Here is a 143,655-nt window from a genome sequence, read left to right as displayed (position 1 = left end):
ACACTGTTTCAAAATCTACCCTGTTGTAAATATATAAGTTAATTATTTTTTATAAGTATATTCAAAAAAATCTCATCTTCCCTTTATTTATTTTTATTTTTTTACAAAGCATAAAGATATATAAAAAAAGCTTTGGGAACAAAGCTCAAAAGAGTACAGGGCAAAAAGGTGATTAGTGAAACAAAAAAGCTATCACCTAACATTGAAGCGCCAACCCCAAAAAACCAGAGAAAAAAACGCCCAACAGAACCCCGATCAGGAATATACAATGAATATACCACATAAGAAAATCCAACCTAAGGCTAACCCAAGAGCAAAGAACCCGCCAAAAAGACTAATTATAAGTTTTGACATTTTTTATATAAAAACCGATAGGCCAATTCCTAGTAGTTTACTAAAGTAATGCTTTACCTATACCATTAAGTTTTACCTATTTTTTATAAATAAGTTTAAAATAGGTTGCCATATATTCTTATTTTTTCTTATTAAAAATAGTTCTCTATTACAGAAACACGTTTTATAAATTGTATACACCCTCCAGTCACTATTATAAGCAAAAGTTAGGTTTTTAGATTCATTCAATAAATGATGTATGTGGGTGATCATTAAAATAGTCACATACATCATTTATTAAAAATATAACTTTTGCTTATAATAGTAACCGGGTGATGTATATATCACATACTAATTCAAAATATTCAAATAATAATAATAATTTTATTCCTGTTCCAAAAGGAGAGTAAGCAGTTTTGGCATACATTTGTAAACTCTGAAATCTAGGAGTATTCTAGTGGAGTGAAAAATGTCAATTCAAGATATGGAGGAGACTATGAATGGAGCAGTGATTTGCTTATTGGTTATGTGCCACTACCCTCTCCCTCATTGATATGTGTTAAAATCACACCATAATGTTAGTCAAATTAGATTTTAGTACTCTTGAGATATTAATATCAAAATAAAATATTATAATCTTATATAAAAAATCGATACTCAATTTGAAATGGAAATAACTCGTTGATTGACTAAAAGATGATGAAGCAAAAAACATGATCACATTGATTCAAAATCAAGATCCAAAAGCGGCAAAAGTACAAAACAGAATTGTTTGAGAGGGAGCTTTGGAATTGCTCTTACAAAATTAGACAATGTTTTTTTTTTTTTAACATAAATCAAAACTACTGAAACTCAAAGCTATCCCAATGTTTGAAGAGACTGAAATTCTTCATGCATCCTTCTCTTGCTTGATCTCTGTGATTAACTTAGTAGCGGTGGTGCTGCTGCCGCCGCTCCCATCCATCTGAAATTTTGTAGTTTCAATCACAAAATTTGAAAGTTCAACAAATATACATCAGCCAAGTAAATCGTCTACAACAAACTAATTAATTTTAAAATTAAGCAATTAAGTAATGTGTCTATAGCAAAAGAAACAGCAAGCTAATTTAAGGAGAAAAACCAATCAACGTTAATAGCAGCAAGCCTATGGAAAACAATAAACTAATTTTTTTACAAATCAAAGATCGATTGATACTTCCACTTGGTTCAAAACGCATCAATCTAAATAAAAAGAAAACAAAAATTTATATTCAATTTCATATAATGAAATGAGTTCATACCTTATTATCCATCAATATCAATATATATCATCTCAATTCCAATAAGAGGAAAGAGCAGAAACTAAACGCAGATTGGTTGAGAAAGAAAGATTTATGTTTTGAATCAAACTTCATGTGTTATTTATAGGTGAAGCCTCATGAATTTTATCAACATGGGTTGGCAAAATAAACCAATCAAAATAATATGTGATAGAATCAATCAATTAATATATGTTGGAGACCTCAATAGTTTAAATCAATTAATTGATTAAGAGAGTCTATATACGTATTGTAGTTGGATAAATTGCATCACGTGTCAGTCTTTTAACAATCTTCCACCAATCAAAAATTGATATTTTAGCAATTTTGAATAAATGTCTCAAAGTAATTATGAGAAGTATAAGAAATGACAGTCTTGATATCTAAAATGGTTTAAATGTGCATTTGAATTAGAGATAACTTTAAATTATGATTGACCAAAATTGATGATTGGAAATATGTTAGTCTTAATAATCACGCACAATTAATAGGAAATTAAAGACAATCAGTGAAGTAGAAAAAAATGAAAAAAGCAACGTGATTGGCTTGTTACATGGAGTGGGAGTTAAATGTTTTTAAAATTGAGTAAAGAAAAAATCTGATTGGCCATAAATGTGATAATGGAAGAGAGTCAAGAGACGCAGGGTAAAAGCATATAATATATAAGACTAAAAAAATTGAAAATAAAACTGATTTAAGTGGTTTGCCCTGCACAAAAGTTATAATTCCAATTGAACCACTTTGAAATTTGAGAAACGTGAAACAATAATATGAGAAAGGGGAGGAAAGAGAGAGAGAAGGAATAGAAATTATGGTTAATTGCACATAGAAATTAGATAGAATTAATTCATCTGTATAATTATATGTTAAGACCGAGATAATGGGGGAGAGAAAAAAGGATGGAGATAGTGGGAGAAGAGAGAGTATGAAGGATGGAGGAATAAATCTGAATATAATAATCCAAAGGGGACACGTGGCACGTTGTGGTTCAATGTTAGGGGAATAAAATATTGTAAAATATTCTGGAGCTGAGATTTTTTATAATGACATGCTTGGAATGTTACTGCTTTAATATATATATATATATAGATATGATGATATTTTCATGGATTATTTTAATTTTAATTATTCTGTAATAATTTTGATTCACTCATCCTTTCAAAAAATAAAACTTAAACATGAATACACTTTTTTTTTCAAAGAGAGCATAAAAGTTTGTGACTTTGTGTATTGATTGGTTTCACATGATAATAGTGTGCTAATCCTTCTCTTACCTGATAAATTAATAATAAAGTTAATCATGTTTAGTCCTTGACCCTCATATTTAAGGGTTCCTGCATTAAATCATTAATAGACCTGCCGACTATCTTCTGTTTGCACACTTCTTACACTAATAAAGATATTAATATTAATTTAACAAAAACATACCACGAAGCATGTTCAATAAAGTAGAAAATGCATAATTAAGGAAAACCAATAAGTTCTAGCACACACACCTGATCAATAGTTGAGTTTATTAATAATTTAGTCTAATTTTCAATTTTTGGGCGGGTATGTAGAAAGATTTGTTGGATTAATTAATTTCACTTAATCTGATCTCAGAATCTTATAATTATCGAATTAGTCTCATAGTTTTCTACTGTCGGGATATCTAATAAACCTATAAGAAAAAAAAAAGTGAAATTAAATTGTATATACATAGTGTGATGGTCCGCATGATAGTAGAGCTAAAAATTCATTGGTTAAGAGTAATTGATTCAAGTGATACATACATGTTTTTTTTTCGGAGTATGATTTAGTGTTTAAGTATTGTATAGGAAAATTAATTCTGATAAGAGAATTAGCCTCATAAAAATACAAATATTGTCAACTCAAACAAAAATAGACCAAATAAATGTGTATTGTCCATAGACAATCGACATAAAATGCTTTTTTAACTTGGAGGAAATAAAAAAATCAACAAACACCCTAATCATTTGAAAAATAACGATTAGATCATGAAATTGGATTGCGTATCATGCACAAGCAGCTGACACGTTAGTCGTTTTAACTAGAATGTTGTATTAATTTATGCATCATGGAATAGGAGAAAAACAATGACACATCTTAATTTAAAGATATCTGCCGTTAATATATATAATTGCAATGCGTTAAATTGTTCTCAATTAAAACTTTTAAAGTGTTCGGGTCTTTTTTGAAACTGTGCTTTAGGGCATCGATGGCATTTAGGAGAGTGTAATATTTTAAGATTCCATTTTATAGATTAGCATATTTTTTTAGTTTGCTTATTAGGCATAATCATAAAAGAGGATATGGTTGTTAGGACTCAGCACCCATGAGTAGCCGAAAGACTCTCCATAGTAAATTGAAAAAAAAAAATCACACTACCTCCATCTATAAAAATAGAAATAGAAATTATATAAAAGCTAAAGTAAACAACGTGAACTGCATTGTTTGAACAAACGGCAGATCATAATGACCAAACAAAAGAAAAAACGATGGAGGAGGGTAGAGTCTCTCTCCTTCTCTCCCTCTCTCTCTCTCATGAGAACAGAACAATAATATATAACGTGAATATCATATGGTACTTAACAAAGAAGAAAATCTTTCTGCTGTTGATACGCTCACATAAAAAAAGATAAACAAGTAACTAACCGGGGCTTTTGTCTCTGAAATGTGGCGTAAGCTTCTTATTTATCTCAAGTATACAATACATAATACTCCCTCCGTTACCTATTATAAGTCACATTTTTTGAAAAAAATTTGTTACAAAATATAAGTCACTTTCTAATATCTAGGAAGCATTAAATAATTTTTTCTAAGTTCACCCTCATATTTAATATGAAAGAGATGATAAACTTTAGAAGTATTAACTTGGAGAGAGAAAATCATAGGAAAGTAAATAAGGGTAATCTAGGAAAGTAAATCATTTTTTTTTACAAATTTATTACTAGTAACTACTTTTCTTAATCTAAGAGAATTAGTTATTTGTGACTTATATATAGGAACGGAGGGAGTAATTGCTAATAATTAGTCTCACTTGATCGGAAGAAAAAATGGATGCTATTTCTGACACCAACTTTTCAACGTTCACGTGGAAATGAATAGTTTTTATGAAAAATATATATAGTTGAATCCTAAAATAATGCGACACTCAATAAACATATGAGTTTTGCGACGGTTTTTTATCTTGACAAATTACAAAATTAGAAAAAATAAAATTTTATATATGAATTATATTTGACGTATCTAGCTGATAAACTAGTTGAAAGCTTAAAAATTAATTGGAAGCTTATAAGCTAGCTAACAACTGAAAACTGATAGTTTAAAAGCCACCTAATTGATAAAAATTATTTGGTAAAATTAGTTGTTGAAAAAGTTAAAATTGTGAAATGACATAAAAGGGCGTCTCATATAATTCATTTTAATATTTATTTACACATCAATACTTATATAATTCATCGCCATAACACACACACAACCCGCGGCTAGGGAGAGAAAGGGAGGAAGAGAGAAAAAGCTTGGATCTTCTTGCTTCTTGAGGGCTTTTGAGTGGATTCTTGAGCTTGAAAAGTGGATTTCTTAAGGAAACTTGGATCTTCATCATCTCCTTCATCTCCAACCTCTTTTCCAACTTCTGTTTCATCTCTTTCTTGGAGCTTTGTGTTGTTCCCTTGTTCTTGATTGTCTACATTTTAGCTAAGTGTGTTTTGTGGCAAGATGTGGGACACAATGTTGTAGCATCTTGGATGCAACATTTGTCCCTATGGGCCTACTGTGTATGATTAAGTGTTTTATTCCAGAAGCAGTGAGTGGATTACGTGGTCAACAAGCTAGGGTTGTTGAGGAGGCTTTTGTGCGCCGTTTAAAAGAATATACCAAGTGTGATCAAATTGATTCCAGCAGATTTGATCCGAAGGTTTGATTGTGGAAGGGTTTATCTTTTGTTCAAATCTTAGGTGATAAGATTTGGTGCATTTTTAAAAAGATTGACTTCTTGTTTTTATTATGGACTTTTTGTTCATTAAAGCCCTTCGAAGACAAGACCTGAAAAACTGCTATATGAGAAGACCAAGACGTAGTTACTAGGTGACGTTTTTCAACTGAGAGAATTAGGGTTCATCTTGTGAGTTCATACTGTTGTAACTCTCTCAGCAACTTTACTTGTTCCTATTAAGCTGAGAGTAGTTTGTGTTAGTTGTTTAATCGTGTGGTCTGTCTTTGTTCTTGTTGTAAGGGATCAATCACTACAGTGATTGTGAGAGAAAGTGAGTGGGGCTCTCATACTTAGGGGAAGGACTAAGTAATAAGCCACTGGTAGGAATAGGTAAAAGGGGCCATGAGCAGGGGTTGTTCATCTAAGACCTTATGTACTTGATTCTCTATAATAGTAGATTATCTTTCTCGGGTGAAAGCTCTCCAGACGTAGGTGATTTTGCACCAAATTGGGTTAACAATCTTTTGTGTTATTTTGTAGTTTCTGTTAGCGTAAATTGCCAATCTTAACTTACTGTGTATCATATGTTATACAAGATGTCCTAGACATCGAGTATAACATATGTCCTACGTGTGCCAGAATTTCACTTTGTGAGCAAAAGGTTAGTATTGGCCCCAAGCTTTGAGTTGATAGACTTGAGAGTATATTTCTACGGTCAAAATACTTCTCTATGTCTTTGATCCATGTAATTTGATAGTTTATGCATGAAAAGTTGAACAATACCTAAAGTTAACAACTTTTAGGCGTTTAATTGTGTTAGAGCTTAATGCATGCTAAGTGCCTTCACATTTTTTGCTTATGTGACATTTGATTTGAATTGTATTGAATCAATTTTGGAAAAAACACAATTTTGAGTTTTAGGGCTTTTCAATTTGGGGCTTTTTTATTCTAGAACCTTGGGAGGAGTATATGCATGCCTTAAACTCTTCTTAGACACTAGTAGTGATGCATGATGCCTAGGAAATAGTTTGTTGTGAAAGAAAATGTCAACTTCCCTTTTACCTTGTTATGGTTGTGGCCGTAGGTATTCACGCATGTTGGGGGAAGAAAAATCATTTTTTGAAGCTTAGAATTGATGCATGAAGTTAGGTGAAGTTCGGGAAAGTGTTGCGTAGAGATTAGCAATAAAAATGTTGAATATGCTATGTGTTATATTGGACATGCAAAGTGTTACTTGTTCTTTAAGTTAGTAAAAACATGTTATGTGCAACTACTTGGAAAAGACCTCGCATGAGCTTAAATTGATGATGCATGTAGGAAGTGAAATGAAGATAAAAATGGAATTTTGTGCCTAATAGACACATGATAGTCGTGGGATAACTAGGGGAAAATGAGAAGAAAAAATGTCGGGAATCACTAGGAACATGACTAGGATAATCACTTATGGATATTAACATGTTTTGTGCTTTAAATGTGAAGTTGGAACCTTAGTAACTTACTTGTTACATGTTTAGTTGAAACTTGAGTTTTGAGCCAAGTTACACATTCGGGGTAATCTTCTTTTTTTTTGTCTAAGTGTTGCATTCCTATAGCTTATAGAGCTTTCCAGTTTTGATTAGTCGCTCTAAGTCGAGTTGTTGCTTAGTGACTAAATAATTGTGCTTTTGCTTAAGGATTGTAATGTGCAAACTTGGAACTCACGGAGTTGGAGCGACCGTTTAAAGACAAAGAAGAAAGAAGAATCAACGAAGGTGAGTACAATTTACTTTACTAGCTATACGCTAAACATCGACTGGTCGATGATTGCTAATGATGATTGCTTGTGATGATATGAATGGTTGATGAAGTATGCTTTGAATTGTTGTTGTAATATATGCATGACTGTTTGATAGTATGCATGATATGCTGCCATAATTGTGAATTATGTTGAGACATCGATTGTAAACACGAGGTGTTTATAAGCGTTAGCGAGTAGGATCCGACGAGAGGTCTGAGCTACTGTTGAACTGTTGACGTTGAGGATCGAGACTTTCTCAGGAAAAGTACTTCGGGGAAAATGGGACCTTTTGAGATATTAGGCTTTGAAACAAAAGAGATAAGACTTCAAGTTTTGAGAATAAAACTCCATAATGAAACTAATTCAAGATAGAACGTTTTGACTCTAAAGAGAACCTTTTTGAAGAAGACTTAGGATTGGAAAGTGATTTTTGAAAATGGGAAAGGTCAACGAACCGAGTTTGAGAAAAATGGATAACTTGAGCTGCGGGCATCAAGAGGATGAGTCGTTGTGACGAGAGAAGTCGCTAGGGTGTAGGTGGCATTCCTTACTTGTTGAAGTAATTTGGTCAGGGGACCGACGTTTACCCTAGGTAAACGATAGAGACAACGAACACTAGTTAGACACGTATTGTGTGAGGACGAATCATTGTTAAGCGAACCACATTGCACGCATGCATACATTTGTTGAAGAAGTACTTAGGGTACTTCTGGCATAGCAGGCATAAATGGTTCACCGGGGAGGTGGGATCGTCCTGATTATGTCTGGCATAGAAAGGGGAAATGGTTAACTAGAAAAGTAGGAGCGTCTTGACTATGACCAAGGTAGTAAGCAACACTCGAGCATAAAGAATTAAACACGAGGCATGTGTTAGGATCGACTCGAAGTGCCCAGCCTAAGTGGCAATTCCGTTGTCTTATCTCGTCGCCAAAAGGGTAGCGTTATCCGGATTGTGTCGTGCATACATTACATCGGTACCCCATGCAACTAACTATACTTGTTGATGTGTTGGTAAGGAATTGTGACTTATGGATTGATAACATGATTGGATAGTTTATGTTATGATATGTTAATGATGATTATGATGTAACATGTAATTTATTGATATACCTTGATATGTTGTATTGCATTATACATTATTCTTGTAAGTTGATCCTCGCATGCCTTGTTTTTATGTTTGTCTCTAGGCAGTTGGCTAACGGCCAGATGCTGGACAACTGGTTCCAAGAGGTTCGCCATTCAGGGCAGATCAGATACGAGATGATTGATCGAGATGAGCTCGAGTCCTTAGAGGTTGACCACGCCACCAGGAGGGCTACCTATTATGGGCGAGTAGTCGAGGATGCACATAACCGCCACATACACATAGTCGAGGGGAGGATGCGTCAGATAACAGTGAGCTTTAGCCTACCACTTGCGTTCTTTGGCCCCGGGAAAGGCATACGCCCACCCAAACCACCTACATCTTATGAGGAGGATCCTTCAGAGGCACACTATGCGCTTCATGCTACACATTAGGAGCCAGTTGCTAGGTCAGGCATTGACCTAGCTACCTTTATTCCTTCCACCTCGAGCCACCCAGTGTCCAAGAGGGAGCCATTATCTTCATCTCTTTCACCATTCAGAGATAGAGCGAGAGAGAGAGAAAGAAAGGGCGAGGACGACGTTGGAAGGTGATAGTGATAGAGAGATTGAGACAGTGAAAGATGCGACTGCTAGGGTTGGAGACTTGGAAATTTTGATGTTGAGAGTGATATTGACCGAGAGTAGGGATGGCAATGGGTCGGGTAGGGTGCGGGTTTTGCCAAACCCAAACCCAAACCCGAAATCAAAAACCCACACCCGCACCCGCACCCGAACCCGAAATGGGTGGTGAACTTAAACCCACACCCGAACCCATTGGGTTTCGGGTTCACCCGACCCGTACCCACACCCGCACACAACCTCAAACAAACAGTTGAACTCGGAAACCCGACCTGAAAAAGACTGTGAAGAGAGCTATATTATGTAATGTAACATTGTAATTGCCATGTTACTGTTAAATTAATATGCAAGATGCTGCATATATTGTATTGCACAAGCAGAATACTTAGGTTTCACTTATACAGATCCGGGTTCGGGTAGGGTTCGGGTGCGGGTTTGGCCAAACCCAAACCCGAACCCGAAAGTGATCGGGTAAAACCCGAACCCGAACTCGAACCCATTTAACTCGGGTTTTCACCCAAGAAATCGGGTCGGGTCGGGTCGGGTGCCCATGGGTTCGGGCTTCTCTGCCATCCCTAACCGAGAGTGTGAGAGATGACTACGGCTAGGGCTGGGGTTTTGAGGCTAGAGGGTTTGGGTCGTTCGAAGCTGAGAATGATGGAGGGCTTGGGCCGATGAAGTTACATTTTTTTAAAGATCTACTTCGGTCAATTCGGTCGGGATGGAGCTAAATCGAGTGATCTAAACCATTAAAAACAAGTTTCTTATATAATACTCCCTCCGTTCCTAATTATAAGACATAGTTTTAAATTTTTCATATTCCTAAATATAGGACCTTTAACAAAAATATATTAAAAAGTATTCTACTATTTCATATATACCCCTTATATTAATTGTGTGTTTTCAATTCCAAAGTTTTAATTATCACCTACCATTAATTAGTGAGAGAAAATGACAAAGGGTAAATATGGAGGAATTTATGCATTTTTAAAAAAACCAATACACTAATTAGACATATTTAATATTTTTTTAATAAACGTATTTTTTGTATTAGGTCTTATAATTAGTAACGGAGGGAGTAGTGTTAATATAACAAAATACACAAAATTAATATATATATATATATATATATATTCTCGTAATAGATAGTAATATCAATATGTTGCCATACGTATAGGAGCTTTATAAATTGAGAGGAAGCACCTAAAGAATTTTCTATTGTGATTGAATTTTAATTAATGAACGGATAAAAAGGTTGCACGACGAGCACTGATATTTCAAAAATTAAGGCACAATTAATTAATTGGAATAAGTAACCCAGAGTGTGGAAGAGATGAATCAGATGATAGAATAAGAAAAGAAGGAATGATAGAAGGTTCAAATAGGAGGCAAGCGTGTGGGGCAAAGGATGTGATGTGACCAAGATTTTGAAGTGGAGAAGAGAAGGCGAGAGACTTGGCCACGTGTAGTGAGGGTCGCACTCTCTCAAAGAGGGAGCAACGCGGGGTTAGACGTGTGCAACAAACAAACGGAAGATAATCTATTTGCACCACTTTGAATTGAAACAAAAAGAAATGAGAAATGTGATATTAGTGGGAGAGTAGACTCATACTTTCTCCATTCCTATTTATTTATAAATGAAGAGAATGTTAACATAAATTAAGGAAAGTAATTAATTATCTTGATTTTCATAAAAATATTATTTGTTTTTCTATATCACTCTTTAAAATGTATTTTATCTTTCTTCATTTATTATTTCTGTAAGAGTATTTCTTGGAAAAACATCAATTAATGCTTTCTTGAAACTCTAAGTGAACAGATATATATGAACAAATTTTTTTCTTCAAAGTGGATAGTTAATAAGAAACGGAGAAAGTACTTTCTAACGCACTAATTGTAATTGATTTATTACTAAAATTTTGCACTGAGGTGAAGTAATAAAAAAATAGCAATATAAAGAAAAAAATGTGCGTGAAAAGGGGAAAAGTGAGTGAAAGTAGGATGAAAGAAATGTTAGCAAGACAAGTGAAACGGTAAGTTAGGGAAACAAGACACTAAAAAATTTAAACACCATATTTATGAAGACTTTTGATGCAAAATGTCTCATTGAACACGCTCAGACTAACAATTGGCTTCGATACCACTTGTTGAGAAGACATGAGAAATTCAAAACATGAAAGCATGCATAAATAAGCTAACATTAAAGATCACTGGAAAATTTGGTTATCATATTTTTAATCAAAACTTTAAGATTTTTAGGTTAAAAAAGAAATTCACATCATATGTTCTTATCCAATTTGGGAATCAAACTAACAATTGAATTCTCACTGAGAAAAAATTAACTAACTTAAATGAATTAAGTTGTTTTTCTTTCTACGAACGTGAATGAATTGAAGTTGAAAACAAAAAGCTACCCCAGTAGTACCTGAAAGGCGATTAGGCAAAGCCAATTCCAAGCCCAACTCTGAGATTAGTTCCTCATACACTAATGAGCCAATAGAGAACCGTCGCTTAAAAACACACTTTGTTTTTCGTCGCTTTCATTTTCATTTACCTTTCAACTCTACCCACCACTTTCTCTCTCTTTCTTCCTTTGTTTTCTTGTCATCAATTGTCATGTGTTATTGCTCTCAATTTAAGGAACTTTCCCCATATTATAATCAATATTCCCCTATTATTATTTTCCTCATTTAATATTCCTAAACACATTTTTATATTCTAGAGAGAGAAAACGCAAGAGTGTAGTCGTGGCATTGTATCACGCAGCTCTACCCCACCTTGTCTTGATCACTTATTGGCAATCCTACCTTTTATGAGAGTCCCCTAACACGTGGTCTTCTCCTATATGTCTCTGTTAAACCTCCATTCCCACCTCCTTCCCCTCCACTATATATATCCCTCATCTCACTCCTCACTCTCCTCAACTCTCTCCCTGCCCCTCTCACTCTCTTCAAACTTTTCAAACAACCTCAATTCTTACAAATTTCCCAAACACACACCTTCTTAGCTCTCTTAACTACTCATACTAAATAAATTAGTACACACTCCCTTCAAAAATAGAGAACCATGGCTACCTCAGGGATATCAAACACGTGGATTAACACCAAAACCAAACTCAATTCTAATTCCCCCTTCAAGGATTTGGGCTCCTCAAGTTTCACACCAAAGATCTCAATCACCTTCAAGAAGGGGTCCACCTCCACAATCAGCAGCAATAAAACCGTTTCATGCTCGCTTCAAACACTTCACTTCCCCAAAAAGTACCAACCCGCAAAAACCGCCACCACCACCACCAAAACCGCCACTCCCGCAAAGGAAAACACCGCCAAAACATTGCCCCAAAAGTGGAACCTTCTACAGAAAGCGGCGGCCACCGCTCTAGACCACGTCGAATCCGCCTTGGTTCGCCGCGAGCGCCAGACCCCGCTTCCTAAAACCGCCGACCCGCGAGTCCAAATCGCCGGTAACTTCGCTCCGGTCCCGGAGCATCCCGTCACCCACTCCCTTCCTGTCACCGGCAAAATCCCCAAATGCATTGACGGTGTGTACCTCCGCAACGGCGCAAACCCCCTCCACGACCCCGTCGCCGGGCACCACTTCTTTGACGGTGATGGTATGGTCCACGCCATGAAATTCAACAACGGCTCCGCTAGCTACGCCTGCCGGTTCACCCAGACAGAGCGGTTGGTCCAGGAGAAATCCCTCGGCCGCCCCATTTTCCCCAAAGCAATCGGTGAACTCCACGGCCACTCCGGCATCGCGCGGCTCGCGTTGTTCTACGCCCGCGCCGCCTTAGGCATCGTCGACAGCAGCCACGGCATGGGCGTAGCCAACGCCGGACTAGTCTACTTCAACAACCACCTCCTCGCCATGTCAGAAGACGATTTACCTTACCACGTCCGCGTCTCGCCTAACGGCGACTTAACCACGGTCGGCCGTTACAACTTCAATGATCAGCTCAAAACTACAATGATCGCCCATCCCAAAGTTGATCCAGTTGACGGCACCCTCCACGCGTTGAGCTACGACGTGGTTCAGAAGCCTTACCTCAGGTACTTCCGTTTCTCCGAAAACGGCGTCAAATCCCCTGACGTGGAGATTCCCCTCAAAGATCCCACCATGATCCACGATTTCGCGATCACCGAGAATTTTGTGGTGGTTCCTGACCAGCAGGTGGTGTTCAAATTAGGCGAAATGATTCGCGGTGGGTCCCCCGTTGTCTATGACAAGGAGAAGGTCTCGAGATTCGGAATCCTTGACAAGAATGCCAAGGATTCCAAAGCAATGAGATGGATAGAAGCACCCGAGTGCTTCTGTTTCCATCTCTGGAACGCGTGGGAGGAGCCCGAGAATGATGAGGTTGTTGTAATTGGCTCCTGCATGACCCCTGCTGACTCCATTTTCAACGAGTGTGACGAGAATTTGAAGAGCGTGTTGTCAGAAATTAGGCTCAATTTGAAAACAGGCAAGTCAACTCGTAGACCCATTATTGAAGAATCTGAGCAAGTTAACTTGGAAGCTGGCATGGTTAACAAGAACATGCTAGGGAGGAAGACGCAATTCGCTTACCTCGCTCTCGCGGAGCCGTGGCCTAAAGTGTCCGGGTTTGCGAAAGTGGACCTGTACACAGGCGAGGTGAAGAAGTACATCTATGGGGATCAGAGGTTCGGCGGTGAACCTCTATTCCTCCCTAGAGACATCAATTCTGAGAGGGAAGATGATGGGTATATTTTGACATTTGTACATGATGAGAAGGAATGGAAATCTGAGCTGCAGATTGTGAACGCAATGAATTTGAAGTTGGAGGCTACCATTCAGCTTCCATCCAGGGTTCCCTATGGTTTCCATGGAACCTTCATTGAATCAGAGGACTTGAAGAAGCAAGCTTGATGATTAGAGCTTCTCTTCAACTGAGTTCCTTTTTTACTTGCTGGTTTGTGAAAGGAGAGAGATTTATCCGAGGGATGCTGCAGATATGTCCCCGAAATCTTCTCCTCTGTTTTTACTGCAGAAGATTTTTATTTCTGCATTCTTTCTTCTTCTTTTTTTATCAATTTTTGGTTTTTTTTGGGACCAGCTTGAAGCTTTTGGCTGTAGTTAGTATTGAAGCTCAGCTGGTCTCTGCTTGTTACTTTCACTTGATGTGCATGAAAGTATTAATCACAGTATAGGATGTGATATGATGAATGATGATATGTGTTTGTGGTCAGTACTACTGTAAACTTTTGTTCAGCACAGTTTTCTGTTGAAAATATCTGAAATAATGCATATTTCACTACTGTTACAATTATCAGTCCCTTGTGCAAATAGTTTTGTTCAGATCCTTGTCTTTCGCATGATGATTTTGGAAGATGCTGTGCGGAAAATAAAATAAAGGGTAACTGCCGAATTCCTGACTAGGTGCCTTTTGCTTGATGTGGCCTGGCCTGTATTAAAGTAAATCTACCTTAAAACTTAGAAAATATATATTCATCAAAGTTTGGTCTATAGCTAAATATAATACTACTACTGAAGATGCCTATTTAATGTGTGTTTGATTCTAGAAAGCTCCCTGATAAGTCACAGAATTAGTTTTTGAATTCTGTGTTCATCAAAGTATGCTACTAATTTTTGCAGCTACTTAATGCTCTGTTAGCTTCCTTCTGATACATAACTTAAAAAATTGTTTGACACTCCAGATTCACATATACCAACAAATAATTAAGAATATCGAGAGAAAATGAGAGATGATATAGTACAATAGGAAAAGAGTAGAGTAAAAAAAAAGAGTCGGTGGAAATCAAATTGAAGTGAAAGTTAGGTGTAAATTACCATAGTACAAATTATTCTGCTTGTATCATCTTATCCCATACAGAAAGGTGTCGACTACTATTTAAGTGTTCACTTACTATTGAACTCGTTTGCTAGTGATATGTAGATCTTGGCATGTTCGAACATGCAATTGACATTAGAATTTTTGGTAATTTAGAACTGTTATGACTCGTGAAATTATAAAAAAAAGGCAAAATTACGTTTTGACAATTGCATTGGGAATCCTAAACCACTAGAAATACGGATATCCGAAGTATGTCTACACTGTGCAGGGTCTTTGGATCATTTTCAATTAACATACTAAAGCTAAAACATGAATTATTTGTGGCGCCTTTATTAAGTCGCTATGTTATTTCACATTAAAATCAGCATATTCCATCAAGTATAATTCTACAATTACGTCGTCATCAATTCAAGTTTTGCTGATATTGTGAAAGATCGCACTAACGGAGATTGGTTGCTTAGCACATGCTAAAAATCATGACTATCCAATCAAAACCCAAACATTTGATAAGGGCAACCGGTACCCGCAATTACTTGAAACTTTAGGTAAGAAATAATGAAATATACACATGGCAATAAATAACTGTCAAATCACACCAAAAGAATCATCAAATGTCAACTTTGCTTGTTTCGAATTTTAGAAGCTCCAAGCCAAATTCACAATAAGACGATGAAGCTTGATATTTTCTAGGTTTCGAAATTTAGAAGCTCCAAGCCAAATTCACAATAAGACGATGAAGCTCCAAGCCAAATAGACGGTGGGTTTTTTTAATATTTTAAATTAAAAGGAAAAAAAATTTCACATCACCTCATTAATCCCATGTGGCCATGCCACATGGGCCACCGGAGCTCCGGCGTTGACCCAGAGCTCCGGGGGACCAAAACCAAACATTTTGACAAAGGTTAGGGACTAAAACCCACATTTGCTCCGACGAGAGACGAAAACCAAACATTTAGTAAAGGTTAGGAACCAAAAACTTATTTAAACCTATTTTCTATATACAATAGCTTCTTTGGATTGGTGAGAGGGGAAAAGAGCATTAAAAAGTCAAGGAAATTGCTCAAGTTATATTGGTGGATTGTGGAGAAAATGAGTTGACAATGCATGACAATAGAACACATAACCCTGATGCTTTTTCATTCATTAGCTTCAATTATTGGGGAAAGGGCTTTCCCCATGTCAAATTGCCAAGGTGCTTGGAGGGTCCAACCAGTGAAAATTAAATTGAAATTTCATTATGTACATGAAGCAACTTGTAACATGAAAGTCTCCCCCTAATTAGTAATCAATACTATTATGGGCAATTCTGTTTAGTTGTGTTTGTAGCAACGTGATTCGGTATGTGAGGCATGTGTTTTGCAATGTGGTCTCTCAGTGAGTGGTTTTGCTATTTGCATTAATTGGGATTTCCTTCACTCATAGTGCATAGTGTCATGGCCTTTTCTTGTTTTTATCTTGAGTAGGAAATGCCCCTATTGTGCTTTGAACAATGATGTCAAACCCAACTTGAGCTTTCAGTCTGACTCTGTCATGGCTTCAACATCATGCCTTGCCCACTGACCATCCATGAGGGTCTTCGACTAGAGTCATGGAACATACCATTGCTATGAACAAAACAATTTATTTCATAAATCTTGATCATAAATCACCTAAGAAATTAGGCAATTCCGTTTTGTATAAAAGCTAGAGCTGAAGGATTAGGCATAAATTAAATGAAGTCAAAATGTGCTTTATGGTTTATTGTGATTGATGAGTTTTGGGTCCATATAGAGAGTGGGATATTTTGTTTGTGGAAGGTAAGGGAGCAACCAAATTGATAAAGCTAATTCCTTCCATTTATGGTTCAACGTATGGCAACGGCCAATTTGTTTACGTGGAAAGTAGTTATCCGTCAGAATCAATTTCTGTTTTTCTAGACACCAAGGTTTTCTTTATATGTTACTGTTCTCTTTCTTTATGGGATAATGTTAAAGTAAGATTAATTTTCCCATCAATCGTATAGACTATAGATGTGAAGGTAAACCTACCTTTTGTTTGATTGAGAAGAGCAATGGAGAAAAAAATTGAACAAAATAATAAAATGTTCTTTCAAAATTTGAGTAGAGTGGTCTGGTGCTCCAATTGAGCGTGGCAATGCTTGGCATAGAGCAAAGTGGCAAATGTGATGATGACCATGGTGGTCACTGAATATTTAGGTGGAGGAGGCACCTGCAGAAAATAATACAACTCTCGTTTATGCTTAATAGGTATACTCTATACTCAGTGGCGGATCCAGGACCCGGGGTCAGGGGGTTCAAAATCTGGTGGAACAAAAATCTGGTGTTATCAGAGCTTTTTCTTCCCTCAAAGATTAAATAGACAAGCCTATTAGTCCATCCTGCAAATTCATTATAGCCTCTTAGAGTTGCACAAGCACAAGGCATGATGAAGCTCATGAAATACTCGGTAATATAAAATACCAAAAAGCAAACTAGAACAAAAGGGTCAACCCAGGGAAGCTTTCAGCTTAATTTGATGCTTAGCATATCATGATTTGTCAACATGAAAATGTAGATAACATTTCAATACAAGAATTTATGAAAGTGCTCCCATTTACTAGGTACTGCATTCATAAATTTCACCAGATGATAATTCAAGTTTCCTTTGTTTAACTATACATCATTTACCAAAGAGCAGAGCCACAAACTGTTTCATGGTTCAGCAGAGATTTTCATAACAAGAAAGACCAATTCACCCACTAATACAGTTTAAAAAACAAAATCAAAGAACCCCACATGAAAAACAGCCCCAAAAGGGGTTTAATTTAATTACTAGGAATTGAAAAATTAGAATCTGATGATAAATTGGTGAAATTTCCTCCTAATTCAATGGGGAGAAAACAAAACAGAAAAAGCATTGTTCAAATTCCAACCCCCAAAAAATCAGTATAGATTCACTCAGGTAGGTACCAGACAGTTGAAATTAACAGTGGTTGGAGATTCACACTACAGTTGAGCAAAGCAAGAACGTATAACTTATAAGCAACAACCTTAAAAATTACAAACCTTAAAAAAAGGAAAAACAAAGAACACTCGAGAATGAGAAAACAGAAAACAGAAACAAAGAAAAGCAAAGGAATGAGCAATTACCCGCGTTCAGCAGAGCAAAGAGTGTTGAGTTGACTGGTGATGGGAAAGAGGGAGTTGGGTTCTGATCATCTGATGGATGAATTCATTTCCCTTCACATTCCAAATTTCCAATCTCAAACCAAGACAACAAGCTTATTTCCCAGTCTAATTTCACTTCAATTTCATATACACAAACTAAATTCAGCAAAAGGAAAAGCAAGACAACAAGCTTATAACTCAATTCCTACATCAGGACAACAAGCTTATGCTAAATAAACTAAACTCAATTCCCTTCATATATGATATACACAATTCCTAACTAACTAAACTCAAACTCAATTCCTAACTTTCAGATTGCTTCAACAGCAGCACAATGATTTGATAAAAAGTGTTGGGGTTTTTCAATTTGGGGTTTTCAATTTCTAACTAACCTTCAAGCTTCAAGTCTTCAACAGCAGCAGAGAGAGAGTGTGGTGGTGCGTTGGGCAGCCGCCGGTGGGCGGTGGTGGTGGACTGGTGGCGTTGGTGGGCTGTGGCTGCCGCCTGGTGGGTTGCAGCGTTGAGAGAGAGAGAGAGAAAAGAGTGAACACTGAAACAGTCGAACCGTGAATCAATGAGTGGTGCCGTGGTGGTGGCTGGGGCCTGGTGTAGTGGTGGTACCGTGGTGGTGGGCTGGTGGCCGGTGGTGGTCTGGAACTCTGGATCGTGAAGGTGAGAGTTGAGACCGTGAGAGAGTGAGTGCGTGAGGAAGAGAGAGAGAGAGAAAGGAGTGAGGAATGAGTGACTGAGTGTTGACTGGGACCTGGGTGCAATTTTCAAATTTCAGGGGGTTCAAAAAAAATCACTCTAGGGGGGTAAGTAGGAATTTTTTTTTTTCAGGGGGTTCAGTTGAACCCTCCGCCCCTGTCTATACTCAATCCTCTTTTTTACTTGCAATTTTTTAAAATACCAACAGAAGTAGCAGTGAAGTGCAAAAGGATAATGAAGAATTTCTTTGTGGAGAGGAACAAACAGCCAACTTAAACTTGCGCGGATCAAGTGGGAAGTTATTTTCAAACCGAAAGAACCGGGTGGATTGGACATAAGGGACTAGAATCTAGCCAACAAAGCCCTCCTTGAGAAATGGTGTTGGAAAGTAATGCAAGACAACCAGAGCCTGGGTGTAGGATTATCAAAGCAAAGTAGTACATGTCATGGGAACTGGGGTATGAAATGCGTGCTAGGAAAGAATCTGCTTAGTGGAAGGATCTCATAAAAGCTTGCTGGAAGAAGGGGCTGAAAAACCTCGCGTTGTTACCGTGAGGCCATTCGTCAGATCGAGATGTTACATACTTCTTAGCCCAAACTTAATTGCTTATGTATTTGAAGTGCGACAACTGCAGGTTCTGAATCTAATCAGTCCAACTTTTGATTTAAGTGCTCTAGGCTTGAAGCTAGCATGGCAAGGGGTGGAGATCAACATGGAAACGATTCGTGATTCCTGGTTGCTTGCCGATTGTTTTAGCATCATAGATATGGTCGGGGCGTATAAATGTGATTTGTTGGTGCAATATTAAGGGCATGTATAACAGTTAAATAATTGGATGTGAACACTAATTGCGGCTGCTCTTTGTGAAGCATAGATTGCTTAGTCTTAGAGAAATTTTGAGTTGAGGAACTTGCATCGGAGTGGGTCTGTAATTGACTCTCTTCCTTTGCTTTCTCTGATTCTCCTTCAATCTCTATTATGTAATCATTCTTTTTATATGGGTTCAAGCACCCCTTATGCTTGGTTTAATTCATTTTTCTTATAAAAAACATCGAATAGAGAATCTTATATGGTAGAGAGAGAGAATGAGTTTTGCCTAGCTTACAATGTGATAAGCCATGAATATATAGTGGTTGTTTGATAAATAGAAGAGGTGATTAACAAATTTTCAGCTTGTCATTTAGGGGCATTGAAGCTTCGTCCTCACTTAAGTGGACTTGACTACAGTTCTAACATCTTAGCTTTATGTTAAGTCAATTGGTTAGAAGAGTGGAAGTTATATGCTTGATCATCTTGGTCGGCCAGCTTGACAATCACCGGCCGTATTTGGGCCAGCTAAGACAATGTGGGATGCAGGGCCGGTCCCGACATTTTGGAGGCCCTGGGTTAATAATAAAAATGGACCCCTAAATTTTTTTTTGGAGAAAGTTTAATAGGAACACTAAGCAAAAAAAAGGCCTTTTACAGCGCTTCGGACCTCTCGCCGTTGTTAAATAGTATACAGCGGTACGAAGCGCTGTAAAAGATTGACTATTTACAGCGCTTTTATAACTAAAAACGCTGTAAAAAGTATTCGAATTTTTTTTTGGGACCCCTTCTTTTTTGGAGGCCCTGGGCTGTGGGCCTGCTTGCACAGGCCCAGGGCCGGCCCTGGTGGGATGAATGGTCATTTGGAAAGGTCGAAACAAAATTATTTAGCTATAATGTACTCCCTCCGTTCCAGAAAGTTTGTAGTTTAAGTTTGTGTCACAAAGAGTAAGTAATCAATTATTGATAGTATAATTTGACTAAATTGCCCTTATTTAATTTTACTAATATGATGTGCAACTATTAAATTATACTTAGATAGAGAAGAATGTAAGTAATAGAGAAGAGTTGTGGTTGGTTAATATGAAAGGTGATAGGTGAGAGAAAATGTATTAAATGAGGGTATATAGGTGGAAAAAAAATAGGTAAGAATGCATTGGCATTCTAAAATAACAAACTAGTTGGGATATTGAAATTATGCCCAAAACTACAAACTTTCTAGAACGGAGGGAGTATCTACAATGTCAAGATATCAAAAAATGTCAATTTAATTATTAAATCTCTTCCCTCCGTTCCAAAACTATTGTAGTTTAAGGGTTATGCACAAAGATTAAGAATTCATTAATTGATGTTATAATTTGACTGAAACACCCTTATTTAATATGAGTTATATGAAAGAGAGAGAATGAAAATCATTGGTCAACTAATTGGTGAGAATTGTGATTGGTGGAATTAAGAGGTGATACTTGGGTGATGTAATATTAAATGAGGGCATGAATGGAAGAGAATGAGATAAAGTGATTTGGATATGTAAAACAACAATGATTTTGGAACAAAATAAAAAAGTTAGGCTAAAAAGCACTTTTGGCCCCTGATGTTTCAAGTTTGTGCAAATTCTGCCCCTATTATATTTTTGTCGATGTTTCTACCCCTCATGTTTTCAAACAATGTATCGTCTACCCCTCATGTTTTCAAACAGTGCACCGTCTACCCCTCCGTCAGGGGTAGACGGTGCACTGTTTGAAAACATGAGGGGTAGAAACATCGACAAAAATAGATAGGGGCAGAATTTGCACAAATTTGAAACATCAGGGGCCAAAAATGCTTTTTAACCAAAAAGTTAAAATTACAATAGTTTCGGAACGGAGGGAGTACAATTAAAGCCGAGTTAAAGTTTTCATCGTGGTTTTCATTTTAACTCGGTGGTAGTGCTCAGAACTAATTGATCAATTCTTTAGTTTTGAAACTTCAACCATTATGATTAAAAAGTAATTATATTCTTACTGTTAGGATTTGATATTCATGGCTAAATCATAAAGTGTATCATAAATTCGTGACATAGGGCATAACCATTCAATCTCCTATTTCGTTTAGGTTTCACACTCTTTCATATTTCTTTCAAACTTTGATATTGTTGGAACGTTCTAAAACATTCCTTCTGTCGACAACTTTTCTATTAATAGTATTTTCACGCTATGCCATGCATATCACTTTAAATTTTTATGAAATTGAAATCTTGTTTGAGAGTGAGCTAGCCTCTTGTTCAAAGTCTTAGTGTTTGCTTGTTGATCGTCATGGTCGGCAAAAAATACACATGTAACCTTGAATTGTAATTATATATTGAAGTTAGAAAGATATGGATATGATGAAATTGTTATCCTATTTTATTAATTGTATTTTTTTTCCTTTTCTTCTCTTTTACTTTGAGTACTTAAACTATTTACTTATGGTACCAAACTACCAATTGCCTTTTAAATGAATAAATATTTTGTTATTATTTTTCAAAAAAAAAAATACTTGAGCAAATTGTAGTGATAAGTGAGAGAGAGATATATATATGATGAGATATGTGATGAAAAAATAAGGAAATATGAAATAAGTATACAAAATTTTGTGAAAATAATTTTAATTAAAAAATAAAAATTATAGATATAAAACAAAGATTGTTGGTAAAGGCTCTCAGTTCTCTTCGTCCCTTGTAAAGACATGTGTGTAGTGTAGCACAACACAAGTAAAGGATTACAGGGTGTGCAAAAAATATTTTTTATACACAAGATGAATCTTTATCTGAGAAACTATTGGTCCAGTTCTATTAAACATAATATTATTTATTATTAGGGATGTAGTCGTGTAGAGTGTAAACTGCTTCAGCTCTGATGCATGAGATGATTGATACTGGAGTACTACAAATTTCAACCACACCTTACTTAAACCTTCTGTTAGGATAAGCATACGTTTTTGCTATACGTTTGCATCCAGCAACAGATTCACAGCTGGGTTACGAGCAACACTTGTGGCTAAGATTTATTCAAAAGATTGTTGAAAAAATCAAATGAGAGGGTAAAATAAGTAAAAGAATGAATCTAGTCATAATACCTAATAATACACAAAAAAAAATCTATGACATATTGTTATATAACTTGGAAAAAAATGGAAGCACAAAAGTATGCATTGATTATAAAAAGAAACATAAACCTAGTATTAAGATCTCTCTACAACATACTAATATATATGATAATATGAGAATAAATTACGACTGTTAGATTTAAAAATGAATTGTCAAGATTAAAACATTTCATGATCACATAATCACTTAAAAACATACTATGTGACTTTTTTAAGAAGTCACATGACTTCATATTTAATCTTGACAGTTCTTGATTAGATCTAACCGTCGTGATTTATTCTCATGTTCTTATATAAAAAACATCTTTCTCAAAAATATTATATGACCTTTTAAGAAGTCACATGACTTCCTATTTAATTTTGACCATTTTGGATTAGATCTAACGGTCTTAATTTATTCTCATGTTCTCATATAAAAACATTTTTCTCAAAGATATTTTTATTTTTATGTGCGAATAAGGGAAGCAATTTCTAGCCTTTTCATCTTATCAATGACCGGAAGAATTAGAACTAGTTAATACTCCCTCCGGTCCTATTTATAAGCATGAAAAAGAAGAAAAATCTTGGTCCTTTTTATAAGAACCAAATGAAAGTTTGAGCTATATTAATTATTTTTTTCCAATGATGCCCTTATTAATTCTAACTTGTAAAATGTGTCTCATTAATTATTCTCTCTCTTTCCCACTTTCCAATACTAATAACAAAGGGTAATTTTGGAAGTTTATTTTGATTCAAGACAAATTTAATGCATTTTATCTAGTTTAACTACATTTCTTAAACTATGTGAATTTTTTTTTTGCTGCTTATAAATAGGACCGGAGGGAGTAACACTTATGCGCCTCTCGTTAGTCTCTATATTCTCACTGATATTAAGTAATTATTTGCATTAACTATTTATGCATGGTCTAATATTCATACACTATCATTTATGTTTGTTATGTTCTTTTTAAAGAATATTTATCCGTGTTACATATATTTTTTCGCATTTTTAGACACGAAATAACACCCTTAAATATGGGGTGTTACATTGTGGTATCAGAGTATTGGTTGGGAATACCATGACTCGTCGTGTTATAGGTCTTCTGTGCTAAGATATGTGACTTCTGTGTTTGATTGTCTAAGAAGTGGATATGCATGAGACATACCCATATTGTTTGCTCATTGTTTGAGTTGTTTGCCTTGAGTGAACTATGTTTGTCTTTGGTCTCTTATTTTGGGAGCTAACCAGCTATTGACTTGTGAAGGAAAAGATACCTCCACGACATAACCCAGTTCACAGACTGAAGTGAATGTGAATTGAATGGCGGAAGCTATAGCGAATATTGTTTAGGTGGTAGCTCAACACGCCACTAATTTTGCAACTCAGGTTGCTACTACTGCTCAATGGAACGTTGCTGATCGAGGCCGTACCCGATACAAATAATTAATTAAGAAAACTGTAGTAACTAGAAAGTGACTCCTAAGTCGTTTCCCAAGGATTATCGTTCAGCAAAGATTCAATATTAAAAACGCACAAACGCACACACACTCAGGGGGTTTTGTGATTCAGTTTCAAAAGACTAGCAGAAAGTAAAAATAGATTAATATAATCAAGTAAAGACGGATGAATCCCTTTGTTCAGTATATCGCTGCTCAATCATGGGTATCTAAAGATCAATTCTTGTTATTAGTTTCCTAGTTCGTGAGAATTAATTAACTAAGCGATAACTAATTCACAGATTCCTAAACTAAGAGATTAAGAACCGGTTACGACCTAACATGGACTAAGCGAACATGCATCATTTTCTATTTCTAATCGTAAGGAATTAAGCAAACCTAAGTCAAAAGTAGAGATGAAGAAAACTAATCAGGCGAATTATATTAAGCACTATACCTCAAGAGCGCGATATACTTTGCAAGGGAATTCGTTTGAAGGAAGTTAGTCTTCCATGGATGGGGCGAATTCAGCAATTAAATTGGAGGAAGCAGGGAATAAAAGCATAAACCCTAGCAGAACTCTAATAATTACTGAAAAACGAAATTATATTGAATAATAAGCAGAAGGTAAAAGGTAATTGTTTGTCTCAGCACAAACTCTTAAATAGGAGCTGGGATCACAAATCCTAATCAAAATCAAATCCTAGAAGATAACAATAAATCCTAATAAATCCTAAAGATAGAGTTTTAAAATAACAACTTAAATAAGTTTGAATCTTAAAGATAGCAAACTTAATTTATACCGAAATTAAACCCTAATATTTCCTAAAATACAATCTTCACTCCAGCACAATTAAATCTTCATTCCGCAATTCTCCAAAATGCCCTTGATGTCAAATAAGACCTGAAAATAATAATAAACGTAATTAGACCAAATAATAGAAATCACTGTCAAGCAAGGTCAATTAATTACGAATAATTATTAATAATGACAAATTAAGGCTATGTAAAGTGGGTAAAATATTGCTCATCAGCTACGGAGGATGAGCATCATGCAGAACAAGAACTGCAGGAAGAGGCTCTTGCTGAGACTAGAGGACTGATTGAACTCATACGTCACGGTTCGCCTAAGCTCTTGGGTGACACCGACCCTAAGAAAGATGATTTGTTGATCCAAGAGATCAAGAAGTATTGAGCACTCCTACTGAATATAAGGTGGGCTATGATATCTACTTGTTGCTTGGAGAGGTGGAGTACTTGTGGAGAGATGCTTGATTGATGATGAAAGCGCAGAATGTTGCTGTAACTTATGAGACTTTTCGTGCTCTTTTCTTGGAGAAGTACTTTCCAGTTAGTGCTAGAGAGGAGAAAGAGGTGCACTTTCTGAAGTTGTACCAAGGGAGTATGATTGTAGCTAAGTATGTTGCAAAGCTAGATTCGTTGTCTAAGCACTTTCGTTTATTCGCTACTCATGTGGATGAATCATATATGTGTAAGAGGTTCGTGAACAATCTTCGCTACAAGATCGAGGAGTTTGTGAGGACACTTGGAATTCAATAATTCTAGCCGCTTGTGGAGAAGTGAAGGGAGATTGAGATCATGAAGGGAAAGAGGAATAGTCATCTGAAAATGGAGGAACAATCCGGTCTGAGAACACTAGTCAAGGAGGGAACTTTAAGGGGAATCAACACCATAAGAAGTTGTACAACTTTCCGCTAATGAAGAGACGCGCTCTAGGGACCTACAAAACTATGGGATCAGTTCAGCCACCCAAAATGGGGAAACAAAGATCAGGTCACTTGTTTCCTATGTGGAAAGACCAAGCATAATGCAATTTTCTGCATGACAAGTGTGTGCGTAAACTACCAGAAGCTAGGGTACTTAGCGAGAGATTGCAGGGCCCCAAAGGTCGAGCCTGCTATGGATGATGCTAGAGGATCACGTCTTTCTGTTAAAGGGAGAGTCTACACACTTCACGGGGCAGATGCTAAGGATGTTGCATGACTTATACAGGGGAGTTGCGACATAGTTGGTAAACCATTAACTGTCTTGTTTGATTCGGGTGTGACGCATTCATCTTTATGAATTATGCAAACTGCATGAAATTACTTGTTACAGCATTGCCTTTTAACTTGATAGTCACTACCGCGGGTAAGAAGACTTTGGTTTTGAGGAAGGGACTTCTATGCCAACTTGTTGTGCTTTTCTTTACCGATCTTGATGTGAGATTCTTGTAAGGTTCACATGAGTTCTTCCTCTAAGAAGGACACATAAGTTGATATCTTTTAATGATGACAAAAACTATGAATACCATGGCATAAAGCTATGAAGACCATAGCAATGCTATAGATCCCAAGAGAAGTCAATGAAGACAAGAAGACTACAGAAAGCAACAAGGACAATACGAAATATTCAGTTTAAGGACAAAAAGATTATCTAAATGAAGAATATAAAGATCAAGACAAGGCCAAGTTAAGACATAGCAGACCACAGCAAGACAAAGCAAAGAAGAACTAGGTCAGGCAGACCAGGTCATGACAAGGTCAAGACTCAAGACAGAGCGAAGCAGAACAAGACAGAGCATACCAGAACAAAACAAGGCAAAGAAGATCAAGACCAAGATCGCCTAAGTTCGACAAGAAGAATGCAGACAAGCTCAAAAAATAAACATTAAAGACTTGAAGACAATGGACAAAGCATTGAAAAGCAACGCAAACATCCAAGACCAACTGGACAAAGTCTATGGTACAGCATCGTCTGTATGCTCAACAAGTCTAAGTATGAAAGCTTCGTCGAAAGACGTGAAGCCATTGTCTAAAGACTTCAGATTTCAGCCAGCAAAGCACAACGTCCAAGATGAAGAAGCAACAAAAGAGAATAACTGAAGACAACAAGGAAACAATCTCGTGCATCCCAATAATCAAAGTTATTGAGAGTGAAAAGAAGAGAATGAAGTCAGAAATGAAAGAAGAATAGAAAATGATCTAAAGACTCAAATCTAGATAAATGAAAGAAAGAAAAGAAGAGCATGAGCTTAAGACTTAAATTCAAATATGAGGAAGAGAGGTTGTGCTACAGAGTCAAATCCACATTGGTCTTGAAGTGCATCTTCTACAAGAGTTCTCACAAGTTGAAGTTGTTCATCAATTCGAGATCCATGAAGCAGATGAGGAGAAGCAAGGCTGAACTAAATCAATTACAATCAATGCCTATGAAAGAAGTGAAGATTGAAGAATGATATTGATCATGAATCTCCAACTTTTACTCAGGTGCTCATTCTGTATAAATTGGGTCTCTCGGAACCATGGGCGGCGAAAACTAGGAATCCGGTCTCAAGGTTATCAACAAGACAAGACCGATAACGTGGCTACGAGCTCTTTCCTTACTCAGACAGACCCCGACGCGGACCTCTCGTATATCGTCGTAACGCCCTTAATACTAGGTTTTGAACAACATGATCAAGTCAATTGAAGAAATGATTGAGAGTACCTAGTTCTTATTAGCTTTATCCTCTACAACTAGAGATGAATTGTTCTTAATGTACATTTGTATACATCGCTCAAGTTTGTATGAACAACACCTCAAAGGTAGTATTTGCTAATCAATGTGCCTGAAGAGGCACAGAAAAAAAATACTTGTAGTGCTTTGAGAGGCCTGAGAAAGAATACTCGTTGTGCTTGGAGAGACACGTACAAGAATGCGCATTGTGCCTAGAGAGGCACGTACAAGAATACTTGGGATGCCTAGAGAGGTAGGGAGCAAAGAATACCCGTTGTGTCTGGCGAGGCACATACAAGATTACTCGTTGTGCCTAGAGAGGCATAGACAAGAATACTCATTGTGCCTGAAGATGCATGGACAAGAATACATGCAAGGAGAAGTCCTTGATACATGATCGTGGAAATCTTAGCAATTTTCAAGGAATGGACATAGCCCCTTATATTGGGTGAACCAGGATAAAAGATGTGTGTGCATTGTCTGTTGCCAATCTCTTTACTTTACTGTTTGCACTATACGTCTCTGGACTAAACGCTCGTATGAAGTTATCATTGCAACGTCCAACAGAATCTTTGTCAATCGCGATTGAATTATATAGACACAATCTAACATCATTTTGTGTCCCTATGGTTTAACCTTCAAACCTCATCAAAGCTCTTACTGTTTCAATAAGAACTATTAAAGCACTATTTTATGTTATCAACCCAAACCTCTCCAATTTTATCCACAAGAATGGCTAACAAAAATAAGTACCAAAACATGTCATTGGGATCATTTGCGACACATTCACTGATTACAATTTACATTTTGGGTTATTGAATGACTTTAACTCTAAATACATGGTTTGAAAGCATGTGATTCCCATAATTACTATAGCGTTTAAAGTGAAAACTGTTATTTAGAACTCGTTCCCAAATGTAAATGGACAACTGTTGATGTCACTAAACTTACTTCCACGACGTACCTTCTTTTGCTGAAGTCAATAATAACTTACAATTTCAGCCATTAATTCCATACACATAAGCTAAATTTAGGTTTTGCTCTTGCCTCTTCATTAAATTTTCGTCTTTTTGTGTGTGCCCCTTCACGCTTTGTGAACGCCAATTCATGGCCCGACATTTCCCAGGAAATCATTGGGAAGGACAATCTTTGCAATCAAAATTTAATGACTAGAAAATTATGAATATGCATATTTTTTTGACTCAACATGCGAATTCAAGCATCATAGGTAAGCATTAATCAATTGAGAATATGAAAACTAGTATGTTTCGCATTTCAGAGTAAAAAATTACGTCCAAAGACTGCAAGACACGGTTACTTCCCCTATTTTCCAGCTTGCAAAATCAAATAACATCAAAAGTCTATCATTTAGCAAGTCAAAATCACTACATGGACTAGATTTTGTCACTATTATTTGCTGCAAGCTTAACATTTCATTTGTCAATACGATTTTATATACCAATTTTTCAACAGGTCAATTGTATCTCCACCTTGTATATATATACTCATTTTTTTCTCCTTATGTCTCTTCCAATCATATCATTTTATTATCACTTCTCTATTTTCTATTTTTTTCTCACTCTTCCATGAAATTGAAATGGTTTTAAATTGTGATTGCAATCTAGTTACAGTTACAATTATGTTAAGGAATTACAGCCACATGCGCGTGGAATAATGTTTAGTTGACATACCAATTTTATCTCCACCTTGTGAGATTAGATAGAAATGAGAGAAAAATGAATGATATGATTTGTGATGTGACAGGAAATGTAGAGAGATAGAAAAAAAAATAGGTGGAAATGAGATGGAAGAAAAAGTGAGGTGTGTATATATCATTACTCTGCGGAAACTAAAAAATTCTTTACATTGCAACAAATGAGGTTGCAAATGGAAAAAACGTGTAAAAAATTACATTATGAATATTATATTTGAGAAATTACAAATGATTGTAAAAAATGCAATTTTGATGAAGTCGTAGAGAACTCACTATTCACAATATTACTGTTCCAATTGTAATTACAGATAGCAAGTAAAACCTTTCAATACCAAAGCATTAGAAACTTTGCTTTGAAGCTTGCGATTGATGGCCATGAAAATCATAATTGCTCTCATTACCTTTCAAATATCTAGGCAACAAAAGATTCAGAGGGGTAAGGTTTCCTGAATTATTGGATCCAAAATTGTTGGACTCCGCCGAACATAATAATAAAATTTTCTTAGGTGATGCAATATAATTGGGTCTAGACTGTGTAGAACCAACGATGGATTGTGTGGTGGTCCAGGATGTCATTCAAAATTTCTTGCGGAAAACCCTCTCTCTAAATTTTAATATTGTTTACTTAAGAAGAAGCACGCACTTGGTAAATGGAGATGAACCATGTGTCACTCTTTCTGACAATATGTGCTTCTGTGTACCAATATTTAAACAATATAATAATGGAGTTGTGTGAATGATCCAGCAGCAGAAGAACATGTATGAACAATATTGTAATATTAAATTAGTGGAGAAGGTTTCGACCCGCTTCGGTTCTAAACAATGCACATAGACTTGGACAAGGTACAAGTAACATAAGCGAACTTTGAACAATTTTGGTTTCTTTGAGCAGAGACAATATGCATACATAAGCAAAACGAGATGATCTTGATGAGGCATATGTCATATCAGCAGCTCTTGGCAATAAAAGTATGTGACTCGTGTCCAAAGTTGCATATAATTGAGATATGTAATTTATAATCTTATACATTTATAACATTTGAATGATGTAGTCATTCTCCGTCGACATACATATTTAAAGAAATTATTTTCTTTCTTTTTTTTGAAAACAAAGAAATTCTTTGAACACTTGGAATTTTTTTTAAAAGGATCATGTTAAAGGGAAAAAAGAAAAGAGTAAAAAAATGCTTTTATTGAACCAATTAAAATAGGATATTATAGTAGGAAAAGAATTCAGTAGGATTTTATGTAGTACTGATGATTGTTTATAGGAGAACATCAGCAATTTTTGTCATGATACACTAAAGCCAGTATAGGGCCAGACGAGCATATGTATAGAAATTTTGTTATCTTAGAGCATCTCCAATGCTAGTTCTTATTTCTTAGTTCTTAGCACTATTTATGTGGGCTCGTACTGCCACATGTGCTTAAGCAACTCTATGCAAATTTTGCTCCAACCATGAGTTCTTAGTTCTTAGTTCCTAGCACTATTCATTTGGTCCCACAATATCATTATAGTAGTAATATTTTTTACTTTCATATAATTTTGATTTAAATTAAAATGCTAATTCAATACCTAAGTCCTAAATTAAATCAATTGATGAATGAGAGAGAAAAAGTTAACTTTTCATGCTAAGAACTCAAAAAGTAAAACATCTTATATAAGAACCTAGTTCTTATTTTTAAGAACTAAGAACTCCACGTCATCTTCTCCAATGGTTAAGAACTCAGTTCTTAGTTCTTAACTCAAAAATAAGAACTAAGAACCTTGCATTGGAGATGCTTTTAGGCCATAATCACATCACATGCATGTATATATGTATTCATTGCAGGAAGATATCAATCAGATCAAGTCTTTCTACGTTCATATTATCATATATATATAGTCATATAGAGGCTCTTAGCTAACACTATTTATATCATTGCTTTCCTTTCCTTCCCTTCCATGAATCAGGAACACTGGTCACGTTGAACTGCTTGTCACTTAGACCGTGTTCCCTGCCGCTAAGGGCTAAGACTAAAAAAGTGTTGAGGGGGAAAATGGTAGAAAATTACACTTATTACATATGCGGAATTACTGACAAATTTAAATCTGCACGAATTGTAATCAATTTGAAGCAAAATTACATGAACAATTTGAAAAAAAAAATGGTAATAAAATTTGCAGATAATAAATAGTGAATGGGGTGGAATGTAATATTTCAGTTAGTTTAGAATTTGATATCATATAAGGAAACTTAAGGTAGTGGAAAGTAATTTACTCTATCTAAAATATATGATGTTAGACACCTATGATAAAAGATGAAATTCGGTTACATAAAGTAGAATGGGATTTTATGCGTATAATGGGCTTAGATCCAATAGTATTTTTCTTAGGCGTTGGATTTCAATGACTAACCAAGTAGGGTATTAAGTCCATTAACTAGAATTTAGTGTTACAAAAACATAGTGGGCTTAGAAATTAAAGTGGAGTTAAGTATGCATAGCATAGGATCATGATTACTAATAGAAAGCCCAAATGATTTTTTTATCTAGGTTGTACGGCCACTATTCCTAATCAAAGAGCCTTAGAATAGTGGTCGTCGAAGAAACGTGATCCTATCCTTACTTGATAGGATCACGTGACTTCCATTAGTATGTTGATCTTGATTTATCTAACCCTCCCAGTTCCTTCTGAGTTATATTAGGAGCATTTCCATGTTCTTTTGCAAGAGTCAAGGAACTTGAGTGCTCTGTTTCCATCAAGAACCATGAGAGTTTATGAATTGCAAAATCGAAGAAACAAAGATGAGAACTTCATAACACTGCAAAGACATGGATGGGTGTAATAGGCAATCAAGATATGGATGAGTGTAATGGACAAAACCTAGTCTATGCACACCATGAGACCATGAAGGGAGATACATTGGTTAGATTGAAGAAAGGTGCAGCCGTGGAGGAGGTGCAGACTGCAGAAGTTCATGATAAATAGGGCATTCAATTGCTCACTTTTTGTTTACCAGCTAACTAGGTATCCCTGCCTTAGAGTGTGTCTGAAAAAACAGCTAGATTAAACACTTGTGGTCAGAAGCACTTATCATAAGTTATTGAAGCTTGAAGATAAGCATAAGAAAGGGGTCTATGAAGTTATTATGGTTCATGGATGCAACCTCTAATATTATAATCTGATTAGCCATTCAGTTGCGAGTAATGTATGCTATGTATGCTATTATTCAGTTTTTAACAGATTGAACTTTCCCAGCTGAACCCAACAATTAAACACGCCTATGTCTGAGTTGTCATAACTTTAACCATTATTCCTATTAAGATCACAATTATTATCACAGAACTAGAAGGGAATTGTGTAACAATTGTTATCCAATTAACACTTTGAGTGCACAACGTAAAGGAGCAGGAACTGAATATTTTCTTCCAGCGAAAAATAACAAGTACAAAACAAAAATCGTGCTATGATAGATTTATGGATGATGTAATTAGCAAAAAGAATTTCATTATTATTAAACAAAAATCCGTCACTCTATCTAGTTCACCACACTACATCCGCCTTAATTTGGATTTGCTGCTACCAATAAAATAGCTGCCAAATCATATGTTCTTCATCAAAGGAATGGGGAAAATCTTGTTCTAACTGAAGCAGTCATTGCCTTAAATCCCATATCCTGACAGAAAAGTAACACATAGTCAGAAGACTACATTTGAAGAACGAAAGAACTAAAGATCATTTCACCCCAAGAATAATTTCAATCTCATTATCATACACTTTGAAATTCAAGGATACACAAAATAATAGGAAAGAACCTTAAAGTTCTAGATATCATTAAAGTATTGATAAATCAATAGAAACATAAAAAATCTTACAGCCTCAAATGCCTCATTTAAACTACATACCTGAGTTGTCCATAGGGTTGCCAGCAACTACAGGCTCTGGTTCCTTAATCTCAACAACTACACAATCTGACATTAAGAAGGTTTTGGCCACAGAGGATGCATGTTCCAGACAACATCTAACCACCTGTAGAAAAAGAGGATGATAGAGTAATCAAAATTTCAATTCTAGCACAACTATCATAGTGTAGTGTAGCAGAAGCATGCTGAGTTGATTCTCTTCAGAAAAGCCTTTTAATATTTTAGTTATATCATGTAAGTATTACACATCAATGCATAGACAGGAAAGTAAAGAAAATAAAATAGTTCAGGTATTGTTTCTCTCCTTAAATATATTACCTCTGTATGTAGTTATTATTTTGGGGTAGTATTCAAGTATGAAGAAACTCATGTTGAGTACAAAAATCAAAAGTAGTCAAAACATTCTTTAGACATCCATATGCAAGTATTGAATATCATGTCATCTTCACTCCTGATTATGTAACCTTTGCTAGAGATATGCAATATCACATGCAGGTAAATTAAAAAGACTATGCAAAGCTATATTGATAGAGCACCTTTGTTGGATCAATGATACCAGCAGCCATTAAATCTTCATATTTACCAGTGGCAGCATTATATCCATATCTAAAATTGTCACTAGAAAGAACCTGTCCAAAAAATGTCACATCATCACATGCAGAATGAAAGAGTACTGAGAACATCCAAATTAAGCAAATCTTCATACCTTCTCACTCACAACACTGCCATTTACACCAGCATTCTTAGCAATTAATTTTAGAGGGTAACTAAGAGCTCTTTTAACAATATCTGCTCCAACCTGCACCAGTCATTGTAAGTTCTAAGGTCAGAATCTGAGTCAAAAAGCAATAAATATTCACCCAAAACAAAAAACATGTCCATGTTCAAGAAACTTGAGTTCTTGCTATATCAAATATATGACTCACTTTCTCTTCATCGTTATCTAGGGTAGCCTTGATTGCATCCACCTTTGACGCAAGTCTTAGCAGAGTACACCCACCACCTACTACAATACCTTCCTCAACAGCTGCCTGAAAGTCAACAAAATGTTTGCTTATAGAAACAAATAAATAGATAAAAACTCATGAGCATTTGGGGAAAGAAAAAAAATATACCTTTGTGGCGTTAAGAGCATCTTCAACTCTCAATTTCTTTTCTTTGAGTTCTGTCTCAGTTTGTGCTCCAACCTACATACATATGGAATACAAAATTACACCAAATAATGTTTGGCAAAATTACACCATATATAATATCATATTTCAGTGAGTATATTTTTACCTGTATCACGGCGACACCACCAGACAGTTTTGCAATTCTTTCACTGAGCTTTTCCTTTTCATAGTCTTGTTCTGCAGCCTACATAGAATGTAAACATATTTAATTTAATGCCTGAGGAATGATAAATATCAAAACATCCCCCATACTCTTCCATCTGGAGAGTTCCTACCAATGTGAGACCATGTGCATGTGTGAACACACTCACTAGTAACTGATTCCATCTATCTATACGTGTTTTTCATATCATTCAGTCTAAGCTCAGAATTGTTTCTTCATTCTAGAGTGTATATCATTACTCATTCTCTCAGTCCAACATCTCCAAGGAACATGCCATCAGTATAAACAAACATTTTTGCCAGGAGGGGGGAGAGAGAGAGTGATAGAGAGAGGAAAACCTCAATCTGGTTCTTGATTTGTGCAACTCTTTTGTTCACAGCTTCTTGGGTACTTCCATCACCAACAATTGTGGTTGAATCCTTGGTAAGCACCACCTTGGAGGCCTCACCCAGAACCTCTTTCCCAGCTTTGTCTAAAGTAAGACCAACCTCTTCTCTGATCACAGTACCTGTAAGCCAATTGGTAAAACACCATTTTAAAAACAGCTGTACACAAAAAGGTTAAGAAACAACTTTACACTTCCAAATCAAACAGAACATAGACATCAATCTTCAAAATTTATAAACCTCCTGTCAAAATGGCAATATCATCAAGGTACTGGCTCTTGCGTTCTCCAAACCCAGGGGCCTTAAGTGCTGCAATCTTTAGTGATCCTCTAAGTTTGTTCACCACCAGGGTCGCTAAAGCTTCTTGTTCAATATCCTCCGCAATGATCAAAATAGGGAAACCATTTCTAATTGCATCCTCAAGTATGTTAATAAGATCCCTTGCGTTGGTTATCTTTTTATCAACTAAAAGCAACTGCAGAACAAAAACACCACATAAGATTTTAAGTAAATACACAAGAAAGTTATATAGTAAACATTACAGAAAAAAGATGTCTTACCTTACAGTTCTCAAACTCAACTGACATTTTCTCACTGTCAGTAACAAAGTATGGTGAAATATAACCACGGTCAAATTGCATCCCCTCAACAACATATAGAGCATTTTCAGCACTCTTTCCCTCCTCAAGTGTCACAACACCCTTTCTACCAACCTTGCTCAAAGCTTCTGCTATCATACTTCCTACTTCAATATTGTTCCCAGCACTGACTGCTGCCACATCCGCCAACTCACTATCTTCAACCTGCAACCCATGTAACCGCAGCTCGCTCAGTCTAAGCAGAAATACGTTTACAATATTTGTGCAATAAAACATAAAAATAAGCAAAGAGTGGGGAGCATTCAAGTAATACTAAATAAACATGCTTAAACACAGACACTCAAAAGAGAAGAAACACTTCACCTCTTTCGACATCTTTTTAAGCTCAGCTACTAGAGCTTTCGTTGTCTTCTCAATGCCACGGGTAATAAGAACAGGGTTGGCACCCGCTGCAACAACCTGCAAAATTATGCTAAAAATGAGGACCTTGTAATGTAACAAACGAAACAGAGCCAACCAAGTATTAGTTACTTGTTATATAAATCTAAGGAAAGAATAAAACCAACCTTGACACCTTCCGCAATAAGACCCTGAGCTAGGACAACCGAGGTTGTGGTTCCATCACCAGCCAAATCGTTAGTCTTGGCAGCTGCCTGTCTCACCAACTTGGCACCGATATTCTCAACAGGATCCTCCAACTCAACCTTTTCAAGCCAAATGCGACAAAGCATCAGAATAAACACCCACATAACATAATTAATTCACAGTAACATGAAACTTAACATAGTATCTAATTGAAGGGTGACAAAAGAACTTTTAAAAAACATATCTTGTTCAGTCCATAATTTTAGCTTAAATGAATAATCCTTAACCACAACAAAGCAAACAATAAACACAATAATGTTTGAAAATCCCACCCCTCCTTTAACCAAATTTTAAAACAACTAAGGGCTTGTTTAACTGCAATTTTTAAAAACTAATTAGATGTTTTCCAACATTAAAAAAATTATAATTTTAGTCGCGGTATTTTAGTTTTAAAAACTGAAACTGTGATCAAACAAGCTCTAGAATTCTCTTCCGCTACCCTCCTTGAATTGAACAAAACAAAGAGTTAATAAAATTTCCCAGAACCTAAACTCATCCAAACAACTTGAATATATACATATATATATATAGTATATTATGAGATTGAAATTCACACCTCTTTAGCAACAGTAACACCATCATTGACAATTTTAGGTGAACCATACTTGCTCTCAAGAACAACATTCCTCCCTTTAGGACCAAGAGTAACACCAACCAGATCCGCAAGCTTGTTCACGCCAGCCTGTCACACAAACAAACAAAACATCACAAACCCTGAAACAAATCACTCGTTTATGTCAACAATCTACTCACACGGTCTCACTGTACCTGAAGCCTCTTGATAGCGGAACCATCCTTGTTGAAATGCAACTCCTTAGCCATGGCGGAGACCTTGAGGTTGCGGGTCTTCCTGGATAAAACAACGCTGTTGCTGCTGCTGCTGCTGCTCCGTCTCGCGCCGCCGGCGAAGGGGAAGGCGGAGATGGAGGCGGAGGAGGAGAGGTTGCAGGAGCCGGCAGCGGTTGACGCCATGGTTGGGGATAGGGTTTAAGAGGGTTGGGTTATGGATAATGAAATGAAATGAAATGAAGTGAAGTGGTGCTGTGTTGTTTTGTAGGTGAAGTAGTTGAAAGAGTGAGTGTGGAGATTAGGTTTTTATTGTGAGAAATGAACGAGGGGACGAGGGATATGCCATCTTGAAACTTCTGTTTCATCTCAGCCGTTGGATTGGATTTGTCTTACTTTAGAATGCTCTAGAACTTTTTACTTTTTTTATAGTGTCAAATATTTTCCATTTCATCTACTTATATATTGGGTCAAATCTAAACATGTCTCAAAAAAAATTTTAATTTATGAGTTTTTTTTGGAGATAGGAAAAATAATTTTAATTCAAATAAGGAGAAATGATGTCATAGGTGTGGAGCTTTTCTTTTGGTTACATAGGAAATGAAAACAAAGCAAAACAACTAATATAATGCATCCTGCAACGGGGATGAGATCAGGCTTGAAGGTGGTAACCTCCAGACACGACGCAGCGTACCCTCCCTCGCGGCTTGGCGAGCCAACATATTCGCAGCACTGTTCTTACTTCGTGGTATCTGAATCAACACAACTTGTTAGTCCTATTAAAGCATACCTCTCACCTGTTCAATATCCTCTCTAGCCTAGTATTGATCAACAACAGTCGCAGGTTAAAGTATACTCAACACACCTGAGCAATCTGTACAGCAGATAATATTACGATACCCAAGGTCCCGACCGTGCTGAAGGCCAAGTTCAATGGCTAGAATTTCAGCCAAAAACGTTGTACTTGCTACATGGTTATTTGACGTCCTACACACCTAACACTCTAGCAGCCAAATGTGCCCTGGACAATCACTCCACAACCCATCCTCATCGTAACAGGATTCCAACTACAATATACCATGATGCGCACGGAATTAGAAGGGTGTTGTTGGTGCAGCGGGTGCTGCAACAGAGCTGGCGTCGACCTGCGTCCCCAACTCGACGTGTTTAGCAAAATCTGGCGTAGCACGTAATTTAATGGCCATGGACACTCATTAAAAACACTTGCATTCCACCAGTGCCACGCCCACCAAAGGACTGCCACTGCCAATATGTGACCCGGTTGCGAGAGGAGCCTTCTGAACCAAGCTTGGGACGGTTCAACACCCGAAAGAGAAGGAAATTGCATTCCAAAATGGTACCATAACTTTCAAGAGTTTTCACACCCTCTGAACACATGATCAAGGTCTTCATCCTCAGCCTCACATCTAGGACAAGCCGCCGAGGTACATGAGTGGTTGTGTCACCGCTTGGAGTTCGTCGGAAGTGCTCCCTTCGCAATTAACCAAAGAAAAAACCGTATTTTTCTGGTACCTTGCTCCTCCAAATGTGCTTCCAACAAGGATGATGATCATCCCCATCATGCTTCGAAAGGACGCATACGCTGAATGTGTCGAGTATGATCCATCCGGTGTCTCCGTCTATTGAACCAAATCACGACCAACAGATGTAAAGGGAACACAAACATGAAAAATTTCTGATATCAGTGCGTGATTAAGCTTCATTCCTTATGGTTGCTTTTTTTTTATCCGGATCATTTGTTTTGGTAAGGGGATGGACCTTAACTGTACATTCATATCTAGATTAACCCTAGGAAACTACTTGACTAGAGCCTTTACTTAGGATTGGATGTTGAACTATATATGCCTTATCTACTTGCTATAACATGCTTTGTTTGAGTCTGTGTGTCGGAGTTGACCCTTTCTTGCTTGCTACCTGTTGTTTGGGCGCCTAACACTGTTAGACGCCGAAGTGCTACGCCGTTGAAGCTTTTTTCGTGATGGACCTTTCATCGAGAGTGTCATTGGAGACGACTGGAGATGTGTTCGAGGGACAAGAAGAGGCACATCTTGTTCGAATGGTCGTTAGACGTAGGACTTCTTGGGGTGTATTAGACTTTTTTGGATTAAGTGCTTTCACTAATGTTGTAGAGCTTGTTGTTTCCTTTCTATAGATATAAACTTTGTGTTTGGAAGTTGAGCTTTTAGCTTTTGTCAAATTCCCAACTTGAGATTTTTCAAAAGTGCTTTCATAAATGTTGTTCCCCACTAAAGGATCTACAGATTTCAGTGATTAGTTTTCTCAAAAGTTATTTTCTTGAGTTAAGTGATTTTGGGACTTTTGCTTTTGAACTTTTTTGTTAGGAAACTATGCAAAATTTCCCCATAATCAGATTCGTGGAATAGCGATTAAATGCGGAATAATAGCACACACACACAAATTGATAACAGAGTTCGGCCAAAGTTTGTTTATGCCTTGATCACTGATGTGCACATATACTGCACAACCAAAAAACTCTAAGATGTGAGAGTTTCACCTCTTTTTCGCTCCACACCTCTTCTGGTATTTTATGCTCCAATGGTATCGATGGACCTCGGTTGATCAAGTAAGCTGCTAAGTTGACTGCTTCTGCCCAAAACTGCTTTGGTAAGCCTGACTACACGCGCAAACTTTGTTGGGTCCAGGTGGGCCAGCATCCTGCCTGCTAGGTAGCGTTCAAAACGGGGCGCTGTCTGCTACACTATAAGGAAATAACGCAGCGCGTGATCCTTCAATTGGTATCAGAGCTAGGTCCCGTGTTCGAATCCCACGGAAGGCATGTTGTGCAGCTGGTTTGGCTAGCAGGTGCTGGGGGGGATTGTTGGGTCCAGGTGGGCCAGCATCCTGCCTGCTAGGTAGCGTTCGAAACGGGGCGCTGTCTGCTACGCTATAAGGAAATAACGTTGCGCCCTCCCTAACACCAATTGGTTTTGGCGTAGTGGTAAGCGCGTAACTTCTGGCTCTTTCTGACAACGTTCAGTTCATACGCTCAGCTACACCGTTGTGTTGAGGCGTACCCGGCACAGTCCTCCCCATTCTGATCCCATGCTCATAGCAGAACTTCTTGAATCTGGTGTCTACATATTCACCACCATTGTCGGTTCTGAGCATTTTTACCTTCAATTCTGTGTCATTTTCCACCATGGCTTTCCACATCTTGAAAGCCTCAAATACTTCAGACTTTTGTTTTATAAAGTACACCCATACCTTTCTGGAGTGATCGTCAATAAAAGTCACAAAGTATCGTTTCCCACTAATGGATGAGACAGTTGTTGGATCCCAAACATCAGAGTGAACAAGCTCAAGTCTCTCTTTCTTTGGGGTTCTTCCACTTGTCTGAAAGCTGACTCTCTTCTGCTTTCCAAATATGCAGTCTTCACACATGTCAATTTCTACTGATTGAAGACCTGGAAGTTTCCCCCTTGAGTGCATGATCTTCATCCCTTTCACGCTCATATGGCCAAGTCTCTGGTGCCATAGATTGGGATTTTCATTTGATGCAACTGCAATCAAATGACATGCTCCTCCTATCTTGTAAAGAGTACCACTCCTTTTTCCGCGAGCTATCGTCATTGCACCCTTTGAAATTTTCCACTATCTCTAAAAAGTTGTTTTGTAGCCTTCATCGGCCAACTGGTGGCCTACTGAGATTAAGTTCTTCGTCAGGTCAGGAACATGTCTGACATTCTTCAGTTCCCAAATGGACTCGTTCAACTTGATCTTCACTACACCTTTTCCCACAACCTCACAAGGTTGTTCATTACCAAGGTAAACTTTACCGAGGTTTCCAGGGACATAATTCTCAAAGAATTCTCTCTGCGAAGTTGTGTGAAAGGATGCTCCAGAGTCTAACACCCAAGACTCTTCCTTGTTCTCCAAAGAACATATCAGAACATCTCCTCCTGAGGTTGAAGCAATGTTCGCCTCTTCTTTCGCCTCCTGATTCTTCAGTGCACTCCTGCACTGGTTTTTGTAGTGTCCCGTCTTCCCGCAGTTCCAACACTCGATAGTCTTTGAGTTGTTAGAACTATGATGATTTCTAGACTTTGATTGTCTCGCCTTTGATTTACCGCGTCCGCTTCCTCTGGTTGAACTTCTGCCTCTTGACTCTGTATGCAATACCGAAGAGGTTGATGATTCACCTGACTCTCTCCACCGGATCTCTTCACTGAGAACCAAGTCACGAACATCATCAAATTTCAACTTGTTGCTTCCCGATGAGCTACTCACAGTTGTGACGGTAGCATTCCAACTGTCTGGTAGGGAAGACAAAAGTATCAAAGCATGTACTTCATCGTCAAAGTCGATTCCAACTGAACTCAACTGGGTTGTAACTGTGCTGAGTTCGTTTAGATGTTGCGCCGTTGACGCACCTTCTGTCATCCGTAAGTTGAACAGTCGCCTCATCAAATGAACTTTGTTTGAGGTCGATGGCTTTTCATACATGTTGGCAAGGGTCTTCATAAGACCAGCCGTAGTCTTTTCTTTTGCAATGTTGAAAGCAACGTTACGGGATAACATCAATCGAATGACTCCAAGAGCTTTTCTATCCAGAAGATTCCAATCATCTTCCTTCATATATGTTGGTTTGATGCCCGTGAGAGGTTGATGCATGCTTTTCTGATACAAATAATCCTCTATTTGCATCTTCCAAAAGGCGAAGTCCGCACCATCGAACTTCTCAATTTTCACCTTTCCTTCGTCAGCTGTCATTGCTCCCACTCGAATCTGACTCCTCTGGATCGCTTCTGACAATTTATGCAAACCTCCAGAAAGATTGGTAACACTGACCAATTTTCATTATTCACGAAAATTACTATTCACGTGAACAGTACTCTCACCCCGAAAATTAGCATAAAGAACCAACCAGCTCTGATGCCAGTTGTTAGGAAACTATGCAAAATTTCCCCATAATCAGATTCGTGGAATAGCGATTAAATGCGGAATAATAGCACACACACATAAATTGATAACGGAGTTCGGCCAATTATGCCTACGTCTCCGGGCTGCTGCAGACCTTTTATAGAAAGGAGAAATATACACTGTGTTTACAAACACTCACACTCTCTCACAAACCCACAACCCAATTGCACCCAAGAATTTCTTACACTAAGATATTCTCACTCTGAGATTTTTCTCTAGCTACTGAAATGCTTTCAAGTGTTGGAATGAATTTTCCATTCAGCTTTCATGCCAATTTATAGCAACTGCAGCTAGTGTGTACGCTCCAATGTGTATGCATAGCATCATCTTTCAACATGGCTGCACCGTCCCTGGCAATGCATTAAATGCCTATACCATAGCCATTCCAATTCTTCAAACAAAGAGGCACCGTCTCCATATGCACATGGCATAGTATTCAACTTGGGTGCTTGAATTTCCAATGCTAATATATAGAGAGGGTGGCAAGGCTAGTGTATAGAGTGGGTGACATAGTGGGCAACTAGTATAATGTATTTGACCAAATTTTTCTTATACAAAAGTGCTTCTTGGCCTCTTGGGGTCTAAATCAAACCAAAGGTAAATGTAAAAAAAAAGGAAAATACTTAATCGTACAGATCATAAAAATTTAAAAACCATAGTTTCATTGTTTTCCGGTAAAATCACATGTAGCTATTTTCAAGCCATTTTTTACTTTGTAGAATATTGATGACTAGAGGTTTATTCTATGTTTTTCGAGTCCTTCTTGTTTCTTTCTTTTCCTTTTTGAGTCATTTATTGAGTTTTAAGTCAAGTTGAGTCTCTTTTTACTGATGACCAGAGGTTTATTCTATGTTTTTCGAGTCCTTCTTGTTTCTTTCTTTTCTTTTTTGAGTCCTTTATTGAGTTTTAAATCAAGTTGAGTCCCTTTTTAATTCATAATTGCATCTGCATTAATTTAGGTGTTTTTAATCAATTTATTTGGTCTTTTTATTAGTTTAGTTAGAGAGTAATTCTTATGGTCAGTTTTGAGTTGAAGTCGTTTGAATTCATGAGTGTTGATTTCACATTGGGGGTTTTATTTGCTGAATTGAATGAAGGGATGTTGAATTATCATGATTATTGACATGTTCCCATGTCAAAAACCTATCAAATCTGAAAAGAATCTCAAGAAACCATCAAAACAACAGTGTAACTCATGTAACTCATTGTAACTCATGGTGAATTATCATGATTATTAAGTTTGTTGCTTGATTAAGGTATTAAGAAGTGAAGGTAAATGCTACATCACCATAGAAATGTTTCTAAGAGTTCATATATGAATTAGATTGTGAGTAACATAACTGAATTATGTGAAACTTGACCCAGGATATTGTTTTCTCATAAGTTTTACTAGATTCTTGTTTATGCTTTTGTTACAATTGCTTTCATCACAACAAACTCTAAACTATATTTATTTTTCTTTTCCATTCCAAACATTATTCTCCAAGATCAAATTAACATATAACTATCCTTGTGGTTCGACAATCTTTTGTATTACTTCGATCAATCCGTACACTTGCGGAATTGCTATCACATACTAACCAATAGTTTTTGGCCACCTAATCTATCATTGTATTTCTTGCTTTCTACATTCTTACTAAATAGTAGTTCTCGTAAAAAGAAAAAAAGGTGTGACCGATAAAAACACGTAATAATAATGAGATCTAAAATTGGACATTTTGAGGGGCTTATATTGTGTCCTTATTTAGCTTTCAAGTGGGAGAGGACTTCCTCCCCAGCCAGAATCCGAATATTAAGCTTAAAGAAAATCATTTCTATCTGAATCTCCATCCGCCGCATTTGAATCAGAGGTGCGACAGGTGTAAACTCTTATATGATATAGGAATTTGGGTTTGGATTTAAGATTGCGTTTTCATTCAAATTAAAATTAAAACTAAAGATTAAACTGAAATCTAAAATTATAATTAGAAACTGTTTTTTTCTGTGAAATATGGATTAAAAAACTAATTTCTTTTAATTGATGCCTATAATTCTTCCCTTCTCTCGAAATTCGTAGCTCTAAATCCATAATTAAGCCTGTTAATTAGTACCAAGATCACAAACATCATTTAACAGTAGTTGTGTATTTTGGTAAAAAGAATATACAGTGAGTAGAGTACTGAACCCAGAAGCAATAACACAAGTAGTATCAACATATAATGCTTACATAGGAAGCAGGTAGATTTGGAAGCATAAGAACCTTAAAATGAGTTGGTTCTGGCAAAAAAGGAAAAGAAAGCATAAGAACGTTGAGACATACACATACAAGTAGTGTTTGTTTCAAACTTGGAGTGTTCTGGTTTTTTAATTATAATCTTGGCAGGGCACGAGGCTGAACGCGAGGAGCGTCCCAGTCTGTGGCAATGTGGTCACGGGTGATTTCCTTGAGTGAGCGGCACCCACTTAAGGCCATGGTTAGCTCAAACTCGTCGCGGAGCATCTGCAGCACTTTTCTCACACCAGTCTCTCCTTCAGCAGCCAAGGCATACACCACAGGGCGTCCAATCTGACATACACCAAAATTTGTTACGAGCAATTCTATGGTGGACCAAGTTAAAAACAGGTCAATCCGTGTAATATGTTTTTACTACCAACATTTTAGTACATGTTATATAATGTATATTCTTCTTATGAGTTAAAATTAATTTATAAACAATTTTTTAAACTTAAGAACCAGATTTTCTTGTTTCTTCTAGATATAGAGCAGCTATTCAGTATAATTATGGGTAGACACCTAAGTGGAGCGGTAAAATTACTCTAATTTTAAGTGCCCAATAATATTTTAGCATGTGTGATGAGTTATAAGTTTTTAAGACCAGTGTCAAAATATTATTGACGATCTAAGTTAGGATGATGGTAACCAAAGTAAGACCTCATATCAAGAACTAAGAATGAATTTTCAGAAGAGGTTTATGATGTACTCACAAATATGCCAGAAGCACCAAGTGCCAATGCCTTGAAGACATCAGTTCCACGGCGAACACCACCATCCAAAAACACAGGAATACGGCCTTGAGCAGCTTTAACAACCTAAGTTATTTCAACAATACAAAGTATATAAATAAAGATCCTTAGAATAAATTAATTTCAAGCTGATTGAGATGGATGTAACATGAAGTTAATTTATGTACCTCTTCTAAGGCACTTATGGTGGCTGGGACATAATCAAGTTGTCTAGCTCCATGGTTGGACACTATTATTCCAGCTGCACCACTTTGTACCGCTATCCTTGCTGCCAAATTCAGTTCAAGAAGACATTAATCAAATATTCAATCAAAGATTAATAAGAGATGAAAACAGGTTTTTTTTCCTTACTGTCCTCAGCAGTCAGTACACCCTTCACCAGAATTGGCAGCTTGGTGATTGTCTGGAGCCACTTCACATCCTGTATAATCAATAGAGTGAGATCAGCTATACTGGCTCCAGTGCGCTCTATCAAACCAAATTTTGTGGGATACTATTGACCAAAGGCCGCTTTTAACATTATCTTCCAATGTTCTTTATTGTTTTATTGACTCCTTCTTATCGGTGCCTCTAAATGTGGTTCTTTGTACATGTCTGTATCATCTTAACCGATTGATCAAATTGAGCTTTATTATTCTACACTCTTTTCTGCACTATGCAGGAGTATTCTTTGTCTAATGTCAGCATGCATACAACTTATGAACCAAATCAATTATCTATGTAAGTATATTTGTCACTTGGATTTCAATATAATGAAACTTTGTCTGCCATACGAGCTGGATAAAAATGAAGGAAAAGAATGCTTTGTTTGATGATTTTACATACCTGCCAACTTAGAGTACGATCAATTTGACCAGCAACATATGAAGCAAGTCCAGAGTCATCAGCCTGAAAGGACCAAGATAACAATTCAATCAGTGATGAAGGTAAGGAAAATAAATCGACCATCAGAAATTTCAAATAATTTTGTAATAACTGATCTTACTTTGTCCATTGAGCCAAGGTTTAAACCTTCAAAGTTCTTCAATGTCAAATATGGTGGCAGATTGAATCTGTAAGAGACAATTGATCAGCAATTTTCATAACAAGATTTGAACCTGTAAAGGTAAAAGTCGCAAAAAGAGCTACTTCCCTATTTGGAAGAGCTTATTTGAGCTTGTCTTATAGCATAAACGCTTATGCAAGCGTTTGGGAGAGCTTACATAAATAGCTTATGAACCTACCTATAACCTGCTTTGAGCTTATTTCCATCAACTGCTCAAATTAGCTTATGAATAAGCCTACCCATTACCAATTTTGAGTTTATTTCAATAATATTCTCAAATTGGCTTATGAATATGCGCGTATACAATAAGTGTTTATTGCTATAAGCACTTAATTAAGTTGTTTACCCAAACGCAACTGATTTAAAAAGGCTGAAGAATTGTACCTGTTCTTGATATCAGCTTCTCTGCGTCCTAGTCTTGGGGTATCAACAGTAAGGGCAATAGCTTTGAATCCAGCTCTTTCAGCTCTCCTCACAAGCTGAGCAACCACATTCCTATCCTTGTACACCTAAACAACATAGCATTGCATTTTCACCAGTAAATAATAATTCAAATAAGAGATAATGTATGGAACTCAAACTAAAGGAAGAATTGTTGAAGCTTACATATAGCTGGAAAAAGCGAATTCCAGGTCCTGTTGAAGCCACCTCTTCAACACTTGAAGTGGCCCATGAGGACAAAGTCTGTAACAACCAAAAGGTTAATTCTTAATTGAGGATTGGTGAATGAAATATTCTGCATTAAGTAACAAAGGCATTAACTAAGCACAGCCGGTCTCAAACCCAAGTATACGAGGAGGTTAATGTTATACCTTCAGCAGCTAACATAAAACTAGTTGATATCTTTTATATGGATAAGTAACAAAGGCATTATGAACAAGGGAGCAAATAACACTCTCAGCAAACCCCCAAGTTGCAAGTTACAAAAGTTTCTATATTGAATTATGGATAAAGAAGAGATATGCCCTCTAAAGTGATTGCACACTGATTCTTACAAAATCAAAACTTGGAGATCCTTAATTAAGAAGAATATAAACATAAAATAGATGTACCATGATTGTTCCAGCAGCTGATGCAGCTCTTGCAGTTGCATATTCTCCTGCAAAATAAAGAAAAACATATATCATCCAACACAAATCCATGCCTTGTGTATGGTTTTAGCAGTGTTTTAACAAGAAAGGGGGATTTGGAATAAAACTATTCAATATAATTTACCCTCCGGATGAGCCATTTTCTGGAAGGCTGTTGGGGCAATCATGATTGGCATGGATATTTTGAAGCCCAGAACAGTAGTTGCCATGTCTATCTTGCTCACATCAATAAGAATTCGTGGCCGGAACCTGCATGTTTTCCACTCACACTTTTCAGTACATCAATATTTGTTTGCTTTGCATTCATAGAGATAAAGGTGTACAAAAAATAAGTGAATAGTGAGCTTGGTTCATGAAAGATTTTGCCACATACAAGTTAGTCTACTTTAGAAGGAAATACGTCTGAAAGACTATGATTGTCAGCCATGTTAGTCTCTACAAGACTAACTTCACAGTTGACCAAAACTGACCATAGGCACTAACTTATCCGATGCTTAACCCATTCAAAGACGTATTTCGTTCTTCCAATGACTAGCTTGGCAGCAGTAAAATCTTTCAGGGACCAAGTTAACCATTCACTTCACAAAAAATTAAAGGTGCATAGAAAAGAAACATAGTTTGGTGACTAACTAGTGTAAATAATATGTAGGGAAAATCTTACAAAATTCTTGAGAAGGCATTTCTGTTCTCCTGCAAAGTCCACTGGTCCTCTGCACCAGATGCGTAGTAGTCAAACGCCATCTTTGGCAATTTCTGCTTTGCAATAGCCTCATACTCTGTGACATTGGTGACCTCCATTTTCAGTTGATGCTGGCCTTCAGTAATCCTGCAGCTCATCAATGTTCACATTAATAAGCTATGTTTTTATCTATAAGCTCTATCATCACAATCTGCAGCTATAAAGGTGAAGAAGATGATAATATGTTGAGAAGTCCCATATTGGTTAGGCAAAATAATCCTTTTAAATGGTAGAAAAACACTTACCCCGGAGCTAGTGTTTTGGGTAGAGTTAGGCCTAACTCGAATTTTCAGATAATATTATAGGTCATAGGATACTATGTAATTTGTAAACCCAGAACTTTGGAATTATTAGATTAGTCAAGTAAATGAAAAATGGAAAAGAAAATTCTAAAGTTTACCAGATTTAGGCCATTAAAGAGTGAACTAAACACTTTGGATGAGATGATAATTAATTTCAAGTGGAAATTAAAACTTAGAAAGTAAAAATAGTGGCAGTAAAAGAAAGAAAACATAGACATATCTCAGAATTATAATGAAAAACTTTCGCAGAGAAAATTAAGGCTGCATGCAATTTTTCTTTAATAATTCAACACATCATTCCACTTATCATAGCATCACTGGAGTGTTCTTAAAAAAACTACAGAAAGAAAAACTAACCAGCCCGGTAAATTTACCACCAAATTCTCAAAATTTCCTCAACCTTATGATAAAAAATAGTATACACACATAAAATACAGAACAATAAAACAAGAAGCAAAATAAGATTTGATTATATTAGACAAAGAAGTGATTATGCGAATAAGTGTTTTTAGAAACTGAGCAGACTTTCATGTTAGATAAAGAAGTGATCATGGAAGATTTGTACGTGGAACCAAGCGCCCCTTAAGAGTGAGCATCAAACACATGCACTGATTCAGTTTAACAAACACAACCAGGATTGAAATAGATGCATCCACACAAACACTACTCTTATGTCTTCATTTCTTCAAGAATCTATCTCTAAAGAAGCATGACTATAAAGGGCACATGAAGTGATGATATTGATGAACATGGAAACAAACCTTGGTTTGGAAAACTATGCAAGGTTGTGCATGCAGAGGAACCAGAGAGAGGAACTCCCACTGAGAAATAGAAACAGAACGAAGTGGAAACTAGGCACAGTTGAAATAGTATAAGTAGAATAGAGACAAAGAATAGGATGAGCCTCAAACTTGTTGTAACGTGGAATTATGCAAAGATGGAAGAAGAATTTTCAAGTGGATGAGCTTTTGGAGGTGAGCATTATTTTCAACCAAATCTCATCAACAAAAAGGGAAGTGTGGTTCTTAGCCACAAACGCCTTGTGTGTTTCACAACACTCTTTCATTCTTTCTTCATTATCAACATCCCATCTCTAAATTTGAAAATCAATAATGGAAAAAATATCGAAACTATTTGTTTGTATCCTTGTGATATGTGTGTTTGGAATCTTGAAAATGAAGAGTAGCAAGCACCACTCTATTTCCATTGCCCATGTCCCAGTTTGATAACGGGGCTATGCTAGCTTATAGATAATGTGATAAAAAATAATGCAATGTCCTTTGTCATCTTACAAACAGAATCTGTGTAATCACTCAATTTTACCCATTTTCATATGTTGAAAACTATATAGAAACTGAGCGACTTCTGTTGTTATTGTATTTTTCTTTTTGTGAATAAAAGCTTGCGTGGGTTCGACTCCGGTCACCACCACGGGTCAGAGCTTCGGAATTAGAGATATTTACAGATTACTCACCAACACAGCTCTCACATTGATAGTGGCAATCAAACACACAACTTATTACGAGAAAGTGTTTTGTCCTCGCAAAGTGAACCAACATGTGTTGGTACTTGGTACTTCTGTTGCTATTGTATAATTTCTCCCGAATTTTTTTTAACCACATGAAGTCATGAAGGGATTTAAAAGTTGGGTGGTCTAACTTGCATGGTGCTAGCAATTTAACCCCATCATAATAGATGGATTAATAACGTTTAAGATTTAGTGGGTTAAGAATTTCACAAACTTTTATAAATAATCTAATAGTATCTAGGATGGGTAATAATGGAGTACGTTAGATAAGCCTTTTAGAAAAAATTGTGTATCACTACCACGCTTTTCAGATAATGTTTTGACAAATAATCATAATCATGTGATTCTATACTGCAATTCAACCACACATGTCAATTTTCTTCTGCATTACCTCTCTTCAGTGACTTTCTTAGTACTATTAAATTGTCATCTCTTTCCTTTTTTTTTTTTTTTTTTTTTTTTTTTTTTTTTTTTGGTAATGGTTCATTCATGTTTCTCTTTCTCTTCCATTTTATTTTCACTTGTTTTCCTTATTATTCTACATTTTCTATCACATCATCATCACCGGTCATATCACTCATTCATCCTTTTTTTATCTCACAAAATTTTTCCTTACCTCTTTTTTGGGTTGTAACTTGTAACTTGTAAGGGCCTTGATTGTATTTTTTAAGGCTTTTTTAATTGGACCATGAACCTTTGAAAAAAATATATCACTTGGATAATTTTTCCCAAATTTAATAGATCAATTGGATTATTTATATACTTATGAGTGTCAACCTTGAGGTCAAAAGTTTGATTCTTAGGAGACACACTCTTAAGTTGAACTTTGGCCTTTACCACACTCAGATAAAATAAGATTGTCTCAATCAAAAATACTTATCGTAAATATGATTTATACATAATACATAATAAATAATTTTTAGACAAATTTTAAATTCACTTATCTTGAACATCATTGCTCCACTAGACTAAGAACATAGGTGATTTAACACAACTCATTTGTCTTTACTTATCAAAAGTTTAAAAATATAAGAACCAGATTAAGTTATTAACACTTTGAAAAAAGCTATCAACATTCACTTGAACACTTTCTTCTTTATTGTTTGAAATTCATGTGAGATCGGCTACATTATGTGGGTCCCACATAAATTTCAACTAATTGTTAAAATGAGTATTGATAGTCAATAAATAATTTTTTAGGGCTTGCATTTGTTTTCTCACCTTTTTTTGTATATGGGTCCCACATAAATTTCAACTAATTATTAAATATGTGAGATCATTTAAATATTTATGAATAAAGAGATAGACACACTATATCAATCAAATGTCATTGTAAATATGATGAGTATCAAATCGAGCAACCAACGAGGCATTATCCAAGTTTCACCGGGGGAAACACAAGCTAAGCTAGTTAGCTATAACTAGGACTGCATGGATTTCGCGATTTTTCATCTTCAGATCTGAACCAACCCAACCGACAATGTTCAAATTGGATAATCACATCGCTATATTTTTATAATAATAATTTTAGAATATTGAAAAAAAATATTAAAATTTGATAAAAAATTAGAAAAAATTGGTAAGCAAGTAGGAAGAAGAAGAAGAAAGGCTCGCAAGTCGCAACAAAGAGAAGACAAGTAGTAGAGAAGACAAGAGGGGAGAGGAAACCTACCTGGAATGTACATCGACGAAGGGATGAATAGCAGCAGAGGGAACGAAGGTGACGATGCGACATTGTATTAGGACTTGGGAATGAGGGGCGGCATTGTTGATGTTGGGAGAAGGAAGAATGATCGTGAAGAGTGAGAAAGTGAAGAGTGATACTGTGAAATAAAATTAGGGTTCTAGATTTTAGGTGGGGTAAAATTGTTAAAAATACTTATAAAATAATAATAATTATATGTTTGGGTTTCAGGCTGAGTTGGGTGGATTAATGTTAAAATCGATATCCAACCCAAACATGATTAGATTATATAAAATTTAACTGATTGATCCGTTTGCACAATCCAAGCCGCATTTTTACCATTGGATACGATTGGGTCAGATGGTTTCATTAGGTAAACTCGCCCATGTGCACCCCTGGCAATACAAGTGCAAAAGTGGTACAAATGAACCTTGACAAGTTCAACTGTTTTTAATTAGGAGGCTCTTTTACTGACAGGTGACAGGTCTATGGATTTTTAGAATTTTTAAAATTTTGCAAACATGCCCCTCAAGTTTTAGGAAATTACTATTGACCCCTAAAATCTAGTAATTTTCACTTTAGTCCTTTTCAAATAATGTTTTTAAAATGCTTCCTTTTCTCTTGGCTCAGACTCTAACAAGATACACAATAATTTTCTGGAACTAAATCCATGTGTGCTAGCTAAACTTGCAAAATACTCATGAACATGTTTAAATCCTAGAATTTAATCCTTTGAAAAACTCACTAAACACTGAAATTGGACTTAGGTACGATTGAACAATGAGTTTAAAATCAAATTCCCTTAAAAATGAGTGGTCAGCCGACTATGATTGCAACAGGTAACAACTTCAAAAACAATGAAGATTTAGACACTCTAGGATCAATCTAGCACATGAACATGAAGAACAAAGGATGGAACTTGATTTTTTTTTAAATCACAGTAGTAGATCTGATCGTGAGGGCTATAGAACAGTGTATTGTTTGTGAAAAGTGCAAGAAACAAGTGGTTACACCACCAAATAACATCAAACAACAACAAAAAATCAAGATCTAAATCATGTGATTCATCAATTCCACAATGAACACTTCAAGAGATTTGAAATTTTAATTCAAAAGTTAGAACTCAGATCTGTATAGTAGACATGAAATTTATGAATTTGAAAGTCACAAGTGAGTGTCACTTGATAATTTCCTATGGGTTCCTATAGAGAAACTAGGTTGAGAGAATTCTATCTCACAAATTCAAATATCATATATGACTAAAAGTGGAGGGAAATACAAAATGTGTTCCTTTTATAGAGGAGCAAGGGGAAGGGGACAACAAGCCTACTAATGGGCCAAGCCCATGTTCGCCTAATTCCTAAACTACCCCACTCACATTCTCATATTCTAACTTATTGGGTCACAAATGTAAAACCCAACCATAAATCCTATACGAGCCAAAATACAAGCCCTAAAGCCCATTCCAAAAAGCCCAAACCTAAATCTCAATGTAGGCCCATGTAAAAGCCGAAATTAAAATGCAAGAGATCATACTGAAAATAGGGAAAATACTTAGCTTTGAAAGTTATGTTGGAAGTCAAGTCTTAAAGGAAGACTCCAACAAGGTCTGCATGAGTAATACCATCCTAGGTCCCCCGTCCATAGGGAAGCATGCATCATAGGGGTGGATGGTAGAGCAGTGTCAGCCAAGGAGAAAGAGGGGACGACATTAGTGATAGAGCTCAGCTCAACGACATTGCTGATAGGGTTAGAATACTAAATCAGTGATGTGCCCTTTTTAAATGACATGTCAATTTATTTATTTGGGGGGGGGGGGGGCAGACCATGGCATAGGATTGCGCTGGTGCAACAAAAGATTTTAGTCCCCTGCCCCTCTAGTATAACCCTTCAGTTGACTTTCATTATACAAACTACAATTAAGCATATAATCACAAACAGTATAACAAATTGTTTGCTGCATAATGATTTCTTGTACATCTATTATGTCACCCTAAGAGACATTCTCTCTTATCTGTATTCTCCAAGCTTCCAACATCTACTCTTAATTCTATCACGAGTTCGTTTCTTACAATTTATCAGCTTCTAGGTACTACATATCTGCTTCCAGGAGTAGTAGGTCAATGAAATCCACGATATTATAGTGGTTACTATTTAGTAAAGCTTCTACCTTTAGTGGGTACAAAATTTGCAGTAGAAAGATCACAAAAATCTAGCCTCCTGCATTCCCTATGGAGTGGAGGTGCTATTCTTCAGTATGCCGTTCTCATCTCCTAACCAACGTGATACATCACAAGTTTTACGAACATTTAGTGCATGTTTGTTGCACAGAATCCAAGGCATGTTTAACTGTTCATTCATAAGCTAAGACATATGTAGCTTCTAACCAAATTGATTCATGTGATCATTTCGCAACCAGAAATGCTATTAATCAATTTTAGGCTTATTTTATAACTTTGGTATACTGAGATCTCAAAAACTGAGAAAAGCATTACTCTGAAGAGAATAAATTCAAATTCATACAACTTACAAAAAATACTCAAGAAATGGGTCATATTTTGCGGCAGATCGTCATCCCATCTCCAATAGGTACCTAAGATTCTCCAAAAGTTAGAATACTATAGATCAAAGTGAAAGAATTGGTAATTAGGCAAATTGGTATAAACCTACCATACTGATGCTTACACGCTTGTCTTCCATTAACTGTTGATTAAAATTTCGAATGCTGATAGTTTTAGAGTCACTTACCTGCACATAATGCATTAGAAGTCAGGTTCATTTAACAGGAAATGTAGGAAAACAAACGTGAAAGAATGTATTTACCAATGGATCAGCAACTTTTCCATGCCAGAGGACATTATCAATTACAATAACACCTCCAACCCTCACCTAAAACAACAAATTATTCAGTGCATCAGCATAACAATTCTTAGTAAGCACCGTAACGTCTGAAAAAATATAATCAAGTGTGCGACATAAGAGGTTCTGGACATCTTTGACAATTTTATTATGTTCTTACCAGTTGTAGTAGCAGTTCAAAATATTTCTGAGTCATCCTTTTCTCTGCATCAATGAATGCAAAATCATAGCTGCATGAAAAGGAAATATTTCTTAAAATTCTATTTCATTTGTTCTTCTTGTGACAATGTTCTATCATATAGAGTAGGTCTTTGGCTAACAATAACCCTTGGAAGATAACATAGCAAATGCAGAATGGGAAATATCAAATCCAATCATCGTGATGTTGAGAATCTATATACCTTCCTGCTTCACCATTCAGGATTAAAGATTCTAGGGAATCTTCTGCAAGTCCAAGTTTGACATCCACCTATTGTCAGTTAGTTACCTTGAAACTTCAGAAAAATAATCTAGTGTATAAAGAGTCCGCATATCCAAAAGAAAAAGAAAAATCAAAATTGAGCACATTTTCAACAACTTAATTTAACACTTATTTAATAAACACTTATACATGAGAACTTATGTCATAAGATCGATTCAAATAAACAAATTTTCATAAGCTTATAAGTTTGTTTGAGAACTTTTTGAAATAAGCTCAAAAGAGCTTACAAATAGGTCATTAACTAATATTGTAAGCTTATTCAAACACCTACCTAAGTGTCTACACTCTACATCATAAGGTAAGTGCAAATAAGTTCCACAAAAGCTCTATCAAATGCCACCAAATCAAAAGCATACTAGTAGAATATACCTTATGTGAAACACCAGCTAGCTGATAATACTTCTTGGCAACATCAAGAGATTTGGGATCTCTTTCACAGGCAACTAAACGACCTGATTCTGGAAGGACTAATGCTATGGCTAGTGATGAGTAGCCCTGGGTCAAATTAACAATGATATGCCTCATTCATTGAAGGAAGATAACCTACTTTAAAAAATCCAGGCATTGCTAACCTACTTCAAAAAATCCAGGCATTGTTAAGGAAACAAACTTTGAAATAGCATAGAAATGTTCAGAAAAAAAGAAGAAGAAACATGATCTGATTCACAAAGCAAATTAAGAAATAGGAAATATTTCCTAAAACCTGTCACTTGAGTAGAAAAGAAAATAATTTAAAATTCCCCACTCTTAATATTTCCTAAAACCTGTCACTTGAGTAGAAAAGAAAGGGCAGGGCTCTGATTCACAAAGCAAATTAAGCAGAAACATGATCTGACCTGAAAGAGGAAACTTAAAAATACCTACCAAAGATTGGGGAAAAACACTATTCTCTGAACAGTGTGAAATGGACCACTTGTAAAAGTCATTGAAAAAGTTCAAGCCATTTGATTTGAAGTACATGATGTTTTATACTTCTAGTGATTATGATCAATGATTCAATATGCATTTTGCATATAAGCTCCAGTTAACAAAGACGGTACACAAAATATTTAATTTTATGGTCATCACAACAATGGTACAGGATCAGAATCAATAGAAAATAAAGTATCAAAATTGATACCGGAAGATTAAGATGAAAATATAGAAATAAATCAGAAATGACCATCCATTTATTCGAGACACCAGGCTCCCCACTACTGAAATTCACTAACACTCTTTTTCCTATTTATTCTCTTCTTGACAGTTATTTTTTAATTAATAACTCCTTGTGGTTCTAATCTTCTTTTACCACTCTTCCACTTCCTACTATAAACCCTCCTAATGAGTGGATTACTAACACATGAACCTCCAAAAATTTTATTTTCAAATAACAGTTTTCTCCCACGAAATCTTCAAATATTGTCATTGACATTAGATCCAAATTGTAATGCTAAAACAAATCCAAAGAGTATAAAAAATATTTAGTTTCATCAAAAATTTAAGACTGTAGATACTTTGAGGAATATAGAAAAGATACTTTGTGAGTGTTTAGATGAAATATTCATTTTTCAAGAAATGGATTTTTTTTCCTTTCTATCAAGTAAATTTCTATAATAAATGAAAGCCTCAATCCACCGCTATGCCATCACATCCATCTTTTTCATATGAAAATGAACCCTAATACTGTAAAACAAGTCCAACACCATGTGTTGTATGAGATATAAAATGGTATGGTCTACAATGTGATAAACACCGACTTAGTGAATACTGATAAAAATGAAGGACATACAGTATAAACACCAACTTCAATACACCTTTCAGCTCCAAGAATCTGCACAAGCATTGCAAGCAGTTGTGCTTGATCAGGAGATACCTATTAAGAAGACAATGTACTGTCAACATATTAATTCATGGCAGGCAAATGGGATTACAGAATGCTATGCAATCTATGCAGCAATATTCTTTATTTCCTCCATCAAATTTTACAAGTTCAAACTTGAGCCTGGATAAGATATCAACACACTAGAACTAATAAGTTAACTAACAATCAAAGTCCAGTATATGCACATATACAAGATGCACCTAGTTTTTTAAACCAAAATTATCAAAATTAGGTTTATTTTTCCGGTCAAGTATCTTTATGTGAATTAAAGGATATATAAGTTGATTATATGTAGACCACATATTTTCGTCTAATCAATAGTATATAAATTAACTCTTGAAGTAGGAAAGGTACAAACTAAACTTTTTATGAGATTGCAGAGCTTTCAAGGAGCATTATCTGCATATGCACAATCACAAGCAAACCAATATGTTAGGGACCAAGTCTGGTGATTCAATTTAAAAAAAAAAAAAAGTCTGGTGATTCAAAATAACTAGCTTCCTGGTAAGAGTAGTTGTCAAGGTCAAACAATTAGCATAAGTTGTTAAATAATTGATAGCATTAACTGAAAGTCTGTAACCAAACATGAATTGGCAGTATAATTATGCTACCCTAAGTGTCACAAAACCAAAAATGCAGTAGAAACAACTACTTGCCTAACGAAGACATATGTATAAACATCAAATACTAGCAATTCCATTAGTAAACATGCATAAAAATGAACCAATTGCAGACACCTGCATCTGACTTCCACGCATCGAAGCCGTCTCCTCTCGCAGTTGCCTCAGAATCTGAAATGCAACCAATTCACAATAAGCACAAAGGGCAACAATCAAAGCAAGGCCCTGTTTATCTGATTGCATAAGCGCTTGTTGCAGTGTTTGGAGAGCTTATGCAAACAACTTATGGCCTACCACCCTAAGCTGTTTTGAGCTTATTTTTATAAGCTACTCAGGATAGCTTATGAAAAAGAGCTTATGCTTATATACAACTTATTTTCAATTTATTTCAATAGTTTTTTTTAAAATAGCTTATGAATAAGCGTTTATGTCATAAACGCTGACGGTCGCTTATGACCATAAGTGCTTAATTAAGCTGTTTTCCCAAACGGGCCAAACCTAGTTGATATAAAAATGAGTTCTTTTACATTGGCAACAATAGATGGGGCAAAAGGGTGTGTGTTACTGAATTCTCACCTCTGGTTCTCGAACATTTTTGAGGACATAGTCATAGAGGCGGGGAGTAAGACTAACAACCTGTTTATTGCCATAGCTTTCATCACTAGCAATAACAATATCAGTGATGGAGCAGCTTCTAACAACCCGTTTCCACTTGCATCCCCTTAAGCGGAAGCAACAACGAGAAGAACAAGAAGAAGCGCTGCAGCACCATCTTGCTGTGGAGACATGGAGGGATCTATGGTTGACAGTGCAAGATGAAGGAAACGAATGAAAGCTTGTAAATACTTTCACAGGTCTCAATGGAGAAGCTACAGGGTCATGGAGCAGCATAGGGTGGTGATGAAGCACCGAGTTGATGCTGTAATTTGCCATAGCCGTATGAAAAAACTACTACCTTTCTTCTTCGTTAATCGTTACCCTTTTAAATGCCCTTTTGCGTTTTTCCCTAAGAGGCAATTCTGCAAACAATTGGTGGGAGTTGAACTTTGTGCAGCAGAAGATGGCATACAATGACAGGAAAATGGTTGACAAACAACCTCATCCATGGGAGTTGGGTTTGGCACCCCATCTATAGGGCTTGGCACCCCACTTTATCAAATACGGAATTTAAAATTTCATATTCTCCATATTGAATACGGAACTTAAAATTCCGTACTGTATTTAAGCATGCGTGTCACATTTTCAACCACTCATTATATACTAAAACAGATACGGAATTTTATTTTCCGTATTGATACGGAAATTTAAATTCCGTATCTGTTTTAGTGGGGTGCAAAGCCTAAGGGGTGGGGCTCCAAACCCAACTCCCCATCTACCCTCATCCATGAGAGTTCATACACCCAAGACAGGATAATAATCAAAATATTGAAACAACAGAAAAGATCGTAGTCTGTCACCCGTCTTTTTTTACTGGAATGTCCTCACTTCAAATGACTTTTCAGGGTAAATACCCAATTGGGTCACCCAAACTGTCACCCCGTCTTCAAGTTTGGTCTCTAAATTTTTAAAATGGCTTACGCGGTTCTTGAATGTAGCAAAATACATTTAAGTTAGTCTCTAACAGACGTTAACGGAGGGGCTGATATGTCACATTTTTTTTCCACTTAAAAATTTCACGTAATAAAGAGATTTGACCGAAACATTAAATCTTCAATTTAGTCCCTATGGTTGAAAAACATTTCTTTCTCTCCCCATCTTGCTCTACCTCTCCCCACCACCATCACCCTCTCTTCCTCCCACCTCCCCCCCCAATCGTCCACCCACTCCACCACCACCACTAAATCCCAACTCAAAAACCAAATTGACTATTTACCCTAAATAGTAACAATTTTAAGCCCCAATTTTAATTAGTTATGAGGTTGAAAGGGTAAATTTGGAAATGTCTAAAAGTGAAAAAGTTTAGTAATTAGCCGTGATTAACGAGCAGTAGTGACCACGTGTTAAGGAAAGGTGGTTTCGGATGAAATTTCGGCATATGAATTTCAAGGATAAGGTCTCCCTAATATGCACCATTTCAAATTACGTGACTTACTTGTTGTAAAAAAAAAAAGATTACTTGACTTACTTGATTTTTTTGCTTGACTTATTTATTTTATGTATATGCATATATTAGATATTTTTATGCTTAGTCAACGTTTCTTCTCTATACAAGTCATCATCCCCTTCCTCTCTTTCAGAAATCATCAACCCATGTCTTCCTCAACTGCTTCATCGTCGAACACCCAAAATCCCGAAAGGATGGAAGACCAAGTTTTCCTAAGCTTCACACCGGAAGACGTTGAGGTGGAGGAATTCATTCTCACTCTCCATATGGACCTAACAATGTCCGGAATCCGAACCTGCTACGACAAGATCAACGCGCTTCGGGGAGTGAACCAAAACTCGCTGCGGCGTTCAAACTGGCCAGCAATCGATGGGTCAAGGCTTTCCGTCGTCGTTTTCTCCGAACACTACGGCGGTTCTAGCGAGTGTCTGGAGGAGCTGGAGAAGATCATGGAGTGTCACAGAGCCACGGGTCACGTGGTTTTACTCGTGCTCCATGGCGTGGATTTGTGGGATGTGCGCAAGCAAAAGGGTAGATTCGGACAAGAGTTTGAACGAATGGTCAAGGATGTGACGGTGGAGGAACACACCGTGTTGAATTGGAGGAGGGCCCTGTCTGAAGCTGCTTTCTTATGCGCTGGCTTTACGTCCCGTTACCACTTTTATCGGTATGATCCTCATTTTCAATCACCAAATTTTCTGTATTTATCTCTTATCCACTAAAAAATGAGAACACCCATTCCATCCACACACACACAGTATGGAGAGATAGAATAAGGAGAGAAAGTTAGGTTTTTTTTTTAATAGGTCAATGTTAGTTGTTTTTTTTTTTTTGAACATAGGTCAATGTTAGTTGTTAATTGTTAGTATATTAGTTCATTCGCCGGGATTCGAACCCTAACCCTTCACCCTGCAAATCCCTTCATTCCCTTAGCTCACCTACCCTTCCCCCCGGAGAGAAAGTTAAGTGACATGAGAGCAAATTTTCCGTCCTGCAAGAGAATTTAGACTTGGCACTTCAATTTGTAAAATTAATGTGGAAGTGATATTAGGGTTTAAGTGACAAATTTTTTATGATTTTTGTGTGGTTATACCTATTTGGTATTCTAGTTCACCAAACGTAAGTCGCTAAGGCATCCAACCAACAACGCTTCAAGGCATAACTCTAAGGTTTATTCGTCACTTCTTTACTCAAAGCCTTGTGGGTTGTGAAATTTGTTATTTGTCCATCATGATCGGCTAAATTCATGGCGGAGATCATCACACGTCGGGCGACATTGTCACCTCATCAATCGTGATTGGCTCTATCATCCATTCTTATAAGGTGCGAGATGTGGATTGACTATTAACCCCATTTAAACAGTCGCGGGTTCACCTCCCCCTTCATTATTGTAATTAAAGAGGCTCCGATTATATAAGGAGTACTCTGATTAGGCAAAAGACATGTACTGTAGTGTTTAGAAGGCAGAGCAAGGCTTGAGGCTTGCTGAGCTTTGTCCTCGAGTCTTTTTGTGAACATTTTGGCACCCATCGTGGCTCGGAAAAACTCTTCCCAGGCCCCAAGTCATCATGCAATCAACAACACATCATCAGGAAAACCCACACTCTTCCAGAGCTACCGATAATACTCTATCTCCCTCAATCCTCATAGGTCCTTCAAATGCCATGCAGGCTCATCAGGTACACAATGATTCAGTCCTCTACGCCCGTCAACAGGAACATTGTTCAAGAAACCGAGCCCAATTTCAAATAAGGAAGCGGTTGGCTTCGGTCTTGAGAGGGCAAAACCCTTGAACTCGGCAACTCAAACAGATTGTTGGGCTTCTCCACCATCCTTTTGCAAATAGAGCTTCTCGTAGTCTTTATCAGTTCTACCGAACTGTAGAGGCAGCTCAGCGAACCGAATCTATCTAGGAGACGGTCACGAGCGTGAAAGTAGAAGTTGGTGGAGGATCCGACCGATTATTAGTTGCTTTCTCAATCTGTTCTTGAGATTGCTGAATAAGTTAGCGGTTTCTATGTCGATATTCCTCAAATTCCATATCCTCTTCTAAAACCAGGGAGATTTTTCATTTGCAATTCTAACGATGTTTTCTTTTCTACCCTTAACTTTTCTCCTCTCTTGAAATCTCATTGAATTGCTCCATTTTCCATTTTCCATACCAATTGTTTTATAATTTTTGTAAGCAAGGCATATGATAGCAAGTTGTGCATGGTAGTCAGAATCTTATGAATCATGAGATACATATTGGACTGGTCCCGCCCCATATGTCTTGACGAGACCCATACAGACGACCCCTGGCAGAACTAGGCGAGACAAGTTAATTTGAGGACTGGCCCGCCCCGTATAGCCTGACGAGACCCATACAGATGACCCCTGACAGAACTAGGCAAGACGAGTTACTCAGGCACGTGGTTGGGATCTTTGGGTTTATTACCATCAAGGCCCAACAGGTCAAGAATAAGACCCATATGTAATAGGTTTAGCTCCACTATAAAAGGCTTGACTCTCATTGAATGAAACATGTTCTCATTATTCTACAATTAAAATGTTGATGGCGCAAAACCCTAGGACACTAAACCCTAGATCGGAGTGGTTGAGGGTCGTGTAAGAACACTCTTTGGCGCCCATCGTAGGGCTCGAACCCACGACCATGTGGTTAAGAGCCTTGGAATCACAAGGATCTTCTCCCCATCTCAACAAACCACCACCTTTGTCATTTACCGTCGTCGAGTCCTTGGAACCACCACATTCGTCATTCACCGCCGTCGAGTCCCTTCTTAGAACCCACAGTCGTCGACCCTCTATCTTCATTTTCGCCACCCCACTGAGCCGCTACCTTTGGTCTGCCACCGATCTGTCAGCAAACCACTGATTGGACCAAAACACCGTCCGTATACATCTCACGACGGCGCATTCTGGATTGGCGGCGCATCCTAAGCGCGGTGTGGAACGGCGGCGAGGAGAAGGAGAGCGAACCAGATCGGAGACAAGGAAGAGAAAATCGACGATCCAAGACCTACTTTGGCGACGAATCTTTGGGCTTGGCTAGAAGAGGACGATGAAGACGCCTTCGTTTCCTCCATTGACGACATCAGGGGTGGACCTACACGAACTGACATTGTCGAGTTTTCGTCTCAGTCCCGCTCCGATGATGGCGCGTTCTTCCCGATTGCACGTAGTCCCGAATCTGGAACTCGAGATACGATATTCTTCTCTCGCCGGTTTTCACTGAATTTTCCTCATGGTTTTCCTTTGGTCATGATTCAGTGGATACCGTTTTCTATTGTGAAATGATTTGAATGCGAAGAGCAAGTACTCTCCATTTTGTGGCGGGTTGTATGTTTACTACGCCATGTTGGCGACCTATATGTTTTATAGAGGGCGAGCTCCATTGTCAAAGTCGAGATTAGAACGGTGTAGCATGAAAGGCTAGTTGTAAGGTGGACACCCTGGGGTATTGGTCGTGACCGTCAGTCGAAGGGTTATCTTTGTAACGAGTCATCTAAGGGCGGCACGTGTTCTTTGAGACTTGAGACAATTAAGACACACGTTACCCTCATGCTTCGGGCGCGGTGTCTCGCGGGCATGTTAACAAGTCTCACCCCATAAAGTCAACTCGACCTCTATTCAGGGAACCTAGTGACCTTGGCGGGTCGGGACCTAATGCTAAAGACGCACTTCGTCCTTATGCACCAAGGACTCGACGTCTTGCGGGCATGTGGACTGGTCCCGCCCGTATAGCATGACAAGACCTATACAGACGACCTTTGGCAGAACTAGGCGAGACGAGTTATTTTGAGGACTGGTCCCGCTTCGTATAACCTGACGAGACCCATACAGACGACCCCTGACAGAACTGGGCGTGACGACTTATTCTGAGGACTTGTCCCGCCCCGTATAGCCTGATGAGACCCATACAGATGAGCCTTGGAAGAACTAGGTGAGACGAGTTACTCAGGCACGTGGCTGAGATTACCATCAAGGCACAATAGGTCAAGAATAAGGCTCATATGTAATAGACCTAGGTTAAAGTTTAGCCCCATTATAAAAGGCTAGACTCTCATTGACAGGTCAAGAATAAGGCTCATATGTAAGAGACCTAGGTTAAAGGTTTAGTCCCATTATAAAAGGCTAGAGACTTTCATTGAATGAAACAAGTTCTCATTATTCTTCAATTATTGTGTTGACGGTGAAAACCCTAGGACACTAAACCCTAGATCGGAGTGGTTGAGGGCCGTGTAAGAACACGTATGTAATGTGTTGCAATTCGTTAGATTTTTTAACACCCTGCGATTCAACTGTGTGTTTTCTTGATCTATAGTTTCTTGAAATTACCATATTATGATCATGTCTTGGTGTGATGCTTTTGTTATTATTATTATTATCAGAGTTGACATTGCAAAGTTTAGTCGACACTATCAACCAACCACCACCAAAATTGAGTTGTTGAAAATCATAAAGAAAGCTTATGCAATAAACTGTGGATAAGCTTTTACATAATTTACCGCAGGAAAAACTTACGGAATTTACAAAGTATTCTCTAAAGAAATTCAGTAATCTTTGATTATTTCCTGGTTGTTCAGGTTCAGAAATTACAGGATATTGCTCTTTTTCTTAATCAATCCAAAGTCCTATGATTAGTGGCTGGAAGTTGTTAGAAGTCTCACATTGACTAGAGATATGGTATAGATAGCCTTTATTAGGGCAGAGCAACCCTTAACTCTTGAGCTAGCTTTTTGGTTGAGTTATGTCTCCCGAATTCTAATATGGTATCAGAGTCTGGGTGTGAGAGTGTGTTTTAGAAGTCCCACATTGACTAGAGATATGTTATAGATAGCCTTCATAAGGATAGAGTAACCCTTAACCTTGAGCTAGTTTTTGAATTGAGTTAGGCCTCTCAAATTCTAATAGCAGATATGGGTCCAATTACATAGCAGATCCAACAATCTATATGTATATTTGTGTGGACACTTCAATATGCTATACTCACCAGGCTGGAATTTCTCTCTCAGTCAATTTGCTCAAGGGAGCCAATTTGCACGTTTGCGATACTTGAGACTTGAGAGACCTAGAGCAATTAAACCATAAATTAAGTATGCTTGATATAATTCTTTATTTCATGTCAACTATATAGATTTTGCTTTTATCTGATTCCTAATGTTAATTTCTGCAGTGATATGTCAATTACGGACTTCATTCGTATGGTGCTAGATGGTAAATATATGTCCCGCCCTCTCCATCCTGTTGGGTTAGATGTTCATGCTAAAGATCTTTATGGCAAAATTGGTTACTATCTTAAAAAAGTTAACTTTGTAGGAATATGGGGAAAGGGAGGGATTGGTAAAACATCCATTGCCAAAGTTATTTACAACCGCATGTTCGAAAGTTTTGAGGGTTCAAGTTTTGTTGCTAATATTAAGGATGTATGGAAGCAGGATAAGGGTGAAGATTATCTACGAACACAACTTCTTTCTGACATCAACAGTACAACAGACATGGCAGTACATAGCACTGAAGTGGAGAAAATATTAGCTCATAAAAGGGTACTTGTAGTACTTGATGATGTGAGTAACACAGACCAGCTGATATCATTATGTGGAAGTCGTAAAAGGTTTGGTGTTGGGAGTATAATAATGATTACAACCAGAGAAAAGCAAGTTCTTGATCTCTTTGAATTGGACGTTGTATATGAAATGAAGGAAATGGACCCAAGTAAATCACTTGAGCTTTTTAGTTGGCATGCATTTAAGCATTATATTCCTACCGATGATTGGATTCAACTCTCAAGAAAAGCAATTTCTTTCTGTGGAGGACTGCCACTGGCTCTTGAAGTATTGGGTTCGTTGTTACTTGACAGAACAGCATCACAGTGGAAAAGTATACTGAAGCTACTCAAAAGAAATCAAAGTAATGAAGTGCTAAATATATTAAAACTGAGCTATGACTTTCTTGATGATAATGAGAAAAAAGTATTCATTGAAATAGCTTGTTTCTATATGGGAAAGGACAGACACAATGTCACACAATTATTAAGTGGCTGTGGACTTGCTGCAGAAACTGGGATAAGTAAACTCATTGAACGTAGCCTGTTAAAGGTTGACAAAAATAACAAGCTTGAAATGCATGATTTGGTGCAAGAGATGGGAAGAGAACTGAATCGTTTGAAGCCAAAATCCAAATGGATCCATACTGTGTTCCTGAGCTTCCGAGGTTTAGACACTCGCAGGTCTTTCACTTCTCATCTCTATGCCGCTTTACAACATGCTGGTATTGAGGTTTACATGGATGACAAACTGAAAAGGGGAGAAAATATCTCATCCTCATTGTTACAAGCAATTGAAGGCTCTAGAGTTTCTATCATCATTTTTTCAGTAAACTATGCAAACTCAATATGGTGCCTACAAGAGCTGGAGAAAATCATGGAATGTCATAGAGCTATTGGTCAAGAAGTTGTCCCTGTATTCTACGGTGTGGAACCATCGGAAGTACGCAAACAAATTGGATCTTTTGGACAAGCTCTGGATGGACTTGTACAGAGAATCTCAGCTACGAAAGATATGATTGTCAGATGGAAAAGAGCACTCACTGAAGCTGCGAACTTGTCTGGGTGGAATCTAAATAGTTACAGGTAATCAAATTATTCATTCATCAGTAGAAAGAGGCAAACAAAAAAATTCTTTAAACATGTGAGAAACTGAGAATGCATCACCATAGTCCAACTAATAATTAAGATTGTTGCTATTTGCCACAATTCCACAAATCATGCTTTTAGACAATCAATCAACTTTCCATTGAGGCAAATTTTATCGTTGATGCAATGACACCTAATGATAGAGTTTCAAATGGACAAAAGAACCAACTTCAATTGTCCATCGCCTCATGAGATGGGTCAGTGTCTCATTTGTAGTCTAAGCAGTACAAATTAGAGCAAAAGGGAAAATTATTGGGAAGGCTAAACATGTTGATTGTTGAAGATTAGACTAGAAGGAAATACCTTTGCAAATACCAAAATAGCTAGCATCATGTAGTTAAAAGGGTTTGCAACCGCAGCAATGAAGGCTGCTCTAAGGTTTGGGGATATGGTACAAAGGTGGTGTCCACCTTTTAATATTTCAGACTTTGCCTAACTCAACCGCAAAACTAACTTATGGGTGAGAGTTTCTCTACCCTTTATAAGAAATATTTTGACCAAACTGGGAGCTCTAATACCAACTTGCAATATACAAACTGAATTTTATTTCTGATAACGCACATCAACTAATACACTATATATAGCTCATGTATATCAATCCTATTAATTACAAATCTAAAATTCAGGAAAATATAATCTATCCAAAACTATAAATAAGGAACTTCCAGATATACAAATAAAAAGATAAGTAAGATGTAAAAAAGAAGGAAGTAAGGGAAATCAAGTAATCCAACAGTTTCGTTGCCCTATGTGTATGCAATGCATGTATATACGTTTTCAATTTTTCCTTTTAAAATTATACAGGAGTAGCAGCAAACCAACTAGGTATAAACACATACGATAAATTTGATCAACTAATGTACTGCATTGTTAGAAAACAAGAGAAGAGTTGAGAGAGAGAGAGAGAGAGAGAGAGAGAGAATCTTGTATTCTGTTAATTACTGAGTAATTCAGTTATTACTAGTGTTATGCTCTCTTTATATAAGAGGCAGATCCAATAGCTTCAGCAGGAAGCTACTAACAAGACTAACTTACTATAGCTGTTAACAGACAGCTCAGCAACCTAACTAACCGCCTAAGGGTACGCTAATATACAATCTGGTACACAGTACCAATGTACACCAGTCTTATCTTTAACATGCATACTGCATAACTGTATCCGTATCAAAGAAAAATTGAGTATTTGATAATTGTGGTTATTAGTCATCTATCAGAGGATGCCAATGTGGTGTGCATCTACTGAATACAAAACAAAGCAACTGAATAAATTATTCTAGTTTACATCTGATGAATCTTGTCTATGATTGTCCACCTGTATTCTGAAAAGTTGGCAGAAGATAGTCGTAGTTCCAAACTAAAGATATACCCAAAACTAGCTTGAAAATTCAATTTAAAGATTTTTATTTCTGTTTATGATGTTAAAGATCCATTCTGAATTCATCTCCCCTTTTTGATAGATGGAACTGTTAATAGTAAGAATTATTTAATAGATGATTATTTTATCTTATTGGTAATTGCTGTTTTTGACAGAACAGAAATTGAGATGATTAGTGATATTGTTAAAACTGTTACCACAAGACTAGATGACAACACATACTTATTTGTTGCTGATCATCCAGTGGGAGTGGAATCTCGTGTGCAGGACATGGTTCAATTATTAAGTGGTAAATCAAATGAGGTTCGCATAGTAGGAATCTTAGGAATGGGAGGAAGCGGTAAAACAACCATCGCCAAAGCCATTTACAATGAAATTAATCAGAACTTTGATGGTAAAACTTTCCTTGCAAATATAAGGGAAGTTTGGGACCAAGATGATGGCAGAGTTTATTTGCAAGAACAACTTCTTTCAGGCATCTTGAGAACCAGAAGGATGAAATTACATACCATTGAATTGGGAAAAACAATAATAAAAGAAAAACTTTGCCACAAGAGGGCACTTGTTGTACTTGATGATATAAATAATTTGGACCAAGTAAATGCTCTGTGTGGAAGTCGTGAATGGTTTGGTCAAGGAAGTAGGTTAATTATCACAACTAGAGATGAGCATTTACTGAAAGTTCTGCAAGTGGATCATATTTACAGAACCCAAGAAATGGATGAAAGCGAGTCTCTTGAGCTTTTTAGTTGGCATGCATTTAAGCAAGCTGCTCCAAACGCAGATTTCGTTGGACTCTCAAGAATGGTTGTTGCATACTCTGGAAGACTACCACTAGCCCTTGAAGTTCTTGGCTCTTGTTTGTTTGAAAGGAAAATTGCTGAGTGGGAAAGTACATTAATGAAACTTGAAGTAATTCCCAATGATCAGATACAGAAGAAATTAAAATTAAGCTATGATGGTTTAAGTGATGATATGGAGAAAGACATATTCCTTGATATATGTTGTTTCTTTATAGGTAAGGACAGAAATTATGTTGCACAGATTTTAGATGGATGTGGACTTCATGCAGAAATTGGGATTACTGTCCTCATAGAGCGAAGCCTTGTAAAAGTTGACAAGAATAATAAGCTTCAAATGCATGATTTGCTCAAAGTAATGGGAAGAGAGATAATACGTGAGATGTCACCTACGAAGCCTGAGGAGCGCAGCCGGTTATGGTTTCATGATGATGTAGTTGATATGATGACAAACAACACTGTAAGAACTTTCTCATATATTTAGATAAATATTTGGTTTCATGAATTTTAATGCTTATTATGAAAGAAAAAGAGTTCCATAATTATGTTTACTTATCATAAATTAGAAATCAATTGTTTCTTTGTTACTTATTATTGTTTCCTGTCTTTTAATTGTGAATTTTGGCTTCCACATTTTAACCTTTTCTATATTGCTCTCGTTCATTACATCACTTTTTGTTAAGCAAGATGGTGATCCTCGTTTTAATGCTTTTCATTTTATAGGCAACAATAGCAGTCAAGGGACTGGCTTGTAGCTTACCAAAAAATAATGATGTTGTTTTCGAGACTAAAGCATTTAAGAAGATGAAGAGACTCAGATTGCTTCAACTTGGTCATGTAAACCTTACTGGAGATTTTGAATATTTATCAAAAGACTTGCGCTGGCTCTGTTGGCATGGATTTCCTTTAGGATACTTGCCTGGCAGCTTTTGTCCGAAAAGTTCAGTTGCTATTGACTTAAAGCACAGCAATCTGCAATTAGTCTGGAAGGAGCCTCAGGTGATTAATTAAAACAAATTCGTCAGTTCCTCTTAATCCACATAATACTCGGCATCTAATTCATTTTTATTTTAAAATTTTCAGTTGCTCGATAGGCTGAAATTTCTCAATCTGAGTCATTCTCATCACTTGACGCAGACCCCTGATTTTTCAAGATTACCAAATCTTGAAAAGCTAATCCTCAAAGATTGTCCACAATTGTCAACTGTGCACTCAACAATTGGAGATCTCAAATATCTTAAGCTGGTAAATTTGAAGGACTGTAAATCCCTCAGTGACCTCCCAAGAAGTATATATAAGTTGAAATCTCTGAAATCTCTTGTCCTTTCCGGCTGTTCAAAACTTTACAAGTTGGAAGAGGACATCATGCAGATGGAGTCCTTGACAAGTCTATTGGCAGATGGCACTGCTATCACACAAGTGCCCTTTTCTTTAATGAGATTGAAAAGTATCAAACACGTGTCCATTTGTGGCTATGAAGGATTATCAAGTCATATATTTCCTTCTCTAATTTTTTCTGGAATGTCTCCACGAAATCTTATGTATAAAGTTTTTGGGAGCATTTCATCATCGCTTCAAAGTCTTTCACTTGGTTCAGCTGCCATGAGTCGTGCAGAATTGGAATTAAGAACACAACAGATAACACATATAGAGACTCATCCATCAATTGATTGTCACAATTCCATTCACTCTGCAAGGTCTGAAAATTTCACCAGTTCTCTCATTATTCAAGCTGGAGAGTGCTGCAAAGCCACTGATACTCTTACAGGCAGTATTTCGCAGGTTTCATTCTCTCTTGGTCTCTCAGTGATCAGATTAGTACTTCACTACACATCATTTCCCAATATCAGAAGACTAAGAAACTTTTCAAACATAAACTTAATAAAATTAGACATAAGTTTTGTGCATTGCTTGGGTCTTAATATTTATATACATAAAAGAATAAAAACATTTTCCATTTTCAAGGTGAATAATACAGAATTTAACTATTTCCTGCACCCTATTATTTCAAATAATACTTTAAGTTCCATAATTCTCATGATATTTACCATTCTGACTTTTAGGAAACCAATCGCCTACTTTTAGCCTGCTAATTGCTATCATCTCAATTCTCACTATTAGTGATTTTATATATTTCATTCTAAATAAATTTAAACTTGCAATTTAGTTCACCTGTCTTTTTAACTTTCCATTTGTTTTTGATAGGTACTCACATATTAGGTAGTTAGTTAGTAGGTTAATAAGGCATGTTGCCTATAAATAAGGAAAGTTAGTGAACATTTGGGGTATCTTTTGTATTCAGTTAGAATTTGGGGTCTAAGAGAGTGTTGGGATCTCTCTAGGTTTTGGGAGGGTGTTTGGTATCCTTTCCTTGTATCTTGCTCTAATTTCCAATTGGGGATTAGGGTTTATCATCAATAATATTCATACTATTTCTGGGTTCTATCAGTTTTCCACTTGCCTAATGGTTGGAATTGAGTATGTTCTTGGAATGAACATTGATAACTGCCTAATGCTTATCCATCGTGTATGCAAAAATCCAAGTCGCCAACATGGCGTGAAAAGATGAAGGGCGAGCGCCCTTGGTCCGCAAGTCCACAAGCTCGAAGCAGGAGAGCGAAGTGTGTCTCCAAAATGTGACCGTCAATCTCTGTCCCCTTGTGATCCCCCTAGCAGGTCGCCCGTTGCCACTTTCCACTTGGTACGGCGTTCCTCGGCTGGCGGTTTCGACCAACGCGCAGGAACTATTCCCAAGCTTCTAGTTGCAATAGCTTCCCCGCCTAGAAGATCACCTGGCCACGCTACTTGGCGGGATCAACAAAGAATGTATAAAGCGTGTAGGTCGCCGACATGGCGCAAATGAAACACAAACCGCCAATAGCGCAAGGAAATACGCAAATACATGAATCTCCGATTGACGCGGGACCTAGAAAGATGGTGTACAAACGCCTACAAGATTAAGGAGTCGTGGTGGCCCGCCTCATTACCCGATCCACTGACTTGACGGGCAACCCGAGCTGGCAAGTCCACAAGTCCACAAGCGGCGAGAACGATTACTTCGTATTGGCGATAAGTTGGAGCAGGTGTATGATCGTTCGCCGGCGGGAAAGGTGGCAGGCATGGGTCATGTGCTGATCATTCAATCATTGACTGGCGATAACCCCGGCGAGCGACTGAACTTTGTTGTTGGTGTCACCTGTCAGGCGATGGTGTTTGATCTTTATAGTGGCGAGGCTTTTCGCGCTTTCCCTTCTTTTAAAACCCTTTCAAATCCCTATCTGCCCCACGTGACTGCCCCACGTGGTCGTGGGTTACATCAATTTCCCTCTTTCTCCGGAACCGTCACTTCACCTTTCATAACCGTCCCATCGTGCGCAGTAACTCCCCATTGCACGCGACCCACCTCCCCAAAACCATCATGACTTCCAACCTTCCACACGCGTCCAACACGCGTCACCCTTCCAGCTTCCCCCCTTCTCCTATAAAAACCCTTCTTCCCCACAGTCATCCCTTTCCGAGACCCCTCTTTACCTCCCTAATCGCTTACCAAACTCCCTCTGCCCACTTCCGCTCCGGAGCCGTCGCTTATCACCCTTTCCGTTACCCACTCTTCACATCCTACTCCGGTGAGTCCCACTGTCCTTATCTTTGCATCATACACATACTCATCTTTTCCTTTCTTTCACTTTACTGTCTTCTAAAAATGGCTTCAAGCCCTACCTCCCCTAACCACTCCTCTTCTTCCTCCGGAAGCGACCCTGATGCCACTGCCGCCGGCGGCCTCCGTTTGGAGGTCCCGGAGATCCCACCTCACCGACTAAAAACCTACGCCACTCTGCCCCTTCCAGTCCAAATAGCCCCCACTCACGAGGCTATAGACCAACCTTCTATTTTCCAGAATAGCGATCTCATCGTGCAGTTCGTGAACTCCCTGGGTGGTTTGTCTCATGACGATGAGTTTAACGCCAAACTCAGGATTTGGATTTGCAGTCCTGAGGACCGCCCCTGGCTTCATAAGCCAGACGGCGACGTAAAGAGATCCCATTTTTTCTTTGCGTATGAATACATGTTTAGCGAGCTTGGAATCAGGCTTCCTTTCTCGCCCTTTGTCCAAACCGTCCTCCGCGACATCAACGCGGCTCCCTGCCAACTCCACCCTAACGCCTGGGCCTTCATTCGGTGTTTTGAAATCTTAAGCGCCGCTGTCGGCATCGCCCCATCCCCCACCAGTTTCTTCTACCTCTACGACGTCGACCCCAAGTCCATCAAAAACAAAGGATGATTTCCTTGAAGGCCCGAGCCGGCCGGAAGTGCTTGCATCCTCACAAAAGTAACGCGAAGTCCTCCTTCGCACGGAAGTACTTCCGTGTGGCGGTTCATCCCGCCTACCCAGAGGCATTCACCCTTAGAGACGGGACCGCCCTTTTTCCTCTTTACTGGACGGAGAAGCCCAATGGGATCACCGATCCTTCAGAGGAATCTTTGTCCGCCAACGACAAAGCCTTTCTTAATCTCCTTGCCCCACTTCCCATCCTTGACTGCACAACAGTCCTTGAGGGCGCTGACCTCTCAAGAACTCCCAAATACTTAGGTTGCCCATAGCTCACTTTTATTATTGACATTTCCTTTCTCGTCTCCTATGTTGTCACTGATCGTATTTTTTATTGTTACAGAAGATATGAATTTCACGAACGCCGAGCTCCTGAAGGCCCGCGAGAGGAGAATGGCTCGCTTTTCCCCAAAGTTCAACACTGAGGGCGACGTGAAAAAACGGGGCGGTGCTGAGAACCAAGCCGAGAGCACCAAAGCTCCCAAGAGGAGAAGATTGGTCAAAGCCTCCTCCGGCGCCGGCACATCCAACCCTGGCGCTCAGCCCACCACTGCTGCTGCGCCTAAAGGCAAAAATGTCACTGAAGCCTCCGTCGCCGCGGCTATCGAGCCAACCACCGTACCAGCTTCTACTCCTGCCACCGTCGGTGCGACCGCTGCTTTTGCCGCTGCGTCCTCTGCTGGCGCCACAGCCGCCTCCGTCGGTGCCACAACCACCAACATTTCTCAATCCTCAGCTGCCGAGAAACTCGCCGGTGTCAACGCCACAAAAGCTGCTGCGACTTCCAACACTCCTGTTGGAGAGAAGGAAAAAGAAAATGAAACCCCGAAGTCTCCCTCTCGCCAAGATGCGCCTCCTAGCCCGCCCTCAACACATGATGCGAGCTCCATGCCTCCCCCGCCTCATCAAGGGGAAAAATCCTGTCCTGGCGCTGCCACTACCTCTGAAGCGGCTCAAATTGAACAAGCCCCTTCTCCCGTGGCCGGTTCTTCAAGCTATTACAATATGCTCCCCAACGCCATTGAACCCTCAGAATTCTTACTTGCTGGTCTTAACCGTGACGTCATAGAAAAAGAAGTTTTGAGTCGGGGCCTTAATGACACCAAGGAGGAGACTCTTGCTTGCCTCCTACGCGCTGGGTGCATCTTTGCCCACGCGTTTGAGAAGTTCAATGCCGCCACCGTTGAAGCTGAGCGGTTGAAGGCCGAAAGTGCTAAGCATCAAGAAGCCGCCGCTGCTTGGGAAAAGCGTTTTGACAAACTGGCGACGCAGGCAGGAAAAGACAAAGTCTATGCCGACAAGATGATTGGCACGGCGGGGATTAAAATCGGCGAGCTGGAGGATCAGCTGGCGCTGATGAAGGAAGAAGCAGATGAGCTTGATGCAAGCCTTCAAGCTTGCAAAAAGGAAAAAGAGCAAGCTGAGAAGGACTTGATCGCCCGAGGCGAGGCGCTGATTGCTAAGGAGTCAGAGCTTGCCATACTGCGCGCTGAACTGGAGTTAGTGAAGAAGGCGTTGGCGGAGCAAGAGAAAAAGTCTGCGGAGTCCTTGGCCTTGGCGAAGTCTGACATGGAGGCGGTGATGCAGGCTACGTCCGAGGAGATCAAGAAAGCGACTGAAACTCATGCCGAGGCCCTCGCCACGAAAGATGCTGAGATTGCTTCCCAACTGGCAAAGATCAAAAGGCTAGAGGACGAGCTGGCGACGGAGAAGGCCAAAGCCACTGAGGCGAGGGAACAAGCCGCTGACGTCGCCCTTGACAACCGCGAGCGCGGTTTCTACCTCGCCAAAGATCAGGCCCAACATTTGTACCCGAACTTTGACTTTAGCGCCATGGGAGTAATGAAAGAGATCACCGCCGAAGGACTGGTTGGTCCCGACGATCCTCCCCTGATTGACCAAAACCTCTGGACAGCGACTGAAGAAGAAGAGGAAGAAGAAGAACAGGAGAAAGAAAACAATGAATAATGTAATTTTAACATTACTTTAGCTTTTACTGTCACCTTGTAGTGTACTTTTCCGCCATTCGTCTATGTTTAAGCAACCCTTCGCCATAGCTTTTTATATCGCCGTTGGATATTTTGTAAATCATGTTGGAATGCTTCCGCCGTACATTTTTTAGTCGCCGCCTTCTTATGGCTTAAAAAATTTAAGAATAAGTTTCATAGTTTAACCCCTCGACACGCCAGAGTAGTAAAATACCAAGCACTCGCCTTCCACCTTATTCATTCGCCGACCTTATATCTTGCGCTATTTTTCACGCGTCATATGATTGAATTACGCCTAACGATTTCGTGCCTTAATTTTAACTAGGACTTGTTGCTTGGTATTCCACCACCAAGACTTTAGACGTTTTCCCCAATAGGAAGAAACGGCCTCCATTCTCGAGGACTTCGCCCGGGGCTTTGCCCGCTCGGGGCTTACAATGCTTGGATCCCAATGGCCATTTGGGGGTCCCAAGACTCTTGCCTAGCTAACGGCGCTCGTCGTATTCTGGCGAGACTTACCCAGCACATCGTTTACGGGACCGGCGATCACGTCAGACTTTCCGGAGGGTGATTCCCAGGCGTCAAAGGCCATTTGTGGAATCGCCACAACCTTCAGGGTTCCAGCAAGCCCCTTTGGGGATCAAGCTTGTCCCACTTAGTGATCGCCGTAATTCTTTATGTCGATCGGCAATTCCGATCGTCAGGGAATCCCTGGAATTTTTGGACACGAATTTCGTGAATTTTCGTTTTATTTTATTGATGGAGCGCCTCATTAAAAAACTCCTTTCGGAGAAAAAGAGCACGCCTTGTTATTGCAATACATTGGAGAATTTGAAAACACCTCGGAAAATCTTAAAGATATCTGGCTCCGGCGATTCCGCCTTGTTCACTTTCTCGCCTGCGATCAACTATAAAAGTAGCGCAAGCTCAAACCATTGAACGACCGAGGTAACCGCCTTCCATCAAGCTCTTCTAAGTGATAGGCCCCATTACCAAGAACTTTAATAATGCGGTAGGGCCCTTCCCAGTTAGGAGTAAGCTTGTTCCCCGGGGCTCCCGATCGCCACTTGAGGACCAGGTCGCCGACTTGCATATCTCGGACGCGAACCCTGCTGTTGAACTTTGCCGCCACGCGCTGCTTCATCGCCATTTCCCGAATGTGCGCCTCGTCGCGCGTTTCCGACAAAAGGTCCAGCTCCATCGCCATGTTGGCCTGATTTTCCCCTTCAAAACCTGGTTGAGTCCGCCATGTAAAGTTGTCAATCTCCACCGGCAACATGGCATCTACCCCATAGGTCATTCTAAAGGGGGTTTCCCTTGTAGTAGATTGCTCGGTGGTGTTGTACGACCACAGCACCGCCGGAAGTTCATCCAATCAAGCTCCCTTAGCCTCCGCAAGCCGTCGTCTTAGTCCTCGCAGGATTACCCTGTTTGCAGATTCCACCTGCCCGTTCGTCTGCGGATGCTCAACAGAGGCGAACCTCATCTGTATGCCCATTTCCCTGCAGAACTCCCTTGTTTGGCTGCTTGAAAACTGGGTCCCGTTGTCAGATACGATCGCCCTTGGGATCCCGAACCTGCAAACAATACGCTTCTAGTAGAAATTGACTATCTTTGCAGAAGTAATCTTGGCCAGGGGTTCAGCCTCAATCCACTTAGTGAAGTAGTCCACCGCCACTAATATAAACTTTATTTGTGTCCTGGCGGTCGGAAAAGGTCCGACTAAGTCCACACCCCACATGGCGAAAGGCCACGGGGCGCTCATCGTTACCAACTCTTTTGGCGGTGCCTTAGACAAATCCGCGAACACTTGACATTTCTTGCACTGCTTCACGAAGTCCATACAATCTTTCATGAGGGTGGGCCAGTAAAAACCCGCCCTCAACACCTTGCAAGCCAAAGACCTTCCCCCGATGTGGCTCGCGCACACTCCTTCATGTACCTCAGACATTATCGCTTCGTACTTCTCTGGCGGTACGCATTTCAACAATGGCGTTGAGAAACCACGGCGATACAAGTGTTCGTCAATGAGGGTATAGTGACTCGCCTCCCGCCGTTGTTCCTTCGTGCATTGCTCCACTTCTGTCGGGTCCCCCGCCAAGATAGATATTATGGGATCCATCCATGTTCCCCCTCTATTCACGCAGGCCATGAGCTCGCCTTCGATGCTTGGGTACGCCAGCGTTTCCTGAATCACACTTTTGTTATTGCCGGGCTTCCGCGTGCTCGCCAATTTGGCCAGCGCGTCCGCCCGCTGATTTTCTGCCCGAGGAACGTACTCCACCACGACCTCTTGAAAAAGTGTCATCAAATACCGTACCCGCTCAAGGTACTTGATCAGATTAGGATCTTTGACCTGGAAAGTTCCCTTCACTTGATTCTCCACCAATTGTGAGTCCGTTCTTATCAACAAACTCCCGATCTTCACTTCCCGCGCCAACTTCAATCCGGCGATGAGAGCTTCATATTCTGCTTGGTTGTTCGTTGCTTTGAACTCGAATTTCAGGGATTGCTCCAACACTAGTTCCCCCGGCCCTTCTAACGTTACTCCCGCGCTGCTGCCACTACTATTGGAGGATCCATCCACGAAGAGAGTCCACTGAGTGTCCACTCTTTCAAACCGATCTGGAGTCAACTCGACCACAAAGTCAGCTAGTGACTGCGCACCAACCGCGCCCCGCTTATCATATTGCAAACCATACTCTGACAATTCAACCGACCAGGCGACCAATCTACCCGATAAATCCGGTTTTTGTAATACTTGTCTCAAAGGCAAATCCGTCCGCACCTTCACGGGAAAACTCTGAAAATAAGGTCTCAACCGCCGGGCGGTGACGAGGACCGCCAGCGCCGCCTTCTCAATTTTCTGATATCTGACCTCCGCGCCCTGGAGTGTGTGACTAACAAAATAAACAATTCGATGCTCGCCATCTATCTCCTGCAACATCACAGAACTCAGAGCACTATTGCTCACAGCAAAATACAAATGCAGCGGGTGTCCCTGTATTGGTTTCGACAAGATTGGCGGTGACGATAGGAGTTCCTTGAGGCGAACAAAAGCTTCCTCACACTCCGCCGTCCACTCAAATGCGACATTCTTGCGAAGACACTTGAAAAAAGGGGAAGATCTGTCACCAGACTTGGGAAGAAACCGAGACAAAGCTGCTATTCGCCCCGTCAAACGTTGGACCTCTTTCACATTAGAAGGGTTTTTCATCTGCTGAATCGCCTTGCATTTTTCTGGGTTTATCTCGATTCCTCTGGATGTGATCATGAATCCCAAAAACTTGCCCCCCTGAACACCAAAAGAGCATTTCTCCGGGTTGAGGCGCATATTGTGCTTCCTTATTTCGCCAAATGCTTCCTCCAGATCTTGATGATGGTCTAAACCACGTACTGATTTAACAATCATGTCATCAACGTAAACCTCTATGTTTCTTCCCACCTGCCCAGCAAAAACCCTATCCATCAATCTTTGGTAGGTCGCCCCAGCGTTCTTTAGTCCAAACGGCATGGTGCGGTAGCAATAATTGACTCTGGCGGTCATAAAAGCCGTTTTGTCCTCGTCTGCCGGGTGCATGCGGATTTGATGATAGCCAGAATAAGCATCCATCAAGCTAAGCAGTTCGTTGCCCGAGGCACCATCAACAAGGCTATCGATGCTGGGAAGGGGATACGAATCTTTTGGACATGCTTTGTTTAAGTCTGTGTAATCTACACACATTCGCCATTTCCCGTTCGCTTTCTTCACCATTACGACGTTCGCCAACCACGTCGGATACTTCACTTCCCTGATGAACTCTGCCGCCAGCAACTTGTCGACTTCCTGTTGCACCGCCTTCCCTTTGTCGCCACCCAGGCGCCTCCTGAGTTGTGAAACTGGCTTGAGACTTGGATTCAATGCTAACCGATGGCATATGAAGTTCGGATCAATTCCAGGCATGTCTTTGCAGCTCCAAGCAAACAAGTCTAAGTTCTTCCCAAACAGTTTTGTCAGGCGCGTCTCCTGCTCTTCCGTCAGTCTGGTCCCAATCTTCAAAGTGCGATCGCCAAACTTTAGCGCCTTCGTTTCCTCAATTGGCGTGGGCCTATTTACTCGCCCCTCGCCCCGGGGATCAAGATTTTCATCCGAAGCTTCGATTTCATAACATCTATGGCCAACCAACGTACTCTTCTTGCCGTACAAGTTAAGGCAATTATTATAACACTCCCTCGCCATCTTCTGGTCCACCTTCAGCTTTCCCACCTTTCCACTGCTTAGCGGATACTTGACCGCCAAGTGGGCTGTTGAAATTATAGCACAAAGGCGATTCAATGTATTTCGCCCAATGATGACATTGTAAGATGCCACCACCTGGAGAACCAGATACCTTACCTTCAAAACCCTGGCACACTCATCTTCCCCAAATATTGTGTCTAGATCAATGTATCCCCGCACCATTACTTGCTCCCCCGCGAAACCTACCAAGGTTCCCGCATATGGAGTCAGATCATTGTCAGTTAGTCCCAACTTGTCAAATGCATCACCATAGATAATATCAGCCGAACTACCCTGATCCAGGAGTACCCTTCTAACGTTGAAACTGTTCATCCTTAACTGTACCACAATCGGGTCGTCCTTATGAGGCTTTATCCCCTCAAAGTCCGCCATCGAGATTGTTATGTCAGGGTGTACGAATCCAAAAGCGACCTCATGAACGGAATTAACGGCACGAACATGGCGCTTACGCGCCGCATGAGTGTCGCCACCGCCGCCAAATCCCCCGGCGATGGTGTTGATGGTCCCGACGGGCGGGCCTGAGTGTTAAGCGAACGTGTCATCAGCCCCTTTTGTGGCGATAGCCGCTGATTCTTGCTTTTTCTTGCCCTTAGTGTCCGCTCGCTCCTCCTCCCGCTTGTGCGCTTTGTTTTGATCGCCACCGTTGCGCCACGGACCTTGACGATTTCCTTGATATCCCGCCCGAATCAACTTATCAATCTCCCGCTGCAAAGTCCAACAGTCATCCGTATCAAGCCCGGCGGACCGGTGGAACTCACACCATTTCTTGGGATTGGCGTCCCGTGGCTGATACTTTGGGGCCTCCGGTTCATCTACTAGATTTGCGTCCCTCGCCCCTTGGAGCATATCCGATAAATCTGTGTTCATCACCATATCAGTTTCCTCCCGCTGGCGATGAGACTTAGATTGCCAAGGCCGACGTTGTTCATAATCATCGCGCCGTGGATACAACTGTTCCTTGGTCGGTTTGAAAACCGACTTCCCCTTACCTGGTCTCTGCTGCTTGCCATCCCCCTTATCTTCGTCGCTCCTATCTTTTTTCGCGCGCTTGGGCGACGTGTCGCCCTTTTCCAACTTCGCGCGCTTTCTTTTGAAAGCGTCGTCCTCCTCGTCGAGAATATAAGTGCTGGCACGAGCACGCATCTCTTCCATCGAGCGCGCCGGCTTACGTGTCAATTTGCTGTTCAACCCTCCCGGCAGCAAACCGTTTTTAAATGCTAAAGCACAAGCTCGAGGCTCCTCGTCCTCTACCTTTACCGACGCCGCGCTGTACCTTGCCATGTACTCTTTCAGTGACTCCCCTTCCTGCTGGCGAATATTGTATAGGTCATTGATCGTCACCGGCTGATTCTTATTTGCCGAGAATTGCACTAGAAACTTGGATGAGAAGTCTCTGAAATTTGAAATCGATCCTCGCGGCAAAGTTGTGAACCACGCCATCGCCGTCGATTTGAACGTCGATGGAAACATCCTGCACTTCACCGCATCTGACGCCGCAATTATCACCATCTTCGTATTAAAATACAGAAGATGATCCTTCGGATCGGAATCTCCGCGGTAAGAATCCAGAACTAACGTTTTCATGTTATCCGGAATCGCCACACTCTCGACATCTTCCGAGAACGGACGGAACTCAGCCACGGAATCTGCTTCTCTGCTTCCATCATCTCGCTGCTCGCGACGGTAGAAATCTAACTGAGCCTGTAGATGCTCATTCCGCTGCTGGATGTTGCCAATGCTGCGCATCAAATGGCGCCATTGCTCCTGTGTCACCGCCGGTTGTTGTTCCGGAGCAGGTGAATTCTCTGGTGAGCGCTCCAGAGATCCCACCTGTGAAGGCGATGGAGGAGGTGGTGGTACAGGAGGTGATGGAGGAGGAGAAGGCGATTGTACTCCTGTCGTTCGTGCCGGAGAATCCAGGACCACACGATGAGGCCGCCGAGGCGGCGAAATCCGCTGTCGCATTGGTGAATGATGTTGCCTCCTGCGTCGAGTCTCCATCCAAACCAGAAACGATGCAAACTCGATCGGAAAACCAACACTAGTCACAGAATCAAAATCAGAAAACCAGAGAATTGCCTAATCACAATCAGAGGTAACTTCATGCACAATCAATCCACGTGAATGGGAGTAGAAAGTTTACAGTCCCCACAGACGGCGCCAAATGTTCTTGGAATGAACATTGAAGAGAGGTATAGTACCTAGAGGTGGAGGATTGAGCTAAGAGAGAATGAGAATGAGAGAGAGAGTGCTGAATTTCATGTGTTATTTCATCAAATGAGCCAAAAGTCCCTTACAATTGGTATCTGCTACCTATTTATAGAGGTAGTGTTGGGCCCCCATATGCTAGGGTCCTTAATGGGCCGTGTGGGCCTGGCTGAACGAGGCCCAACCCTACTGGCTTGGGGCGCCACCGGGCGGTGTGAACCCTGGGCGTTGCCCCTCTAGGGGCTCGCCCAGTCCAGAGTACATTGTAGTGATTTTGAATTTCATGCTTATCTATCTTGCTAGTTCTTTGAAATTATAGAATTCCCTATGTTTGCTTTATTACTGGACATAATTGTCAAATCAAATGTTAAAGTGAAAATGAAAATTGTCCTTCTAGTCTGTATGGATTGTTAAATGCATGCATTGTTTCTCACAGGGATGGACTAATGATGGATCTGGTGACTGTGATTGTTCTTTTCCTAGTGACACTAAATGCCTAACCTTCAAAGGTGAAAGTTCCTCAGTATGGTTTAAAGTGCCTATTACTGATTGCACATTGAAAGGGGTGACTCTACACATTATTTATTCATCTTCCCTTGACAACCTGGCTTCTGAATGTGATCTTATTAGTGTCTCTATGATAAATTACACAAACGATACCATTCATCTCTACAAACGAGACAAAACAACTTCCGTCGATGATGAAGAGTGGCAAGGATTGATGTCAAGTCTTGGACCTGGTGATGAAGTGGAGGTTGTTATAGTTTTTGGACATCGATTTGTCGTGAAGAAGACAATAGTCCATCTAATATACGGTGAATCAGCCAACTAGATGGAGTTTTCATCAAAGCCAGACAAGGGTGAAATCTGAGAGATGCTGTGCTTTAGATGACCATGAAATCTTTTGCCAAAACAGTTCTGACACACTCACATTGGTGTTTTAGATTACCATGAAATCTACCAGGTGCCAATTCTACACTTGAATCTCATAAGATTTTATGTATATGTTGTTCTGTGTTTGATTTTTTAAAATTAGTACTGTTTACGTAAATATTTTAGATAATTCTACACTTGAATCTCATTATCGGTTGTTCTGTGTTTGATTTTTTGAACTTAGATAGCCTCATGACCGTTGAAGTTAGGTGCCATATAAGACATTTCTCATTTTGAGATATATGCACGTTTCATAGCTTTTTGTTGATGTCACAACTCTGTACGTTTGATTTGTACTCTTATCATGCTCAACTAGTCACATGTGATCGAGCATAGTGCTTTGCTTTAGTTGCTTCATTGGACAATCCATCTATCTTTTGATTATTTCAATCTTCATAACTTTGGTTCTCCTTGAGATGGACTCATATTGCATAGGAGTAGAGATCATACGATTGTGTTCTAGGATCATTGTAGTTGGAGACGATGAGACTCTAGACGATCCAAACTGTAAGCAATGACCTCTTGGACTAGAGGGATCAGGCACTGATTGTCTAGATGATGCCAAATCATAACACTTGTTGAATTTGTCTTGTGTGCTTCAGTTGATTAGATCATGAATGTATTGACGGTGCCACATCATAACACTTGTTGAATTGGCTTTGTGTGCTTCAATTGACTTTTCTCTTTGTAGTTTGCACTTCTTGTATTGCTTTAGTTCTTCACATTCTTCATGTTGATCTTCTGTAAGAGTTTTGTTGCTTTGTCATCAAGCTTTGTCGTTTTGCCATTGTCTTCGTCATTTTGTTCATCACGCTTTGTCATTTTGTCATAGTCTTCATCATGTCATCATTAAAACATTTGTTCCTCTTGAGAGAGAACAAATGTGAACCTTACATTAGCACCTTTAAAATTAATTAAATTCATAATTATAACTAATTAGGAAGATACATAGGGAGAGGGTTAACGAAATAGGATCCCTAGCGCACTTTTAAATTGAATTAACTTTAACCGTGTTATTTGTTTTCTTTTATTTGGTTGCAATTAAGTTCCCTACCAACAACCAATCATATTTTCTTTATTTTTATTTTTACATCCTTTCATCTCAAATTTAGTTAATTTAGAGCACGAAGGTATGCAATCCTTGTGGTTCGAGCTTTATACTGCTTCGGGCAATCTGTACATTTTTAAATTGAATTAACTTTAACCGTGTTATTTGTTTTCTTTTATTTGGTTGCAATTAAGTTCCATACCAACAACCAATCATATATTCTTTATTTTTATTTTTACATCCTTTCATCTCAGATTTAGTTAATTTAGAGCGCAAAGGTATGCAATCCTTGTGGTTCGAGCTTTATACTACTTCGGGCAATTTGTACACTTGTAGATTGACTATTACGAAGTGTTTGGCGGTGATGCATACCAATTGATCCCATGAGAAGATTAGTATTTTCGTAGGCCTAAAACTTTGTTCCTCTTAGTGAACTCATGAACCGAGAGAAGATTTTTATTAGCCGAAGAAACATATAACATGCTAGATAATATAAGAGGATGTGAAAGGTGATCAATATAAGTACTCCCAATATGGTGATTGGCAAACCTGAGGCAAGAAACGTCGAGAGTATTAGTTGGTTCTGACTAAACCAGTGGATATATTCACTTGTTGGGATATCATTGTTGCCTATTGAGGGCAAACAATTGTTCCATTCGAATATTTGAGAAGATCATAACCATTAATGAGAGAAACAAACAAGGTTACGCCATCACAGGTAATTTGTCATCGTGAGGGCTAAGGGTGTAGCTAGACTTTATGGCTATTGTGGCATCCGTCTTGATAGGGGAGGTGGGTGGGAGGGCCATGGGATTGATCAAAGGTCTTCAGGTAGGGAAGCTCTTAATACAACTGTTGGGCGACGAGATGCATAAAACTCTAGAGGAATCTCCACATTTGCCTAAAGAGCAAACCACAAGTGGATTGAACTCCACATCTTAAGACATTGGGTGTATGAGTCAATCTCAATGTGGGATTTACTCCACTTATAGATTTGTCAACGCTGTCCTTTTATTCCAATGTGAGATTTACTCACATTTAATATCTCAATAATTTTCCCCTCAAGTGTGAGTCAATCTCAAGCGGAAGTCTCCAAATATTTGCAACATTGTTGGCGGTGACGGATCTAGAAATTTAATGTTGTGGGGGCAATATATACATGTAAATTCGTAATAAAAAAATTAACATATACTATTAGAACATTTTTTACTAAAAGGGACACAAGTAAGAGCAATTTTACCAAATGGACCATAAAAAAATACATATTTCTACTATCAAGTGAGGACATTTAGTAATGTGCGACACAACTAAGAGCATTTTTTACCAAATTGACCATTTAAAACCACATACTTTTACTACTCAATTTTTTTTCTAATGAGTTTTGTCAAAATTAAGTGAGGGTATTTGCCCCCATAGCTCCTAACATGGATCCGGCATTAACTGTTGGGTTTTCTCTCCCTCAACAAGACACGCCACTTTGTCACCACATTGCCTACATGACTTTCGCCAAAAGGAGTTGTCACCGTTATTAAACCAAACCATCAACTCTAATACCATTATTAAATAAAATATTTGTGTAACTGATACTTTCCAATGGAGTATATATTTATAGTAGATTAGATAATCTTTCCTTAATTAGCTTGCACTGTTTTAGGTTTCTTTTGATAGGCCAATGTTATTTGTTAATTGGTCTAGGTAAGAAATGATAAATCAAATGATAAAATCAGTGACTATTTAATTACAAATTAAATGAGAAGATTAAGAGTGAGATTTAACACATTTCCTTAGGATTTAATATAATTAAATCTCCAATTATTTGACGCAATCACTTATTTTCACCCTCCAAATCTACCGCATTATATTTGCTGGAATCAATTACACACCACAAACATAAGTGTGGAATACAATACACTAGATATAAAATCCGTGCGTTGCACGGGTATTGTTTTTAGAATATTTATCAACATTATATAAAAGTTATGATAGTTTAAATAAAAATAAGAAATAGATATTAAATATTTTTGACTTATAAATTATAAAAAAATAAAATAATTGTGTTAAAACATTTTATAATGAGTATTAGAGTTTTCTGTGTAAATAATTAATACTATTCAAATTTAATAATTAGCATTGAAATGATTTTAACAATTTAGAAATGTATATATTTAATCAAACAATAAATTATGAAGTGAAATAAAAATATTTTTAATTAATTAATAAGTTTTAATATCACCAAATAAATTATAAGAACATTTTCTTATACGTTTTATCAACAATAATTAACTTTAACTTTGATAATTACAATAAATTATAGTTTTAATAGTCGAAAATATTATTTAGTAAAAAAAAATTTATCCGTAATTTTTTTTTCTCCGTTATGCTTCTTTAAATTGATCTTTTTTACTAATATATAGTAGATCAAAAATTATATTTAAAAAAATTTCTTTAAAAAATACACACACGTCATACTTAATAATTTTAATTTAAAAAAATTATAAATTATAGCGGCATTTTTGAGTTTTAAAACTATTTTTCTAAATTTTTCATTAATAAAATTAATTAATTTTAAGTTTAAATAAAGTTTTCCATATAAAAATATTATTTATTAAAATTTTATTCTAAAAATATCATCTTGTGTACACTTTATACACTTTTAATGTATATAAAAGATTATTCTAAATGACTTAAATAATTATACTATATAAATTTTTTATGTCTTCCATTTGTAACCAAAAAAATAATATAAATTTTTTATGTATGTAAAATTATTTTATAAAATAAAACAAAACAACATTATAGTCATTATTAAACAACACATGTAACTATTAAAAAAATTCTAAGTAGATCTTTACGAAAAGAATTTAATCATTTACTAATTATGATATTTCATATATTTACTAATACTTTTACCCGTGCGATGCACATGAGATTTTAATTCTTATTTATTGTACGAAATTTTTAAATTTGTGTTATGTTTATTTAAAAATAATTTATGAATTAAAAAGAAAAAAATAATTTTGGTTATAAAAAAACACGAATTTTTAATTGTTTTCAATGAAGAAATGTGTTTGCTTTTATTTTGTAGATGAACAACTATTTTATTTATTCTTGGCCTTTGTGTTTAATGTTGCACTATCTAATTTAGTTTCTTAGAGGAAAAAATTTCTTTTGTTTCCCTGCGTTGCACGGGGTATTCTTTATGTTTATTGAGTTAAAATTTAATATAGTAATGTTATCTTTATTAGGTTTATAAAAACAAAGTTATGAATTAAAAAATTAAAATTAATTTTAGATGTAAGTTAACTTAAATGTTGTAGTGTTTTTTTGTGTGTCACATGTGTTTGTATTTGTTTTGTAGTAATGTAATAATTATACTAATTTATGTTTTTTGCGTTTATTTTAATGTTGAACTTTTTTTTTGATAGGAAAATGTTAGTTGTTAATTGTTAGTAAATTAGTTCTTTCATCAGGGTTCGCCTCTAGCCCTTCACCCTTCAATACCCTTCATTTTCCTTAGCTCACCAAGTGAGCTACCCATCCCACCCCAATGTTGAACTATTTAATTTGGTCTTTTATATAACAATTTAATTTTTTATTTTAGTGAGATGAAATGTTATATGAGTTTAATGGATGTGCATTTTCAATGTTACCCAATTATTGTATGCCACGTGGGATAAATGATTATATTTTTCATTTATTTTAATTAAATTACAATTATAGTTTCTAATGTGACAGAAAACAATTGAATGTTTGTGTAAAAAAATGTTTACACCAACGGTGTATCTTCCATTTTCTCATATTATATATGAGCTGATAAAAGAAATTGAATAAGTAATGATTATACTAATATTTTTTTCAAATAAAATGATTACAACATTGAGAATGTAACTTGACATTTTGATTGACCCTCTGGCTTTCCCGAAATATAAGAAAAAAATAGAATAAGATAATAATTAGTATAATGGGATAAATATATTTGGATTTGTTTTATATTTATTAATTTAATTTTCTCATTCATTAACTACATGGATTAGGAAGGTTACAACTCTTTTTGTTGTAACAATTTTTTTATAGATTAATAATAATAATATTATTTATTATATTCTATAATCCTAATAAAATTATAATACATATTCTATGGATTTCCGTAACTGATATTAAAACATTTTAATTAGTATGTAAATAATATTAACTAAACACCAATAAAATATCTTATGAAATTCATATCAAATTTAATTTTAAAATTTCAAAATTAATTGCTAAAGAATAATATTAATATTTATTTATGTATTGTATAAATTTGATAATAATTTTCGACGTCTTGTGAAATTCCGTAACCGATATTATAATCCTCAAGAAAGTTTATCATGTCTTTTGGAATTTCTTAACTAATATTTTATTTTTATCTGATGTGTAAATAATATTAACTAAACAGTTACCAAAAAACTAAGTGGAAGCGCAAGGGTTAGTAAATTTTTTATTGTTGCATGTGCATTGATTTATTAAATTCCCATCTTACCCTCAAAGTTGCAAAAACTTCACTTTTATATAGTTTATTGATAGATAGATGTTACAATAGAAAAATACTAAATTTTTATTAGGGTACGATGTACTATTCTTGTTTTCCGATGAAGCAAAAAGAGTATCTTTTATCTTCAAACATCAAATTAATTTAACCACTCTATCCTTATAATTAACCATAAACTAATACCATTTAACCAACTAATTAATCACTTATAAAAAATGATATAATTTACCGTTACCCTCTTAGAGTATGATAAAATCTGTCTTTCAATTTATAAAAAAACAAATCTCTCTTCAATAATAAAGTTGTATCTTTGTCTATTCACCATGAATAACGCAATTAATATTGAATATAATTGATACATTGTAATGTTGGTTAGACAAAAATTGAGAAAGCTTAAACTTTCTGATGCAATAACATGATGTTCATAGCATACCCTTAAATTAAGTATAGCAAACAACACTTGAAAACAACATATCAAGAAAGTTGAGGAAAAAGAAAAGTCATTTACGAAACTATTGTTGTCCTACTGCTCAGAATCATCATTTTCTTCTTCTTCCTCTTCAAACTCTTCCCCCATCTTCGTCCTCTTCAATAGGCGTTGTACCACCTGACTTAGGTCTTTCCCTTTCTCACTCTTGTCAATATATGCATTCAACAATAAAATCAACTTGTGTATTGAATGACCACAAATAGAGAAGAAAAATAGTTAGACTTATAAGAGAGTTAGTGGAAAGTTAGTACTTGTAATTGTTGTAGTGGAAAGGGTTAGTGGAAAGTTTTTATTGGCATCGATGTCAAATTTAATGTTTAAACTGTCAACTTATTTAGGATTAATGTCTTGTATATATCCTAACTAACTAATCATGCCCTCTGGAATTCCCTAACTGACATTAATTACTAATATGTAACCACTAAATTCCTCAATAACCACATATAAATGAAAAAGATGTCACATTTGACCTTATTAGAGAGCTCTTCCAAAATGAGGGCATTGAAACTTGTAAATGTATGAGTGGCAATTCTTGGCCATAAAAAATTAAAATGAATATATTTTTAATAGAAAGTAGAAGAGATGTTTAGTAAATAATTAGGAGAGAATCAATTGAGATAAAAGTATGAGGAGAGAATAAAATGAATTATAATATTGAGGAACTTCTTGAGCCCGGGGATACTTCATTTTTGAAATCCACTGCACCCATATGAGGAATAAAATAAATAAGATAGCAACCTAATGTGAAAAAAATTTAATTGAGGAATAAAGACTGTATCTTACTGGAGTGGAAGAGGAGAAATGAGAATAAAGAAGACAACAACCTAATGTGAAAAATAAATTGTAGAAAAATAAGTCTGATCTCTGAAGTCAAAATGCAGAAAGAAGGGAAAAAAAAAAGAAAAAGGTTCTTACCACAGTTGGAGAGAACGATCTTGCTCTTTGTGGATTTCTTCCCTCTCGCTTCGTTTTCCACAAAACAAATGGTAGAAAAATTAGAAGAATGGTTCTTACCACAGTTGGAGAGAGCGAGCTTGCCCTTCACCGTTTTGTTCCTTTTCGCTTCGTTTTCTCGAGACGGATATGTTGGGAGACAAAACCTCTGCTTCCTCCCCGCAATCAACAGCAGAAAGTAAAATAAAATTGTGCTTACCTAAAGAGTCATTTTTAGGAGACAATGAAACAATAAAAAAGTACATAAAATGCAAGAAACTTACATATATTCAAGATAGTACATTGGAAGAATGGAAACAATAGAGGCAAAATCTGAAAGAAGAACAAATTGAAACGAAATCAGTTACATGTAAAAGGAGAACAAAGGCTACAATGTATTAGATTAGATGAAAAGACAATCATTTGGTTGATTTAGTTGATAGTAAAACAATGAAAATTAAAAAGCACGAAACTTACATTAACTGAAGTAAATTAAAATGAGACGAATTTAACAGTTTATTGTTACCAATGGAAGTAAAGGAAGTTTACTTTAAAAATGGAATAGAAGATAAGAAAAGATCATAATAATGTTAATAATTCATAGAATAAGAACAAAACATGCATCAATGACAAAAGTACAGTAAAATGGGTAATTTCTACCGATTGAATTAGTGATAACAGTATGCATATTATGAATAAACACTGAATCTTATCGCAGTGGAAGATGAGGAAGGAGAAGAATAAATGGAAAAATGAAGATCAGTTGAGAAGAATGTAGCTTGAGAACGAAATGTGAAGAAGAAATGATTATGAAATCAGAATAAATAAATGAAAAGGGAGATAAAAGGAGAAAAGTGGGCTCTTACCGGATGGACGATGATGATGGAGAAAAACATTAACGCCTAAGAATTAAAAATGATGAAGAAGAAGTGGTTGATGAAGAAGAATTTTTTCTAACCTGATGGAAGATCTTCTTGCGCAGAAATGGTGCTGTTGGAGAATCCAGAGGGAGAGATTTCTTGCATATAAATAGAGGTTAGGGAGATCAAGATGGGAAAGATGAAAAGATTTTGAAAGGAAATGGAAAGACTCAAAACTTAATAAAATTTATGGGAGAAAAATGAAGAGATTCTTGCTGATATTTGTAACCACAATCAAGAGTTACAAAAGTAACAAAAAAAAACCAAGAATATGAAAAGGTTACTCAAAGTGTTTCATAAGAAAATGATGCAAGGCTAGGATTAGAAGCAATCAACGGTCAAGATTGATTTCATAATTAATTACTCACAAATTTACATATATGCCCATGGAAAAATATTCACTCATGTGCATTGATTTATTGAATTCTCATCTTACCCTCAAAGTTGCAAAAACTTCACTTTTATATAGTTTATAGATAGATAGATAGATAGATAGATAGATAGATAGATAGATAGATAGAAAGATAGATAGATAGATTTTATATAAAATATATTACTCTATATAAATTTAATTATTTTCTCAACTTGAGGTCAATAATTAATATTTTAACTACATATAGAAATTTATTTTAGCTTTTAATTAAATGTATAGGAAATGAAGATAAATAAGTTTATAAATATATTATTTAATGTTGGTAGGTCAATAGTTTTTGACATTACAATTTATTCAATTTTAATTTTATTATTTAATATATTTATTGCAAATGAAATTCTTTATTTTTAATTTATTTTAATATAGAGGTAGGAATTACTTGATGTATTTAATGCAAAAAAACTCAAGTCTCCTTTATATTTATATATATATATATATATATATATATATATAAATAGATAAGAATGTAAAGAAACTAGTGCGATAACCCGTGCGCTGCACGGAATTTTATGTTGAGTTTTTATTAATAAATAAATTAGTTTTCATATATATATGAAATTTTTAAATTATGAATAAGTCAATTGCATATAAGTCAACCGTGTAATAATATGTGAAGAGAAAAATTGAATAAATAAATGAAATTGTCTTGTATACATCAAACATTTCCAAAAACTTCCTTAAACACTACATTTACAGTACTCTATAGAGAGCTACATATAACTGATCATGAGTGAAGACAGACCTCAAAAGGAAGAGCTCAACCTGAGATAGTGTTTGTCCTTGGCTTTTGTTTATGGTCATCGCAAAGCCTACTGCAATTGGAAATTGTTTTCTTCTGAATTTAATTGGAAATTTGGAATCAAAAGGAACCGAGTTCATTCTTGAAATGTGCACTTTGTCATTAGCATTTGTTCCCGTGATAACAATTGCACCAATAACACGTTCACCAAATTCATCCACAGTTAACTTGGTTTCCATTGCATAAACTTGTTGCTTGGTCTATATTTCTCAAAAACATGATTGAAGTAAAACTTTCAATAATAGTCTGTGGTTTGACATTCCTGAACTTTTAGCGTCGTTCAAAAATTCTGTGTTAAACCACTCACCTTGGATTTCAGAATCATCATCAGATCGCAAGCAGAGTCGGAGCTCAAATATTCATGTTCTGGTGCAGCTATCATGCAAAGCATGTAAGTGTTTATCATTTTAACAACCTCTAGTGTAGGGGCTAATATTGCTTTATCTTGAAAAAGTTGCGGGTTTTTCATTTTGTGCGGAAAGTTAGGTTATGTATATTTAATCAATTTCATTAATGGTTCAATCATTTTGCCAACACATTGATCTTTTCGGACTACACTGGCTTTTAGTAATCAACAGGAGAACAATTGGTTGTTTTTCTTATATTAGCACTATTCAAGAAAAACGCCCAACCAGAGCACTCCACCACACAGTCTATGAAGGAGACTAAAGGATCATATCAGGATAGAACAGATGTGAGGCAAACCATAGATATATATAGATATATTTGAAAAAATACATATATGAAAAAATAATGAAATTATATTTAAGTTTTAACATGATTCATGTAAAATATTCCTCCAAGAAGAGATTTTTTGAATGTAATTTTTTTAAACAAATTTTGTTGTGTTATTTTAATGTATATAATTGTATTTATATATATATATATATATATTTAATATATATAATTGTAAATATATATATATATATTAACATTTTGTATTTCTGTATGTGATAATTTTACCGTCACATTTTGTACTCATGTGGCTGTTGTTTACATAAAGTTCTTATCAATAAAGTATTCTCTTTTGTTGTAAAAAAATGCAGTTCTAAAATTATTATACTTTGTAAAATTTGTACATAAATTTAATGAAATTATATTTTTAAATTAGTTTAAACATAAGAATACACAATCACTTAACCATCCCTGAAAGATGGTTAAAGACTTTTGCTTTTGTAGATTCCTCTTTGTCCTATTCTCGAGCTTAGCCGCCCTCTTCTCTATTTTTATTAATATATTAATATATTTGAATTTCCAAAAAAAAATTAGTTTAAACATAAAATTATCTTCATGTAAAAGATTCTTCCCCATGAGAATATTTTACCATATAATTTTAATAAAAATAAGAGTAATCTATTTATTAATAATTTATAATCCTCAAATAAAAAAAATACTTTATGAACCCCGTGTGACATGCTCAAATTGGCTTCTACTCTTATCCCAACAACCATGATATGGATTGCAAAACTGCTTTCAACTTAATCAATGCCAAGTGCCCCATTGCTCATCCTATTCCGGATTTGATTAAGAAAATATCCAATCCTTTGCCACCCAAAATTGGGAGGTAAAGTTCCAGTTGATGGTCGTAAGACAAACTGTAGCGCATACCATCTTGCTAGGCTTGGCCACAATTATTCTGGTGTAAGCTTTGATAGGAACCATATCCCCAATTCTCTCATTTCACTGTTACGTGATGATGTTGTAGGGGTTTATATCCCAGATTGGTCCCTTGACCTGTTTTGTTTCTTCTCGGGCGTTTTGCCCCTTCAATTATGAAAAAAAGTGTTTCAACTCCAAATAAAATTATGCTTTCAATTTTGTCCATAGAAAAGTGTTCCTCTAGATGCACGACTTCCGTAAAGTGATTCACCTTCACATTGTATTCCATTAAGAAGCTAAGAAAATTCCATAAAATTGTTCTTTTCAACTTTTTCCTTAATTTGAAAAATACTCATTGTTCCTCTTTTTGAGTCATTCCTTTTACCACAAAACTACTAAAATCATTCATATACTTGTTGCAAATGAGTTAACAAAATTCCACTTAGATCCCTCAACAGTGAGTGCATGGTCCTTGCTTTTCCAAAAAATCGTGCTTCAACCATCACTTCATATACTTTCCTTTTCTTTTGGCATTTGCAAGCATCCAAGTTCAATAAACATTGCTAGGGATAGTAAGAAAAGAACTTTAAAATCTGCACTATCCTTAATAATAGAAAATCAGCCTGAAGTTGTCTAAAGAAATTATAAACACAGCTATAAATCTGGCTTGATGAGTTTAATTGTTCACTTTACTGATTCTCCTTGCTGCACATGCTGTTTTTGAGCCATTTATCCAAAGGATTGCATAAAGGGTCATTACTTCTATACTCACTCAATAAACCGTAAACTTGGATTGGTTTAACATGAAAGACCCTTGCCACAAATGATTGTGCACTGAATGTTCTACTTCAACTAAATTAAGCCATCAGAAACACAATAAAGTTCTACATAAGTGAATAAAATTTCCAATAACCATCTCATAATCATAAAAAAGATAAGCAAAGTTTGATAGAGAACAATAAAGTAAGTAATTTCCCCATGAAGAGAACGATGAGCTTGATTTTTCAGTTGAAAGCCTTTGTTTTTCATTTACACTAGGGATGGCAATGGGTCGGGTAGGGTGCGGGTTTTGCCAAACCCAAACCCAAACCCGAAATCAAAAACCCACACCCGCACCCGCACCCGAACCCGAAATGGGTGGTGAACTTAAACCCACACCCGAACCCATTGGGTTTCGGGTTCACCCGACCCGTACCCACACCCGCACACAACCTCAAACAAACAGTTGAACTCGGAAACCCGACCTGAAAAAGACTGTGAAGAGAGCTATATTATGTAATGTAACATTGTAATTGCCATGTTACTGTTAAATTAATATGCAAGATGCTGCATATATTGTACTGCATAAGCAGAATACTTAGGTTTCACTTATACAGATCCGGGTTCGGGTAGGGTTCGGGTGCGGGTTTGGCCAAACCCAAACCCGAACCCGAAAGTGATCGGGTAAAACCCGAACCCGAACCCGAACCCATTTAACTCGGGTTTTCACCCAAGAAATCGGGTCGGGTCGGGTGCCCATGGGTTCGGGCTTCTCTGCCATCCCTAATTTACACAGTTGTTTAAGTTTGTATCCTGCAATGAATGCATGAAAGTCTATCAATACCTCCAATCTCTTGATCGTTTTCACTTTCAATTAGCTTTACTTGCGTGCCATGTTTCAATTTGAGGGTTTCATTTCCCCAATCAGAAAAAAGAGAGAAACGGGTGGTCGTGATGAGCATGGAAGCATGTGTCGGAGTCATGGGAACCAAGTTGGGAATGATGAGCTATTTCGAAGAAAACAGAGTCGTTGTTCCGGTCACTGTGGTTGGTTTCAAAGAAGGTAACATCGTCATGCAAATCAAAACCGAGGCCAATGATGGCTACGACGCCGTTCAATTTGGTTACCAGAGAATCAGGGAATGCAAGCTCAACAAACCCGAGATTGGTCATCTTAAGAAGGTTAGTGCCATCCCCCATGCGCCATCTTCAGGAGTTTCACCTTCAATCACTTGATGGCTTTGACCTCAACCAACGCCTTCTTTTTGATGAACTTTTCAAGGAGGATGATCTTGTTGATGTCTCTGGAACAACCATTGGGAAGGGTTTCCAAGGTATATCTTTTCTTAGTCTCTGCTTCAAAATTCAAATTCAAATTCTAACTACTATGTTTTGATTTTTAGAAATTCAAAAGGGAATTACATGTAATGTTATTATTTGGAGTCTTATTATTAAAATATGGTGAAATACTCATAGTACAGGATGATGGAATCATTTGCTTTTGGTCATTGTTGAAATATCTTATGTCTTTTAGTTCATTGAAATATGTTTATTATTAAGATGCTGATACCGGCTGTGAATTAAATTAGAAATTAACTTTAACTCTCTAGTTGTTTGATATCTTAACCTTTTTTCTCATGGTATTGCTTATTTGTTCTGCGAGACAAATAATTTGTCAGACAGTGTTCAAAAGAAAATTCAAATCACTCAGCAATTTATTCATTTAACCATTCTTACCATCAATGAGTCATTTAATGGTAGAGAAAGTTTCTGTATTACAACCTTGTTGCTGAATGTCAGATAACAGAAGATTTTATCCTTGATAATTCATGAAGAGAGAAGTATTCATATCTCTTTTCTTTCAACAATCTACAAAAATGGATTGGTTTAACCATAGCAAAAAAAAATAACCCTCTTTCAACAATCGACAACAATCAGGCCATGTTTTGAAGCATTGTATCTGTCCATGTGCTTTTTATTTGGCAGAAGAAAGGTTTTGGTTCTAGTGCAGTTAGGATGCACTTATTCTATTCTATGAGCTTTTCTAATTCTTCTCTTCTCACAGCTTATTATTATTTACTCCTTCTGCATCATTGGAGACCACGATATTGGCTCTCTACAATGCAACGTGTAGATTTAATAGGTTGGTATGGATCTCCATTAGAAAAAAACAAAAAAAAATTGAATCAAAAATCTTTTCTGGAGATATCCATTTTCCGGAAGAGATAGATAAGATATCTCAACACAGTGCCATCTTGATACCACCCTCTTTGTTTGTTCTTCATATTCCTATATCCTATAAATTAACTCATAACTTGTCATCAAGATATAAATGTTAATGTGTCTGGGTCAAACTGTATTGCAAGAACCACCATAGCCAAATTTAAAAATTGAGAACGCAATTTAAGTCACTTTGAAGGTAACAATGAGAACCGAGAAGAGTGATTAAATCAATAGAAATTAGATAATAAGTATTTGTACCTATCAAAGATGTTTGATCATCAGACTTTTCTATCAGTTCAGGAGACAGCACAAACTTGAAAAAGTGTTTAGGAATCCCCTTGAATTCTGATCGTGACAGCCTTGTATTTTTTATGAAATTAAGTTTGTACTTATTCATGGAGTTCTTGAAGCGACCATCAGAATTAGCCACCAAGATGTTCTCTACGATGTAGACATCATCTTCTGCTATACGCGCTTCAAACTTGGGCATGAGATCACTTCTAATCGTGGCATGCATTGTCCCGCATTACGTATAAGATAATAAGTTGATTAGTGTTAAACAATTTAGACATATAATTTATATAAAAGGTATAAACTAAACGGAAGATACCTTCTCATCAAGTAGTATCATCTCCGTGCATGTAACTTTGCTACGGTCTTTGAAATCTACACCATTCCACTTCCTGATCACACAGGCTCTGACTTTCCAATCAAGCTTGCCAGGCTTTATTCCTGATAGAAGTGTAAATTGGTTAGACATTACAACAAAAGGGGGTAGGGTTTAGAGTAGAATATGATTCAGAGTTTGATATAGATGGGAGAAGAAACATGACTAAAGCAACTTTTTATATAGAACCTAATATGTATGACTTAAGTAAGAAATTAGGAATTTAATTATTAGCTTCAATCAAGCAAATTTTGTTTACCAAATTTTTATAGGTTTTCTAAAAGCTACTCGTAGTAGTCGACCATATTTTTTAAAATAATTTATATTGTTATTCATAAAAGATATGGAATTTTTTTACCTTAAAATTAGCCCATGTTAAAAAATAGCTAAATAAGGTAATTATAGATGTAGTCATACGAAGCTTTAAACGGTTTTGATTGGATTCCATTCCTTTTTTATAAAGAATCAAACTTCTTCAAATTGTTATACACCGAAGCAAAAAGATGCCATTCTGGTTCACTTCTTTAACGTTTAATTGAATTAAAAACTAGCGGAGTTACCCGTGCAATGCACGGGTTACTTTACTATATAGTACTCCCTCCGGTCCTTTTTATAAGAAACACTTTGGGGGCGTTTGTTAAAGGTTTTAGAAAATGATACCCAGGAATCTTAATCCTAGGAATATTTTGATGGGAATGTTATTCCCAGACATCTTCTTAAAAAAGTGTTTGGTTAATAAATTTCATTCCCGGGTATGTTCTTAATAATTTCTTAATTAAAATATTTAAAAATATAAAATTTGAAGTAAAAAGAAAAGTTAGTGGGAAATAACTTCCATTCCCATGGGAATGTAAGATACCCATCCTTGAACTTGGGAATGAAGTTTGGAGAAAAACAATGTAAATGGCATGCCTGAGAATCTTTAATACCCGGGAATAATTTTTCTGAAACTTGTACCAAACATGGGAATGTAACATGGGAATGTTACATTCCCAACCTTACTTACCCGGGAATGTTTAAAGTTCCCTTCTACCAAACGCCCGAGATTTTTCTTGGTCCTTTTTATAAGAAACACTCTTATAAAATTAAGTCAAATAATCAATACCAATGCAAAGGGACTTATTCCCAATACAAAAATATGGAGGGAAATTGCAAGCACCCTATAGGTATGATCAACATTTATGGTAATTAGCATGATTGTTCTTGTAAAAATGAAAAAACATCATTGGTTAAGCATAGTAGTTAATTTTATAAAAAATATTAGTTTCCTTAGTTTGTGTGATTTTGTCCAAGTTTTTCTTATAAAAAGGACTGGAGGGAGTAATATCTAAAATTTGTATAATATTATAATTATGCAATTTTGTATAATTTTTCATTACATAAATATATAAATGTTTGTTAGAATATATATATATAGTTGATTATTGAAAAAATTTATATATTAAAGTTTTCTAAACAATTAAGAGATGTTAATGTCAATTGAGAAAAATCTTTTGAATGATAATTTTACATAATATCTTTTGGATGATAATTTTACATAAGATTTTTCAATTTAAAATCGTAATAAAAAAAATGTGTCATCAATGGTTTTGAATGATAAATTTACTTTAGTAATTTTTTTCATAATTATTAATTTATAAAAATATATAATATTATTTTAAAGAAGTACTCTTATAATATATAATGAGGCAACCAAATTATAAAATTTATTTAATATTTATATTAAGATCATTTAAGTAGATGACTGTATCACATTAAAAATTTTAAATATATTTAACCAGTAAAATTATTGAAATAATTATATAAAAATTATGTAAAAATAATCTAAAATAATTTTTCTTCTAAATGCAACGCCCGTTACATATTTTACTTTTATTAAGTTATTATCTCACGCGGGATGTATCATATGAGAAAGTTTCTCTTATGTGAGAAAAATAAGAATGATTTTTGACCATTGGATCAAAATGAACGATTGAGATCAAAACAACTAATTAAATCAGTCACGTGTCTTCTCTTCATCCTTTGAGAACTATTCCCTAATTCGATGTTGCTGAACCATCATCAAACCGCCACTTTCTCTGTTGCGTTCTTCACTTGTTCATCTGAGAAATTGCCACTGCGAGTTGTTGTCTCCTCCTCATCGCCCCTGCAATCGTCCAGACAATTCTATAACAAATTCAATTGCTACGCATACCCTCGTCATGCTTCTATTTTTATAAATTTCTCCAATTGACTTGCAAATCAATTGAATCAACTATTCTGGGCATAATAAATCGATCTAAAAAGGAGAATAGGAAAAAGATTGAAGATTGGGGAAAGGAAGTCAGAGATTAGCAAATTAGGAATATAGGCACCGTTCAGAGTTCAAAGCACGAGGATTAGGGAAAGGAAGTAAAAGAGAACACGTGATTTACTTAAGTTGATCTTTTATTCTCAATCGCTTATATTAATCTAAAGGCTGCAAATCATTCTTATCTTTCTCATATAAGAGAGACTTTCTCATATGATACATCCCCTATCTCACGCATTCTGCATACAAAAGAGAAGAATCAAATTGTGCATTAAAGCAGATTTCGTGAAAAAGAGTAAACAACATAAATAAAACGTAGAAAACATTTGTCACGTTAGGGGGTTTGCTGCTGTTTTTAGAGATTTTTGTTGTAGTTGCTGGTTTTTGTCAGTTTTATGTTGACAGTGTTGGTTACAATATCATTGTTGAGAGGGGTTGTTTCTCAACTTTATATATATGGGGAATGCTAACTTACTCCTACTTGATTTTCTGAAAGAGTAAGTTAGCACCCAACACCTTTTTAGTATGACAAAAAACCCAACACTCTCTTATTAAAGTTAACTTTAATTGAAGGTTACTTATTTTTTTGGTACATCGGAAAGATAAATTGCACCCACCAGGAATCGATCTCTGGATCTCTCCTACCCAACTCATATGTCCCCCAGCTCCTACCACTTGAGCTATCCTACGGGAACATTGAAAGGTACTTATGTATTTTGTTTCCAATTTTTAATGTAAAAAATTATTTTTTCTCATCATTACATTTCCAACGTATTTATGGTTAAGATTAAATGCTAATTAATGATCATGTAACTTTTTAAAAAAGTCATGTGACTTTATGTTTTAATCTTGACCATTGATCTTAGATCAAACAGTCACGATTTAATGTGTTCATCTCTCACAATAAACATTGTTGTCACTTGATACGCCTCATATATATATATATATATATATATATATATATATATATATATATATATATCAAAAAAAACTCTAGGTTAATCCTTTGAGCAAACAAAGAAGATGATCGTCTGCATTACTTCATCTTCTTTCTCGTAAAAAGAAAATGATTAAAGTTTTTGAAGGATTTTCAAGCGTGTAAAATTATGGTTTGAAACAAAACCTTTATGTGAAAAATAAAAAAATCAAAATTTATTTTAACTCACAAATTTTGTTCATGTTTCATATTCATTTTGCATGTGTCTTTCTATTCTAGAACTCTCAAGCATATTTTTCCTTCATATGTTTGCAATTGGCCTAACTCATCACTCCTTTATTGAAATAAGACATCATTGTGTCTTCCCTTGAACTGGCCTCACTACCTACCCATCCTCAATATCTCGCAATATTTGACTGAGTGTCCCGTATACCCATTCCCTTGACTCCCAAATGACTGAGGAAAATACCAGAGCAGAATGAAATTAGAGAAGATAGAAGAAAAGAACTCCACATAAAGTATCATAAAATTAGCAAATCATGCACAATTTTATGGAAATTGTCGTTGACAAAATCATGCATGGCCGGTTAAAAAAATAAGAAAATGGGAAAAATAAATCATGAAGAAAAAGATAACACAAAATATATCATGGAAAAATGAAGAGAAGAAGTGCATACATGCTTGTGCAAATGATGAATTTCTCTAGAGAAGTAGAATCCTTGGAGAAAAAAATCAGGGGAAGATTAAATGAAATCATGGACAAAAGATAGCACAATATTTTTTTTTACATCGGAAAGATTAATTGCACCCGCAAGGAATCGATCTCTGTACCTCTCCCTACCCAACCCATAAGTCTCTCAGCTCCTACCAATTGAGTTATCCTACGGGGACAAAGATAACACAATTAATTATAGTAGGAAAAATAGAAGAGAAGAATAACACAAAGCACTTGTACAAATGTTTGCTTTCTTTGGGGAAGTAGAAGACATGGAAAAATAAATAAATGTAGATGATAGAATACATTATCTCATGGGTAAAGAGATTAAAAGAAGTGTACAATACACTTAGTGAAATTGAAAAAAATGATAAGGATTAAGTGTTATTTTTCCATATAAAAGGAGAAGAGGAGGAGAAGAAAGTGTATGAAGTAGAAAAGGACGTGAAAGTCTTTATCTATATAATGAATCTGTGTTGAAGATGAATGAATTTATATTTCAAAACGCGTATAGAATTGAAGATTTATGATTGTTGATATTTCTCTAGTTCCAATCTAACCAGTAACTCGAGATGTCAACCATATAAAAGATTCTACACCTTTCGCATGACTTACTCATTGTATGTTTTTGTGTAATCTAATTTTTGTTTGGCTATACCAAGTAGAATTTATTTTTTTATCTTCTCTCTTATCCATCAAAATAGATTTTCATGATAAGCTAATTAAATTAGCTTTTCCAAATAATTAGCTTTGAGTATTTTTCAATTTTCTTTTTTCAAAAAGCTGAAACAAACATCTTTACATTTAAAAAAAGTAGTTTTTTTAAAAAATAAGCTGAAACAAACACACTCTAAAGTAGTTTAACTAAACAATTTATTTCCAGATTTTTTTCATTATATAGTAATAATGGTTAGATTGATAAGTAAATAAGAGTTTGAAATGTTGTACATTAATTAGCATTAAATTGATTAATTTTGAATAAAATCATTATTTTATTGAAAATATTAATTTTTTGAAAACGTGAATAGTTTTTGAAAGCAATTTTCCGATGTACCAAAAAAAAGAATAGTTTTTAAAACAACAATTATGCTCTTTTAAAATGAACATTTATGTTATTTAGTCAAACTTTGATTAAATTTAATTGATAATTAATTATAGTAAAGGAAATTTATTTAGTATTAGGAATCAATAACATTTTCTAAATTTTAATTGTAATTAAAAATTAATTTTTTAGTTATTATAGTAAATAAAATGTAGTAATTAGTATGAGAAATTAATGTCAATTTTCAATATTTGAAATGAGTAGTTAATGGTATTAAAAAAAAACAAATGGAGTTAACAATATAATATAATTGAAAATATTTTTGTTAGTCAGAATTACGCATACCATAAATATCATTACCTAAAATATGATACCTGGTTATCAATTTAGAATGGTTTAGAGCGAAGCTTCTAGCACTCTGATTCCTTTCACCTCACCATCCCACATGCAAGTCAATGGTTTTCATAATTATTGTCCAAAAGTTATCCAATACTAATGTGCCTATAAAAAAAATCCAATACTAATGTTGGGACATACTGCACAAATATGTGCCAATATTTTCTGATTGCAAAGTATAGAGATACCATCTGAGCGTGGAGAATTATGCAAGAGTGCATTATTAATTAACTGAAGGTAACCAATATTTCACATTGCTTGACGTAGAATTAATTGCTAATTATAACCACTATAGAATGATATAATAATATACGTAAAAGAAGCATAATTTTTTTTTAAGGAAAATGAAGACATTAAACCCAAAATAAGATCATTGGTACGGTAATGATATGGTCAAATTTAGTTTTTTTTATAGGCAAATGTTAATTGTTAGTAATATTAGTAAATTAATCATCAGAACCCTGGACTCTTCACCCTTCACCCTCACAACCGTTATGTCCCCTAACTCTTACCATTTGAGCTAACCTTCGGGCACATGGTCAAATCTAGTGATTCACACACGATAGCATAGAATAAGAAAAAATAAAGCAAAGTCGAAGAACATAACATAGCAACACACTTCCAGTAATTTTTAAGAGGTTTGAATTGTGTCTTATCTGCATGTAGAAAAAAAAACAAATAACAACACATTAGGAATCTGGATATACAATATAAATTTTTAAATAGACATATTATACGATTGCAAAAGAAAAAAACATTAACATTGACAATTAATATAACAAAACAACCCTAACCGTACAATTGCATGTGGTATATGATTAGAAATATCAAACCCCTTTGAACCAAAGATACTTTTGAATAAGATTAATGAAACAAAATAAGATATAGAAGCTGCGCAGTAGAAACAAAAAAGAAATTAAAATCTTAATTGTCAATAGAAAGAACAAACCTTTGATCATTGGATGTTGATGAGGCAAAAATGAGTGAGAAAGAGAATTTTTTTCTTCATGTTATGAGAGAAAAGAATATTTTTTTTAAATGGAGAGAAAGAAAAGAATGTTGAAAACGTGAATGAGAGAAAATGAATATATTGCAAAACATAAAAAAAAAACTAACAAAATAATCACATGAGAATAATTTGATTGTGAACATAATATTTATAGAATAAATTTGTGGAATATTCCATTTTTTGGAGAAAAATTTCCAGAATATGCTCTAGCTTTTTGGAGGAAATAGAATAATAAGGTTCGCTAATGAAAAAAACCTTGGGAATTTGTTTAGTAATGAAACGTTTAGTAATGATGTGTGTCTCAAATATAAATTATTTGTAGAAATTTTAGCCAAAAAAAATAAAATTTTAATTTAATTTTTTTTCATTTTTGAATTTAGAAAAGGTAATTTTTATATTTAAAATTTTAAAAAATGAGAAAAATATTTCGAAATAATCATTTTTTTTAATAGATTTCGTGATATTACTTGAATTGTCACAAACTTTGAAAAATATATTATTTAAAAATATACATTCAAGTGTATCATATAGGATAAGGAATAATTAATAATAAATGAAATTAAATAGGATGAGAGATGAAATATGTTGTAACAAAAAAGTGAGATGTCTTTTTTTTCTTGGAGGGAAAATGGATGATTTTGGAGATGCCATGTGACATAGGCTTTCTAGAAGAAAACCTTATTTTCATATATATATATAGATTTAAAATCATATCTCTTGTTTCCATTTACGTGATAAATAAAACACTATCCATTCAACTATTGCTTTATGATGTTTCTTTTTGACTTTTTTAATTGGTGACGGTTAATAAGAAAAATAATGAAATATTTCTATCGGTTAAGTTCATATATATTGAGAAAAGGAAAAAAAAAACCGGTTAATTGCAAAGAAATAATAAACAGTGCAAAAAGTGTTAATCGCTTAGAACTTGCTATATTTCCTAATTTGGTCCAAATGTTCCACCTGTGCCAATAAATTTCAAAATGTATTAATTGAATGAATTAAATTTTGAATTTATTAATTCAGTGAGTCATCAATTTCGACCAATGAGAAGTCATCAATTGTGGACCAATCAGAAAAAGACATTTGGAAATTCATTTTAACCACCAATAGAATTAAAACATGTGTCATTTAAGTTACTATATGACCCACTTTGGTGGATGAGCTTTATATATTACTAGTATTTTTTACCCGTGCGATGCACGGGGGTATTCATTTTTATTTTTAGTGTAAACTTTTTTTAAATGTGTTATTTTTGTTACTTTTATCCCAAGAAAGTTTATGAATTAAATATTAAAACTTCTTTTAGATATAAGAAAACTTAAACTGGAAAGTTTTTTTACGATAAATGTGTTTGAGTTTGTATTGTGGAAGGTAATAATTATATTTATTTGTGTTTTTTTGTTTGCTTCTCTTTTTTATGAACTGTATGTTTTTTTTTTGTTAAGTATTTGTATGTTTGTTTATTTAAATGTTGCACTATTTAATTTAGTTCTTATATTAAAATTTAATAGTTTTATACTGTTATATTTTTAAAATTATTAATTTCTTTTTAATCAAGTTCTATATATGACTTATAATTCTAAATTGTCGAGCATTTTTTTTCTCTTTTATTCTATCCTTAACTGGACCACCAACGTATCCTGAACAGGTTAAAAACCTGTCAAGAAAAAAAAATATTCATAATTTATTACAATTATTAATCATAAATTGAAACTTGAAAGTTTCACATTCTATATTTTATTGAAGCGCCACTTTACTTTGTAACTTATGTCCCTTTATGCAATTTGGTAAAAGAAATATTGATTTACTATTCTCCTATTTCTCTTTTATAGCGACGAATAATAGCATTGGGTACAGATTGTAGTACAATCTTAATGCGCATATGGAGCTCACTTTTACAAAATTTGGTGCAATATTGGGCATATTCACAAAACTATGGTATACAGGAAAATTGAAAAAAGAGACGGCTTCATATTTACGTTGTTAGCATAATAATTAAATTTGGTCTAAGATCAGGAAGCATATGAATTTCGAGGTAGCCTTGTAATTAAGACTGTTGGTCTCTTAAGTTTGCACCCAGGAATAATTACATAGACAGTTAATGTTGGTCTTTAATGGTCCTATTGACCTAGCTTCCTACCTGTGATAAAGTAGTTTCAACAGATCTGTAATACAAACTTCAACCCCTTTGACTTTAAATTTACATCTTCCTAAACCTTTGTTTTTCCCTGTTTTAAATTTATCTCTTTTTTTTGAAAAAAAAAACTTGGTTCCATTGTTTTTTATGAAGTAATTCTTTGGAAATTAAATGGACGCAAGACTTGTTTAACTAAGCTGAGGAAAGAAAGTTGAACAGCCACAATAACCGTTAAAAACTGGCCACTATAATGCCAGTCATTCCACTAAAAAAAAGACAATCTAGAGAGCTGAATCCAAAAGTTAAAGTTAGATTTAAAATGTAGGAGCTTAATACAGTGACGCACAATAATTATCATTCTGACAAAGTAATGCTCTACTAAATTAAGGGTAAATAGCTCCCAACTTGCACAAATTTTCTTCAATTTGAGGCGAAGAAGAGGAAGAACTATAGAATTCTCCTACTAAAAACAAAAGACAAATTATATGAGTCACTTACAAAGAACACATTTGAAAAGCCAAAGCAACGTAAACAAAATTTAGATAAGAGGCTAACTTTGCCGGTTAACTGTGGAAGCATAAAATCAAAGTGTATGAAGCATAAAATTTCAACAACAATAAAAAGATAAACATAACATTATGATGAAATGTAACTGATGGAAACTCAAAAGCTTACTCAATGACTCTTAATAAAGTGCAATCAAAGTGTATAAAGCATAAAATTTCAACAGCAATAAAAAGACAAACATAACATAACGATGAAATGTAACTCATGGAAACTCAAAAGCTTACTCAATGACTCTTAATAAAGTGCAATACCATTAGACTTTATAACTGAATCTTAAAGGCACTTCACTTTGTAACTGACTAAAGACACTTTAAGCAAGATTAAAAGTAGGAAACATAACTGGCAATAAGCAATTATTTCTAATAGTTATAAGCAAGTAGAAAAATAAGTAATATTATTCATGACTTATCAACTAATGAATGAGGAAAGCATAACAAAAATTATGAGAAGGCAATTTTCCTGCATATAGCGTGGAGTTGTCAGATTCTTTCTACTTCAATGGTACTTAAAAAAAGCTATGAAGAAACACAATTTCATTAAACAAAAGATCAGTTGCGGCTAGTCATCCCCGTTACTTTTAGTTTTAGGCTACAAACCATTAAATAGTAATTTTAAATGTGAATTTTATGAAAAGGAATTTCATTATGGAAGTTACTAATATATGTATATACTATACAGTACCTTTAGTGGCATGAAGTTTGGCTATACATGACCCTGGAGAAGGAGGGAGGGAAGAGAAGATTGAGATCACAGAGTGAGTCCTCATCTTTGACAACCCCCCTTTCTCCGCCGCTTGCACCCTGCCATGGATGACCCATCTTCTCAATCTCCCCTTCTTTGAAATCAAAACCATAGATTTAGCACCCAAGATTATTATAGTCTAATTGAAATCATGATAAACTAAAGGGTGATGTTATGATTCACCGTATTTCCAAATGAATAGCATACTTGTAATACCAAAAAGAAGGAAGAACAATAATAAGAATTTAAAAAAGAGAAATGAAAAACCTTTGATTGAATCAAAGGAAATTGGCTGGAGGATGATCGAGGAAAGAGTAATCGAGTAAATTTCTTCAGTTGTTGTCCTCTAGGAAATCCATTTGCGAGTTCCACTTAAACCAAACCACTCTAATAGTCATAGGATATATTCTGTATACAAAAAAGTAAAATGATGATCAGCAAAAATCACAGCTGCTACATCATAAGCTAAAGAAGCAGCATGTTGAAGACTAACTTTGATATCAAACCATAATTTAAAAAAAAAACTAAATTTGCCTCTATCAAAAACTAAATTTGAAGCATATTAGATTATCTAGAAGAGAAGAAACAATAAAAGTGAACTTGGTCTACTTCAATTCTCTAAAGTGAACTATTACCGCAATGAACACTCAACAGTATCAATTGCTATACCAAGTGTAATGGATTGATCACACCCCTCCTCCACTCGCGGAATGTGCGCTCACCCCAACCATGAAATCTCCATCTCCATTGATCCCTCCTCCTCCGCTGCTGGCAATGTAAAGCGAAGCGATTAAAAATTAAAAGGTCGTCTGAGCGAAAGAAAGAGAGGTGAAAGGGGTGAGGGAAAATGTGTGGTGCACAGGCATGTGAATGAAGAAGATGAATTCAGCAAGTGTTTGAAGTTTGAACCCTAGAAGAAAGAAGAAATGGGCGTAGAATGGAGTCCTTGAGACAACTAACCTGGCAGAGAGCAACAAAGTGAAAATGAAAGCGAGAGAAAAACCTAACAGAGAAAAGGTGAAAATGCGATCAACAATTCACAGAGACATTAAAAAGTGAAACTATGAAACTACAGGACGGGAAGAAGTGAGATAAAACGAAATGTCGAAGTCAGACATTGAAACAATGGGGAAAGATCATATATAACACATAATTAACCTAATCAGATAGCCGTTTTTAAAACAGAAATTCCATAGAAGGCTATGTTTTCCAGATTTTACTAATTCTGAATTAAGGCGTCGAGTATGGGTACCTGGGGAGTGGTTGACATCATAAGCACCATTAGGAAACCCAATCACTGAAATTCTGAAAGAAGGGATCTCGAAGAATAATGAACTGGGAATGGGGAAGACTTTAATCGAATAAAGTGACAATCACAATATGCAAGTAATGGATTTTTTATAATTCGGAAGAAAACTTTTCCTTTGGAAGTGTGAATAATAAGGAATTGCTTCATTAATAAACCAAATCATGTCCAGTACATAACTTACCCAAACCTATGGTATTTGAAACCTCAGTGGTTCGATGAAAGGATTACTATCTCAATGTGAGATCTGAACTTTTCTGCATGAAAATGGAAGATTGGCTTAGTAATGTTAAAAACACAAACACGCATCATAAAAAGAGGATTTGATTGGCATTACTCAGTTCAGTGATTTTGTGAAGATACGGGCAAGAGCAAGGCTATATATATTAGGAGCAATAAGAAGAAAGAAGAAAACCAAAATTAAGGAAGGAAATAAAGTATAAACAAAACCATAAGAAGAAAGAATGGTTAGTAGAATATGTTTTTCCCCAAATTTCTAACAGAAGAATAAAGGATCAAGTAAAATCATAAAACACGAAACATATATGAAAATCAATTGAATCACGTACCTAGATAAATCCATGCCACCAAGAAAAATATTCACATCCCAAAGATGAATTTCCGAGGTTGAATCTCAAACACAAATTCAATTCACAAATAAGAAAAGAAAAAAAATCAAAGGCTCATTTGGAACGACATCAGAGGTAGGTGAGACCTTAACCTTGACGTCCAAAATTGTGAATGATTCGTTTTCTCACCCATTGGATGTGCGTCGCTTGGAATGGATGCGTTGATAGGAATAGGTTGTGGTTCAACAAAAACCTCAAATTGAAGAATGCTGCCAAATGAGATGAAGAAAATATGAGGAAATTAGAAGGAAGAACTCAAATTGAAGAAAGAAAGCGTTAAAAGATAGGTGTTTACCGGTGTTGCAATAATGAAGGAGAAGAACGCAATAGGATGTGCATCGCTTGGAACGACACAACTTTTCTAAACCCTTGCAAGCCTCACTCAATGTGCGGCTCTGGGTGAGACAGCGGAGGAGCTCCGATCTGGTGCGACCCGATTAATGAGAAACCGAGCGATTACAAAGGAAGCGAAGGAAAAACATAACGGAAGGTTGTGGTAACGGAAAATTCAAAAGAAACGTAAGAAAGAAAGGGGAAAAGGCTGAAGGAAAATGGGATTGAGGATGTACGGCTGTTATTGATTCTTTAGGAAATAATGTGTACTTTTACTAAAATGTCCATGCTAAAAATTACATGGTAGTGCATTGAATTGTTCAATTCCAAAGTTACCCTCCAAGCTGCACAAACTCTGCTTTTATATAGATTATAGATAGATAGATAGATTAAGATGATAACAAAATTAATGCCCAATCATAATGGGTGGGGGACTACTTAAAAAAAAAAAAGGTGACTTGTTACCGGCATTTTCTTTCTTTCCTCGTCTTCCCGGGACTAGGATATTCCGTACCCGACCCGTTTTCTAATCGGGTTTCAGATGCAGATTTGGAAAACTCCATAAAAGTCAGTGAAGTAAAGAAGGAGAATCGCTTCGGTTGGTCGTTGAAACTTGAGCGCGTTTTGCAACAATGGCGGATCCGAAGAAGGAGGGTTTCCTCACCTACGCCTATCTTCTTCTCTATATCGCTCTCTCCAGTGGCCAAATCTTCTTCAACAAGGTTAAACTCTCGCACACTCTTTGTTTCCCGGGAAAATGCGGGAAAACATTTTACCGGAAAATTATCATCGAAATGGTTCTGTGCTGATTTCGAAGCTAGGAGGATTCAAAGTCTTGTTTGTTTGTTTTTATTATGTTTTTTCATGTTACATAATTTGTTTTTCTAACTTGTAGTCTAGGTTAAATTTGAGGCTTGTGTTGTTGGATTTTGTCAGTTGTGATTGGTAGTTGAGATTTTTGTTCAGTTGTAATGGAAACATTTTAGTTTTAACCTTTCTGTTTGTGAAATAGGATTGAGTGTGATAGAGTTGAAATTTTTTGTACATTCACCGAGTTTTTCATGATGTTTGTTTCTTGATGGTGGCATCAGCACATGTTGGTTTTTATGGTTTTATTGTCTTTTGGAGTGATCCATGCAGGAATTATTATTGTCTTCCATTTTTTTTACTAGATTTATGCTTGATTTGAGGAATTAATTGAGAAAATGTATAAAAACTGTGTCGTTGTGTAGCTGATGCGTGTCGGATTTTCAATTTGTTATGTGCAGTGGGTTTTGTCATCTAAGGAATTTAACTTCCCTTATCCTTTGGGGTTGACTCTACTTCACATGGTCTTCTCCTCTGTTGTGTGTTTTATATTAACCAAAGTCCTAAAGGTACGTCTTTATGCTTCGTGTTGAATGTTATTGAATACGTTCCTATTATGCAATGCAGATCTTTTATCTATTTCTTTCAGGTTTTGAAGGTTGAGGAGGGAATGACTCCTGAAATGTGAGTAAGAAAGAAGATTTCTGTATGATACAGCTGATTTATAGTGTTTTATGAATGAAGTTTTTTCTTTTGTCATACTTTCTCTGGCTTTTGATGACTGAAATGTAGAAAATAAGACGCAAAATCATTGAAGATATATCCTTTTAAGAGTCTTATAATCTGTGGAAAATAAATAATCAATATCTAGTGTCTATTCAAATCACTTAATTCTATACAATTTATTAAGCCGGTGTTGGTACCATGTGATGAATTACAGATGACTTTAACTTATGCAATACATGCATGCATTAGTATGGTGGTACCAATCAAACAATTCAGTGATTCATTGTTGTCGTTTCTTTTTTGGGTGCCTTTCTTTCACCAATTTCATAAGAGAAATTAAAGATAAGCTTATAATGTTAAATTAAAAGAATTGAAGTCCTGAACCTTATTTGATTTTTTTTTGCTGCTCTACTTTTATTCGCTTAACACAGGGGCTTTACACTCACTCCTCACTCTATGCGCACCTTGGCTAAGCCATTGTTTTGTTTCCTTCTGTTATGAAACATAGGTTTCACGCAGTCACTTTATGGGACTCCTAAGGCAAAGTAGGAAGGGAAGAAGGATGTTACCACTTACCTGAGTACATTGTACTTGATAATAGATGCTGAACTTAGGTAGTGTTTGACCCAACTGTTTTTGGGTTTCTCTTCTACTTAGAAGGAGAAATTGGGCTAAACTAATTTTTAAAAAAGCTCCTTAAATCTTAGTAAGGACAAAGAAAAAGTAGCTTCTCAACAAACTGCCTAGAGGAGTTTTTTATTATTTTTTTTTTATTTTATTTTAAATTGCCGCTGTCAAGAACACCTCCTCCTTCCTTCACTCTTTCTTCTTCTCCCTCCCATCCCCTCCTCTCCTCCTTGTTTCTGGCCAAACAGAACTTAATTCGCCCATCTCCTCATATTTCTTCCTCCTGTCCTCCATGTCTGGTCGTCACTTCAGTCCTCACTGCCACTGATTCCATCTCTATCCCTTGCTTCGTGTAAGTTTTTTTTTTCTTTTCTGATCACCATCCTTCTTCCTCTTGTAGATCCAAGTCTTCCTCTTTAAGTCTTTATCGTGTAGATCTCTTCCTCCTCATCCTCTTCAAACTAGACCATTTACATTATGTTTCCGAAACAATAACCCTAAAATACCCGCTGAAAATGCCCCAACGTTAATTTCTCAAGTGTATTTTTTGGGTTTTTGTCAATCCCATCGAATAGTGGAGAAATACTTATTGCTTTAAAAGTCGATTTCATTAAATTCTGATTATGTCTCCAAATTTCAGTTGTAATTTAATCCTACTTATTTCAGATATGCTACTTCAGTAGTGCCAATTGGGGCCATGTTTGCAATGACTCTTTGGCTGGGAAATACTGCATACTTATATATTTCCGTCGCATTTGCACAAATGTTGAAGGCAATCAGTAAGTTACAGTAAACCTTTTATTTTACTACCTATGTTCCAAAATGATTGTTGTTTAAGGTTATGCACATAGTTTAAGAACTCTTTTATTGGTAAAAAACTTGACCAAAAAACTGTTGTTTATATTTACCTACGTCATTCATTGTCCTCCAGTTTTCACAACTAACTCACTCATTAATTAATAACAGACAACAGTAACAAAAAAGAATAGTGATTGGTCAAAATAAGAGGTGATAGGTGAGACCAAAATTATTAAATGAGAGTATAGATGGAAAAAATGCGATAAATGTCTTGAATTTCTAAAATAGCAAATAGTTTGGAATAAAGGGGAAAGCAAAAACAACAAAGGTTTTAGAATAGAGGTAGTATGTGTTATTATTAGGTATTTTTAGCCCTTTATGATATCTACCAATGGAAAGTATAATTGCTAGATGTGTCTTTTGAGATATTTAAAATAAGAATCAGATCAGTTGGTTAATCAACTTGCCTTAGGTGTTCAATATGTGGAGACTGTATAATTTTTCACATTATTTTTCCACCAAAATGGCAACTAATTGCATAATCACTCTGGTTCGTCAAATGTCTATCACAGTGCCTGTAGCTGTTTTTCTGCTTGGAGTAGCTGCGGGACTTGAGTTAATGAGCTGCAAAATGCTCTTAATCATGTCGGTGATCAGTTTTGGTGTTCTGGTTGCTTCTTACGGAGAGATAAATATAAACTGGATTGGAGTAGTATACCAAATGGGAGGTGTCGTTGGTGAAGCTTTAAGACTTATCTTCATGGAGATTTTTGTTAAGAGGAAGGGTCTTAAGTTGAATCCTATATCCGTGATGTATTATGTTAGTCCCTGCAGGCAAGTGTTTCTTTTCATAATTTTACTTACTATTACGCTAGTTTTTAAATAAATTGAGTGTAAATTAATGCCTGTACAAATAATTTCCAACTGCAGCGCACTTTGTTTATTCCTTCCATGGATATTTCTAGAGAAGTCAAAGATGGATGACCATGGACCATGGAACTTCCCACCTGTTTTGCTTCTCCTCAATTGCCTTTGCACTTTTGCTCTGAACTTATCAGTTTTCCTTGTGATTACACATACAAGTGCTTTAACCATTCGTGTTGCTGGAGTTGTCAAGGATTGGGTGGTTGTCTTACTGTCTGCTGTTCTGTTTGCTGATACAAAGTTAACAACCATCAATTTGTTCGGTTATGGAATTGGTAAGTGTCTGCAATGCAATGTATGGCATTCTAAATTTTCCTGTCTCGTTAGACATATCCTTTGCGGAATTATATAACTCTTCTCTTAAATGCTTGTGTACTTTTGCATATTCCACAGTCCAGGAAAATGGGTAGCCCAGTATCGGGTGTCCCCTGGATGTCTAACTGCATATTAACATATATAAACCCGGCAAACAAATACTGGCCTTTACTTTGGAAATTGTGTTAAATCTAAGATCAAATCAATTAATAGTTATGATTCTAATATTGTTCAACATAACGAATATAGATTTCGTTTAACAACACCTGTTGATCTAAATGATTAGAAGCCTTGTTTTCTTTATGTATTGTGTTGGATTTAAGTCTTTTAAATGTAATAAACAGGCTTGGAGAGCTTTGTCCCTTAAGTGGGTTTATCCAATTCAACTTAGATTAGTTGGGTCTCAACATGACTTTTGGATATTGTGGGTCTCAAACCAAGAAGAATATTAAGTATTTTGATTCTGTTTATTTTAGATGGATTTATTCTCACTGATGGACTGATTGAGTAGCACAAGAAGTTTACTTAGCTGATTAAAAGTAGGTGATATGATTGATTTTTTACGGAATATTCCTGATAGCAGTACAAAGGCTGTTCTCAAATTAAAGTTAAATGGTACAATATAAGAACTGTACTAATTGTAAGGTTTGGAGCTATGAATCTTGCTAAATGAAAATTAAAGAAAAATAAGCAGCTTCTATAACCAATGTTGTAAATTTTCATACAGCCATTGCAGGGGTAGCAGCATATAATAATTTCAAGTTGAAAAAAGAAACTTCTCGAGCCACCATAGATGCCTCTGAGCATGATGAATCTACTCAAAGGGAAGAGTCTCAGCCTTTAACAAGTAGATCGTAGCAGTCTGAGTTACTCAAGGCATGTATATAATGTATTTGAATTTGTCATTTTTCTTCCCATAGTGTTACTTCGTCTTATAGAGTATTTCTTTTATCTCTTTCAGTTGTCCATGTCCTGTGCAGAAGTTTATGAGAACATATACTGATAACGACACAGTTCTCATATAATGTAGCAAGAAGGCATCAAATGTTCATGCAGTGTTTCAGCTAATTATAGATCGGGAAAATAATATGCAGATCAAGAGCAGTATGTGCAGATGTAATATACAAACTCAATCCTTTCATATAGAGGTGCTGGGCCATGGCATTTGATTTTTTTGAAATATTTGAAGTCATTCACAATCACAACGATTATTTTTTTGATACAATTGCCAGTTTCAACCCTAGCAATTCACTATTTCAAGTTGAATGATAAAGATTACAAGCCCTGGCATCCACCATTTATTATAATTGGGTCATGGCTTGATATATACTGCATTTTCTTATACAGTTGAAAACTTGTAAGATTATTTATTGTTTTATTAAATTGTAATTTGATAAAATTCAATGTTACGGATTGGTTCAATTTGGGAATATTTGCCCTGGTGTAATCTTTTTGATCTGGTTGCTCTCAATGTATTTTGTGCATTATCTCGTTGGTTCGGGTTAGTCCATTATAGGGTATAAATGTGATGAGAGGTGGTACTAAAGTTAGAAACCGAGTGTTTCATCTTATGCTAGATGTATTTAAAGAAGATCTATATTTTGGTATCATGGCCATTTTTGGCTTATAGAAATCTGTTTATAAATGTGATAGCATGTTGCCTTGCAGTATGAGGAAATATTTGCTGTGTGAGGAAGTAGTAGCGGATCCAGGACCCGGAGTCAGAGGTTTCAAATGAGTCAGAGGGTTCAAATTTTTTAAATGAACACATCGGCAAAAATATAATTAAAAACAATTTTAATATGTTTATACATAAAAAATTATACAAGTCATAACTGTCTTCTATGTGATTTTATATTCTGAAATCGTTGAACAATAAGCTCAGAATCAATGTTATTGAATACATCACTCTTATTGTAAGTAACTAAACAATTGTTCATTCATGTATCTCAAATTCAGTTACGCAACATATTCTTCACAAAATTCATAGCAAAGAAAGCTCTGTCTACCGCTGCTTTTGTAACAAGCAAAATCAGTGTCAATTTCTAAAGAAGATACTAACATGTCTTCCTTTTTCAACCAACTTCTTCGAAAGTTGTTGGAGTCCTTTCAAAGAGGCAAATTCATCATTCATACGCATATCGATGATGTAACAATCTAGTACATCACCAAGCATCACTAAATTAAATGGAGTTAACCCATTTGGATAAAAACTTGCAAATTCCAATACATTTGCCTTATCAAAAGCAGAGAACAAATTAGATGGATCCAAAGAAGCCAAACAAAGGAGCAATTGAGTATTAATCTCACCAACACGATCATTAAGTTCTTGAAGATGCATGTCTATCACGGTGAAAAATAACTACATCCGCCACTGTAAGGAGGTATCGTTTGGTTCCTTTTCAGTTTAACAGTTTTCAGAAACAATTTTTTAAATTTGTTTTTCTCTTTCTTTCTGAAAATGAAAAGAATTTATGATTTTCAAAGCTATAAAGAAACAGAAGAAAACCAACAAGGACAACATGAGCGCCGTGCACGGATGAAATAAGAGTGTTTTGTAAACATATGTAACATCTCGATCTGACGACTGGCCTCACGGTAACAACACGAGTCTTTTCAGTGCGCTTTGTCCTCACTCGCGCACTTCCCATGAGGTCACGCATCCCAACATTGCTCCAAAGCAAGCACACTTAACCTTGGAGTTTTTATGAGTTGAGCTCCCGAAAAGAAGATGCATCTTGTTGTTATGAGTAGTACAAATTAAATCTTTTATGCCCTCCTCAACTGTATAGTCTCATACCTATACATTCTCGGAATACCTTTTGTTCGGGTGCAAGATCGATTCATTCATGTACCCCTTCGCCTAGAAGCTTGCCAGGAGCTGCTCCTCCTGCCAGGATCTACTCCTTGTTCGTGCCTCACTGCACCGACGATCACTCACTCCACGCCCACGTCGGCCCCGGGTGTCACATGCCAACCAACTTCCGCTTGGTTCGTCCTCTAACCACACCCTACTTGGAGAGGTTGACTTTGATACCATTTGTAACATCTCAATCTGACGACTGGCCTCACGGTAACAACACGAGTCTTTTCAGTGCGCTTTGTCCTAACTCGGGCACTTCCCGGGAAAACATCCCAAGAGGTCACCCATCCCAATATTGCTCCAAGGCAAGCACACTTAACCTTGGAGTTTTTATGAGTTGGGCTCCCGAAAAGAAGATGCATCATGTTGTTATGAGTAGTACCAATCAAATCTTTTATGCCTTCCTCAATTGTATAGTCTCATACCTATACAGTCTCAGAATACCTCTTGTTCGGGTACGAGATTGATTCATTCATGTGCCCCTTCGTCTAGAAGCCTGTCAAGAATTGCTCCTTGCTTGTGCCTCACTACAACGACGATCACTCCCCGCCCTCGTCGGCCCCCGGTGTCACAACAAACATTTGCATATTTTCTCTATTTTTTCTTTTTTAATTACATATATCACCTATTTAAGTTTTTTTTTCTAATCCGAGTTACATGCTAATTCCTTTTTTTTTTTTTTTCTAATGTGCTATGTTTTGAATCAATATACTAAAACCATTTTAATATTTTAATCTTTCAGATGTATATACGAAAACATAAAATACAAATTTTTGAGTTAATTTCCAAATCAATCCTTTAAAATTATTTGATATAATTTTTTTATAGTATATTTGGTATCATTTTAAACGTAAGAATTACATTCAATTTTTATTTTATTTTGTAATATAAAAAAATAAACATAATCATTACAAAACTCTGTTAGTCTACATCTTAATGATTGAAAAGTCACAATTGACTTTATTAATTATTCTAATGTCATTAAAAACAATTAAATATCAAATTAATACAATAATTATTTTTGAAAAAAATTCACAATTGAGTTTTGTTAATTATTCTAATGTCATTAATAACTATTAAATGCAATATTAATACATTAATTATTTTCAAAAATATGAAATTATACTAAAACAAGTGATATGATAGGATTTACATTATGAATGACTGATTTTACTTAAAAGATAAAATATTTATCCATATAGTAACGAGTTGATTACTATACCAATTAAATAAGGAAATGAAAAAACAAATCAAGAAATAATCTACATTACCAAATATAATATAAGAAATATAATAAATTTTTGTTTTTCTTTCACACAATAACCTGGATATGATGCACAGATTCTGAGAATTTAGTCAATTTACCAAAAATCTCAATTTTTTACGTCGCTTCCTGTTCTGTTGTTTTGTTCGTTTCTCACTCTGCTGCTTACTCACTCGTACAACTTCTCATTTTCTTTTTCCCTGTTTGGATAATATTAAGAAGGTCCTAGAACAAATAAAAAAAGAGTAAAAAAAAGAAAAAACAAATCAGCACCAAATCAAAGAGAGGGAAAGAAAACAAGTGAAAACCGAGCCTGGAGCGAGAGCGCGCGCGATGCGATGCGATTGCGGTGGTGGCGGCGGCGGTCATCGTTGTTGAGGTCCCTTTCACCGGCCAATGCACCGTCGTGTCACGGCGGTTATCTCGGTTGCCGCCGGCGTTGATGGCCCTGCAGATGTCCTGGCAGCCGAATCTCCTGAGTCAGAAGCGCAAAACCGGTGCTCCTCCCTTAGGTCTCCGTAACCTCGGCAACTCCTGCTACCTCAACAGCGTTCTCCAGTGCCTCACCTACACTCCTCCTCTCGCCAATTTCTGCCTCCGTTTCCAACACTCTTCTCTCTGTAACCACCACCATTCAATTTCACCTTCAATTTCAATTTCAATTTCCCCCCTAATTTCTTTGCCCTAACCCTAATTTTCATTGTTTCAGGTGATTCTTCTGCTTCTTCCTCGTGCCCGTTCTGCATACTCGAGAAGCAGATTGCGCGTTCTCTCAAGTTAGATCTCGCGCACGACGCTCCTGCCAAGATTCAGAGCTGTCTCCGGATCTTCGCTGAGCATTTCCGCTGTGGTCGTCAGGAGGACGCGCACGAGTTCCTCCGCTACGTTATTGACGCCTGCCATAACACCTGCCTCCGCCTCAAGAAGCTTCGCCGGAAAGGGGGTGGTGGTGGTGACAGTGGAGGGTCTGTGGTGAAGGATATCTTTGGGGGTGCCTTGCAGAGCCAGGTGAAGTGTCTCTGCTGCGGGTACGAGTCGAATAAGGTTGATGAGATGATGGATATCAGTCTAGATGTTTTTCATAGTAACTCGCTTAGGGACTCTATGCAGAAATTCTTTCAGCCTGAGGTTTTAGATGGCAACAATAAGTACAAGTGTGATGGGTGAGTGAGTGAGTGAGTGTGTGTTTTCGATTTCGCTTTTTTTGTTGTTGAAAATTTTATTGAATGATTGAACTTGTGGGTGTTGTGTTATTCAGCTGTAAGAAGTTGGTGGCAGCTAAAAAGCAGATGTCTATACTTCAAGCGCCTAATATCCTCGTGATACAGCTCAAGGTTGGATATGTTTGGTTTTCGTTTTTCGTTGGTTATTTGGATTTGTGGTGAATTAGGTGTGTTTTTTCTTATTTGTTTATTATTGCATGGTGTTATATTGCTGGATTTTGGGTTGCAGAGGTTTGAGGGCATATTGGGTGGCAAGATCGATAAGGCTGTTGCATTTGAAGAAGTTTTGGTGCTTTCTAGCTTCATGTGCAAAGCAAGCCAGGTATGTTTGGTGTTCGTTTTGTACTCGTTACTTTGAAGGGGTGTGTCTGTTTGGTGCTTTCCAGATTCATGTCTGTTGACATCCACTGATATTTGTGACTAGTTCTTCGTGTGTGTGGAGGGGGGGTGAATTCTCTGCAAGATTTGCGTTGTTTTTTGTGCTAAATTTGTTTCATTAAGCTGGCATGGCCGATTTACAGTTTTCCTGTCAATACAATGTACTGTTGTTTTTATTATAAAAAAGAAATTCATAAGAAATAAAGAGAGATCCAAAAAGAGGAAGATAATATGTTCCCCACCAGTAATCTAAAGGGAAAAAAAATATACACAATGATTGGCAGCTAACTTTTGACTATTTTTTGTATTTGTACGCAGATGGTAGGCTTGTTAGGCTATTCTGTTCTTAGGAGATGAAGAAAACACATTTGTTGGATATGTTTTAGGTTAATTGGGAAATAACTCAGGGTGAATTGTGGCTTTGGGATTTATTATCACATGAGTTTGGTCTAAAATATTATTTTTTAATAGCTGGGAGGTTACAAATCTAAGAGAATATGACACGGAAAGATTTCTGGACCTCTACTTTAAGTGCATTTGCTGTTTACTTTTTAAGTCTGTCGATGTAGTTTGCTTTGAGTGCGGGGTGTACTTCGGCAACCTGATGTAGTAAAGGAAAAAAAGATCCTTTTAAGGGCTTTTTAACAGAAATCTTGTATTGATGACTCAGATAGTTGTCAAATTATCATGATTTGAAGAAGAGTTAGTTGGTGGAAGGTGATCATTAATCAGGTTTTTAAACTCTGTATACTAGATTGGAGATCTTGGCTACTTTCTGAAATATTGCTGTATTGCTACTGAGCTTTATTGCTGCTTGCTGTATTTGTTGCATTTGGTTGGACTTGAATGCTCAGGTTTAAAGAAGAAATTTTTATCATAGCAGATCTTTTGTAGGATATGATTACTATAATGGCTTCAGTTTGGTGATTTTTGATGAACATGTGGAGGTATTTAAAAGCAATATTTCATGGGCGAACCTCTCTAAGTCACAGTAAAGCACTAAGTTTGCAATATTCAGCGGCTTGTAATCTATGAGAAGTATGAAGATCATCAATCATAGATTCCATGAATCCATAATGAGCTCTAAATATTTTTTTATCTTATCCAAGTCTGGTTTTCTTTGTTTAACCCCAGTTCGTATTGAAATTATTGTGTAAAATAGAAGGTGAGCTTTGCTTGTGAGATGTTGAAAAACTGGCTATATATAAAGGTGAACTGGCTGGTGAGACGTCGAAAAACTGGGCTACACATAAAAAGCTTTCAACCTCTTTCACGCACTTGACCCTATGGGACATAAAGTATCCCATATCCATTAAATGTACAAAGTCATACATGCTTTTATTTAATCTTCAAAGGGTAGCTCGGTTAGGACTTAAAACTAAATGGTGAGGCTTAGGGGCTAAGCTATATCATTTAACCAATCACAATAAAAAGCATAAATTGCTTGGTGAATTATAATGGTAGTTAAGTATTTTTCCTATGTTGGCTGGCGTTTTTGCCAGACTGTTTATATGGCCAATATTGCTTACTTCTTTTGCTCCCCATTCTAATATTATATTTACCTTCCTTTCTAACATTTGTGTTTATGTAGGATCCACAACCAGAATACAAGCTCTTTGGAACTATTGTGCATTCAGGTTACTCCCCTGAATCTGGTCACTATTATGCGTATATTAAGGTTTGTAACTTTATATTCCATATGTACACAATATATGTAGCCTATTCATTGATTCCCTAATCATTTCTGATTAAGCCCCGAATTTGATTTCCTATTCTTTTCACAGGATGCAATGGGTCGGTGGTATTGCTGTGATGATTCTTGTGTAACAGGTGCAACCCTGCAAGATGTTTTGTCAGAAAAAGTTTATATTCTTTTTTTCTCTCGGACTAACCCAAAGCCAGTGTCAATTAGTAAATCTCTTGCGTCAAACGGTGTAAAGCCTCATCATTCCAATGGGAGTCAGGCATCTGAATGCCCAAAGGTTGATGTACCACTGAAAACAGTGCATGCAAAATTGAATTCTGAGCAGTCTCCTCAGAAAGATATGCTGAGTGTATCTAAAATTGGTAAAGGGCCGTCAAGCTCACGAGTGAAGTTTGACATTAATGGTAGTTCTACTTCTATTTCCAAGAAGAGTCCCGCTCCTGCAAGTGTCAATGGGAAAGTTGACTTCTCTAGGAATAATCAGCCCTTAGTAATAAATGGGCATGCGAAGGACTCAGTTTCATTAGAGAATGGTAAGAAAGATCCTTCGTCATTACCCATTGGAAATGGCTTTGACAAAAATAAACCTGACGTTGTTAAGAGCTCGAAAAGGAAGGAGTCAACAATGGCAAATGGACACAATAATGTTCAGACAGTTGATACCCATACTGTAAAACCAGATCCTACAGAAAGTACTGATAGAAACAAAGAAATAACAGGTAGAGGGCCTGACAACTGTAAGCATGAAAGCAATGGCGTCAACGGTGTGCCAAACATATTGGGGAATAAGAGAAAGGTGCTTGAGGCTTCATGCATTTTGCTTGCACATGATGCTCAGTCTCGAGCAAGAGTTCAAGAACTGAAGGACATGTATGCTATCTAAAACTCTATCATTTTTTAATTACTTTACCAATTTTAGTTAATGGTTACCGTTAAATGACAATTTATGTTTTTATTGATGTCTAGCTATGCTTTGGTAGTTGGTGCAGACTGTTAAAACTATTTAATGCTTGACATTGTGTTTTTGAAGTCTTAGTTCTGTTAAGGCTTTGATATTTGTTATTGTCTGGATAACCTTATGCTATCTATAATGTTAGTTGATGCTACCGAATAATTCTTTTTCTCCATGTTTCCTACTTTATCTCTTAATTTCCTTCTCTTCCATTCAATTACTCACATGCTAAAATATGTTGTTGAATTTTCAGTATATCTTAGTCTTGTTGAATCATTCTGTTAAAACAATTTAATGCTGGACATTGTATTTCTGAAGGCTTAGTTTTGTTACGGCTTTTGTTATTTGTTATTTTCTGGATAACCTAATTGGCGGGGGAGGCAATACTAGAATCTGATACATGTATTTTGGTATTCAAATTTCAAAGCACTTGGCCTTTTCAATCCAAAGGAAACATTATGCAATCTATATTGTTGTGGAGGATGCTGCCCAATAATTCTTTTTCTCTCCATGTTTCTTACTTTATCTGTTAATTTCCTTCTCTCCATTCAATTACTCACTTGCTAAAATGTTGTTGATGTTTTAAATTTTCAGTGCATCATAGTCTTGTTGAATCATTCTGTTAAAGCTATTTAATGCTGGACATTGTGTTTTTGAAGTCTTAGTTTTGTTAAGGCTTTGATATTTGTTATTTTCTGGATAACCTTATTGGCGGGGGAGGGAATACTAGAATCTGATACATGTATTTTGGCATTCAAAGCACTTAGCCTTTTCAATCCAAAGGAAACATTATGCAATCTATATTGTTGTGGAGGACGGTGCCCAGTAATTCTTTTCCTTTCCATGTTTCCTAGTTTATCTCTTAATTTCATTCTCTCTCCATTCAATTACTCACATGCTAAAATACATTGATGTTATTAATTTTCAGTATATCTTAGTCTTGTTGAATCATTCTGTATTGAAATCCTAAAGCTTGTTATATCTTTTCCTTGCCTAAAATTGTTTTTGCACTTGTTCACATGTATTTACCCATGTCTTATTCCTTTTGCAATCAGTTTGAAACCCTTACCTTCTGAAATATTCATTATGTGTCTGATTCTGATACTTTTCTCTTCTGTGCCTGATACTGATGATGTGTTTTCTAAATCATTACTCAGTCTTGGGAAAGAGGCAAAGTCAGTTTTAAGGTCATGTGGCTGGACAGATATGGTCTATGACTACTTGCGTTCTCAAAAAAGGTTACGAGCACAAGAAGCTGGAAATTTAACGAGTGGAGATGAAACAAGGTAAGTTTAATCATTTAGTTTTATGCATCATCCAGCCCTTAATATTACACAATACATATCTGTTGAACCGTTACGTGAATATCATCTACTGTTTTCACTATTACTTTATAAGTATGTTAGAGTTTGATTTTAACCTATGATTATAGATACCAGGTGGAGGGCTGTAGTGTTCTGAAATAACGCTTATACATACTATCTTGAAAATGTTGTCAAATAATTGCTATGCGATGGTGGTTTCCAGCAAAATGGCATTATATAATGATGGGGTTGTGGGTTTAGCTACAGTCTACAGCAACTGCTTTTGCCATTGCAAGTGTGGCAGATAAAGCATAGTTAAATCTATCTTTCTAATGAAGAGTGACTGTTTATTGATCATTCGACATGTTTTAAATAATGGAACTCTTGTGTTTGGGAAAAATAGCTGATAACTAAAAAACTAATTTTTGGCTGAGCTGAAAGCTTTTCATCTAGCTAATTGAACTAGAAGTGTTTGATAAAATTAACTATTGAAAATTGAAGTCTCTTTTGGATGTGATTAACCTAGGCTGATAAAGGTAAAATGACATAAAAGGACATGTTTATTAGTATTGTCACATTGCACTGTAGTGGGGCATACGGGACCTGGCTGATCTGGGTTACTGTGTAGCATCACAGTTTATTTAGTGACTGTCGTGGCGGAAATAGTGTGGTTTTTTGCCACTATTCAGTGGGACTGATGAAAACATAAATAATGCTGCTAGAAAGTTAATGTGACAGTATTTTTTAGGGATATTTTAGGACTTTTGCTCCAGAAACATTCCATTGAGGGCTTGGTTTGACAAAACCCTTGCTCCTTTACACCTTCATTTTTTTGTCCCCGCTGACCCATTGAATGACTAAGCTGTAGTCAAAGTCATAAAAAGTACAAAAACCAAAGCCTTCTCCCATTAGGTGATGTCAGCTACAAGAATCAAATCGTGCCATCATATCCTATCATGAATCACATCTAATGATGATAAGATTATCCTTGGTATTCCTCTTTCGTTAACTATTAGAGTATCCTCCATCCTAAGGCAAGACTATCATTTTCCACCTTGGTGCCATCCTAACTTATTTTCTGTAGATTTCATTTTTAGTCTCATGCGGTCTTTTGGGACAAGTTGATCATTATAACATTCCCATCTCTGCAACACTAAGTCCACTCTAATTGGTTCTTCATTGCATAACATTTAGTCTCTGAGGGGTACTTTTGTCATAAACTAAACATGAAGCATGCCTTCATTTCCCTTAACCTGCTTGAATCCTATGATTTACCTTCCTCTATTTTCTCATCATTATGATGGACCCTAAATATTTTAACCATGGTAGAATCAGTGTAACCAAATAGTGGTTATAGCGTGCCGGAAGTTCACTCTGCCGTGACATCGCGGAAAATGCGTTAAGCAATATGGCGGCTGTGATGGAGGATAGCGGTGCAACAATCGTAGCAGTAACATAAGTTTATAGGGTTTTTTTAAAGTAGAAACCTCTTGAACGGTGAGCCACCGCTTGAATCATTAATTCCACATGGGCATTAATTCCTGTAAGACTTCATGAGCAAGGAATTCGGCCACAGCTCTTCATTTACGCACAAGTGAGAAACTCAGTCTCTTGTGTTCTCCCTTCTTTCTTCCTTTTTCGACATTGACCTTGTGCCCTTCTTCTCCAGCAACTCTAGGGAGCTTCTCCAACCACACTTTCCGGCAACTCTGTTCTGCTGTTTTTTTTAACACTTCTCTCTTGTTGCTATTTTGTTTAGTTCTTCCTTCATATTCTTTTTATTCACATGTTTCTTCTTTTCCTTTTATTTTTTTCCTTTCTTCCTTCACGTTTTCACTTTTCACCCTCTGTTTCTGTTTTCACTCTGGTTCTGTTTTGTAGTTTTCAGTTTTCCTTCCTTCTGTTCCTCTTCTTTTTCTCAACTTGTTTTTTTCTCTTTTAAAACTTCTAGCAGCATGGCTGAACAAGCTTCAAATTCAACCCATGCTGTTTTACTTGTTTTCTGTCTAATATCTTTATGTTTCATCATCCTTCCTTCTGATTTTTATTTGCACTACACAAGCCGTTTTTTATATAATTTTTTACTTATTTTAACTGCTATGCGTCTTTCACTATTTGCCTGCGGCGCTACCTGCTATTTGAAATAGTGGACGTTTTGTCAGAAGTTACTATCTATATCTAATGAGGAAAGTACTTTTTTTTTTAAAAAAATATTATAACTTTTGAGCATGTTTTATGTTCTAGGAACCTTTTTTCTTAAAAACCATGAACAAACAGGACTTGATTCTAAACCATTGATGATATTCCTGTTCGAGATAATGTAAAAACTTATTGTTTGATTTTTTGTTTTTGTTTTTCGGGTGATAAGAATGATACTGTCAACTAGGCATCTTTGGTAATTAAGTCATCATGATGACTGGGTTTGAGCATCAATTTCCCTAAAATGGAGTGGTCCAATATTATTCATTGGCACACTTTCCTCTACAACTTAACATTTTAGTCTGTTAGCTCTATAAACTTACTGCATGAGCACGTGTCCATATGGTGTGTTTATGCTTGCAGAAACGAACAGACAAAAAATGGGTCCTAAATATGCATTGTCCAAGGCCTGGGCATAACTACTGTATTTAGCTAGTTTGTTAGTACTTTGGAGTATGTGGGCAGTGGTTTGCATTTACCTTTCCCACTTTTCTTTTTAATGATTGCATGTCCATTTATGGTCGTCATAATGTGACTTTTGCCATGACAACTCAGCTTTTTCCAATAGCCACTGCATTATGCTGATGGGATATATAGTTTCAATTCTTAAAATTGGAAAAAGGAAGAAACTAAGTTGCTGAAATCTTTGTTTTAATTTAATGCACGATTTCTTGTAGTGTTATTTCATTGTCTTTCTTCTTTGTGGGTACATAGTGCTATTTCTTTAATAATTTTATGGACTATGTTGATTGCGATTTTACTCCTACTGGTTATTCCCTGACATGATATGCATTACATGCGATGCAGGAAGTTGTTAATAAAAGATGCCCAAGGTGCTTTCATATCTCAGATTCCTGAGTCATTAAGAAAGGATCTGATTGAACGGCTCCGAACATTTAGCCAAGAAAAAGTCCAATTTGAAGGACCTTGACCTGATCAGGTATGAGGTGACCGATTGTTTTATTGTACTGATTTCCCATCCTTGCCTTCAATATTGATAGTGATTTATGAACCAAAAAGTCAGTGATTTGATAATTTTTTTTTTCCTTCCAATATGCTGCAGCATGTTCTGTCCTGCAAGTGAGGCTTAGTGTGTATACTCTGTATTACTAATTGTCGTAGGGATGGTGGTATTGTTTCATACTTACTCTTTGAGGTAGTGCTGGCGATTAACAGCAGGAGAATGTGGAGACTATCGTTAAAGTCCTCTCTGCGGTGGCTTTGTTTTGTTATGCCTTCCAGGAGCTCCATGCAGATTCGATATAGACGTTCAGATTTTATGTCTTGCCATGTTTTCTTTCTCCATGGAGGCTCTAAAGTACTATGAATCGTGAGAAGAGCGTGTCAGGAATTCATTCCATTTTGTACAATCCGTTTTAGGCTTGTATTGGAGCAAAATCTTCTTTCTCTATAAAATTGCTCAACAAATTTTGCATCATAGATGAGGCTGTGGCTGTGGGATACATGCTATCAACAATCACAATCCGGTATTAAATGAGAAATTCCTTCACTATGTTCATTTAGATCCTCAGAAGGATTTATGATTCAGTTTTGGTCACAGCAGCACCTGTATCGTTTTTGTATTCGTGATAACTATGGATAACAAATACTTTGGTAGACAACATTGCGTCAAAGTTTTCCATTGCACTGTTGCTGATGCTGCGCTTTAATGAATTAAAAAAGAGTAACTGTTTATTCAAATATGCCATCATTTAATGAGAATTTCACCTTTTTTGTTTTAGGCCAACGAAACAAAGTTTCATAAATAAAGACTCAAAGGACAAAGTCCATGTTACATCCAGATACTGGTCAGGTAACAGCCTGGTTTATCCGAAAAGAGAAAAAAGGGAGAATCTAAAGCCTCACCACCTTGGCTTCACCATCCTTGTTCCAAAAATGCCTTTAGAATCAAACCTTAAATGCGGTATATATTTTTTCTAACGTGCCCCATTTAGAAAGCGGTCATAAAGTTGACCAAATGCAAACCTCAAACCTCATTCTTATTTGTGCGGCAATAAAAAAAATGCATTTTAGTTTGCGGAAGCAAAATATGGTGCTCGTGTAGATGCATGCATACCCATGATTTTGTGCCTATTTTTTTTTTTTTTCTAATGATTTCGTGCCTATATGTTGTATTGCCTTTTTAGTATTCACAAATTTCATGATAAAAGAACTATAGCTAGGTAGTCACATGTGGAAAAAGTAAGAAAAACAAGTATATAATGAGACAAAAAGACAAGTTCTCAATGCTGAAAAGAGAATACAACCAGGAAGCTCGCAGAGTGCTTTACAAAAATAGAGAAGCACGGCTGCATTGTAGCACAACACTGGTTTAATTTTTGAGAAGCGCGGCTGTGCATTCTAGAGAGCACAACCATGCATGTTGGTGCAGCCAGGTTATACTTAAAGGAAAGGGAAGCAAGCCAAATCACATGGAGAGACGGACTAGAAGAGGCAGAGCTCGAGTGTCGGAAGTGGAAGAGGACAGAGACGTAATGCAAGTTAGGAGTCAGAGTCGAGGATCATTGGAGTGCTTCGGTAGAGCCATTGCGGGGTTAATATTCTAATCTCTACTTTGTATGATGTTAGCTACTCAGATTATCTGTTTTATACATTTTCTCATAATTTTATAGATGTTTATTATTGAATTTCACATTGTGCTTGTATTTATTTTCAGCACTTACTAACGTAATTAACCGTATAACTAGTAGGTTACTTCCGCATCCATTTTCACTGCCCTTTTTTCTATTTATATGTATCATTGCGTTATCTAGCCCCTTTTGCAGCCAATATTTCACTAATGGACTTCCTAAGATTATGTAGAAATAATCCTTAACTTATGCTTGCTATCGATTAGCTATGTTTTGCTATGTCATGATACACGGCATACCTCTTGGCTTAGTGGTATAATGTAGCCTTCGCCTATACTTGCACATGAGTAATTGTTTTAAAATTTAGATTGGACATATTGAAACTATCAAACAAATCAATCTAATGGGTCTGCTAGGGTTTACACGGAAAGCAAGGGCACGCCGCCACACCGCACAATAGACCGACAAGAGCTGCCATTCTTCTGCATATTTACGGGGATCGCCGCTGCTATTAATCCTGGCGGCTGGTCGGTCAAGGGTGATTTTTTCTCTTCAAGGTTTTTCCTTTTATGTGGGGCTTCTTTTTTAGGCAGCACCATTCACTTCTGCACTGTTTCTGCTACTGTAACATGGCCGAGATGGCATTTGACGAGTTGATTCCAGACTTCGACCTTGAAGGAGATGAGACCGTGGTTCTGGATGTTGGTGAGTCTGTGCTCGACCCAAACCTGGGGGTTGACGTCTGGCTTTTGGCAAGGGTTCTAGCACCGCACAAGGTGGAACCGCGAGTGTTTCGCAGCGTGATGAAGCGCTACTGGGAATCGAGGAATGTTCAGGAGATCTGCAATGTAGGCTTGAATCTTTTCTCCATAAAATTTGGGACAGCACGTGATCGGGAACTTGTCTTGAGGGGAGGACCTTGGTTCTTCAGCAGGCAACTAATTGCCTTGACTACTTTTGATATCACGCTGAATCCAGCAACAATACCGATCACAAGGGTTCCCTTCTGGATCCAGGCTCATGGATTGCCCTACACACACAGAACAGAGAACATGGCTAGAGGTATTGGTGATTCTTTTGGCGGCTTCATAGACTGGGACAAGTATGAAGCCAACCGCTATGGGGTGTGCCTGCGAGTAAGAGCTTGGCTGAATATTGACGCTCCTCTTCGACGGGGCCAAATGATAGCGGTGAGAGGGAAGCCATCGTTGAAGGTGGTTTTCAAATATGAGAAGTTGATCACATTCTGCTACAGATGTGGCAAGATTGACCACGGAATAAAAGATTGCGAGGCCCCAGGGGATGGTGCTGTAAACAAATTTGGTGGTTGGATGAGGGCTGAGGGCGAAGGAGAACGCCGACACGGGGGACGTAGGGAAGAAGCTCAGCACGAGGGGGAAGAAGAACAGATAGAGCAGCCCGAGATACCAGAGAAAGACGAAGATTTGGGTGTAGAACACGCGGAGAATAAGAAAGTTGGTGGGGAGACCATAACACAACATGAGCAGGTGGACACAGAGAAGAGCATTTTGAAGGATCGTGGCATGATGACAAGAGAAAGTCAAGATGGGGACAAGAACAAGTCGCTGGACTCTCGTGGAAAGGGGACTATGCCCGAGGCCTCCAATGGAGCTAAGAAAATAGCTACAAGTGGGGAAGGAAAGAATATTGATTTCGCTTTTAAAAGTCCAGCTCATCTCAATAAACAGACAGGGAAATCGGCTAGAAACCCAGCAAAAGGTGTTATTATTAGAGATGGACAGGGAGCAGGGAACAAACATGGTGGTGTTACACCCATGAAAAGGTCAAGCGTCTTTTCATCTATTCTGGGGCCCGGAAGCACAGGTGTTTCACCTCCTTTCAAAAAACACAACTCTGATAATGGATTGGGATTGGCGGAGACTGCAAAGGAGCAGTCCCGCCCACCTCAATGAAGATCCTTGCGTGGAACTGTCGTGGGCTTGGGAACCTACAGACAGTACAGGCTCTTAAAAAGCTCATCCACTCTAAAGATCCTGATGTTGTCTTTCTTATGGAGACAAAGTTGTATACGTTTGAGGCTCTTCAGCATAGAGGAGTTGGTGGTCTTTATAATATTTTCCCGGTGCAGTGTGCAGGACGTGGGAATTCTAGAGCAGGTGGTCTTTGCCTTTGGTCGCGTAGTGATTTACAGTTAGAGGTAATAAATGCCTCTTTACATCATATTTTATGTTCTATTTTGCATCTAGTGGACCAGACTCCCATGACTTTGATTGGGGTGTATGGTTACCCGGAGGTACAGCGTAAAAGAGACACATGGAACCTTGTCAGTAATCTCTTGCCAGTTGGCACCACAGCTTGTTTGTGTATTGGTGACTTCAATGATATCCTCTCCCCGGCTGATAAACTGGGAGGGGACCCCCTGATCTTAGGCATATGCAGTGGCTTTCCAGTTGGTGCACGGGCATAGGCCTCCATGGGGTGGACTTTTCAGGGGACCGTTTCACTTGGTCGAATAACAGAACAGATCCGGGGACTATTCGTGAGAGGATTGATTTTGCTTTGGTTAATGATGCATGGGATGATATGTGGCCGAGAACCTCAGTAGCACACTTTGAGCGTCACCAATCCGATCATAGCCCTATTCTACTAACGTGTGGTGCCCGTAGAGAACGTCGGGAGCTAAAAAGAACCCGGATGTTCAGATTTGAGGAGATGTGGCTTAGGGAAGGAGCTGAGTGTGCGGAAGTGGTTACAGAGACTTGGTGTCGTGGGGATAATAATGTTCTTTCCAGATTGTCAGAGGTGAGCAGTGCGCTTGACGGTTGGGGTAAAGCAAAATTTGGGAATTTACCGAAGAAAATTTCAGATCAACGAGCTCTGTTGGAAAACCTACAGCAAAAAACCCAAACAGAGCAGGTTAGAGTGGCCTCTATAGAAGCAGGGAAGGAGCTTGATTCTCTGCTTGAGCAGGAGGAAATTTGGTGGGGCCAACGGTCTAGAGCTACTTGGCTCAAGCATGGGGACCGGAACTCGCGTTTTTTCCATCAGAAAGCGTCCCAAAGAAGGAAGAGGAATATGATAGAACTTATAAAAGATGACAGAGGCAGAAAATTTGAGGATGATAGTGATATTTCGAGTGTCCTTATGGACTATTTCACTACTATTTTTGCAACTTCACACCCTTCGGGGGTGGAGGATGCTACTTCTCTTGTTTCAGGTCGGATTACACCATCGCATCTGGAGACCCTGGCGGAGCCTTTTTCAAAAGAGGAGGTCAAGGAAGCTCTTTTCCAGATGCACCCAACAAAAGCACCAGGAGCGGATGGACTGCCGGCTCTCTTTTACCAGAAATTTTGGCATGTTATTGGTGATGATGTAGCAGAATTTTGTCTACAAGTTCTGAGTGGAGCTTCATCTCCAGGTATGATAAACCACACTCTATTGGTCCTTATTCCTAAGATTAAAAAGGCTGAGCATGCGACACATTTTAGACCAATCAGTTTGTGTAATGTCATTTTCAAGATAATTACTAAGACAATAGCAAATAGGCTTAAATTGATTTTGCTTGATTTAATCTGTGAGAGCCAAAGTGCTTTTGTTCCTGGACGTTTGATAACTGATAATGCTTTGATTGCGTATGAATGTTTTCACTATATGAAGAAGAGAATCAATGGCCGGAATGGCACTATGGCACTTAAATTGGACATGTCCAAAGCCTATGACCGAATTGAATGGTCCTTTCTTGAATCTGTGTTACAAAAGATGGGTTTCCCTGCTCTTTGGGTAAGCCTAATTATGAGTTGTGTGACATCGGTGTCCTTTTCAATTTTACAGAACGGTAATCCTCAACCAAGTTTTGTTCCCCAACGTGGGCTTAGACAGGGTGACCCGTTGTCACCATATTTATTTATTTTATGTGGGGAAGTCTTTTCAGCCATGATTGAAAAAGCTATGATTGCTTCTGAGATTAGTGGTATTAAAATCAGTCGGCATGCGCCTGTCATATCACATTTGCTTTTTGCAGATGATAGTGTGCTATTCGCACGAGCGACAGTGGAAGAGGCCCAGTGTTTGAAGAACATCCTAGCAACCTTTGAGCGAGCTTCAGGTCAACGAATCAATTTTGACAAGTCTATGCTTTCGGTGAGCCGAAATGTGCCCGATATTCGTTTCAATGAACTTAAGCAGCTATTGCAAGTAAAGGCGGTTGAAAGCTATGACAGATACTTGGGTTTACCGACTATCATTGGTAAGTCTAAAACTCAAGTTTTCAATTTTGTCAAAGATCGAGTCTGGAAAAAGCTTAAAGGGTGGAAAGAAAAATTCCTGTCGAGGGCAGGCAGGGAGGTTCTTATTAAATCTGTGGTTCAGGCCATACCCTCCTATGTCATGTCTTGTTTTATTTTACCAGATGGTTTGTGTGCAGATATTGATCATATGATATCCAGATTTTACTGGGGAGGTGACCCAAACAAACGTGGTCTTCATTGGACAAAATGGGAGAATCTTTGTAAGAGGAAGGAAGATGGTGGCCTTGGCTTTCGTGACTTCAAGTCTTTCAATATGGCCCTAGTGGGAAAGAATTGGTGGCGCATTTTCACTCGTCCTGAGTGTTTGCTATCACGAGTTTTTAAAGCGGTTTATTTTCACAATTGCACCATGCGTGAGGCCAAGAAAGGGTATCGTCCAAGCTATGCATGGACTAGTATCCTGAAAACGAGTTGGATTTTTGAGAGAGGGGGCTCTTGGAGAATTGGTGATGGAACCCAAGTTGATATTTGTAGGGATAAATGGGTGCCGGGAGATGCGCCTCTCATTTACCGGCAAGATCTAGTTGAAGAATTTAATCTCACCAAGGTTGCAATGCTCATTGACCAGGATTTGCACTGTTGGAGGAGAGATTTGATTGAGCTGGTTTTTAGCCCAAGCACTGCGGCAAACATTCTTTCCATTCCTTTGGGAGTGCATGGGGGTCTTGACTTGTTTCATTGGCCAGGTACAAGTGATGGACAATATACATCAAAAGAGGGATATGACTTCATGCGGTTGTTGTTACATCGTGATGCTGCGTCCTCTTCCTCTACGGCTAAGCTTGATCCAAGGAGCTGGAAGTTCTTTTGGGCATCTCGAGCCTTGCCACGTTGCAAAGAAACCTATTGGAGGGCAATTTGTGGTTTGTTGCCGCTGAAGGAGAGCTTGTTCCGGCGCCACATTGATGTTGATCCAGGTTGCGGTTTTTGTGCTTCGGAGAGGGAGAATGAAGACCATCTTTTCCTCCAGTGCCCAGCTGCCAAACACATCTGGTTTGCGTCTCAATTAGCCATCAGAGTGGATTCTTTTACTTCGTTTCAGGCGTTCTGGACAGCAGTGATAGCGATGGATGATGATGAGGTCCTGGCTATGGCTCAGACGGTGGTATATGCGATTTGGGAGGCACGGAACAAGGTCTGTTTTCAGCAGGGAGAGCTGGTGGTGGCTACGGTTCTCCGTCGTGTGGCTAGTATGTTGGAGGAAGCTCAGATCCGTGACCTTGCTCGTGCACCCTCGGTTTCGTTGCCAGCAAAATGGAGCAAGCCGGCGGTGGATATCATCAAATGCAACTTTGATGCTTCTCTTCGTGTTGATGGAACGGGTGGCATGGGGATGGTGGCCCGCGATTGTCAAGGTGAGGCCATGGCGGCAGCATGTTCTTTTCCTATCTTGTGTACTTCCCCACTTGTGGCGGAGGCCATGAGTATGAGATGGACACTACAGTTGGCTATTGATCTAGGATTTCGCCGGATATGCTTGGAAACGGATTGTCTCCAATTATTCACTAGTTGGAAATCAAAGGAAGCTGGGAGGTCTTATCTGAGTTCGATTCTGCAGGATTGCCGTGTTTTAATTAATGCTTTTGATTTTGTTTCGCTTTCTTTTGTTAGACGCACAGGCAATACTGTTGCAGATTTTTTGGCTAGAAACTCTGAGACCTATGCTAATTTAGTATGGGTGGAGGAGGTTCCGGTAGCCGTTTCCCATTTAGTTATTTCTGATGTAATGACTCAATTGCCGGTTGGCCCTTAATTTTTATTCAGTTTACCTTCAAAAAAAAAAAAAATTTAGATTGTGCCTTTTGACCAAAGTTGACAGAATCGCGATTCTACGAAGGACGGGAAAGGAGGTGCAGAATCGTAAACTCGTATAAACGTAGCAAGGACGCTACGATTCCACAAATATATAAATATATTATATGCATATAAATTCATATATATATATATGCATACAAACTACCTTAACATAAAATAAAAATCTCTTTAAAAGCACTAATGTATTCCAAGCAATTCATTCAAATTAACATCCATATAATCATCATTCCATTCAACTTCATCTTCATTTTCTTCATCTTCATTTTCTTCTTCATCTTCACATTCACGATGGTTCTATTGCTCTAGAATCTCTAGATCCAAACTCTCATTCTCATTTTCATTTAGAGTTTTAAAATCCGAGTTGTCCACATCCAAGTCTTCATTGTTTTCATCAAAATCTTTCTCCATAATCCAGAAAGTAGAATCGGCGACGACCCATGATTCTGCGATTCTACCTGTAACAACGGCGATTCCACCCGATTCTACTCGATAGCGATTCTGCTACCGATTCAACATGTAGGGGCCTTGTAACATCGTAGAATCGTACGATTCTACGAGTTGACTCGCGATTTTGTCAACCTTGCTTTTGACTCCTATGCAATCCTTTTGGAAACACTGCATTTATTTTTACCATCTTTGATATTGTTACTGGTACAATTATTTAAGTCATCATATAAAGGATGACATAAAAAGAAAGCATTACATGACACACAACAATACTAAATCCATATTTGGATACACGGTGGAAAACTATACTAAAGCTGAATTCGCAGTGGATAGGAGGGAACTTCAAGTAGAAATACCACACTAAGCTTCAGGCTTGCGAAGAAGGACAACTGAGTTGATCACATCGTTTGTGGGATGAAAGATGGTAAGCACCTCAAAATCCACCATATCATGCTCCTTAATAACCGGGTACAAGAAAGCTCTAGCCCCTTTTGCACTTCTCACAAGCAAAACACCTCCCTCCTTCATATACTTTCTAATGTGTCCCATGATCTTCACTTTCTCTACCCTGCTCATACCCACAAGTGCAGCCAAAAAGATGCAATCATATTCCCCCAATCTCTCCCTCAAGTCCATGATGTCTCGTGTCTCAAACTTCATCCTCTTCTCAAGCACCCCGTCCGAAGCAACGATCTTGCGAGCCGCCTCGTTCGCCTTCTCATCAATGTCAAAGTTATCAAAGTGAGTTGATTCCATGTGATGAGTTGCCATGATGATTGAAGTGAGTGGCATTGGACCAGACCCAATAAATGCTACCTTCTTTGCATGCATAACCCCATTATCTTTGAGGATTTTGTTCTCCAAGTTTGCTAGTTTGACATAGTTCCCATAGTAAGGGAAGAGGGTTAAATTGTTCAAAGGGTTTGGTGTGTTGTTAATGAATGTTGAGAATTCAAGTTCTAGAAGCCCTTCGGCGCGGCCACAGAGGCCAATGAGGCTCTCACGCATGATTTGTACTTGATGGGGCAAGGCTTCAATGTCAATGGATGAAGGGAGGGTGCAGAGTTTCACTAGGTGAGTGAAGAGGGTGTTGACTTGCTTAGAAGGCTTGAGAGATTCAAGCTTGGAGATTGCTGCGTGAAGTTGCATGATCTGAGATATCAGGAGCTCTGATGGAATTTGGGCTTCGAAGTTGAAGTTTTGGAAAGAAGCCATTGGGTTCAAGTGGTTTTTGAGAAGCTTGAGTGAAAAGTAAGGTAAATTGGTATACAGGTGTTTGCTATTTGGCTTGTGGAAAAAAGAGGAGGAGGCTTCAGCTATTTATAGTTGCGGGGAGTTGGATTGAAAGGTGCAATTATTGTTTGAAATTATTGGATGATGTTGGCATTCTGAGTGTATACTAACTGGTCAACTTAGAAGCGGTGTTTCATGCCTTCCAAACAGGGCCGGTCCAACCCTAAGTGAGGCCTAAAGCGAACTTTAAAGGGAGGCCTAAGTGAGGCATTTTTGTCTAAAAAAAATTTCTTTATTACATTTTTTATTTAAACTTTATTTTTCTAACTTTTGTATTGCATCCAATTCCAATTAGTTAGTACTTTACGGTCCTTTTATATTGTAGAAAAAGGAAATTTTTATTGTATCAAAACTCAACATAACCATGAAACCATCCCCTCATGGTCATGCCGACATGGATACTGGAGTCTGGATAGGCATACCGCATACATGATTAAAAGCAAACTAAAATAGAAATCAGAAAAAACAAAACAGCAAAGAGGCTAGGGCGTAACTACTTACAATAAAGGGAGTTTTGTTTTCCTATTGATCTTCTCCCGTTCTTCTCAATGGCTAATCAAGTAATCAAAGAAAAAATAAATTATGGAGGAGAATTCTTTTACAAAGGATATGAGAGTTTGAGAGAGTGGCAGGGAGAGTAGAAACGTTACTAGGATTTAATTGAGAGAAAAGGAAAGGTCAGAGAATAAAAGGTGAAGAAAAAGAATAGGTAATATCAATTAGTTGTCAATTAAGATTGCTAATTTAGTAATTGTCAATTAAGATTTTTTGAGAAAAATTAGGGAAGAAACAACTAACAAAGTGGTAGGTAATGGTGAGTAACAAAATGGTAGTATTTTTTCTTTTTTTTTATTTGAGGCCTTATTTGCAAAAATATGAGGCCTTTTTTACTTTGAAAAAAAAAATATTTTTTGAGGCCTAAAGCCCTTGCTTGGGTCGCTTGACCCTTGGGCCGGCCCTGCTTCCAAATTAACTATAATTTTATTGTTTCATCTCCACTCAACGATTATAGTTAGATTCACTTCAAAAGAACTCAGTAATGTTTTATTCACATATGAAATACACCCACACCACTAAGAAGAAAAGAGAGAAATGAAAAATATAGTAAATAATGTATATAGAATGAAATAAAAGAGAAAATAAAGTGCGAATGAATTAATACTCATCCGTTATTATCGAGGGCGAGGGTGGAAAATGGCAAAACGTGTCACTCGGATTTTGATCATATTTAATTTACATTCTACTTTCTCTTTCATTTCATTTCATTTCTCTTTACTTTATCTTTAATAATCACTTTTTTCTTAGGCTTAATTGCACATTTGATCCCCCAACTTTGCCCTTTCTATGAAAATCGTCCCCCAACTAAGAAATTAGCAAAAACCGTCCTTTTGGGGGACGATTTTCGCAGGAAGACAACAGTGGGGTGTAAACTTCCAGGACGGTTTTTGCTAATTTCATAGTTGGAGGGCGATTTTCGCAGAAATGGTAAAGTTAGGGGACCAAATGTGCAATTAAGCCTTTTTCTTATTACATTGCTCACTTTTCTCATTTCTCTTTTTATATCCTAAGAAGTGGTTTTAGAGTGTCAAGAAACTTTATTCTATTTTTTTATAAGGTAAACAGGGGAGTAGCTATAACTTTGGCTTAGGGGGCAAAGTTTCTTGTGCTGATATGTACCACGAGAAAAGAGAAAGGAAAACGAGGTGCATAACTTAAGTACCGGAAATGCATAGCATCCCGCGTCAGGGTTAAGAATGTCTAATACCCACTATTACTAACCTAAGTATTCTTAAGAAACTAACAAAAAAAAGACTTGACATATCATTTAAATTGGCATTTGAATAATTCCACAACTTTTACATATAAATTAATAATCTTATAATGTCTAGTGCTAACTTCTTATTACTTATTTTTCATTTCATTCATGTGATGGCATTTGATTGTTTGAGTTATGGGAAATAACAGAACTTAATTTTTACCGTTTCCCCCTTCTTAGGTATTCTTGCGTACTTGTTTAATTTGGGCTCTATTTAAAAAGTTATAAGTTGCATCTTGAGAGATTACACTTGAAGGAACAAACATGTGCAAAACTTCTAATTTCTAGAACTCCTTTATTTTTTAAGAGACCCACTAAACTTAGAATCAGCAGGGCAAGCATGTACGCAGATGACATGGGAGCTGGCCGCGGAAGGGGTTAGGCTTGGGGCAGAGAGGTGGGGTTGGCATTGAGATGACAAGAGCGCTGACAAGAGCGCTGGAGACCGCGGACGGGGCGGCTAAGTGAGGAGAGGAGAGGACGGGGTGGGGGCGAACCATCATGCGGGGTGGTAGATACTTGGCGACATAGAAGTGGGGCGGTGAAGAAATATGTGGGTCAACGAAAGAGAGGTGAGGTGAGGGTTTCAGACTGTGAGTGCTTGAAGATTTTGAGTGAATTTATTAAAGCGATCGAGGGAAATAATCGTCGAAGGTTAGCATTGGCCTGACTAACGTTGACTTGAGAGCCTAAAGATGGATTAGATATACTTCATAATAGCGTTAGTTATAATCAACGCTAACTTGACTGATGATTTTAGCGTCGGTAGGGGCTGACAGTAATGGTCAATAAACTGACGCTAATTACCGTTGGCTTTAACAACAAGTGAAATAAAACTTGAAATCTACGTTTTGCATCGGGGTTGTGTTACTTTAGCTGACGCTAAAAAGATTCAAAGTTAGCATTTAGAGAGGTTGAAGCTAATTTTTCACCCTAAAATAAATCTTTCTTGAAGTAAACACTATTCAAGTTACCATTCTTAATAACTTTTTACACAATAATTCTTTCAAATAGCTATCAAGTACATAAAATTTCAGTATTTCACAAAGTCTAAAATTAGTTTTTAATTATGCAGAAAACTTCATTCATTTAAAAAAGGAAAACTTCATTTTTAGAATACATAAGTGACCTATAGAGTAAATTAGTAAATCTCTATGTATATATAGTTTTTTCTTGGTACAAAAATCTCTATGTATAGTTGAAAGTTTGTAGAATGTAAAAAAAATATGAAAAAGAAATATTCATATATTGTCAATATTTTTTTTAGTTACAACAGGAAAATATATTGTCAATATTTAATTCTACCAAAACAATTAAAAAAATAATTAACCAATTTTTTTTTTATTTACCACGAAACAAAAACCTCAATAAAGTTTATAAGGAATTCTTATAATTTCTATTATTCATTACATTTAAAATAAAAATAAAGTCAATTATGACCATAATTACTTTCATGCTCATAAGTAAAATGAAAGAACGAAATAAAATATTTTAATAGAGAAATTAAAGTAATTGTTATTGGATTATATAAAAATATGAAATTAGAAGGGTACATCCAGTTTTTTTATATAATATTGTATTATTAACTATTACAATTATTATCATTACAAAAGAAAATTGTAAACTTTGGAGAGCTATGGTATAGCCAAAGGTAGGTCCTTCAGTGCTTCCTTTTAAAATATTACCCCAATATCTAATACTACGAAAGAAATTGTGACAGATCAAAGAAAAAATGTTTGTCTATTTGGGTGGTAGGCTTTCAAGTGCTAGCAAGTTGCCACTCGTAGTGAAAGTAAAATTGATGGAAATCAATATAGACAGCACATCTCATGTTCAATTTAGTTCTTTTCACACTTTAGAATGAGTTGGAAGAAGCATATCGTACGTGTACCATGTTCACACTATGTCACTGACTCGAGAAAAGGAATATTGATTTTGAAGTCCACTGCGGCATGGAGCATGCTCGTGCACAAGATCTCTTCAACGCTTTTGAATCAGAGACAAATTAAGGAAGAATAACAAAGAAAAAATAATAATTTAAAACAGTTTTTTCATCACATTCTAGAATTATCAATTTGGGGGAGGCGTCGTCTGCCATTGTCACGTGTAAATACACTGAAATTATAAATTCCTCCCCAGGTAACCAAGATAGTTTAGTATAGTTAATAGATAACAAACTCCTTAATCATTTAGTTTGGGTACTTTGACTTTTGGACACGGTGTATAGAGAAGATTTTATTGAGGGTCTATTCCCTTAATGTAATCTCAGAGCAGAATTCATTTTGTGATTGCATGAGTGTGGACATACTTGATTCAACAAATAAAACAATTCCTTCCTAGGTGACGGTCAAACAGAAGCCTAATTCCCTTCCTTCCAAATACACTTAACACACTGAAATTGTAAATTTCTTCCTAGGTAAACCAATATAGTCTAGCACGGTTGATTGATAATTAAAATCATTGATCATTTAGTTTCGGTTCGACTTTTGGACACAATGTACGGAGAAGATTTTGTTGAGGGCCTATTCACTTAATGTGATTTCAGAGCGACATTATTTTTTATGATTTCCTAGGTGTAGACATGCTTGAGACGGTTCAAACACGGCGTGCTGTTTGGAAGCCACCTGATGGGCACATTGTGAAGGTAAATTTTGATGCATCTTTTGCTCATAATATTGCAGGCATGGGCTTGGTTGCCCACAACCATGCGGGTTTGGTGATGGCGGTAGCTGCCCCTTACTCGGTGGACACTTCTTCCTCATTGTTCGCGGATGCTTTTTCCTTCAGATGGGCTTGGGCTTTGCCTTTGGTTGTGGATTTGCACTTCCAGAATGCTTTGAAACAAATTGTTCACGACTTTATGAAGTTTGGAGGAAGATGTTGCATAGTTCTTCTTATTTTTATTTCTATTCTTACGGATTGTAGAGACTTGATTTCTTCTTTTCATTTTTTCCAGTTTTCTTTCGTTCGTCGCTCCGGTAGCTGATCGATTGACCAATGATTCTTCTAAGTACTCAAATTGTGTTTGGATAGAAGAGATTCCTCCGGAGTTTGATTATTTGATTCAGAATGATATAATAACCCCATTGCTCTTTGATTACTTTTATATTGAAATCCAGTTTAAAAAAATGAAAATAAAATAAAAAATCATTCTTAGGTGACCGTCAAATAGAAGTGTTGTTCTTTTGATGGTTGATTGGCTGCATTTAGCTAAAACATAATGTTGGTCAAGATGTTAGACACGATGCTCTAACATGATATGTTACGAGATGTTGTGACTTTCTTCATGTGTTTCCAGAAGGTTTATGTTTGCTTGGTGTGCGCTTCAAGTTTTGTTATTGTAGCTTCCGCGTGTCTGTGGTGATTATGTTATTATTATGTGAACAAATATGTGAAGAGAGATTTGAAACTAGTTTTAGTTTGTGGAAGAAAATATGTATGTGATCAAATTTGTTCCACATTTGTTTTGTGGACTCTGTGTCAGTCAAGCCCATTGAAGATCAAGGTCTGCTGAAGACCGACTAGTTATGGAGAATCAACCCTAGTTGCTGAGTGTGTGTTTTGTGCGAATAGCTATTGTGTTTTAGGGTTGTGTTTTTGTGAGTCTTTGTGTTTTCTTGTACACCACTCTACTGCCTCCGTTGATAATCATTAGGAATAGAGTTGATTTGTTTAGGTTAGTTGTAATCTCTTCAATCTCTTGTTATTGTTTCAGTCACTATGGTAGTGATTGAGAGAAAGTAAGAGGGGTCTCATACTTAGGGGGAGTACTAAGTAGAAATACATGGGTAGAACTAGGTAGGAAGGCATTGAACAAGGTATGTTCAACTAAGACCGGGTGTGCCAATACTATTGATAGTGGATTTCCTTTCTCGGGTGAAAACCCTCTAGACGTTGCACCGAACTAGGTTACCAACTCTTTGTGTTCTTTGCTACTGTTTTTACTGTTTTATTGTGTTGACCGTAGTGGCTCAACTCTTGTATGTAAAACACATTGTCCAGAACATCGTGTTTAACATCTGTCCTGCGTAAACCAGAATTTTAATAAGCCTAGTTCTGTACCTCTCAAATTTATAGTATTTCATAAATGACAAATAGAAATTATAAAAATATCTATTATATATAAATAAATTACAAAAGACACTTAAGATTTATTTTTGAAATTAATTTGAATTTTTAATATTGTATTGTTAGTTTACATAAAACTAATGGATTAAGCCGATATAGTTCAGTTAAGTAATAATCTAGTTATTCTATGTAAAAAAAAAGAGAGTAATAATCTAGCTATTCAAACAATAACTCGAAAATACATTGTTGCTAAAACACTCCAATGAGCTCTTATGAGGTTAAAACACTCAACTTCGTCCTGTTGGCGATACTTGAAGGCACTCAGTGAAGTCGCATAATCTCTGTGATATAGATCTCTGTGATTTTCTCCACATTATACGTGGTCTTTATCGGCAAGAAATGGGCAGACTTAGCCAATCAGTTGACGATCACTCAAATCGAATCATACCTCTTATGAGTTTGAGGTAAAGCTACCATGAAGTCCATGGATATACTATCTCACTTCAACTCAAGAACACCCAAACTTTGAAGCATCCCTGCAGGTTTTTGATGTTCCACCTTCGGTTTTTTGGTACGTCAAGCAGGCGACAACATCCTCGGCAACTTGTATCTTCATCCCAGACCGCTGATAAGTGTCATTTTTTTTACGTATATTTGGATATCATTTTATGCACTTATTTGACTTTTTATGCACTCGTTTTATCCACAATTGGTTAGTTTAGTAATTATTTAGGTCTAGGTTAGGTTTTATAAAAATTTCAATTCTAATCATAACTTTTTATGCAGGAAGTTCAAATTGTCCGAGAAAAATTGCAACACCGCATTCGTTATTTGTCAGGAAAATTTGGATATATGGTTCATAGCACATGAAGCTTTAATTTGAATGGTTGGATCGGGAAAATATGCAATTTTTGGTGAGAAAATGAAGCTTGAGAAGTGTTCAGGACGCTAGCGGCCATCAGCCGCTCAATGCCCAGGGTGGTTGACAAAACCCACCAGTTAAGAAGCTGAGTGCGCTGGCAGCCCTCAGAGGGCGTTGGGCGCCCACAGTGCGAAGTTTCACTATAAAAACTAATTTTTAGAAACATCACTTAGAAACACTTCAGAAAAAAAGAGAAATAAGAATAGAGAGACTTAGGAGGCTTAAGAGGAAGCTCTTGAGGTCGGATTCAGCGGTGAAACATCGCGACGGTTTTGGTTTTTCTCGTTCTTCATCTCTATTTGTAAAGCTATCCATGAAAATGGATAGACAATTTTTTTTTGTTGGGATTTGATGTAGTTATATGAAACTTATATATTCTACGTGATTTTCTTTAATACAATAGCATGTTTCTTGTTAATGATTTAATACTTTTCTCTTGATCTTCATGTTATGTTTTAGTTTGCGCACCAATAACATATTTTGTGACTCGTCGTAAGAGCGAGAGCTACATCATATTGAGTTCGAAATAGAGTTAATCATCTAATAATCCTAATTGATAGACATAGAGCTAGGTTTGCTAGTCACTAAACACTCAAACTTCATGATAACTTTCTTTCTTAATCATGTGAGATCAATGTTTAGGATTGAAAAGTTATTGTTATCCACTCATGCAAGAGATCGTTGTCTTAGGGTTATACTGATATAGATGAATCATATGCTTGAATATGTTATGTGTTTGAATCATTAGAAGACACAAAGGTCAAAACAACGAACTTTAATCCCATCAAATACTCATACTTGTTGTTTCTCCAACATTTTACTTGTTTTTCATTTATTTTCATGTTCAAACAAACATACAATCTCTTTGTTATCATCATTTGAGTTATTGAACGAGATTAGTATCTCATCTCCCTGAGCGTGATAAACTTGTATCTGCTTACTACGATTGAATCTTAAGGGTTTAGTCCAAAAGCAGTACGAAACAAAGAAAAAACCTTTACCACTAGAAGTTTAAGTTCAAATTCGGGTACATCTTGGTCGTTCTCGGGTGGATACTTGGTATGCTCTTATAACCTTCATCCAACATCAACTTCTTCCACCACTTGGTAGCCATTGTGGATGATTTTGAACACCTCTTGAAAGCCGAGGATTGCTTTCTTCTGCATCTTCCATATGTCCAAGTTTTTCCCATCAAGAATGGTAAAGGACGAATCACAATTACTAGCTTTAATAGACGAACACATTGTTGATGTCTTGGCCTCTTGGGTGTTACTTGTCAACCAAAGGAACCGTAATTAAATATCTTAGCGAAAAAGGGACGTAGCAGTGTAGCACAGCATAATAATAATATTAGATACTTTCATTTATTTCATGACCTTCTTACAATAAGTTATTCACATCATCCTATCCTCCGGGATTCATCTGTGCTATAACTCCGTGAAGAAGAAGTACTAGCTAGCTAGAACAGCTACATAAGAAAGCTTTTATTTGCGAAAAAAATTGAGCAAAAAAATGAAAGAATGCTAGAAGACATCAAGAAAAACAGCACATTGTCATGACCCAAAGTGGTGTTAGTTCTCCTGCCTAGCCATTTATTTGATTCTCAACCGACGAGCACGGGTAACTTAAATAATAGGAAATTAGCCATGTCTCTTTATTCTTCTCAAGACCGCATAATATGTAAAAGTTTGGTTACCAACTAGCTCTTGTTCAACAACATTGGTCTCTCTGAAAGAGTTATAGAGGAACTAGAGCCATGGGTTGCTGAAGAGGAGCATCTGTCTGAACCAAAATCATTCTCTTCTTCAAAAATAGTAGCCAGCATTTTCTTCAATCGCAACCGGGTCACCGGCACGAACCTTGGTGGTGCAACCTCTGTTGTGATCCTTGCGATTTGGAACTTGGCCATTGCAAGCAACTATAGTAGCTAGGCCGAAATATGGAGAAATGAAGGAAACAAAATGCAATGTATAGAAGGAAAAAGGAGTAGTGTGTCCCT

The 143,655-nt window shown here is 36.9% G+C and overlaps 9 protein-coding genes, 4 long non-coding RNA genes and 1 pseudogene across 24 annotated transcripts; 5 read left to right on the top strand and 9 right to left on the bottom strand.

The window, feature by feature from the left end:
* Positions 1-1,055: 1,055 nt before the first annotated feature.
* On the bottom strand, positions 1,056-1,691 carry LOC130742922 (uncharacterized). Its single transcript, XR_009021302.1, has 2 exons — positions 1,614-1,691; positions 1,056-1,297 (listed from the first exon to the last, which is right to left on the bottom strand). It is a non-coding gene; the product is annotated as an uncharacterized LOC130742922 (long non-coding RNA).
* A 10,275-nt stretch (positions 1,692-11,966) lies between these two features.
* Positions 11,967-14,342, top strand: LOC130748222 (9-cis-epoxycarotenoid dioxygenase NCED1, chloroplastic). Its single transcript, XM_057601397.1, has one exon. The coding sequence runs from the start codon at positions 12,116-12,118 to the stop codon at positions 13,937-13,939; it is 1,824 nt and encodes a 607-aa protein (XP_057457380.1). The 5' UTR covers positions 11,967-12,115; the 3' UTR covers positions 13,940-14,342.
* Positions 14,343-16,876: 2,534 nt separating this feature from the next.
* Positions 16,877-18,778, bottom strand: LOC130749487 (uncharacterized). Of its 2 annotated transcripts, XR_009022935.1 has the most exons (3): positions 18,403-18,778; positions 17,993-18,145; positions 16,877-17,241 (listed from the first exon to the last, which is right to left on the bottom strand). It is a non-coding gene; the product is annotated as an uncharacterized LOC130749487 (long non-coding RNA). The 2 variants fall into 2 exon arrangements; XR_009022934.1 differs by lacking the exon at positions 18,403-18,778 and having other exon boundaries at positions 17,993-18,396.
* Positions 18,779-32,667: 13,889 nt separating this feature from the next.
* Positions 32,668-37,232, bottom strand: LOC130743267 (ruBisCO large subunit-binding protein subunit beta, chloroplastic). Its single transcript, XM_057595439.1, has 14 exons — positions 36,920-37,232; positions 36,708-36,833; positions 36,073-36,210; positions 35,870-35,965; positions 35,468-35,710; positions 35,148-35,382; positions 34,860-35,029; positions 34,465-34,542; positions 34,302-34,373; positions 34,113-34,217; positions 33,893-33,985; positions 33,723-33,815; positions 33,169-33,292; positions 32,668-32,939 (listed from the first exon to the last, which is right to left on the bottom strand). Exons 1-14 carry the CDS (start codon positions 37,121-37,123, stop codon positions 32,926-32,928), a joined length of 1,791 nt encoding a protein of 596 aa, XP_057451422.1. The 5' UTR covers positions 37,124-37,232; the 3' UTR covers positions 32,668-32,925.
* Positions 37,233-44,003: 6,771 nt separating this feature from the next.
* On the bottom strand, positions 44,004-48,851 carry LOC130743265 (glycolate oxidase 1). 2 transcript variants are annotated; one of them, XM_057595436.1, is made up of 12 exons: positions 48,841-48,851; positions 47,700-47,864; positions 47,163-47,287; positions 47,000-47,046; positions 46,554-46,631; positions 46,332-46,456; positions 45,888-45,954; positions 45,728-45,790; positions 45,254-45,323; positions 45,070-45,170; positions 44,864-44,968; positions 44,004-44,444 (listed from the first exon to the last, which is right to left on the bottom strand). In XM_057595436.1, the coding sequence occupies exons 2-12, from the start codon at positions 47,834-47,836 to the stop codon at positions 44,247-44,249; spliced, it is 1,116 nt and encodes a 371-aa protein (XP_057451419.1). In that variant the 5' UTR covers positions 47,837-47,864; positions 48,841-48,851; the 3' UTR covers positions 44,004-44,246. The 2 variants fall into 2 exon arrangements, with proteins under 2 accessions (XP_057451419.1, XP_057451420.1); XM_057595437.1 differs by lacking the exon at positions 48,841-48,851 and having other exon boundaries at positions 47,163-47,294; positions 47,703-47,811.
* Positions 48,852-50,040: 1,189 nt separating this feature from the next.
* LOC130743264 (uncharacterized) lies at positions 50,041-58,244 on the bottom strand. 6 transcript variants are annotated; one of them, XM_057595435.1, is made up of 10 exons: positions 57,689-58,244; positions 57,230-57,283; positions 56,400-56,483; positions 55,001-55,126; positions 54,552-54,619; positions 54,311-54,380; positions 54,115-54,180; positions 53,977-54,039; positions 53,822-53,884; positions 50,041-53,032 (listed from the first exon to the last, which is right to left on the bottom strand). In XM_057595435.1, the coding sequence occupies exons 1-9, from the start codon at positions 58,043-58,045 to the stop codon at positions 53,843-53,845; spliced, it is 930 nt and encodes a 309-aa protein (XP_057451418.1). In that variant the 5' UTR covers positions 58,046-58,244; the 3' UTR covers positions 50,041-53,032; positions 53,822-53,842. The 6 variants fall into 6 exon arrangements, with proteins under 6 accessions (XP_057451418.1, XP_057451415.1, XP_057451417.1 ...); XM_057595432.1 differs by having other exon boundaries at positions 53,962-54,039; positions 57,689-58,239; XM_057595434.1 differs by lacking the exon at positions 50,041-53,032 and adding an exon at positions 53,220-53,564.
* Positions 58,245-59,036: 792 nt separating this feature from the next.
* Positions 59,037-91,365, top strand: LOC130743260 (disease resistance protein RUN1-like). Of its 5 annotated transcripts, none has more exons than XR_009021404.1 (7): positions 59,037-59,883; positions 64,393-65,847; positions 67,441-68,545; positions 68,809-69,084; positions 69,169-69,867; positions 81,327-81,854; positions 91,294-91,365. XR_009021404.1 is itself a non-coding variant. In XM_057595425.1 (7 exons), the coding sequence occupies exons 1-7, from the start codon at positions 59,267-59,269 to the stop codon at positions 81,720-81,722; spliced, it is 4,446 nt and encodes a 1,481-aa protein (XP_057451408.1). In that variant the 5' UTR covers positions 59,037-59,266; the 3' UTR covers positions 81,723-82,207. The 5 variants fall into 5 exon arrangements, 2 of the variants coding, with proteins under 2 accessions (XP_057451408.1, XP_057451407.1); XR_009021405.1 differs by lacking the exon at positions 91,294-91,365 and adding an exon at positions 83,126-83,595; XR_009021403.1 differs by lacking the exon at positions 91,294-91,365 and adding an exon at positions 82,008-82,207.
* Positions 90,866-91,443, bottom strand: LOC130743728 (uncharacterized). The gene is made up of 2 exons (XM_057595956.1): positions 91,282-91,443; positions 90,866-91,174 (listed from the first exon to the last, which is right to left on the bottom strand). The coding sequence occupies exons 1-2, from the start codon at positions 91,441-91,443 to the stop codon at positions 90,866-90,868; spliced, it is 471 nt and encodes a 156-aa protein (XP_057451939.1).
* Positions 91,444-92,248: 805 nt separating this feature from the next.
* Positions 92,249-94,899, top strand: LOC130743261 (50S ribosomal protein L3-1, chloroplastic-like; annotated as a pseudogene).
* A 10,098-nt stretch (positions 94,900-104,997) lies between these two features.
* LOC130748940 (uncharacterized) lies at positions 104,998-107,004 on the bottom strand. The gene is made up of 3 exons (XR_009022803.1): positions 106,695-107,004; positions 106,000-106,467; positions 104,998-105,214 (listed from the first exon to the last, which is right to left on the bottom strand). It is a non-coding gene; the product is annotated as an uncharacterized LOC130748940 (long non-coding RNA).
* Positions 107,005-107,025: 21 nt separating this feature from the next.
* On the bottom strand, positions 107,026-108,468 carry LOC130748941 (uncharacterized). Its single transcript, XR_009022804.1, has 4 exons — positions 108,290-108,468; positions 107,935-108,203; positions 107,550-107,622; positions 107,026-107,394 (listed from the first exon to the last, which is right to left on the bottom strand). It is a non-coding gene; the product is annotated as an uncharacterized LOC130748941 (long non-coding RNA).
* A 359-nt stretch (positions 108,469-108,827) lies between these two features.
* On the top strand, positions 108,828-114,011 carry LOC130748543 (probable sugar phosphate/phosphate translocator At3g14410). The gene is made up of 8 exons (XM_057601767.1): positions 108,828-109,049; positions 109,596-109,703; positions 109,784-109,818; positions 111,154-111,266; positions 111,858-112,119; positions 112,216-112,484; positions 113,252-113,400; positions 113,486-114,011. Exons 1-7 carry the CDS (start codon positions 108,960-108,962, stop codon positions 113,380-113,382), a joined length of 1,008 nt encoding a protein of 335 aa, XP_057457750.1. The 5' UTR covers positions 108,828-108,959; the 3' UTR covers positions 113,383-113,400; positions 113,486-114,011.
* A 2,888-nt stretch (positions 114,012-116,899) lies between these two features.
* On the top strand, positions 116,900-126,054 carry LOC130744547 (ubiquitin carboxyl-terminal hydrolase 25). The gene is made up of 9 exons (XM_057596720.1): positions 116,900-117,271; positions 117,361-117,814; positions 117,910-117,985; positions 118,104-118,196; positions 119,844-119,930; positions 120,037-120,827; positions 122,067-122,195; positions 125,220-125,352; positions 125,476-126,054. The coding sequence occupies exons 1-8, from the start codon at positions 117,094-117,096 to the stop codon at positions 125,341-125,343; spliced, it is 1,932 nt and encodes a 643-aa protein (XP_057452703.1). The 5' UTR covers positions 116,900-117,093; the 3' UTR covers positions 125,344-125,352; positions 125,476-126,054.
* Positions 126,055-133,714: 7,660 nt separating this feature from the next.
* Positions 133,715-134,843, bottom strand: LOC130749820 (nicotianamine synthase-like). The gene has a single exon (XM_057603189.1). It carries the CDS (start codon positions 134,770-134,772, stop codon positions 133,918-133,920), a length of 855 nt encoding a protein of 284 aa, XP_057459172.1. The 5' UTR covers positions 134,773-134,843; the 3' UTR covers positions 133,715-133,917.
* Between the last annotated feature and the right edge of the window lie 8,812 nt (positions 134,844-143,655).

Source organism: Lotus japonicus, chromosome 3 (assembly GCF_012489685.1).
Source record: "Lotus japonicus ecotype B-129 chromosome 3, LjGifu_v1.2".
NCBI lineage: Eukaryota > Viridiplantae > Streptophyta > Magnoliopsida > Fabales > Fabaceae > Lotus > Lotus japonicus.
This window is presented reverse-complemented; position numbering and strand designations above follow the sequence as displayed.

Coding starts and splice junctions, on each gene's coding strand:
- LOC130748222 (XM_057601397.1), top strand. CDS start 12,116: ATGGCTACCTCAGGGATATCAAACACGTGGATTAACACCAAAACCAAA.
- LOC130743267 (XM_057595439.1), bottom strand. CDS start 37,123: ATGGCGTCAACCGCTGCCGGCTCCTGCAACCTCTCCTCCTCCGCCTCC. Junction 36,211..36,707: donor GTGTTACTGTTGCTAAAGAG/GTGTGAATTTCA, acceptor TGGCTTGAAAAG/GTTGAGTTGGAGGATCCTGT. Junction 33,293..33,722: donor GTATCATTGATCCAACAAAG/GTGCTCTATCAA, acceptor CTTTTTCTACAG/GTGGTTAGATGTTGTCTGGA.
- LOC130743265 (XM_057595436.1), bottom strand. CDS start 47,836: ATGGAGGTCACCAATGTCACAGAGTATGAGGCTATTGCAAAGCAGAAA. Junction 47,288..47,699: donor AATGCCTTCTCAAGAATTTT/GTAAGATTTTCC, acceptor GAAAACATGCAG/GTTCCGGCCACGAATTCTTA. Junction 44,445..44,863: donor TTGGTGCTTCTGGCATATTT/GTGAGTACATCA, acceptor GGTGTATGTCAG/ATTGGACGCCCTGTGGTGTA.
- LOC130743264 (XM_057595432.1), bottom strand. CDS start 58,045: ATGGCAAATTACAGCATCAACTCGGTGCTTCATCACCACCCTATGCTG. Junction 55,127..56,399: donor TTGAAGTTGGTGTTTATACT/GTATGTCCTTCA, acceptor AATTTGACCCAG/GGCTACTCATCACTAGCCAT. Junction 54,620..55,000: donor TAGCTGGTGTTTCACATAAG/GTATATTCTACT, acceptor AACTGACAATAG/GTGGATGTCAAACTTGGACT.
- LOC130743260 (XM_057595424.1), top strand. CDS start 59,267: ATGTATATGCATATATTAGATATTTTTATGCTTAGTCAACGTTTCTTC. Junction 65,848..67,440: donor TGGAATCTAAATAGTTACAG/GTAATCAAATTA, acceptor TGTTTTTGACAG/AACAGAAATTGAGATGATTA. Junction 68,546..68,808: donor ATATGATGACAAACAACACT/GTAAGAACTTTC, acceptor TTCATTTTATAG/GCAACAATAGCAGTCAAGGG.
- LOC130743728 (XM_057595956.1), bottom strand. CDS start 91,443: ATGAAAAACCCGCAACTTTTTCAAGATAAAGCAATATTAGCCCCTACA. Junction 91,175..91,281: donor TGATGATTCTGAAATCCAAG/GTGAGTGGTTTA, acceptor TGAGAAATATAG/ACCAAGCAACAAGTTTATGC.
- LOC130748543 (XM_057601767.1), top strand. CDS start 108,960: ATGGCGGATCCGAAGAAGGAGGGTTTCCTCACCTACGCCTATCTTCTT. Junction 109,050..109,595: donor GCCAAATCTTCTTCAACAAG/GTTAAACTCTCG, acceptor TGTTATGTGCAG/TGGGTTTTGTCATCTAAGGA. Junction 109,704..109,783: donor TATTAACCAAAGTCCTAAAG/GTACGTCTTTAT, acceptor TATTTCTTTCAG/GTTTTGAAGGTTGAGGAGGG.
- LOC130744547 (XM_057596720.1), top strand. CDS start 117,094: ATGGCCCTGCAGATGTCCTGGCAGCCGAATCTCCTGAGTCAGAAGCGC. Junction 117,815..117,909: donor AATAAGTACAAGTGTGATGG/GTGAGTGAGTGA, acceptor TGTGTTATTCAG/CTGTAAGAAGTTGGTGGCAG. Junction 119,931..120,036: donor ACTATTATGCGTATATTAAG/GTTTGTAACTTT, acceptor TTCTTTTCACAG/GATGCAATGGGTCGGTGGTA.
- LOC130749820 (XM_057603189.1), bottom strand. CDS start 134,772: ATGGCTTCTTTCCAAAACTTCAACTTCGAAGCCCAAATTCCATCAGAG.